The sequence below is a fragment of the Gallinula chloropus genome, assembly GCF_964237585.1.
Source record: "Gallinula chloropus genome assembly, chromosome: Z".
NCBI lineage: Eukaryota > Metazoa > Chordata > Aves > Gruiformes > Rallidae > Gallinula > Gallinula chloropus.
In genome coordinates this window covers 61080112-61202007 of record NC_140089.1, presented here as the reverse complement: position 1 = coordinate 61202007, position 121896 = coordinate 61080112, and the positions used below count along the sequence as shown (strand labels likewise).

The 121896-nt window shown below is 41.8% G+C and overlaps 1 protein-coding gene across 1 annotated transcript; it reads right to left on the bottom strand.

The window, feature by feature from the left end:
• Nucleotides 1–338: 338 nt before the first annotated feature.
• Nucleotides 339–69604, bottom strand: MAP1B (microtubule associated protein 1B; the record flags this gene model as incomplete). Its single annotated transcript, XM_084278115.1, has 7 exons — nucleotides 339–494; nucleotides 2425–2663; nucleotides 5431–11902; nucleotides 16594–16734; nucleotides 22096–22178; nucleotides 63870–63971; nucleotides 69427–69604. The coding sequence occupies 7 exons, from the start codon at nucleotides 69602–69604 to the stop codon at nucleotides 339–341; spliced, it is 7371 nt and encodes a 2456-aa protein (XP_084134241.1).
• Nucleotides 69605–121896: the final 52292 nt, after the last annotated feature.

Genomic DNA, 121896 nt, shown 5'->3' with positions numbered 1-121896 from the left:
CTCTCTTTCTCTTTGTGTTTCTTTAGAGGGCACATGCCTCTACCTGGCAGAAGTCAGTTGGGGCTGCTAGTGCATGGTTTCCAAACGTTCAGCGGAGATGAAACTGGATCTGTATTTTCGTAGTAATCTGAACCCTACTGTGGGAATACTGTTATTTCCCTTAGCAATCAGCAAAGACTGAAAAATATTAGTGACTTGCATCACCATGACACAGTATAGCATTTGGCAGGTATATAGTTCAGCAGTTGAAACAGATGGGTTGAATTTTTAGAAAAGGTGTTTTCAAACTGAAGAATTTCTGGAAACAAAGTTTAAGCTTGTGGTGCACGGTCTCGTTCTTACAGTTCAATCTTGCATGCGGGAAAAGATTCGTCTTGCATAACAACAGTGCTGCTGCTTGCCAAAACCATGATGTTGAGGTCCTGCTGTTTCTCATGGGTCTCCTGGTACCACTCCCTCATCACTTCTGAGTCATGGGTTGGGATTAAGGTCACCTGCAACAGGAAATAGAAGTCTTGAGGAATGGACAACAGAAACAGCTGATAACAAAAACATCTTTGGAAGAAGCCGCTACCAGCAAGCGTGGGTCCTTATGCAACAAATGCTTGAATAAATGAACAGACAAAAGAAAATAAATAAACACATAGGTAAGGTAGAATTACTGCAGAGAAGTAGTGTATCAAAAAGACAACACAGTTATTGGTCACAGCCAGAAGAGGAAGGTCCTGTCTATCCAATCCGATTTCCTTTTATGACAAGGCCACCCAGCTGATGACCAAGGGAAACCTGTCAATGGGTTTTTTTTTTAATTTCAGTAAGGCTTTTAATACTGTGTCTCACAGTACCTTGCTGGACAAAATGTCCAGCATACAACTAGACAAAGCTGTGATGTGTTGGGTAGGAAATTGGGTGGGTAATTGGCTGATGGGTTGGGCTCAGAGGGTGATAGTAAGTGGGGTTACACGTGGCTGGTGGACAGTCACTAGTGGGGTTCTCCAGGGCTCCATTTTAGGCCCAGTTCTTTTTAACATTTTCATAAATGACCTGGACGCAGAACTGGAGGGTATGTTAAGTAAATTTGCTGTTGACTCTGTTGAGGTTGGAAAAGCCTTACAGAGAGACCTGGACAGATTTAGAAAGCTGAGTGACATGAAGTTTAACAAGGGCAATTGCCAGATCCTGTATCTGTGAAGGGGCAGCCCTGGCTACACATCCAGACAGGGGGATAAGGTGCTGGAGGCCAGCCATACTGAGACCGAGTTGGGGGTCTTGGTTGACAGCAAGTTAAACATAAGCCAGCAGTGTGTCCAGGCAGCCAGGAGGGCCAACCACATCCTGGGGTGCTTCAAGCACAGCACTGACAGCCAGGCCAGAGAGGTGATTGTCCCACTCTACAGTGTGTTGTTGTGACCTCACCTGTGTGCAGTTTTGGGCGCCACAGTACAAGGGACATAAAACTATGGGACAGTGTCCAGAGCAGAGCAACAAGGATGGTGAAGGGTCTGGAGGGCGTGTTTTATGAGGAGTGGCTGAATTCCCCTGATTTGCTCAGCCTGGAGAAAAGGAGGCTGAGGGGAGACCTCATCACAGTCTATGGCTTCCTGATGACGGGGAGTGAAGGGGCAAGCACTGATCTCCGCTCTTTGGTGACCAGTGATAGAACCTGAGAGAACTGTATGAAGCTGCAACAGGGGAGGTTTAGGTCAGATATTAGGAAGAAGTTCTTTACTGAGAGGGTGGCTGGGCACTGGATCAGGCTTCCCAGGGAAGTGGTCATAGCACCCAGCTCGGCTGAGTTCAAGAAGCATCTGGATTATGCACTCAGTCCCATGCTCTGACTTGGCTGGCCCTGTGCGGAGCCAGAAGTTGGACTCAGTGATTCTTATAGGTCCTCCCAGCTCAGGATATTCTGTGATTCTAAAAAAAATCTCCTTGGTTTTGTAAGGTGCGGAGATGCAGCTTTCAGAAGAAGTAGTAGTCTGTAGTCTGCACTGGTAACTCTTATGGCCAAATATCTTGTTTACTTATTGATCACAATAGAAAGGTGCACGAAATTTCCAAGTGTATGTGATTACCATACGTCTTCCCTTTCAGCTTGGATAGAAATCATTTTCACAGGAAGCTGGGAGGGGACACAGCCAGGACCGCTTTTGGCCCCACTTCTCCTCCCCATCCCGCTGAGGAGAGAGACCAGATGGGAGCAGTGAGTGAGAGCTGTGTGGTGCTCAGCAGCCAGTTGGGTCTAAACTATGACACTATATAACCATGAAACATTTCCTTTCCTTGAGTGTCCTTTCAGATCAATAGTGAAACAAGATGGACATCCCATTTCCCAGCAGTCACCACCCACTGCAGAGGTGCTCCAGCTTCCCAGAAAAGGTTACACTTAGAGATACTAGGTAGAGATACTAGTAAAGAGCGTACCTGCATGTTACTCTCCCACTGGGCCTTGCCCTCCAGCAGGGAGTCCAGAACAGCCCTGCTTGGCTCCTCAGCTGCAGGATCATTCCCGCTCACCACATAGTAGGATGACCGCACCCTCTTGAAAAACTCAACATCGACATTCTTGCTATTGCTGTGGTTGGGAATGTACACCAGATCCAAATACACTGGAGGTCCTGGTGGCACTGCTGTAGATTTTGCCACCTTAGTAATTCCAGGTCCTTCAGAAATCAAATGAAAAAAAGAATGTATCACAAGCTGGTTAAAAACATGCATTTATTAATTACCGTTATAACCGCTGAGGTGAGCTGTGTCCCATTGTTGCATTGCTCTCCTACATCTAATGACATGTTCCAGCTTTGTTGTATCCCAATTATGACCATAATGGGAGGAAAAATCTGAATAACTGTAACTATACAATGCAATAAAAAACTCGCTACCACATAACCAATGATTAACTGAACCTTTCCCAGTAATAGACGGCCATTTGCCAACAATTACTATGCAGGGCTGTGATTAGGAATTACCATTCAATAAATGGTGGTATTATTTTCCAGGTTAAGTAGTACAGCTTGTCAAAAGTTTCAGGTGTGCATGGCTATAAAACCTAGGGTCACACTGGCAACCATGCAGTCCTGAGTTATGGGGTGTCAGCACTGAGCAAAGCATGGTAGCTGTTGATATGCTTAGACTGCCTTGAAGATGCATTGGGAAGATACTGCATGTGAGCAGAAAGCAGGATGAAGAGGAAATTATGATGACAGAGAAACTTGTAAAGCAATTGCTTCAGAGAACTAAGAATTAGTGTTTACTTGTCTGCTGGATCCTTATTTGCATTCTCATGTTAGTCACACAAAAAGTCAGGGGGAGCATGAGTTTGCTGCTCTACTAAGTGCATGTTCTAAGGAGAGGTTCAGTCAAAAGGAAGTTCAAAGTTTAAACACATTAGAATAGCGCACACACAAAAAAGGTGTCTTGCTACGTGCTGGATCACGGTATGAACTGAAAATCAGGATTGTGCTCTTGGAGCTTGGAAGGCCTGGGGTCCATCAGAAGAGGGGTGGCCAGCAAGGACAGGGAGGTGATTGTCCCTCTCTACTCCGCCCTCGTGAGGCCCCATCTGGAGTCCTGTGTTCAGGTCTGGAGGGCCCAATACAAGAAAGATGTAGAACTGTTGGAGAGGGTTCAGAAGAGGCCACAACGATGATTAGAGGACTGGAGCACCTCCCCTACGAGGAGAGGCTGAGGGAGCTGGGCTTGTTCAGCCTATAGAAAGAGAAGGCTGCGGGGGGACCTCATTGCAGCCTTCCAGTACCTGAAGGGAACATACAAACAGGAGGGGAATCAACTTTTTAAAAGGGTAGACAATGGCAGGAGAAGGGGGAATGGATTGAAGTTGAAGGAGGGAAGGTTTAAATTAGATATTAGGGGGAAGTTTTTTACAGATAGATTGTTGAGGTGCTGGAACGGGCTGCCCAGAAATGTGGTGGATGCCTTGTCCTTGGAGGTGTTCAAGGCCAGGTTGGATGGGGCTCTGGGCAACCTTGTTTACATCCAGGCCTGGAGAGTGGTGGCCCTGCCTGTGGCAGGGAGGCTGGAACTCTAGGATCCTTGGGGTCCTTTCCAACACATACCATTCTATGATTCTACCAGTATTTTTATTCAGATTATTATTGTTGATGTTCCTTTAGCCTCCTCATGTTTGCTAGAGGATGAAGTTTGGTAAACAATTATATGAGCAATACAGTCTATTTAGGGTCACCTATTGTAAGGCCAGCAAAGTCTATTACAGATGTCCAGCATGTCCTGCCATTCATCACAGGACAATAAGCCTAATAAGCCTCATGATATAATAAGATTTCCTGATTTAGAGAGTTTTTACAATTTGTTATGTTACAGAAGCTTTTATCTACTTTTGTGATAATAGAAATCTGTGATGTATCTTTCTGAACTGTGGGTACATTGGATAAAATATTAGATACTACGTTTTACACTTAAATGCCATTATCAAATGAAGCCTTGTCTTCTGCTCTAGCATACACCTCAGAACTATGATTTCAAGAAGAATAATCTCATATAGAGCTAAAGTGCTGGAGAAAGGAAGTATACTGCTGCTTTGAAATGCACCTGCTGAGAGGCATGCAAAAGGTGGTGTAAGAAAGGAACAATGGACCACTTACAGTGGAGAAGATAAAGACAGCTGAATGCTGGTTTATTTGTACTGAGTCCTAGACCTGCTCCTAGTGAGAAAAGCTTTCAACAGAACATCAGTCCTGACAAGAGGAAAATAAAAGTATCCCTCACATTCAGTAACAAGATTTGCTGGAAACAACAGAACAGCACAATGACTCCCTCAGTAATCTCATTCTTATGTTATTACCACTTAGAATACACAACAGTCATTCAAAATGACATTAACTTTCTGTATGTTTAGTCATCCCTGATGGCGTAAGACTTTAACTGGACTGGAGACTGCACCTGCTTAGTTCACTGAAAGTGTTCCTACTGTTGTTATAAATTGTTTTTAATATTTGCATTAAAATTAATCCAGCAAATTAATAAGGGTATCCAGTGGCCGACAGTAACTTTGCCCCCCCCCCATTAAATTGCAATGATTTATGTTAAGAGAATTGTGCCTACTGGTTTCTTACAATGAATAAAGTGGTTCGCTTTGCGACTGATTCCACTTCACCTATGGAAGTGGTGCTTTTAATTCTATTAATTGATTAACAGTTCAGAGAGTGTGTATTAAGTTACTTGTATTTTATGTACTCTCTGAGCAAACTGACACATCAAATTTCTCAGACTGTGCAAGTTAATTTAGTGAATTTTGTGCACTTAATTGTGACCTTTCCATGCTGGATTCATATTTAAAAAACCCGGAATTTTTTGCTACAAAACACGTTCTCAGCTAATACAAAGGCAAACCAGCTGCACTGCAACAACTATGAACATCTTATCTCTGGGGAGCTTGCTGTCTGTCATTACCTGTAGTTGCAGTCTTTGCCGACTTGGATGTTGTATTTGCTGCATTCTTGGTGTCCTTATCTTTCTCTTCCACTCGAGTCTTTACTTCTGGATTAGCGATATTTTTGGCTGCCTTCTCTACAGACTCCTTCTTTTTTGGAGAAGCTGTTTTGGAAATTTTATCTAAAGAATCTTTTATAGCTGGTTTTGGCGAAGCCACTTGTTTTGATTTTCCATCACTTTTTTTAACAGGAGAAGATGACTTGGTCTTAGTACCCTGCTTTTTTGTCTTTGACTTCTCTTTGAGGTCCTTCTTCAAAGGTTTACCCAAATTCTGATCAACAGGCAGAGCCTCTGGATCAACCATGGACACATCAGGGTGCCTAGGGGAAGGGCTGCGATCCTGCATCGGCACAGGTGGTGGGTCAATGTGTTTGTATGTAATGGTCTTGTCTGTTGGAATGGTTTCTGACTCATCTTCCGAGTCAATGTTTGCATCTGCTGTGATGGAAGGACATTCCTCAGTCTCTGGAGGAACATCTGAATCAGTCTGAGATGGGGCAGACTCGCTCACAGATGTGGGAGGGGTTTCATCACACTGCCGCCCTTGCTGCTTTCCCCCAGAAGGTGGCTGGGCTCCCCCAGATTGAGTTAATGGCTTCTCTGGGTCTTGAGGCTGTTCTTCACTTGCAAACCACTCAAGGGGGTTTGGGTTGATAAAAGAGGGTGAAAGTTCAGTTTTGGGATGTTTGTATTCGCAGGAGGACACAAGGCATAAATCAACATCTTGACGGGATTCTGCCAACGATTTTCCTGGGGTGAAATGTGCACTTACTTCATAAGAATAGCTATCAGCTTCAGGTGACCTGGTGGCTCTCCCAGTTGTCTCAAATGAGTAATCTGTGGCTTCAGGCGAACTGGAGTCTTTCCCAGTTGTCTCATAGGAGTACATCATGGCCTCTGGTGACCTGCTGGTTCTCCCAGTTGTCTCATAGCAGTAGCTAATGGCTTCTGGTGACTTAGTGGTTTGCCCTGTTGTCTCATAGGGGTAATCCACATTGCTGGGTGATCTGGTAGCTTTTCCAACTCGCTCATAGGAATAATCTGAGGCATCAGGTGATTTGGTGGTTTTCCCTGTTGTCTCGTAGGAGTAATCTGTAGCCTCGGGTGACCTTGTGATTTTCCCTGTTGTCTCATAGGAATAATCTGCAGCCCCTGGTGACCTGGTGGTTTTCCCCGTCATCTCATAAGAATAATCTGTGGCCTCAGGTGACCTAGTAGTTTTGCCAGTTGTCTCATAGGAATAATCCATGTCCTGAGGTGACCTGGTAGATTTTCCACCTGCCTCATAGGAGTAGCTAATGTCTTCTCGTGACCTAGTAGTTTTCTCTGTGACCTCGTAAGAATAACTAAGCTCTTCTGGTGACTTGCTGCTTTTCTCTGAATCATCTTTTTCTGGGCTGAGTAAAGGTTCTGGACTGTGCTTTGTTAGGGGCTCCTGGTAACCAAATGCTTTGGCAGTGGACACTTGCAGTGACAAGGAGGGCATGTGACTATCTGACACCGCTTCTGTGATTGCAGGAGGTGAATCTGGATAACTAGGAGAGTACAGGGGAGAAGATTCCCTTGGAGTTAATGGAGATAGGTCAGACTTTGGTGACAGCTTTTCTCCTAGGCTCTGCACCTTTTCTGAGGTAAAAGAAGAGTGTAGTGACATATCTCTGAGTGGAACAGCACCTGAAAACGTTTCCTCTGGCAGTGGTGAAGTTACCTGGGAAGGTGTATGAGCTGATGAAGTTGAGGATGAAGCTTCAATTTGAGACACTGAAATAATTTCTGAAATATCTTTCTCCTGAGAGTAAGATAACTGCTCCACAGGGGAAATCTTCTGGGCAAAAGTTGGCTCCTGTGTATCTGAAGGGCTATAATCTACTTCTGTTGGTCCATTTTCAGATATGTGGTGTGTAGCGCCTACAGCAGGATATTCTGGAGACTGCCTACTGAAATCCATTGCTAAAGACTGCTCAGGGGATTCCTGACCAAATTCTACAGACATAGCTGACTGCTCAGGAGATCTGTGATCATGCACCGGTGTTCTTGATTTCGAGGTTTTAGGTGAGAAATCTGGTGGAGAAATTGACATGGGCCTTGGGCACTCTTCCTTAGATGGAGACATTTCTGTTTCCTGGAAAGTTGTTGGTGTTTGTACAACTGACACTGAAAGGGAATCATCAACTTCGGTAGAGTGAGGAGATCCAACCTCAGCATGCAATGAAGGAGATACGTCATCAGTAGTTGGTTCTGGAAATGAGCTAGTAGCAACAGATGCTGTAGAGACAGAAGCTACTCCTTCTATATGGGAATAAGTGTCTTCTGCTACAACCTCATCAACAGGAGTTGCAGACTTGTCAGAAACAGTGCCTTCAGAAATTGACATTTTGGTATCTTCTTTTAAAGAACCAAACTGGCTGATATCTATTTGAGTAGGTGAAAGATCACCTGTTAACTTCCGCTCATCCAAGACCAGTGAAGACTGGGAGCTACTGGGTTCTGTATCCTCCATTTTCCTTTCCAGGCTGAAGCCTTCCTTAATTACCATAAACTCCATACTTTTTTCATCTTGTTTTTCTTGGAAAAGGCCCACAGAGCTAGCTTCAGAAGATGGGCTCAGCTGAACAGGTGATTTTTCTTTTTCAGGTTTCCCCTCAGAATGACAGGAAGACCTTAAATCAGCACTCAAAAATGTATCATAAGAGGTCTCTGAACCTATCAGTGGTGGACTCCGTAGAGGTGAGAGAACTTTTTCAATAGGAGATTCTGAATCTGGCACAGGTTCATCCATAGGACTGATTCTGGGTTTTGCAGACTCATCTTTGACTTCACTGAATTCAAAGCTAACAGGAGCTTCTGTGGACTTTTCACTGGTTTCAGAGGGAAGCTGACTGGACTTTTCATCAGTGGGAGACTGATAGTATGGTGTGTGGCCAGCACTACCAGCAGCAGACTGTGAAGGAGATGCTACTTCTAACGTTTTATCTTCAGGGCTTGCACAGTGCTCTTCAGCAACTTCTTGATGTACATCAGGCAGTGTAGTGGTGGGGACAGGCTCAGACAAGACCTTAATCTCATTGGGAGTGAGTGAAAAGTTCACACTACGTTCACTCAGTGGTGTTTTGGCAACAGGTGATGGAGGGGACAAACTGTCAGCTGGACTCTTGGCTGGACTACGTTTTCCGCCAAGATCTTCTTGATAAGGTTCTTTGATTTCTAATTTAGCAGTGCCTTGAATTCCACTTTCTTTTTGCCGGTATACATCTTGGAATGCAGATTTGCAGAATTTGTCTTCCTCTAATGAAGAAGGTGGTGAGATAGTAGAAGCTGAGGCATTATAGTCTTTACCTTCTGTGGCCTCTGTTTTGGATCCTTCAGATAATCCATTAAAAGCATCTGGTAGTGGAGAAAGTTTAGGTCTGCCAAACTCTTGAGAGTACAGTGATGACTCATACTTGGTAATGTTCACATACTCTTGAGAGGGTGACTCACTTTCCTCATTATTAGTTTCATCACTCATGACATCTCGGGGTGTTGACATTTCATCCATTGGAGTTGGTTCACTGGATATTTCGATTGTAGACTGTGTGTAACCTGAAGTAGCAGTGAATTCCTCAGGTTGATCTTCTCTATTTTCTTCATCAGAAACAGTGGCTTCACTTTCTGAACCACCAGGTAATGTCTCATCATGGATAGAAGAGGCTGGCTCAACCGCTGGAGACTGAGGCCCTGAGCGTTTTGTTGGTGTAATTATGAGTAGGCCATATTTATCTTCAACTTCGCCAGCTTCTGCAGCTTTGTCTACCACAGCCATCACATAATCTTCTTCAGCTTCTATTTTTTCAGTTTCTTCATCTCTGACGTCTTCTGCTTTGTCTTCCTCTTCTTCAGTCTCTTCAGTTTCTGCCTTTTCAATGGCTTCTTCCCTGTCTTCCTCTGCTCGTTCATCTGATGCCTCATAATCTGTCTTTTCAATATACTTTTTAATGTTAGTATCTGCTCCAGCCAATATTTCTTCTGATCTATCTTCAATTTTTCTCGTGTCTTCCATGTATGGTTTTGTGGTGTCCAGTGATATCTTTTCTTCTTCACCTCGTTCTTCAGCTTCTTCTGTCTCTGCCTTTTCTTCATAATCTCCTGCTTCGGATGATTCTTCCAAGCCAGTTCCCTCATCTTCAAACTTCTCATTTTCATCAACCCTGTGCTTTTCCACAGGTTCCAATTCCTCAGGTGTCTGTTCACACTCACCCTCAGCCTCTGTGGTAGTAATGCCTTCATCAGAGGACTCAGCAGGTCCTTCAATGTCTAATTTTTCTTTTTGTAATTCAAATGCCTCTTTTTGCATGGTGCTAGTGAGTTTCAGTTCATCCTCTATAAGTGCAACTTGAGGTTTTGTTTCTTTTATTGTTTCTACTTCTTCGGCTTTTAATTCTTCAAAATCCTTTGTTAAATCCTCTGGTGAAGACATAAGGGATCTCTCTGCTTCGATTTCCTTTCCACTGGCTGTAATTTCGGCAGCTGCTACAGCTGCTACAGTTGTGGCAGCAACTCCAACTGCAGCAAGGGCAGCTTGTGCTCCACTAACTTTGATATCCTTCTTCACAGTCTTAACTTTTCCTTTTTCCTTTGGCTTTCCAGCAGGTGTGGCTTCTTTTTTAGCAGGTTCCTCCTTCTTTTGTGGTTTAGGTTTTGCTGCTGGCTTTTTGCCTTCAGTTGAAGGAGTGGCTATCTTCTTTGTTTCTTTAGGAACCTTTTTGATGTCCTTTTTGGCTTCTTTTTCTTCCTTCTTAATTTCCTTCTTCTCTTCTTTTTTAACTTCTTTTTTAGCTTCCTTTGGTGGAGCATCTTTCTTTACTTCCTTCTTAACTTCTTTCTTCTCTTCCTTCTTCACCTCTTTTTTAACTTCTTTTTTGATGTCTTCTTTTTTGGGTTTTTCCTCTTTTTTGATGGGTGTTTTTTCCTCTTTTTTAGAAACTTCTTTCTTTGGTTTTTCTTTCTCGTCTTTCTTTTCTTCAGGTTTTGCTTTGACTTCCTTTTTCATTGGCTTATCCTTTGACAGTTTTGGTTTTACGTCTGTACCTTGTTTTTCAGGAGTTTCAGATTTTACTAATTGTTCTTCTTTACTTATGATGTCTTTTTCCACCAGTATAGCTTTGGTCTCCACTTTTGCTGTTTTCTCTTTTTTAACTGAAACCTTTTCTTTGCTTTCCAACTTTGGAGGCTTCTCTGGTGCTGGACTAGGTTTCACAGGTTCTGGTGTTTCTTCTTTAGATTCTTTTCTGACAGGCTTACTTGGTGGTGTCTTTGCAGCAGGCTTGAGACTCTCCTTGCTGTCTGCTCTTTGTTTCAGTTTTGCTTGTTTTACAGCCGGACTAGCAATGTTCCCAGTTAGGTCTTTTTGTGTAACCGTTGGTTGCTTAAGGAAGTCCAAGTGCTTGAGTTTTTCTAGTCCTTCTAGAATATTATATTGGGTGCTGTTTCCAGGAAACAGAACTCGGATTATTTTCTCTGCAGGATTAGCTGGATGCCAGACAATCAGGGACGAGACAGAAGTGAAGTAGGATAATGGAATGTCTAGTTCTTGGCCATTTGGTAGCAGGAACTCAGCTTTATCTTTGTTAGTACCACTCCATTGCTGCATAAAATATTGCATCTCTTTGCTATTTTTCACAGGATTAAGCACATACATCTCAAGCTTCCCAACTCCCATTTTCTGAAATAAAATGATGGGGTCAATGGTATTGCCCACATTTCTGAAAAGAGGTTCTGGTTTCATGGACAATTTATTTAAATACTGAAGAGTAAAGCAAGCTTCTTCTACGCTCCTTTTTACTCTAAAGCTGGGATCCAGGTTCCTCAGGTTCTCAGGTACATTAAGGAATACCACTCCTAAATCAGGTGAGATCAGATTTTTCATCCAGTCACTATTGGTAGTTGACCCTTGGGACTGTTCCTCTTCTAGTTCAGCGATCTTTCGCTGAAGCATGCTATTGATTCCTGGCAGGTTGTCATCTCCAATGTGAGTAAGCAGAATGGAATCTACCCTGTCCAAGTGCCGGATAAGTTTCCAAAAGCAAGATTTTCTTTCCGATCCTCCGTTGATAAGCATGTTGAATCCATTCACTGCAAACAATGCAGAGTCCCCTCTTCCCCCTGGAAAAATATAACAGCAGGGTTTGGAGAGTTTCAAGAAGCCTCCAGAGGTTGGAGGTTCCAAAATGTCAAAAGGTGATGGCACTTCTACTGATTCTGACAGATACTCTGTGAATTCAGAGAGTCCTTCCATTTCAGGCAATATAGAAGCTGAGTTGAGTTTAATGTTAATAAAGTCTTGAAGGTTGTGTCTGTCAAGGTTGGAATTCTTCCAGTCCCCTTCCTCAGGGCAGAAAAGAGTTAGGCTGGCTTTGTTGGCAGGGTGTGTAGTGCTCAATAATTCACCAATCTGGAGTTGTAAAACAAAAACACAAGAAGATGCATGTAAATTAATTTTTTTTAATGTCAGAAACTACTATTTCCTGCTCAGACAGAGAAGACCTTTTTCATTCATTTCTGTACTGCTGACTAGAAGCAACGAGAACCTATTGCCACAATTATTTTACTACTGTATTTTTTTAAAACACAAAGAAGAACCTTATTTCTCATTCCTGTTGCCCAAATGGCAACAGTACCCCAAGGTTCCTCCTTCCTTTGTCCACCCTTTATAGGATGGCACAACCTTTTATTATTGAGAGGGTATGAGAACTAGTTATGAGGCTAAGGCTGCCAGAGGTGCCACTCTCTCTACTATTGGCTCATGAGTCTCCCTGCTGCCCCAATCCATCCAGAAGAGCCAGCCAAACCCCCCAAAGAGATACAGCACATCTTCTTAACAGGCAGATGGTAAATGCAACCCAGAGGAGGCCAGCATCCTCCCAGGGGCAGCCACCATTCTCACCCTCCTCTCACAGGATATATTCCACCACACTATAGATATTGCAGTTCTTTACACACGCTGGCTCCTAAAAAGCCAGCACTGCTACCAGACTACTTCTAATGACTGCAGAAGAGTTTTCCAGGATGGTAAGAGATGAGTTACTGAGAAAAGCAAAGACCTAAAAGTTTTGTATATCTGAATATGAGGTAAAGGGCTAATGAAAGAGACAGAAAAAAACTCCTAGGGTTAAAAATGCTTTTGTGATTATTTTGATTATAAACTCATGGGCCACAAAAGTTGAAATCAGCAACAACTCTGTTCATTTTCACAGTATTTGATAACATGCTTTTACCAAACCCAGCCACAGAAAACAAGAGGTTCTATGCCATAGCATGAAGAGCTGTTGTTCTGCTCCAGTCTGGACCAAAACCCCAGTGTTTGATGGTCCCAGATTAGTAAACAAATATGGAAAAATATGACTGTTTTATACCTTCTTCCAGTTCCACAGATACTTTCCTTTGACTTTTTTTTTTTTTTACCTGACAATTAGGCTAAATGTAGCCCATATCTGGTCTGTTTGCTCTGAACAAGGAGACCACTAAATTATGCAAAGTCCTTATTTATAAAAGTAATTCAGACATAAAACGTCAGTGTAAAATATGCCAGCATAGCATCACGCAGAACATCACAACCTTTTTTGAACTGAATCAATTGTCAGTGCAAGCCATAAGAACGCTTTTCATAATGCTGATGTAGATTATGTTACAGCCAAATAATTTGAAAGTCCTGGACCACGTGCTGACAATATATTTAAAAAAAATAATATTTGATTGCAGTAGATTGCCTTGTGTCTGCATGTGTGTATGTCTCCCTTTCTTTGAGTTACATAATTTATTTTCAGCATTTACTAATGTCGTGGTTCTACCCCAGCTGAGAGCCGAGATCCACACAGCTGCCTACTCTTTAAAGGAAAAGAGCAGGGGGAGAAGAGGAGGGGGGTGAGGCAAGGGAGGGGAAAAGGAAGGGGCAAATAACAACCCCAAACCAAGAAACCAAAAGCCTGTGGGTTGGGATAAGGATAGTTTACTAAGATAACAGAAAGATAAAATACAATAATGCTAACAGGACTTTAGAGCAAAAAATGTATGAAACTGTTGATAGACAATGCAGTCTCCCACCAAACCACACAACTCAGGCCGTGCCACCCAGAGCCGTCCCGGAACCTGACCATCCCCCAAAAACTGTGTCCTGGAGCTGCCCCCCTGCTCCTCCTCCCATCAGCCCCCCTTTATACTGAGCATGACGTAATTGGCATGGAATACTCTCTTTGGCCAGTTTGGGTCACCTGTCCTGGCTTCATCCCCCTCCTTTCTCATTAATAGAGAAATATGAAGAGCTGAATAAGTCCTTGACTGCTTGACCACAACTAAAAACATCAGGGTGTTATCAGCACTACTCCCATTTTAACTCTGAAACACAGCATTCCATCCACTGCCACAAAAGAAGTTAACTCCATCCTGACTGAAACTAGGACAACTAAAAATAAAACTCAATAAAGATTCAGTGACTTATTCAAACAAAAATAATCCCAAAATTCCCTAAATGAAGCAGAAAATAAATATTTTCTATCTTCTTTTGCCAGCTTTACTTAGTATGCAAACCATCTGATGGGAGTATAAATAAATCTCACCTAAATGTCAGACATGGCTTTGTCTGAAAAGGAGCGAAGAAAAAAACAAAGGAAAACAAAATAAAAGGAGAAAAAGCTGAAAAGGAAGAAAGATAAGGAAAAAAAGCAAGCCATTCATGATATTTATTACAGAAATTAAAGGGGAAGCACAAACCACAGCTCTGAAATGGATTTAGAATGTCAAGTGTGTTTCTTATGCTGGTGTCTGGTCAGGGTTGAAAACCTATTATTAGGGAGAGATGAAAGTAGTAAAAGATCACTTCCTCTGGATAAATAAAACCAAGTCTGTGCTCACACAAGGAGATAACTTGAGTACAATCTTTTTCTCATGTAGGTCAAATTTTCTGACTAGATTAAAAAAAAAAATATAGTAATATGTCGGGCTAATAATACACTGGGCCAAGGTCTGGGGTTAGCCCTCTCCAGCTTATAATATACCATATTCGGATTTCTGCTTCAAACTCCCAATTTCTGATATTCTGTGCTCCTAAAATTTGACACATTTCATGCAGACAGTGTTAAGCCACTGGTAGTGCAAAGTTAAGAGAAAAAGTATTCTAGACTTAGATTGTATATATTAAGAATAGCAAATTCAGGAATACTGCCTCAATGGATTTGCATTTCAGGTGGTGACACTGAGGATATTGACAGTTCCACTGCTATTTGGTAACACAGAGATGCAACTGTTCCATCTCTGTTCTGGATTCTCTCTGGGAGCAAGGAAACATGTCTGTGAACCTGATCATCATTTCAAGCACTGAGAGGTATCTGTTGAGGAATCCTCCAATTTTAAAGGTGTCACACCTGGTGAAGGCAAAGAGCAAGTTGACTGCTCAGAGAAAACACCAGTCTTAGATGTTTCCTGCAAGGAGTTCTGCAGGCTAGGGATGGTTTCTGAATTAGGCTTCGTTAGGGCATCCCCCAAAGGGTATTTGCTTATTTGTAAGACCATTCCATGATCATAGTTCAGGTTCAGTCCAGTGAAACAAAACTCTACACAGTACTTGTGAAAGAATCATTTAGATTGAAATAGACCCTTAAGATCAGCGAGACCAACTGTAAACCTAATACTGCCAAGTTCACTGGCGTCAGGACAGCACAGGAGTTCTTTCTTCTGATGGCCACTGAGAAAACCACGAACCACTTTTTCCTAGTCTTTTTTCTAACCTTTTCTCCATTTGTAGACCACCTAAAATTTTCTCAGTAATAGATCCCTGTAAAATTATGTCATCCTCAGACCGGAGTATGGCAAATGCAATCTCTCTGCTTTTCTGAAATCTTGTAGAGGCAGTGAGACCTCAAGGCTTCAGAAACAGTAAGCAGGAAGCCAACACTTGCAAACTTGGCTGGTGGGATTGCTGCCAGCCTCAGGGACAAACCAAGTGAGCCTTACTCACAGCCCACAGGAGTACGCCTTACACACCCACGACTGTACAATCCCTCAACAGCTGGAACTCATGGCCAACCACCACCTCTCTGCTTTCCATGCCAATAATTTTGCTTCCTAGCAGTAGGATTTTTCCCTATTTTTGCATGCTGCCATAAAATAATTATGTGTCACTAGTTAGCCAGAGGTACAAGGAGTTTGGGTTTTTCAATTTCACAGAGAGGTAAGCTCCACAAACTGCTAATAAGTCTTAGGCATCACGCGCGTTTCACAGAACAGGAATCCGGTTCTTTCCCCAACCCTGTAACCATACGCTGAACAAAGAGGCTTTGAGAATCGGATCGAATATGGTCATGCTGGAGCTCATGCACACACTTTTGCTTTCCAGTGCTGAACTTTCGAATCTCACTCTACTGACATGCTGCTAATTAATTCTGGATACTGAATTCCTAGGGATGCAGCCATATAGTTTGTTTAAATAAATAGTCTATGCAGCAGCCAAATTGAGTGTGACAGCTTGTTTACTATGGGTTCCTGCCCTATGGGAACTTTCAGACACAGTACATTAAGCAAACAGCAAAATAACAAGTCATGAGACAAACAACGTTAAATACCAGTATGCTTCACATTCATCTTTCTGGTATGTAACAGTTACAAGATTTACAGATTCCACCAGCCAAATTTAAAACACTTCTATAAAGTAGCCAAGTAGGTAGGTGGTGCAAAAGACTACAGCTATTCCAACAGACAGCCTCTGTCTTATTTAATGTTGCCTGTTATTTAGCTGCCACCAGGCAAGTACCTGTTGTCAAGTTCAATTTGACTGCTCTGTATGTGTACCTTAGATAAACAACACATATCTTAAGCACAGCGACATCTCCTTCCATTGTTAAAATGTTCCTTGACTTGCTGTTTCTGGAAATTACACTTCAAGTTCCCAAATGGTGATTTAATTCTTCTGTTAAGCAATTTACAAAAGCTCTCAAGTAAATGAAATGAATGTTTTGAAAGAAAGCCTATAATGAAAAGTAAAGAGCATCAGCTACAAGCTGCCAATGCCAGTGACGTAGATGGCCAGTTTTAGTCTTCTGGAAACCCCTGCCGTCACATGACAATGTATGGAAGACATTTTTCTGAACATACCTCTTGATCCGTGAAGATCTCAATGAAGTTCTGGAAGGAGAACGACCCTGACTGAAGAATGAGTTCTCCTGTGTTTTCAAAGCACTGTCCAGTTAGTACAAGGAGCTTGTGTCTTGCAGCGTCTGTGATCATTAAGCGCACCTAGAGTGAAGGAGAGAAATACGTCAATAATGGGAGTTTATGTATTCTGCTGGGAACGTACAGTTCCTCTCTCCTAATGTAAAACTTATTTTGCACAAGAGTCTCCCAGGGCTGTCAAACAGTTATCAAGTTATAGGGCTGTTTACAAAAGACAAAGAAATGTGCAAAAGGGAAAAGAGACCAGAAACAGTTAGAAAGAAGGTCTGAAGAATAAACCAAACTAATGATGTGGCAAAAAGATCAAGAGGAGAACAGAATAAAATCTGATTGAAAAAAAAATTCAATTTAAAAAATATTAATTTTATAACTTTTGGTGAATTTTAATAACACAGTATCAGGACAGCCTTGTCAAACTGTGTCCCACTTGCTAATGAGGGACACATGCATGGTCAGACTCAGTTTTTGGAAGGCTGCTCTTCTTTACCCAGAATACAGCATTACTTGCCATTCAGTTGTGAAAATGTCACTTTAAAAGTAACAGCCACAAGTCACACATAAAAGTGCCCTATTTAGGCTGTAATTCTGTTGTAACCTGAACCATCCAGAAAGTTAGGGGACAATTCTGCTTCACCATAATCATAAACTTGATCTACAAACAGTTACAGTCACATGTACCATTTCACTGATTCACAGAATGATCTGGGTTGGAAGGGACCTCCAAGACCATCTAGTGCCAATCCCCTGCCATGGGAAGGGACACCCTCCAGTAGACCAGGCTGCCCAAAGCCCCATCCAACATTGCCTTGAACGCTTCTACAGCCACAGCTTCTCTGGGCAACCAACACCAGTGCCTCACCACCCTCAGAGTCAAGAATTTATTTCACATACCTAATCTAAATCTATCTTCCTCCAGCTTAAACCCATTACCCCTTGTTCTACCACTAAATGCCATTGTAAACAGCCCCTCTCCAGTACCCTGTAGGTACTGGAAGACTGCTACAAGGTGTCCCGGGAGCCTTCTCTTCTCTAAGCTGAACAACCCCAATTCTCTCAGCCTGTCTTCAAAGGAGAGGTCCTCCAACCCTCTCAGTCTTCACTGGCAACCTCTCTCCTCACTGCTCTCGAGTTGATGGCTCACAAGACGGGGACCAGGGAGACAGAGTCCCTCCCACTGTAAGTGAAAGAAGGTTTGTGACCATCTGAGGAACCTGAATGTACACAAGTCCATGGAACATCATAAGATGCATCCCAGCTTCTTGAAGAAATTGCCTGATATAGTTGCCAAGCCACTCTCCATGATATCTGAAAAGTCATAGTGGTCAGGTGTAGTCCTAGTGACTGGGAGAGAGGAAACATCACAGCCATTTTTAAAAAGGGTAGGAAGGACGACCCTGGGAATTACCAACCTGTCAGTCTCACCTCTGTGCCTAGGAAGATCATGGAACATATCTTCCTAGAAGCTATGCTGAGGCACATGGAGAACAGGGAGGTGATTTAAGATAGCCAGCATGGCTTTACTAGGGCAAGTCCTACCTGAGCAATCTTGTTGCTTCCTACAATGGAGTAGCCAGGGGAAGAGCTATGGATGTCATCTCTCTGGATAACTGCAAGGCCTTTGACATGGTCCCCCACAACATCCTTCTCTCTAAGTTGGAGAGATATGGATTTGATGGGTGAAGGATCAAAGGGCTGGAGCACCTCTCCTGTGAAGACAGGCTGAGAGCATTGGGCTTGTTCAGCTTGGAGAAGAGAAGGCTCCAAGGGGACCTTATAGTGGCCTTCCAATACCTGAAAGGTGCCTATAGGAAAGCTGGGGAAGAACTGCTCATGAGGGCATGTAGCAGTAGGATGAGGGGCAATGGTTTTAAACTAGAAGAGGAGAGATTTACATTGGATATTAGGAAAAAGTTCTTCAGTATGAGGGTGGTAGATCAATGGAACAGGTTGCCCAGAAAGGTAGTGGAAACCCCATCCCTGGAGATGTTCAAGGTCAGGCTTGATGGGGCTCTGAGTGACCTGATCTAGTGCAGGTGTCCCTGCTTACTGCAGGGGGGTTGGATTAGATAACCTTTGAAGGTCCCTTCCAACCTAACACATTCTATGATCATCTTTATCACCTCCTCTGGACTCGCTCCAACAGATCCATGTCCTTCTTGTGTTGGGGCCCTCAGAGCTAATGCAGTACTCTAGTTGGGATCTCACAAGAATGAAGTAGATGTCCCTCAGCCTGCTTGTCACACCATTTTTGATACAGCCCAATATATGGTTGGTTTTCTGGGCTACAAGCCTGCATTACCAGCTCATGTTAAGCTTTTCATTAGCCAACACTCCCAAGTCCCTCTCCTCAGGGCTGATCTCTATCCACTCACTGCCCAACCTGTAGTTTTGCTGAAGATTGCACTGATCCATTTGCATCCTGTGATGTCACCAACAATGGACACTAATTTTTTTAGGTGTGACAACCCAAGACCTTTTTCATTATAAACTAAGTGAATGCCTGATGGCACAAATGAGCTAACTACAGAATAATAACTTTCTTCTGCTCTTGAAAATAACTTTTAAATATTTTAAGGTAAATGTTCATTACTTGACTGTCACTACAGCTACCAATATTTCCTACTTTACCCACAGACAGAGATTTACTTGCTTGCTAAGAGAAGTTTACACAAACAGTATACTTCTGTTGGTTGAATTCAACTTAAATTTAAGAACAAAACTAAACAAAATCTGTGTAAGATTCTGTACTGTTCTGTAAATTACTTACAAATACTTCAAAAGTATTGTCCAACACTGAAGAATTAATTTAGGCAACACTAAGGTATGAATTTCAACTGCACAAATCCGTCTGTTTAAGGAGGAATTAAGGTAAACCAGAATAGCGATTCCAGAGCAAGGCTATCCACATATTAAACTAAATGAGCACAGCCCATCTGGAACAACTCCGCATGATATTGCATCCAAGCTCCATCTCCATGGAGATGACATAATCACCTCAGCTCTCCTAGCAAGCTATTCTTTCAAATTTTTATATTGATTGTTAAGCAATCAGTTGCTCTAAACAATTCCCTCTCACACCAGGGAGGCTGAGCCAAGAGGGCTCGACCTGAATCTCTGCTGAACAACTCGTGTTTTCAGTACGAGTACAAAAGAGGCACTGAAGAGTTTTTATCTAAAAGAAGATCCCATCTGTACCACATTTTCACTGTAATTTTATTAAATAAATTGAGCCCGATGCTGAGCAGCAGAAAGTTCCTTTAATTAAAGCATAGGACTAATGCTGGTCTGTCACTAAATGCACTAAATAATTACAAATTCGGCAATATCCTTGCTGGATTGAGTGCATCTATTTCTATTTCAGACAAAAATACAGATATGTGCAGCTGGCTGTCTGATGTGTGTTACTCAAATCTTGTCTGTTTTAGCTGTATTAAAACCACAAAAGAACTGGCTTTCTCTTCTCTGTTTTCTGTTGTTGCTGGCAGCAGTGCCTGGCAGCCTGCCAACTTATGTGTAAATTCACCAGCTATTCCAACAGCACATTTATTTCTTGACCTGTGAATCACTGATATGTGACTCTCACATAATCCCCCTTCAACCTATTTTTTTAATTGATGACAAAACAGGTTCTTCAGAGCTAGAAAGCAAGGGAAAAAAGTAAACAAATGCTTGCAGATTACAGAGCATTATTTATGATGCACATGGAAGGCCTTCAAGAATCACATAAATTCTGTGTATAACCAAAGCTTCCCGAAGGACTACCAGAAATGCATCTCCTGATTTCAAGACCAGTCCATTTCAGAAGAAATACTGGAAGGTGATTCAGCTCGCTTTACCCTTGGTTGAAGTCTTGCATTGTTTGAAAGAAGTGAATTTGCTACTCACTGATGTAACCTCAGTCAAAGCAGTGGTAAAATGGGTTTGAACAGACAGGAGCATCAGTAGGTCTCCTGTGGTTTCCCAGACTTATGGTACAGTCACAGAAGTGTGAGAGCAACTTCTTTGTTACTTCTTAAGAAGGAAGTAACTGTTCATAGGAGTTTCAGAAACTTCTATTCCTTGGGAGCCTACAGTATCTCTCCCTTTGGGCCTCTCTCTTCTGGCAGGTACTTTGGAATTTGACAGAACATGACAGGAACTTTGGGCAGGCCATGCTCAGACTACCACCAGTATGGCTATTACCAGCCAGATCAGAAGGAATGTCTTTTAACACACTTTTTCCTTTGTTTTTCCTGAATGGATATATTCAGCTTCCTCTTCTGGTGAAATCATAGTTCCATGGTATCTCACTGTCTGCACAGATGCAGCCTGAAAGTCTCTTGATATATGAAACTGAGTTTTCTATTTGCCATTATGGGCAAAGTGTGTCTATTCCAACCACAAACCCCCACACACTTACTTTATAGCTTTTTACTCTAAATGTTTGTATTAAGAGTGGCTACCCAGCTGATGCCTTTGCTCCTTCCCATATGCTTCTAATGCCTTTTAGGAGATTTTAGAGATCCATAGTTTTTCAGTGAATGAGCTGCCATTAACTAAGCTGACTTACTTATGTAAACTTCCACAAATTCAGAAATTTCATTCAGTTCAGAGTCTCTCCTTCCATTTCGTGTTTAGTATCACTCAAGGCTGGTAACAAAATAGATTTTTCACTATGTACTATATGCAGAGCCGCTTCACTTCCCAACAGAAATGATACTATGTTAGGGCTTCCCAGCACAGGCTAGAAATACAGTTATCTCTTATTTTCCCAAACTGCCATCTCACTAGATAAATTTGGCAATTTTGTCTTTAAACTACATGCTCAGTTCTCTGACTCTACTCTAGCAAGTTCGTGAGGAATTGGCAGCCCTCTTCTTAAGCAGTCTCCAGAGTCCACTGATCATGTCTCATGCTTTTTTGCAAGGCAGATAGATCAACCAAGAGTTCCACCACATAGGTGGTAATTCTTCTCAGAGACCCAAACTTGTCTCAGGGCATTTTCAGGCACTTTTTTTTTTTTCACATGTAAAAGAGGCATCCAGAGCTACAGAACAATAGAGGAGCAGAAGAAAAAGCAGATGTAGTTTCACCACAGCTGCCTCAACCATGAGAGGAAATTTGTATTATGAGAAAACAAGTGCTGGCATCAGAGGTGTTTATCTGTCCTGCTGCTTCAATGTTTTGTCAGGAGTCTGGGAAACCAGGGAGAAAATCAAGGGAAGGCTGATGTTCTCCATGATATGTGCTTCTCACATGTCCTTTCATCCATAGGTAGGACCTGCTTTTAGTCTGCTAAGACTCTGAAAGACAGCATTGGGGTTTGTCAGCCACTAATATGGAAAGCTGTAACTGATATTCAAGAATCATCTCAACTATATCTGCTTCAATGCTCTCATCCTGACCATTTCTATGACACAATCTAATGAAGTATTTTTCACTTACCTCAGTGCTAACTGCTTCATCTGAGGGATTGATCAGGACTACAGTTTCTAAGACATCACTTCTGTGGTGAAGAATCTTCTGACCTGCAAACACAAACAGAAAAAAAGAAAAAAAGAAAATTAATTTCAACCAACACGGTCCCAGAGCAGCACATATGGGCCACAGCAACTGCTGTGCTGCCCATCTCTTCAGAACCACTACCAGCATGTAGTCTTGTGGACCAGAAACACGTCCCTGGAAAATTCAAGGTAATGAAAACCAACTGCCAACAGCAACAGGTCCTGTCCCTTCACCCTGGCTGTCAGCATCTGAGCATCTGGCCCTGTATTTTCATGGACATACCTACACCACAGACACAGCTGACATTACACAGTCCTGTAGCATGCCCAGGTGGTTTTAAATGAGCTTGTCCAGGAACACAGCTGCCACAGTGGTAAAGTCAGCACAGGCTACAAACTTCCCCTGTAAGAAGCAAAGTGTGCCAGCGCTGCCCACCACAGTTAATGGGCATGATGTGTGAGGCAAGCAAAGGAATCCAGCAGTGTCCCTGCTGCCCACCACCACCAGCACCATCCTGCATGCAGCACTTGAGTGCTCCCTGTGGAAGTGGTTCTGAGCCAGGCAGGGCCTCACACAGATGTCAGGTCCCCATCCATGCCAGATGAAACAGGGGAAAGCTGGGACCCACTTTGCTAAAGCTCCTCTTTTTGCCTTTCGTCAATATTGATTAATACTGGGATGCTGTGAGAAATTCCCCAAGGGGATGGTCAGACCTTTGCCGTGCTGCCCTGCTTCTTCTTCCTCCTGCTTTCAAAAAAAACCCTACAGCAAGCAACTGCAGGCAACTGGAGTGAACAGGCATAAAAACAACGGCTAGCTCCTGCATGAATAATGTCTGGATGAGTTTGGCAGCTTCACAGCCACTTTCTTCCACACTTAGTGGTTAGTCTGTCTCTGATTTAATAGTGATATTCATCTGACTGGGAGCTGATGCCAGGAAAACACAACAGGATTCTTGACATTTTTTTTTCTTATGTTAATTGGCAAGTTCTTATCAGGGTCTCTTTCTGTGAAAACTGCAGTGAGATTAATTAGCAGGCGCATTGTCATTCAGAAACCCAGACTGCTAATTAGTCCAAAAAAAAATCCAGAAGAGCTGTCCCTTCCTAGCAAACAGCTCGGTGCAATATTAATCAATTAAAATAATTAATTGCGCTTAAAAGGAAGTACGAGGGGCACGGAACAAATCACCTATTTGCCAATTTAGAAAAAAAGCCCCAAACCCCTCTGTAAACTAACGAGGCTCAGAGCGGCGGGGCTGAAAGGAGCTTTGCATTCCTGAGAGCAGCCGGCGGCGTGGGGCAGCCTGAGAGGGCGGGCAGCCAGCCTTTCCCACAGCCCCCCCGCCTCGGGGCACGCCCGTCGCTGCCCCCGGCCCTTCCCCGGGCAGCCCCCGGCCCCACAGGCAGCAAGCCCAGACTGCACCAGGGATGCCGTCCTCCTCCCTGCGCTGCCTGCACCCCTCCTGCCTTAATCATAGAACAGTCTGGGTTGCAAGGGATCCCCAAGGTTCTTAGAGTTCGACCTCTTGGCACAGGCAGGGCCACCAGACTCCAGGCATCATCTACACAAGGTTTCTCAGGGCCCCATCCAACCTGGCCTTGAACACCACCTCTGGGCAGCCTGTTCCAGCACCTCATCACTCTCTCTGTAAAAGACTTCCTGCTAATATCTAATCTAAACTTTCCCTCCTTCAGCTTCAATCCATTCCCCTTTGTTCTGCCATTATCTACCCTTTTAAAAGTTGTTCCTTCTTCTCCTCCTCACCCACTGAGTTCATGGTGCATCTGTGGCTGATGCTCTTGGGGAGCTCTGCATTTACAGGTGTAAGAGCTTAGAAACAAATGGTAGAAGGTGAAAAAAAAAAAGATTCTCAAATAAAATGTGAGGCAGGGTTGTAGCTTTCTCTCTTGTGCATGACACTGCCTCAAGACTCATGGATAACAATCTAATTCCTCATAAGAAACCTAGTTTTCTTAACATATATTCTTCACATATAGTCTTTTTGCTATTCTTCCTTGAAAGGAGACAGACTGTATATTACATACGAAAGGAGAAGAGGGCAGGTCTCCCACTGCAGGATCCAGTTCTGGCATTACCCTTTCTAATTCAATTTATTTTTATAGCTCTGCTTCCTTGCCTAACAGAAATGCAGATATGAGGCTACAATCAGGAAAACATCCAGATGGCCCTCTTACCCGACTCCTTCAGAAGATGGTCTGTGATCTGCTATTTTACTTGTTCTGCAAATTTCCCTCAAATTAAGAGATAAGGCAGAGTTTGTTGAATCTAGCCTTTACTGTTGGTAAGGAAGCAAAAGTACTTGTCACCTCTCAGTTGCCACAAGAAACTCCTTGTTTAATAGTTGGTGACACAGAGCATACTGCTTCAGACCAGAGTAAACGTCATCTATGGTTAGACATTAGCACAATAAGCACAGGTAGAAAAGAAATGCAATGAGCCACGTGCAAAGTAAGACAAAGATGCACAGTGTCCACCCGACTCACACCACCCCCTTCATACTTCACTGAAGCCACTCCAAGCCGCATACCTGTGTAGCTGGGAGGGGTCTGACGTGGGGAGTCACAAATCCTGCTGACCAGCACCAAAGGTGGCTACTTAACAGCCTATGCTCCCATGGGCCTGACATCCAGCTCCAGTGGTTGCATGGTTTCATGCACGTTGAGGCTGATTTCCAGAGGCAGGCATAGAGGTCTGCACCATGCATGCAGTGCCTGCATGTGTGACTCCCTTCAACTCCTCAGCATCAGCATGTGTTACTGCTTATCGAACAGGGTGGGGTCCCCAGCACTGGCAGGGTGTCAGACATTGCAACGGCTCCTGCCCTGTGTAAAACTTGGGAAGTTTGTGGCTACTTGCTGGCAGCAGTAACATCGTCCCATGCCACTGCTTGAGAAATAAATAAATAAAAACCAAACTTTTTTTTAAAAACTATTTACAATTTGTAAGAGGAAAACAGTCTTACTGCCCAGGTTGATACCCTGCTCAGCTGGAATGAAGGAAAGTCCTGCACGGGAAATGAGCTATCACAGCGTGGTAGCAGAAAGCAGCAACAGCATTGCACAAACTTGCAAGAGGCTGCAACTTAGCAAACCGCAGATGGAGTGGGAGAATATGACTTCTGTACAAAATCTGGATTGCTTTAAATTAACTCTGCTGAAGTTTTGCCGTGCCTGTCAGAGCAAGAAAGCAAGAACTTCCAGGTTGCACAGAAATGGCTGGGTGGATAGATTTTACCTGCCTAAAGCTTCTAGAAAACAAGTCAAAGTCCTATCTAAAGAAATAAATATTAATCACATTTAGGAGAAATCTAAGTATCTGTTCATCCTTAATTTTATTACTTAAAGCTTCAAATTAAAACCAGATACAAATGAAGAGTCTTGGCAGCTGTTTGATGTAGAACCAGAACAGAGAGAAGTAACCAGCATGTGACAATTGCTTAATGGGTCATTTCCACAGGCATCATCCCAGTTTCTATGGCCATAGGAACCTACTGCTCCCCAGCTCAGCCAAGTACATGACATTTATGGTAGGATTATTGAGATGAGGATGGTATCAGTAACATTTCCTAGAGAAGTGATTTCTAACTTAGGCGGCTGATCTTTTCAGTATGCTGGAGAGCAGTAACTGATATTGAAGAATCATCAGAATGATCTTTCAGATTTACCATGTCTAAAGAAGATTATTGGAAGGTTACCATATCCCTTGCACAATGCAAATCTAAATCAATAAACTCTGGAAAAAAAAGTGCTTTTTGCCTAGCCAACAATAATGTATGAACCAATACATTTAACATAACTTCATACAGCCCATTGTTTCACTTTCTTTTTCTAGTCCTCCACAAAAGGCACGCTAACCTTGTTTGTTCTATGCTATCAACAGAACAAGTTCTGAATGACTGTCATCTGATAGTTACTATCTCTTACACTAACTGAATAAATCTACTTTTCACTGTTTTCAACACAACAATCAATCAGCATAAATTACCAAATAATGCTGGAATGGTGACCAGTCTCCAAACCTCCCCACTGTGAACCTGGAGGCACTACATTGTCACAAGGAATCCAGACCAAGGAGAAAGGATCAATATCCCCTTTTACAGCTCATGTTCAATTACTGGATAAACCTTGTGTAAATGATACGGGACATCCCCTTGTCTTTCTCCATTGACACAGGGCTACAGAACACTTTGAGTTTCCTACTGACCTAAACTGGATGCTGGAGAAGTAGGAAAGTGTACCACATTAAGCAAGCTAGTGGGCTTTACAGAGTCGCCTGAGGAAACATGAATTTGAAACAACCTGGAGTTCTGTAAGTGCAAGTTAAGAAAATGATTTGCAGACATGGTGGAGAAATGGCTGCACAATGTCCAGGCACTGGACTATGAGAGCAGAACCTCAGAAAGCCCCTTCCAGGCATGCTCTGGAAGCCCTGCCAGTGACACCAGGGGCTGCAGAGGCTGATCAGTCTTGCTGACATGATGGAGTGTGGGTGACAAAGGCATAACTCAATTTATGCCAGAGAAGATAGACTCACTGCCTCCAGGGTTCAACTCAGTTCAACAGCTTCTTAAATTGAAGTTGGATGCAAGGAATGTATAGAAATTTTTTTCCTGCAAGCAGGAAGTCTTACATATGTGTAACTACTGGAGTACTTACACATTTCCAGGTGAAAATTAAATGCATACCTGCTAGGATGCTGAGTTGGTATGACAGCTGTGAACAAAAAGTCAGCTCTACTGATACTGCTAAGCCCTCTGATGGTGACAAAGATTTGGAAGAGTGACACTAACTGCAAAGTGTGACTGTTTTCCTTGTAGTTATTTAAACATGGTTGCTCCGAACACAATGGTTAGTTCAGACTCGTATCTAATGTTACATGATTTTTATAGAGAATGATGTGTTGTCCCTGCAAAGTTGGATTAATCTTTCTTGCATTTGATCTGCTGGAATACTGAACTGTGTTGTGACTATGCAGGAAGCATAAATTGCATGTTTTATCTTCTCCCTGCACTATTGGAGTTCACATTTGAGTTTTGCATGGTTCAGCTGCAGCCTGGTAGTTAAATGTTTTTCCTCCTCCTCACATCTGACCTACAAGCCCTCAGAGGCAGTGTCCTGCAGCATATTGTATTTTAGGCTTTTTAAGTTTACATGTATTTAATGAAACAAGACTGGTTACATATAATTTCATTTTAGTTCTTGGATAAGTCCTTGTCCTTGTCCTTGTCAGATCTCAGTCAGGTTTATACTTCCAGGTAATAACAAAGTCCTGAAAGTGGAAGACTAGACAGAAGATGATAATGCAGCCTGAACAGTAACTGCAAGATTCAGCCTCCAGTTACTGTACACAAACCCAGCCCATCAAGCCTCACTCAGGACTCTTAAAGAGCAGTGAGGGAAAGAAAGCCGACCTGTTTCAAGTAATATTCACGTCTGCTTTCACATCCTCAGCCTCAAACTTTGATCCTTAATGCTTGCGGACTAATGAACTGAGCTGTGCTAGGAGCTGCTCTGCTGCTCCAAGAACTGCAAGTGATCACGGGGGATTTCATTACCCTGCAAGCCATTACCACTGAAATCTCCTGCGATAAATTCAAGGCATTAAGTCATATTTTCACGGACCCTGATCAACAGACTAATTGTATCAAATTTTCATACTAAATATTTATTTCTTGCAATATTTGCCAACTTTGTGTGACATCTAATTTGATGTCAAAATATAGTAACTTACTGGGTGAAAGCAAATGGCTGGCCTTTCACTCTCATCTGTTACTGTCAGGGGTGAATTATTCCCTTCAACTGTCATTCCGCCCCTTCATAAACACCATTTTTTCACATAATTGTTTATGTTTTATTATTCAGGGCTCTATGAAGGACTACTAAAGCATTAAAAATCTCTTCTGAACAAAGCAGTACTACAAAAAGTATTCTGGAAAAAAAATGAAGCAAATCAGCACAATAACAATAAAAACTTATATTTTCAGCGCCTATAGTTTTATCTCCCTATGCCACAAAAACTGAACTAAGTATCCTAGGGATTTCATTGTCAATTTCACTGATACTCTGGACAGGAGTGAAATTTTAAACCAAGATTGCTGAAGAACCTCAATAAAATCAGTCAAAGAGAGCAATAAAACACCTCCTCTGTGTGTGTGTGTGTGTATACAGTACATGTAACAGTAGTGTAATCCAATGCTGCAGATAAATGGGTTTACCCTTGACTTTGCTTAAGAAAAAAATATATCCAGTAGACAGTCAATAGCACCAATCTGGCCAATGAGTTCAGCTGCAAGGTGTAGCTATTGAGCATTAAAATTTGCTACTGACAGAAAGAAGTCAAGCCTTTTCTTGAAATGACTGTCTTTAATTATTATCTCTCTGATTAGGTGTTAGTTTTGTGAGGCTGTGCTGCTGAGATGGTTTCTTTAAGCAGCAGTTAAGAGTTTTCTGCCAGCCTAAACTATAAACAACGAGCAATTCAAAGCCAATGTCACGGCCCAAGAGATAGTCGAGCACCTCTGGGAATCACATATAGGAGAAAACAACCCAGAAGCAGCTGCATTTTGCCACTGGAGAAGGGAGCGAGAAGATGTAACGAGCTGTGCAGACACCAAGGCCGGGAAAGGGCGGGGGAGGAGGCGGCCCAGGTGCCGGGAGAGAAAGATGCCCCCACAGAGGACTGGGACTGAGAGACATTGTGATTTATGACTGCCCACCACAGCAGTGACCCACGCCAGGGCAGCTGGTGAATAGATAAAGCCCTGGGGAAAGGATTCAAGTTGGAGAAGTTTTTGGAGAACTATCGCCTGTGAGTGAGACCTTACGGTGCAGCAGGGGGAGGGTGTGGAATGAATGCTCCACCCACCCCCCTGGCCAAGAGGGAAACCAACTTGCAAGGGACAGACCAAAGCCCCCATTCCCCAGTCCCTGCCCCCCTGTACTGCGAGCAGGGGGAAGAAGGGAGTGAAATCATGACTAGAGTGAAGTCTGCTAAGAAGGGAGCGGGGAGGGAGGTTAGAGGTGTTTTAAGAAAGGAAAAAGGAAAACAGCTCATTAAGAAGTAACTGAGAACCCCTTTGTTTTTCCCAGTCCCTGCTGCCCTGTACTGCAAGCAGGGAGAAGAAGGGAGCAAGATCATGGCTAAAGGGAAGTCTGCTTAGAATGGAGGTGTGGGGGAAGGTGCTACAGAGAACCCCATTTTCCCCAGTCCCTTCCCCCCCATGCTGCGAACAGGAGGGAAGAAGGGAGCAAAATCCTGACTAAAGTCTGCTGAGAAGGGAGTGGTGGGGGGAAAGTGTTTTAAGATCTGGTTGTGTTTGTTTTAAGATCTGGTCATGCTTCCAAATCCGTTTTTTTCTTCCCTGTTCTTTGTAGTTGTAGTGCAGTGTAATAAAGTAGAGTAGTTTTTCTCTTCTTCACTTTGTGTTCGGTCTGTTTTGCCCACGTCGATGACAGAGTGATCTCTCCCTGTTCTTATTTTGACACCTGAGCCTCTTAATATATGTTTTCTCCCCTGTCCAACTAAGAAGGGGAGTAATAGACTGACTTTGGTGGACGTCTGGCCTCCAGCCAGGGCTAAACCACCACATTAGGAAACCAACAATTCCTTATCCATCCTACAATAAGCAATTATTCCCAATGCCTAAGATTTCATATTCTGGAGGAGCTCTTAACAAGTTGTTGTAGAGATGGTGTACTGCTGGTAGCAGTCTTTGTTTTCTTATTCCATGCCTAACTATTGCTGTACTTGGGCATGGCTGTCCCTGAACTCTGCCATTTCTCTTCTTTTGTTGACCTGTGTGATTTACTAACCACATGGTGGATAAAGCTCAAATCCCAGAAGCCTTGTCCACCACCACTACTTGGCAGCACTGTAATTTCTGTAAGAGGATGGCAAGCAAAGGTTATATATCTAAGCCAGGACAGCTGGCCTGTTTTGTAGACAGGTCAGTGCAGCTTTCTGACCCTACTCCAAGAAATTATCTCCTGTAATTATAGGAAGGAATGCTTAGAGAGCAGAGCAGTTTCCTGTCTGGGCAGAACAAGAGGGAAGAGTGGTGGCTGTTTACCAGAGGGCTGTGCAATGTCCCTGTCCTGGTTTCAGTCAGGATGGAGTTAACTTCTTTTGTAGCAGCGGATGGAATGCGCTTTCCCTGCTCTTTTCCTTTAAAGAGCAGGCAGTTGTGTGGATCTCGGCTCACAGCCAGGGTAAAAGCACAACTGTCCCTTGTCGTGAGAACTGCCTTGCTCAACATACCCCATCCCAAGTGTTGGATGTGGGCTTTCACTAACAATTCATTTACCTGAAGTTACCATCTCCCACAGGAATCACCCTTCCAACCTTGAAATGAGAAGTTTCAAAGGCAGCCAAAAGACTGCTGGCACTCACCAAGATGGAAGTCTTAGGCACCTTGCGTCTTATTCTTTATCTGTTTTGCCCTAAAACCTTTTTGAATGAATTGTATAGTCTTTTCCATTATTTTCACTTATTAATGCTCTCCATGTAAACCGCCGTTAGGATCTTCCTCCAAAACATTTGCAGTTCAGTGTCTTCCTGAAATGTTTATTGTATTCTCATGTAGGCATAATTCCACATACTGGTTTTGTAGATATGATGGTTTGATCCTGGCTGGAGGCCAGACCTCCACCAAACTCAATTGATTGTTTGCCTTTTTAGATTGACTGGGAGAAAATATATATTAGAGGCTTAGGAGTCGAGATAAGGATGGGAAGAGATACTCAGCAATTAGCATCATGGGCAAAACAGACTCAACATGGAATTAAAAAAAAGAAAGCCATCTATTTTATTACACTAAACACACACACACACACACACACACACACACACACACACACACACGAGTCAGATAATGAGAAGTAAAACCAGATCTTAAAGCACCTCTGCCTACCCCTCCCTTCTTTGTGGACTTAACTTTATTCATGATTTCTCCCCCTTCCTCCCCGCAAGGTGCCACGGGATGTGGAGGGAGACGGTGATGGGGATTTCAGCCAGTTCTTCAGGAACTGTATTCTTTCTTAGTGAGAGGGGTATTCCTCACACCCTTCCCCTGCTCCAGCATAGGGTCCCACCCACGGGAGACAGTCTTCCATGAACTTCTCCAATGTGAGTCCTTTCCCACGGGGCTTCTACTCTTCACCAGCTGCCCCAATGTGGGTCACTGCTATGGGGGGCAGTCATAAATCACAGAATGTCTCTCAGACCGTCATGCCCAGACTGCTCCAGACTGGTCCTCCATGGATTCACAAGTACCCCCAGCAAACCTGCTCCAGTGTGGGCCTCTTGCTCTTCAGGTTCTTGCTCCAATGTGGGTCACAGCATCTTCCATACGTCTCCACCGGCTCCAGTGGGGTCTCTGCTCCTCATCATCTTCCATGGGCTGCAGAGGGACAACCTGCTCCACCATGGTCATCTCCATGGACTGCAGGTGAATCTCTCCTCTAGTGCCTGCAGCACCTCCTCACCCCCCTTTCTTAACTGACCTTGGTGTCTGCAAAGTGTCTTAGATCTTCTCACTCCCTTCTCTGGTGGCTAAAAGCATCTGCTTGGGTTTTTTTCTCCTAAATGTGATTCACAGAGATGCTGCAACTGTGGCTGATTGGCTCAGCCTTGGTCAGCAGGAGGTCTGTCCTTGAGCCCAGCTGGCATTTACTTTGTGAGACCTAAAGGAAGCTTCTAGCTGCTTCTTGCAGAAGCCACCCCTGCAGCTCCCCCTCCTTCACCAGAACCCAGCCACGCAAAACTCCAACAGTAGATTAAAACTCTAGACATACTGTGATCTCTGAACAACTCCTTTCACAGTGAGTTTTATCTTTAGAACATGTCTGATGATAGACTTTAACCCCATAAAATCAGCTATTCAGCTATCTGTATTATTTAACAAATAACGTTGCCACTGCAGGCCCTGAAACTCCAGCTACATACAAATGGCAACAGAAAACAGAAACAAACACACACTGAGATACACAAGAAATTTCTCCAGGACTATCTAGGCAAAAGCAAAGTAATTTAGTCTCTTCTTCTCCTAGTTTTTGTGTTTTATAAACTTGAGACTGGCAGGTAGGCAAATGTGACATTCTCTGTAAACAATTGTCTTGAGTTATAAATCTCCATTACGAGTCATAATCTTAAACAACTGTTGATAACAAGTTAGTAAATTAATGGAAATTAAATTAATTAGTTAAATTAATATGCTGTGGTCAGCCCTACATTTTTAGGGTGTAACTCTTTCATTGTCTCACATTAATTTCTCTCCTACCCATAAATCTTAAATGCACAGAAGATGGCTAGGGCAGCTCTACTTTACACTGCAGATCTGCTTCGTAGATCTAGAGCTCTGTTTTTCAGCTGCACAGCACATTGCCCTGGTACTGCATAGACACTGGCAACCAACATGCACCACGATGGGAGACTGCAGAGATGCAGAGCTGACTCATCAGTCCTGAAGGTCAGTGAAAGTCCTCATCTGAGCCTGCATTTGGAAGTATTACTAACCAGGGAAGAGAAAGAGAGCTATGTAACATCAGACCTCTTCTAGAAACAACCTTTTCTAGTCTTGAGAAATAGAAATCTCTTCTTTACCACTGGAAAATAACTCAGACCAAGAAACTAAAATTATCCTGAGCAAAGCAAATGATTTCCTAGTAGAATTTATTCTTAATAGTCCCCACAACAGGCTCAGTTTTTCAAAAAAGGAAACTCTCTTTCACATCCCAATGCAGTGTTAACTGTCAAACATTCAAATAAAATCTTATCTGGAGAACATACTACTTCTTTCTTAATACTTCTGTCTCTCACGACCTCACACTGTGCTGTCAATAGAACAGCACATATCTAATAATTCACAGGACTGGTTAGAAGTTTAAGTATTCTTTTGTTATACCAAGTGCCTGGTATATTCACAGTACAAACAAAAACATTTTCTAGACTGTTACAGCTGCTAAAATTGCGCATCAAAGGAAAAGTGAGAGGGACTTTTTCCAAGGGTTCCTTTTTATGGAAAACAAACATAATTTTTATTTTAATGACTTCTTATAGCAAAATATAATTGTGCCAATCTGCTTTAAACAATGTAGTGTCTAACTCAAATCTAAATGCACTCCATAGGAAAATTGCCACTGAGGAATAGAAAAGGTTCTCTGATTATAAATACATGATTATAAATATCTGCTGTTGAAAACAAGATAGGGAATATCAGCATTATGTTTCTCCTTAATGTAATTCAAGCAAGTACCCAAGGTCCTTCCTCTATTTAAAAAAAACCACAACAACCTCAATGTACTTTATTTCCTTTTAAATTTTGCCATTGCAAAACCTCCATTTTACATCCTTCCTGTACTGCGGGGCCTGGCTGTACCATTCTGCCCTCATCATCCCAGTTGCCAGGGAAGGAAATTTTGCTCAGATTTTATTTTTTTCCCTTTTCTCTGCAGCACTTGCATTTCATGTGAACTCCCACTTTCATAGGAAAAATGGAGCACAGTAGCATCAGGGAAAAGCTGATGTAAATGCAAAATGTGCAGCAAAGGAATAAATACTTAAACAAATATTTCAGGAAAAAAATAATTTGAGGTCCGCCTTTCCTCTTCACAGACATTTCTACTTGAATACTTTTTTTAGTCTTTTACTTCTCCCTTCAGTGAGAAGTCTCTGAATTTTGATAATTTAAGACGGTTTCTGTTAATGTTTCTGAATTATCAAAGCCTGCTTACTAATGGGTTTTCACCACTATGGCAGCTGAAGCCAAACCCAAAGATCCAATTAAAATCCTCTGGGGGATATTTCTGGTCTTGGGGTAATTACTGCATATGCAACTTCGTTTTAAGTTCATCTGCCACTGCTGCTGAAAAATCAGACAATTCTACAACCTATATGGGTTTCACATGTGGGGAATCCATTTTTTGCCTCAAGCACATTTTCTTTCACATGTATTTATTACAGTTTCTCAGTTTATATATCATTTCTATCCTTCCTCCTAGTTTAAATCAGAACAGGATTTCAGTGCCTTGGAAGCCCATGAATAATGAATGACAGATCTGTTTGCGAGTACTAAGGACTGTTGCAAGGACCCATACATTCCAGATGAGACCCTTTGCAGTACATGAAATTATTTATGGTTGAATCTTCCTACAGTTTGGCAATCAATACATTTGCTTGGGAAAAGCTCCACAGTTTATAACCTACCCTCGACACTTGTCCTCTAACATTTGTTATGTACAATTAAAATCCAAGGTTGTTTGTCAAAACACCTCCTTAAATACAATTTACTTAGTGGTGCTCTTTGAAGAACTGTGAAGTTCTTCTTTCCCAAGTAACATCACAGCTTTATTGCTGTTTCCTGAAAAAAAAAAGTCACATAATCATACTATCTGTATTGCAGTGGAAAAAGTTCTATTTTGTAATACTTGGGTTTACTTTTGTGTACTTCAGAAATTTGTCATTCTGTTAAATGCATTATTACCATATTTACCAGCTGACAAATATCCCTGAGCCTCTGCAACCACTAAAAAACCTTATAACATGGTCTGTTTGTAAGCCTTTAATGGGAACTGGGCTTAAGCTTTTCCCCTGACAGCCATCTGGCTTCCCAGCTCCATAGGACAACTTGCCCAAAACATTTTTTTTCTTTTTTTTCTTTTTTCTTTTTTCTTTTTTCTTTTTTCTTCTTTCTTTACATGTAGTCAGTGAAAAAAGCCATGACAATAAGCAGTGTTGCTAATCAATTTCTGGATGTGAATTCACTGCCATATTCTCGGAGAAACCACTTTCCCGGTCTGAAAGGGCAGAAGGCAGAGAAAAAGAAAGACTTGCCTAAAAACTCCAAAACACCTTTATCCTCCAATTCTTTACTGGATATCTGTGATTTTCCACTGTGATGGTGTTATATGGATTGCAAATGTAATATGAAATCAATTGCCTCTGCATACAATACAGGCAAGTACTATTAATAAGCTCCAGGTTTTACAAAGAAGAAATGAGAAGGTGCACCTGCCAGCTAGATGTTTCAGCACAAAAGAACATTCTTTTACCTTTCATGCTTGGAATTAAAACAAGACATAAAGCAGTTTCTCCAGTCTTTGGCCCTAAGTTTTCTGATGATGCACTTAAGTACAGTCAATTGGGCTACATTATGAGACTAAAAAAAATCAACACTATCCTGTAATTAGGACATCAAAAACAGGGAGGGATGCAGGGAGGGAAAGAAAAACTATCTTCAGGAAATACAAACCCATATCCAAATATGATCTCAAAAAGTCAATGTCTTTTTCTACCTAAAATTTACAAAGCAATTACCCTAATCAGTGGTGGAAACTAGTTTCAAAAAGCAGTGCATGAGCAACAGTGGTTATAATGATAGCTCATATCCATTGATAAAGGAAAAATATAATCTGGTAACAGAAGTTAGGGGGCTTGGAAATCAGAAACCAATGAACCAGCAAGTGTGAAAGTAACAGCTGGCCCTATGGATGACAATGTGAGTAGACTCCAGAGGCCAGTCAAGAGTATAGCTTGGATTATTTTCTTTTTTTGGCCCTGTGCAGTCTCCCTGCACCAACTTCTGATTGGAGAAATATGTGAGGAATAGATCTAGTTGTGAAAAGACCTATTTTAGACTTCAAGTTTTTCAGTTATTGTGAAAATATTCTGCTTCCTAGGAAGAAGCAGATGCCCTTAGAAATAGTTCAGACTGCCTCTGAGCTGAGGAGTGAGTGGAGGTTTACTATTGGTGACCCATAATGGGATGTTCCTTTCCACTCACACAGCCACAGTAATCTTTTCCAGGAGGGTGTGGGATTCATAAAATAGTGAAATAGTTTCCTCCTGCATATAAAACAACTACTGAAAAGAACTGTGTTATCGCCAACTAGCCAAATGTCCACCAAACTTTTAGGAAGTCCACTGCAATGCCCAGTACACATCAAAGCTAGTTCCTTCAAAATGAAAGAAAGCAAAGGCTCACCCTGTCATGGAAAGGCAAAGTATTTAATTAAATATGAATTCTGCCTCTTGCAGCTAAGTCTTCTTATCTCTTCCTAAACATTCATTGTTATTTTGGAACCTCTAATCACCCTTTATGCCTCAAAAATTCAAATCTCTGTAAATACTTAATGTTGCCCAGTGGGAATAGTCATACAATTTTGACCTGGTCCTTTATGAAATGGTTGAAAACCTTTACCATACTGTGATTACTTAAACTTTAAGGTCTATTCTTCCCTTTGTGTGCATGCTTAACTCCTATTAATGCCAATGAGAGTTATATGCATACAACAATGAAAGATTAAACTCTTCATTGTTCAAGAGGTGGTGATCAGGGCTGCACTGCTTTAGGGAAAAACCTCAAGGATATTGCAAGTACTATGGGGAGTTAATCTCATTACACACTACAAATAGAATTTGTGGTAGTGTTTGCTTCTTAAATCAACCATAGGTGACCACCTGGTGCCCTGTAACTGCAAAGCTGCTTCCACAACACATGCACAAACCAGCCTCTGCTTAGCAGATTAATCTGTAAGTCGCTATGAATCTATTCTCCTGACACTTTCTCCCCCACTGAGAGGAACATATGTTTTTGTTTTCAGTTTGAACATTTGGAACTAAACAATAGAGCATTTTTAATTCATTTTGACTACACATTATTTATTTTTTTAGAATCATAAATTCAAATATAAAGGATTGGTTAGGAATTAATATATTGTGATGCTTTTCAGTGCAAACTTCACAGAGGGTCATATTCTTGAGTTGCTGTGCAATTGGCTTCACCTGGTGTTTTCCAAAAGTAAAATTGCTGCAGGGTTAATTTTAAGTCTTTTCAAGATAGCAATCAGAGGAAATAGAGAAATCTATAGAAGATAAACCTGTGCACTGAAAACCATATGAGATGTTGGTCAGCATTGCCTTTCCTATAGAAGCTATTCATACTATTCTTAAATATTTTTAACTAGGTTGACTTAGCAGATACCAATTAAATCAGCAGCGTCATACCTACTTAAAGCAGCTTGTGACCCAGCCCATATATCAATTTGACTGCAGATCTGAATAGAAAGGCCACCAATTACTAAGTAACCGTCTGCAGGTACCAACTGAATAATTAAAGCTGGTTTCATCATCCAGATTTCATCATGCTGTGAAAAAAAACCCCAACAAACAAAACCATTGGCAGCTCCTCCTTCTCTATCTGAAATCTAGAAATTTACAAAAGTCAAACTTAAGAGATTTGTTCACACCAGGCTTGGTATTATAATGAAGTCCTGTGGCTTGAGTCCAGTTGCCGTGCTTGAGGGTACAATCAGGAATAATGGTGATCATCAACTTCTTAAAAAAATTTCATCTTTCTAAATACTTTAGGCAATTGACATCAAGTAGCCTCCAGCAGTGGTTTGCCAAGAGGAAAGAAATTTACAGCATTTTTATTTTGTATGTTTTAAAAGATGTGTTGTATCCATATTCCAGCTGGGGATTTCATAACAATTGACACTGATAATTTATTACAGTTGTAGCTCTTGAGCACTAATGGGTGGATCCTAGAGATATAAAAGTTCATATTGAATCAGGAGATCTAGAACAGTTCAGGTTTTCAAGGACAGCCAGTCCACTTTCTCCTTTACAGAGATGGCCCCTCTCTTCTGCAGGGTCCAGGCTTTGCCTTTGTCTCTGTGCACTGACTGCCCCTGGAAACGGGCTCCAGGAAATCCTCAGGTCTAGAGGCTCCTCTGGCCCCAAGGGTCGTACTGTTTAAATTATCTTCATGCTGTGTTTCCTCAGATAAAACACCTGGGGAACATGAAAACCAGGAAAAAAAAAAACCAAACAATCCACGTCTTCAGAGTTATAAAGTGACACACAGAAAACTTAGATAACTGGGGAAAAAAAAATCTCATCTCTCACCCAGATGAAAACAAGGGAATGTGGTCAAATAAGTAGATAGGCTAGGGACCATTTCATTGAAATTTTTTATCTAGCTAGTCTCAAAAATTCCTGCAGCATTCCCTCCAAAAGAATTCTGTGGAATCTGAAGTGGCAGCAGCTGGAATTTTATAGCATTTGACAGGACTCCTTGAGGATATTCATGTTAATAGCGTGCCCTTGGACACACATGCACAAAAGGAGGCCCATTCCAAGGTATCTTGAAGAACACCTCTGATAAAATTGAGAGAAATACATTTTCTTGATTCAGATACAATGGTGTAACATTGTGTGTTGCCTAAGATCAAATGTTCACAGGGTAAATGAAGACTGTCAAGTATGAAAGTAACATTAGGACAGCCATGTGCTGTACAAATTCAGACTGAATGTGCCTTAAGCCTCATCTGTCTTACAGTTAAGAGTAAGCACAAGGTCTGCACACGTGTCAGGAAGCACGGTAGCACCACCTTTGCACAAAGGGTGACACTTTACTGTGTTCTTCTAAGAAAAAGAGCATTCTGTATTGCCTGTAACTTACAGGTGAATTCTGGAGACCTGCACTTCAAAGAACAGTCAGTGCACAGTTTTTTGTGATTTTTTATTTTATTTTTAGCTGATACATAAGTGATTCTCTTATTCAACTTGTAGCCTACACAATGCTGCAACCTGTGCTCCATATCCCACACTCCTCATCACTACGCAGTCCTACCTGCATGGATAAAAACCTCACCTATTCCTGGGAACCATGTACCTTCTTCATTTGAAACAGCACTGGCACTGCACAACACTGAAATAGTTTTTTTTAAGCGCCTGGAAAAAAGAATAGCTGGCAATTATAAAAAGAGCTGTTGCTTACTGTGGTTTTTCCTCACATAAGCCTAGAAGTGCAGGCTAAATCCCATCCACTGCTACTCAATTTTTAATAGGTCATTAGGCAAAATTTCATTCATTTTTTATGAATGCTTCAGGAAAAGACTGGGTATGACTGCTGGTAGGCATGGGGTAAGAGATTGTATCTTTACATGCAGATGTTATTTATTCTTTCCATATAGCTAAGAAAGTTAAAAAGAAAAGCATGTGTGTTTATCCTTACACCAGGACTGTACTGCTGGGAACATCTAGCATTTCACCTAAAGATGCTGGAATGCACCTGGTTGAAGGAGAGAACAAGAAGAGATCTGCAAAGCGTGGGGGTTTTAGAAACAAAACAAGGTCACCCTTGAGGACAGAAGGTATCAACCAGACGTGAGAGGGCCTTGCCACTACCTCAGGATAGTTCACACTAGGAATCCATGGGGTGACTGCACACCAGTTTTAGGACCCACCCTCTGTGGTGATGGGCACCAGACTTGGCTGAGATCAGAGGAGGGTAAATTTGCTTACCTATCACTTCCAGGAGAAGCCTGGTGGGTCAGAACCATGGTTTCCAGTGCTTTAAGTAAACACTAACAGGGTAGGAATAAATCAGATTTAGATTTTGAAACAATGCCCCCTGGCCCCCTCCCTGGCATCTCTTACTTCCCAGCCTGAAGGTCTAAGCAAGATTCCCATATTTCCAATTTCCAACAAGTCTTCCTTGCCCTGTTTTGCCCAAACATTGTGAGACAGTACATGCACTTTTCTGTTTAACTAAGAAGACGGTGAGGCATGGGCTACTGTCCAATCAGATGCTAATAACAGATATTATCTTGTATGAATATTTAGACCCTGACACTAGTATTTCACATGCTCATCAATAAAACCCTTATAATGATAGTTACAGTCGAGGGATGTATTTTCTCTTTCATATAACAAAGAAAAAAAATCAAAGGATCCCAAGAAAATCAGCACACTTATTTACAAACAGTCCTTGGCTTGGGTGCTATAAAACAAAAGTACAGGTTCTTTGGCACAGCTCTTGTATATAGATTTGATACATTTGCTGTTAGTGAATATTATTAGATCTTGATATACAACTGTAAACACAACTCTGCTGTTCCCTCAGGTTAAAGCATATGGGCTTAGATTTCATAGATGTATCATCAAGCCACCGCATCGATTGCTGTTATTTCAATATATCTTTTAAATATATTGAATGCTATAAATCGCAAACTCTCCTTTGAATGTTATAAATTGCTTTCATGATCTGCTTAGGGACGTGGAGAATTTAGCAGGCATTGCAATATTTTATTTAATGCATGAAACTCTCAGAAAAACTTTTTAACATTGCACTGTCAGACCTGTTCTGAAAAATATAAAGGGCTCATTTATATCTTAAAAATATAGAATCATAAATTGCTTTGGTTGGAGAAGACCTTTAAGATCATCAAGGCTGATCGTTAACCTAGCACTGCCAAGCCCAACCACTAAACCATGTCCCTAAGCACCACATCTTCAGAGTATGTATCAGTTTTCAAGCCACATGAGATGTGTGTGCAAACTACATTTGGGAGAAGGATATATTCATGAACATAAAATCAATTAGTAGGTCTGACTTGAAGTTTTAATTACAGTGATACAGTTTGGTCCATCCTATATCAGAATTTGTCTTTCCCTACTTGACCTCTTAATATATAAAGTCTCATTTCTCTGAAAATTGATCTACTTCAACATTAATATGTCCACATTTTGCCTACCCACTGCAAATATCCGAGCCTTTAACACCCCACAGTTCTCAGACTTACTACATGCCATTCTACATCCACAGGTATGCCATGGTCACAATTCCTATCGCATCTTCCTTGTCACTTTAATCTCCAGGAAAAACAATTGTTGCCCATCTTAGCATCAGATAATATATTAAACAATAGGTTTGTTTGAGTTACATCACCACAGTTTGTAAAGTAGTAACTTCTAGACTTCTCTGAATAACAAAGTATCATAATTCTGGTTCTGAACAACTTAATTCCAGCATTTGTCCCTTTCCTGTTCATAAAACCCAAGGTCTAAACAGCAGTCAGAGGAATTGCAGCCATACAGGAGCAGTCGGGTGGCTAGGAATTATCTGTCTTCACTGGCCAAAGCCAGTGCTGACTACCTACAGTTCATGGTGACTCAGAAGGAAATAGAAAAGCAGTAAGAACACAGATACCCTGGAAAGGTTTGGCTTTCTTACCTTACAAAAAGGCTGAGGTGGGCCCCACATTTTTCACCATGGAATTTTATTTCCTTTGCACCACCAGCATCACAAAACTTTGAATACATTTGTGCTAATTAGTTACAAAACCCTGATTGTCCCACTCTACACTGCACTGGTGTGGCCTCACCTTGAGTACTATGGTTTGGGTGCTACAGTACAAGAGAGACACAAATATATTGGAGTGTCCAGAGAAGGAAAAGGAAGATGGTGAAGGGTCTGGAGAGGAAGTCTTACAAGGAGAGGCTGAAGTCTCTTTGGTGACCAGTGATAGAACCCAACGGAACAGTATGAAGCTGAGACAGGGAAGGATTAGGTTGGAGGCTCTTTACTGAGAGAGTGGCTGGGCACTGGAACAGACTCCCCAGACTCCCCAGAGGTCAAGTTGGGTCACAGCACCCAACTTGACCGAGCATCTGGATGATGCACTGAGTAACATGCTCTGACTTGGCTGGCCCTGTGTGAAGCCAGGAGTTGGAGTCAGTGATCCTTATGAGTCCCCTCCAACTCACTATATTCTATGATTCTATGATAATTCTTCACTTGTCCCTTTCTCCACTTGCTCCTTGGCACCTTTCTGCCTTACAATTACAAATGTAATTTTTAGGGGCAAAAACTCATGTGAAAAGTATGTGAACTGATACAAACATGAGAAATAAGCAAGTAACACTAGAGCAGCATGTGCTGCCCAGGAGCCCAGTGTGTATTAATTATGTTGAGGCAATGTGAAAGTCTCGGATATTCTCTGGCTACAGGTTCCCTAGGGGAGTGCATGTGAGCAGAATCAGCACATCAGGACACAGCTGCTGCTTACAACCTGAGTAAGTGCCCATGCCTCAGCTTCCTCCATCACCCTACTCCCTGAGTAGACTTGGGGAAAGGAAGACTTTGTATGAATGCCACTGATAATACTAGTCTTACACTGTATGGAATGTAGTGCTTTTCTGGTAATATTTTTTAAATGGAACCTATTTTTTACACCATGTTCAACTTGGAAATTGTGGGGTCAGCAAAAGGAAGATAAGATTTGACACATTTCTCTCATATCTGAGAAACCTTTTATCTAATGAATAAAAAGACATTTTAGCAGAACTTGAGTTTTATAGAAAGGGTACATTCAATTAAAATATGCTTAGCTAAAATCTTTGAGCTGTTTCGCAATATTTATTTTTGTGGCAGAGGTCAAAATTCTACTTTTGATTTCTTCCAGCTCACTTCCCTAGGTCCTGAGAGCGCTTGCTTGCTTTATTCCTGACAAAACCCCTCCAGGTCACAGGGACAGGGGGGGTTAGTCCCTTCGTGTCACATTTACATTTGGAGTGAGTGCCATGTTTCATGGCTGCAGCTGTTGGGCATTATTTGCATTTCAAATAGAATCAATGGAAGCAATGAACTACAAAATAAATAAATTGAAGTTCTGCTAGAGAAGAAATGCCTTCTATTAATCTGATTCAGCTGCTGAAGTACGGAAACATGGAGAACTTGTTAAGTTTTCACAGTCCCTAACACTGAGTACCATTTCAGGAGAGATCAACAGAATTTATAAGTCAAAAACTTCAATTTAAAAAGGAAAGTTTTTCTACAGATGATGTTAACCTGGCTTTTAATAGGTAATCACATCTGCTGCCCAGTTTAAGCACTTTAAAATATGATTCCAAAGCCAATGCAATAAAAAATAAATTGATGTTCAATAATGCTTCCCGTTTCCTTCCCCAAAGTGTCTTATGCTGCTCTACCAAATATTTCAAGTGCTGCAGAATTCTGGATTTCCTAGCTGAAAGTTTGATTTGCAGTTCACAGATTGAAACCTATCTCGGCCCTATTCCCACATCCTTCAGGTCATTTCTGACTTTCCCTGATTCAGAATTTGAAAAGTGAGTGTCAGATACAAGGGAGTAACTGCAGGCAGCATTACACATCAAGATTCTAGAGGGAAATAAAGGCAGCAAAATTGGAAAGAAGCTGCAACATCCCTATGCAAACCCCACGGGTGTTGTCTGTAACAATGGTCAAACACAAACCCAGTTTATATGCTTCATTATGGTGCAGCAGCGCTTCTGCAAGGTATTCCTACTGCACTAGCATGTCTGCAAGTGAGCAGATCTTCTGTGGGGAGCAGAATGAAGAGCACTCTGCCACCTCTACCACAACTAACAGCACTGGCCACTCCTGCAGCAAAGACAGCGTTCAGTCTTGCTCCACCTAGCAGCCTTGAGTGTCATTTAATCCCATCTGTTGTCCCTTACTTCCAAACAGCACCATTATCCATGCCCTGCTGTACCTTCAAACGACATATGTCGTTGTCTCCAAATAGCAAAGAACATTTCTGGGCAAAACCCCCCAATTCCCTGGGCAGTTGGGGAGCAATGGGATTTGAAATGGTGACACTGAGCCTGTGGCTATGACATCAGACCTCTTAAGCTGATGTCTGGGACACTAATAGCAAGAGCACTTTGTTTCTTAAGGGTCCTCTGGGTTCCTCAGTGCAGCCTCAGGGTGAATAGTTGGCATTAATCCTCCCCTCAAACCATTTTCCTTTTTTTTTTTCCCCTCAGAGGTAAGGTAGGCCTACACAAATCTTCCTTACAAAACAGTGGTGGAGTCAAGGTTACTATTCTGCCTTCCAGTCCTTGATGGGAAGTGTTCAAAGGATAGCTAGATACTGCAGGGACTCATCTCTTCCTAAATGTCAGGATGCACTTGCACCTGAGGTGACTCAGCTAGGCACACAACCATGGTCCTGTCCAGAACAAAGTGTCTCTTGACCTGCCTAATATCTCCTCAGCTAATACACTCACTATTTTTTTGTGATAACTTTCTGGGTGCTATTCATAAAGTTGTCACACATTTTGATCCACAGCTGCACTTCAGATAAATAAGTCAGTGTCTGTTTGCTGCTTGCATTTCTGCCTGTAAAGTTATTTAATGAACATTGTAAAACTACTTGCATTTTATAAGTTGACAACTGTGCAAGCATCTTTGTTCCAGCTACAGCTATTGTGCATGACTTGTAATAAAAACAACAGAAGTCCTGCAGAATAAAATATATTGTTCATCTGTACAGAGATAATTCTCAGACACTGTCTGTCCCAGATGCTGAAAACAGAAGAAACCTCCTAAGTTACACAGACTAAGGACTGATCCAGCTGGCCTTCAGACAACAGAACTTTTTCCACTGACTTCAGTGGGAGTTGGACAAACTCACAGGGGAGATAGTGTAATTAATACCAACAGCCTAAGAAATATGTTTTACAAGACAAAAATACAGGATTTTTCACACTGCCAAAAATATTTTAACTTGCTAATTAACAATGCCAAGTAAACTTGATGTCAACAGTTTTTCAATGAATTAATACATTCATTGTGTACCACAATGTGAGTTTTCCCATGGCTTCAAGAATAAGTTAATAATGAGTTGGTTCTTGTTCTAATATTGTGAACTAAGACATAAATTATTCATCCTTTCTCATATAGTTCTATATCCCATCTGCAAGTTACATGGAAATTACCCCCTGGCTCAGATTCCACCTAATATAAATTGGCACAGCAACAGAGAATTCACAGTTATCCTGTGTTTAGCATGCACTTAGCAATAGGTCTATGAAATTCTGCTTGAGAATGTCTTCGGCAACTAAACAGCCTCTGTGAGCTGAGTTTTGCAACACACACTTGCAGCAGCAGTCCCAGCATAAACTCTCTGGTTCATCTGTCAGATGGATTAAGAACTGTAGTAAACAGTATAAAGAAAATTTCAGGACAATGCTTAAACCCAATTTAAATTAAAGACATTTGTCTAATTTGCCTAGTTAGGTAAAAGCATCTGCAGATGTGTGTCCTTTTTTTTAATCTTATTCAAGATTTTCTCAACAAAATCAGACTAAGGAGACAAATCAGAGGACAAAGGAAAAGTTTAAAAAAACTCCACACTTCAAAGTGCTGTTTTTTAAATCTCTATTAAATGATTACGCTAAAACATAGGCAAGTGCTTAAATGTTTGAAGGACAGGATCCAGCCAAATCTGTAAGTCAACTGAATGAGTCACCTAAGTAAGAAGTTCAGAAGGAGACCTGACCATGTAGTTGTGTAACTACTGTGACACTAAAGTTCTTTAAAAAATTTCCAAAGACAAGCTCTTGCTTCCATATCTATTGGTCCCATGTATTAGCTTTTTATTGTGCCACACAGCAGTATTTAAAATGTATTTTTAAGAAATGTATTTGGGAAGGTGCTAACTCTTAAATTATTACCTTTTAACTCGCACAGGTGCTTATGTGCAAATCACCACCCAGATTGCCACCCTATGGTCCACAAACAAACAGTACTTTCTAGTTATCTTCGTTTTTGCTGTTGAAGCCAAGTCCTGTCAGACACTTCTCCAGTGACAACTTGAGGACAAGTGAAAGATGAAAAGTTATTTCATTTCCCTTTATACCTCCTAGCATGTCTGATCTTATTCATGTCTGTCTTTTGTGATCTCCTGCTGCACAGTACACAGCTTATCAACTGACACAAAAATAAATGCATAATAAATATTTTACAAAAGCAGAGAAAGGGGGTTGCTAAATATAAACAAACTGCCTGGTCAGACTTCTGTCCTCCTCCCTAAGGGTAAAGACTGTTGTCTTCTGACATCTCTCAACTTCTTGCAGCGCGGGCTCAAGTGCTACTAGCAATCAGTAATTAGTCTATTTCTCAGATGCCTTGAGTCTCAACAGAGAAATAAAAAGCAACAATTCCTAGAGAGAGATATTTTAAAATCAACTGCTTCATTCTAATATTTAATAAATTGTAATGTAATTGTAAGCATACCAGAAACATAAGAATAGACAGTTGCTCTAGGCATGGAAAAGACCTGACTTGGCAGGAGCCTCAAGCATCTCATATGCAGTATCAGTGCAAGTAAGAGACATGAGGCCCAGTTGAAGAGTGATGTCTGAGAGAGGAGAAATCATCTGATTCAGTGAAATAAGAAAAATGCTATAAATCAATGTTAACAGTCTTTTTTTCCTTATTTGTCCTATCAAAGGGGCACTGATCATTGATTGTGGAATCAAGAGCTCCAAAATTCAAGTTTGAGGTGGCTTTTTCTTGTCCTAACAACTAGCAAAGGACACCTACCCTGGGGAGAATATGGCAAGGGAAAAGCTTCAGTTAAAGAAGGCAAGATATTTTTTCCATTTCAAATATTTGTGTGTTCTCTCATGTTTGTTTTTTTATTTCTTTTTGGGTTTGTGTTTTTGTTTGTTTTTTCCAGCTGACCTTAGCAAAGTGAGGAGAAGAGGCTCTTCTCTGTCTGGCTATTCCTAATAGGTGAAATCTGAAGAGACACAGGAACATTTAAAATATTTTGCAGAGGGTGGCGATAACAAAAAGAGATACAATATCTCCTTGATGGTTTAAGCTTTCCTTTCAGTTTGTGTACCTGCACCTTGCAAAGGAGCATGCATTGATCCAAGTCCTTGGATAGTGATAGCTGTAATATTTCTAGAATGGTAATAGCCTGATGATGGCATTTCCCAAATATTCGACTGAAATGGAAACATATTTCCACCCATGACCATATATTTGGCTTATGAGATTAAACATTAACAGAAATTTACTTTTTCTAAAGTTAAACAGGCTAGATTTAGTTTTCATAGAAATAGTATTTTGGATTAAGAATATATTAATAACTATTATTATCCATATATATTACTCTGAGGGAGAATAAAACAAGAGAGGTGGAATCACTGGGAATGTTAGTAACTTTTAAGGAAATAAAACCTCATTTTTCATTCCTCTAGTTTGCTGTATTATGTACCTTTGTTATTACCATTACTACAGAAACTTATCTGCACTGCAAAAAAGGCACTTAAGTAAAGACCGAAGATAGTTAAAATATTTCTAACTGTTTCTGTACTTTTCATGTCATTTTGGATAATGAAAACAGATAATTTGGTCTCATTATATTTATGGTCAATATCTGTTCTCATGTACTAATGGAGGGCTACAAAGTCCAAGGTACTAACACTGAAAGGGATTTCAGAAATATAAATATTTTTATTTTTCTGCAGCATAAATAAACCATTATTTACTATCAGCAACATTTATTCTAAAAGCCCTGGGCCTGATTGTCCCTGTGCAATTAACCAGAAGAAAAAACCCTCCAGGGCATTAAGAAAGTAGAGAAGACGGTCTCTCCACCTATAGAAGAGAGTACTGGTCAGCTATCTCCAGGATGCCACCTTCCACTAACTGAGTTCCAGTGCAATTGTGGATGGGTTCAGGGATGTGTGAGGACATGCTGTTCCTGGTCCCAACCAGATCCAGATGACAAATCTGTGAAGAAGTCAACAGACTTCCCAGCTAGAGCGTGAATTTTCCATTCAGTCAGACCACACACAGGCAGCTGTCAGCACAACATCCAGGAAGATCACTTTACTCCTGTCAGTGCTGCTAGGGAGTCTGAAGAGGAGTAGAAACAACCATATAATTAATAATACACAACAAGGCTTCCAAAGCCCTGAGCTTCTGATCACAGACCTTTCACTATCTCTAAAAAAGGAGTTTTAGAGTTACAAGGGAATAACACATCAGAGTGCAAGTGTACTTTGAAAGGAAACCTGATCATCTATCCTGTTTGAAGACATGCAAAAGCAAAGCCCTCCAAAATTACAGACTGTACAAATATCCTTGAATTGGAGGATCTAAAATATATTATGATGTGCAAGTTTCCCCTTCCTTTTAATATAAAAGACAGTTTTTTATCACCTATTCAAACTAGCAGTGGCATTTTGTTCTTAGGGACTCTGATCTCATGCTCCCTACTTGCAAAGCGTGAAATCCACATTGATCTCTTCAGCTGAAGATACAGAATTAAGTACTTTCTGTCTAATTTCACTACTTCATCCCAGTGATAACACAGTAGAAAATTAATACAGTTAAATGACAGTAGTATGGCTTACTAACTTCAGATTGGTCACATGGCAGAAATGGAGAAAATATTAAAATTCTATCTGTTAAAGCCTAGGGAATTGAAGTATGGAAAGCACTCCTTGCACATGTCTGTGGTTTTAAACATTACAGTTTAAGGCTTAAAACTAAGACCTATACTTTAAGGAAATATTTAAGAATTCATTAAGTGTCTTGAAATGAGGCTGGAGTTTCTTGCACTGTTATCTCATGGTCACTGTGCATCATATTACTCTACGATTCTTATAAAAAACCTGGCTAGCTTTTATAGTGATAGAACAAATGGTTTTAGTAAGGCTTGCGCATGGACCAATGATCAGTTGTTATCTACACTTGCTGTGTGGGGTGGAAACAAGTATAAGACAATGAATGGATACGTGGCAATATATGTGCATCGGTCTAGCAAAGACAGAACAAGATACAACCATATATAATTTCTTTTAAAAAAATTGTTTTCTAGGTATATTTCTACTCTGAATTCATCTGTGAGTAAAAGACCCTTTGTAGCATACCTGTCAAAGCTCATCTGTAACCTCATCAGAGAATGGCCCAGAATTATAAATACAAATTCAACATTTTCAAGAGTCTTTTTCCCATGAACTACTGGTTTTGAGTGGCTTATAATTTGACTATTGTAATTTGGTCCCTTTAGAAAAAAGCATGGGAAGATAAAAGTCTATTGTACTACTTTTAACTAAGTAATGAAAGTTCACAAAAACATTTCTCATGCCCAAATTGGTTTTGTTTCTTCTACAAATAAAGAAAAAACCAAACTCTCATTTAAAATTATATCCGTCAGCTTAAAATTTTCCTGTGAATCATCTAGTTCTGGCCTTTGTAATAATCTGGTGGTCTTTTCTTTTATGAAAATTATATGTTTCCTATGCTGACAGCCTCAGGGTTTTAACTAGATGGGAAACCCGCAAAGGAAGTGGAGTAAAGTAAGAAAGAGAGGAGAGAGTCCAAGGAAGTGTTCAGAAAGGGTAATGCAGGGTATCCGTAGCTATACAGCATGTTGCAGCACTGACTAGTCAAATTTGATAATACATAGACTATTCTGAGTTCCTCTGATATTAAGGCCAATTTTTTCGACCTTCTTTCTATAGAAATTCAGAATGGAAATTTGTTTAAACAAGGCACAAAGGGAAGGCTTGGCACCCCATGTCTTAGGTTTCATTAAAGAAGACAGCAAAGAAAAATTAATACTAAAATTATTTTTCAAAGCATTTTGTGTCAGCTGCAGCTTTACATCATTTATGCAAATTATACACACACATATAAAATGCTAACTATTTATGCCGAGTAAGCATTCCTGTGCAAGATTAGTAGTAGCATGTATGGTCTCCCCCTTGGGAACTTATTCCCTATTTCTGCGTTTTATTACTCTGTTAACAAATGAAGACTTCTTCGTCATTAAACCAACCATTTAGAGACCTGAAGTATGCAACCGTGTCAATATTAAATGCAATTTATCCCCAATTATGAGGTTAGTACAGCAGAAGGGAGCTGTTAGCAAAGGAATGGGATAACAAAACCACCTCAGCTATAAAGAAACACAGTAGTGAATTATCTCTGCCCTTGAATATTAGTACACTGAGGACTGGTTTAAACAGGTTGCCTGACTGGGGGAGAGCCACTCACCTAGTAAAATTTTAAAGGTTTAAGCATGATATGTTTGAAGAGCACATGCAACATGGAATATGTACTACTCTGATTATTTTTTTCCATGGGAACACAAAAGCAATTTCCAGGACTGAATTTCAGTATAGGCTATTAATAAGTATTCCCTCCAGGGAAAAAAATGATATTACTTTTGAAATAGCAAGTTTTCCCTTGGGCTGTTAAAAGGGAAATAACAGGCTTTTTAAAGGTCTAGATTCAACATATTGTTTTTTAATAGCTTTTGAAGTAACAGTAAAATTAAGACAATGCTAGTTATATTGCAGTTTGATATAATCAATAAAATGTTTTCTCTAATAAAGAGTAAAGCCTGGTCAGTGGGTCCCTGAGTAAAAACCAGGAAAAGAAAGTTACCTTTTGTCTCCCTCATCACCTGCTTCTCCTCTTCTCAATCAGCATTAGTACAATGCTCTTCTAGGGCCGGTTGCAGGGCGGACTGACAAACCACGTCTAGCACTTAGAGGTGGTCTTGTTTTAAAAGGCATCTCAAAGGAAAGCTGGTACAAGAAACAAATCCAAAAGTGTTTTCTACCCCATCCAGACTGATGCCAGAGCTCTTTTCTTACCTGGACAATGTTGAATCAGAAGCAGCAGAAAAGTGGTGGGCAAACTTGGCTCTCATTTTAATGCCTGCATCAGCTTTGGCTTCTGAGGTCTGTACTTATCACTGAGAGAGCAAGAAAGCAGCTGGTAGCTGTGAAAACCGAGGGTTCTCTGATCAACCCCATCTTAGGTGTTTGCCAGTCTCATTAAATGCTCAAGCATGTCACAAGATACGTGACAAGGTACCACAAAAGGTCTGAGCAGACTGCAGCCCCCACCCCACAGGAAAGTGACTGGGGGTGTTTTCCTGGAAAGAGCACACTTAGGGGCAGAAAAGGATGCAAAAGATCCTTCCCTCTCTCTCTCTCTCTCTCTCTCCATCTCTCTTCAGGGCTTCTGTTAGCAGCAGCCACCAAACCTAAAAATTCTTGATCGTGAAAATATTGGAAAACTGGACATAAGTAATTCTAAAGGTATTGGAAGATGTTCTTTCAGCCCACGAACCAGTGAATTCTATGACAGTAGATTTCTCCCATTTTATGCCTTTATACCCATGGAGAGCATCCTAGGATTTCATAGAAGGGGAGTAAAAGCTATCCAGTCTGTCTGCTTACCACTGATCTTCCCCTGATATATTCCTCAGCCCCCACCCCACCCCTGAGAGCTGCTGTCACTAACACATCACTCCTCCTCTTCCTTGGAGGACGGCATCTGCAGTCTCTAAGAGGCTGTGCTACTGCTGATCTATTCATCATCTGGCAGACAACGCTCTCACAGGCAATTCCATTAGCAATATCCATCTCAATGACAAGGTACGTCTTTTATGTGTCTGGTTTCCAACTACATAGATGTAAGTGTTGTGTGGGGCCCCTTTTTTGACAATGAAAATCATTGACTTAGTGCGAGTTGCCTTTATTACTCACTCACTTTCAATCAGCTTGTTTGACGGAAGTTTTGCCTTTAAAAAATGGCAAGTCCTTGAAACTTGAAGCTGCATTTTAAAAGATAGGTCTTTCAAAATTAGGGTAAGAATATTGGGAAAAGACTTCTGTAAGCTCTGCACTTAACTTTACATTATTATTGTTTAAAAGAGAAAAGTAATCCAGTGAAAATTAAATGAGCAATTTTCATCTGAATACCTCTGGGTAATATTAAGATTCACAGTACAAAATGTCATGCTGCTTCATAATAAACTGTCCTGAACAAGGTAGTAAATACCTACTGCCTTTATAATGGAGAAAATATTTTGCATTACCAGTATTTCTGAAACAGGCTGGTTGAACTGATGTTTTTCCTTAAATACATAGCCACAGGTTAAACGTTCCAGCATTTTCCAGAGGTAGCATCCATCCTTCTATTCCTTGGCAGCAAGCAAAATAACCCTGATTAAATTAATCAGTGTCTACAGCTACTGTGGTGCTCATTACTAACCCTCTAATATTGTATGTTCTGAAGATATACCCATAGATGCAGTAATTGTAGGCACTGGTTCATTAGCAAGTATGATCAACATGGGTTATCAAAAGCATTTTTCACGCATAACAAAAAGAGAAAATTACTAAAACAATAAACAAAAACCCCTAAGATCTACTGCAGGTCAATCTAGATGATGTAATATTTAATTAACATAATTAGAAGCAGATTTATAATAACTCAATTTTCCACCTTCTTTTGTCTATAGGAGACCAGAAATACTAAATTTCTTCCTGCAGAAAGCTTGTGCCCTGGCTGGTAAAATGTTAGGTGAAATTAGACTATACAATGAAGAAAATGTTATTTTAGATGTGATACACTCCCTTTAGAAATCTTTCTGATTGCACACAGACTGTAATTACAGACACTGATGAACTGTACTTCATTAGAATGACAAAGTATCAGCATTGACGAGACATTTAACCCACCCAGACTTAATGAACATAATGCAAGTACATTTGTAGGATCATCATAATTTGAAAAAAAAACCAACAAAAGGGGATGCTGAAGGAACATGATACCAATATAGTTGCATATTTCCCCGAAAAAGATGAATATAACTCAGTGTTTAATATATTTTCTTTTTTCATAAGAGAAATTATGTGAGATTAAATATTTTCTCTTCACAAAAAAAATTAAAGATTGCCATTAGATTGCCATTGAAAGCTTCCACTGTCTTGCATGATAGGCAGAACTGCATTATTTTTCTTTTTTTTATATGAACCATGATACATTTCAAGTTTGGCACACTTAATTTTCTAAGGGAGTTACACTAAAAGCGAATTCTTACTTAACCAATTGACCTATGCCTGATGAGGATTCTAAGTTCTGCACAAACAAAGTACTCTTTCTTAACTACAGAAAAAAATACTTAGCTATGAAGAATGGGAATAATAAACAATGTGGGGATTGATCCCACCTTCACTTGTATCAAGTGCAAAATTCCAACTGATTTCACAAAGGAGTAATTTCAGATACAAGGCTTTTCTTGCTGCAAATGCAGTTTATATATGAAGACTTCAACCTCCTAAACCAGGGAGGTTTACTTATGCTGAACTAGTCAAATGAACTGCATTTGCCAGTTTGACATTAAAGTTAACCATTTTTTTCCTCTTAAAGTTGGTGATTGTGGCCCTTTACTGCGTTTTTTGGAGACGGTTATGCTTCTATGAAGTTTCATTACTGTGTAGTTCATAAGACATTAAGATCACTAAGTCTTTCACCTTGAAAGTTGACGTTTTGAATCATGGCTTCTCTTTCAGGTCCTATGTGAATCCTCACAAACAAACACACTCTGTATATTGTTCCAACATAAAAGGGAAACTGATTCCCTTGCACAGAACACGAAAATTAATTTGGGAAAAAAAGAAAAAGGAAAAAACAAAACAAAAAAAAAATCAACAATGACCTGATCGTGCAAGATGTCCTCATGTAGCATTTACTAGGTAGCCACTGTAAACCTGTCTGCTCATACTCACCTGTCCAGTTCATACTCACCTTTCGCATCAAATTTGGAAAAAGAAGATAAATTTTTTGGAGTTAAGCTACTGAATGTTCCTCCCAGCACATCAGTTGTATACTCCTCTACAGCTACATATTTGGGCTTGACAATTTTTAGCCAATGCCTTGATCCATTTTGTGTTCTCCCTCATGCTCTACACTTCTGCAAGAGACAGGCAATGGTCCCCAAACACAACTCCTTCTATCAAACTTACATATCAGATGAGAATATCAAGACATAGGAATGCAGCTGAAACTACAGAGAATACATGGTCTGTCACTGTTAATCCTTTTTAATATTCTGCTTCACACCAGAGAGGATTTAATTGTGTCTTAAATGGCTCTAGGGCCTCTGAATGAGCAAACCTGTCTAACATAGAGCAGGCATTTATTTGAAAGAAACTTCATAATAAATATTGATCTATCGTATCCGTAGATCATTCTGGAGACACAGCAATCTCTCCTTGCCTAATTAAACCGTGCTAATATGAAAATGCAGGCCAAGCCCATAAGGCACAACAGATCTGCTGGAGTGTCGAAATGCCTGGAAGCCGCAAGCTCTGGGAAGAGAAGCAGAGAGGAGCACAAACTCTGCCTGCATGCTAATGAACTCCACCAGATTATAATCCATACAGATGCAATTTAAATTCCCTTCCACAACTTCAGCCTCAAAGTCTTCTAATTAACCCTCAGCCATGAGATAAGCAGCCCGGCAGAGGCAGAGATGGCATAGCAGAGGTGACAAAAGGCAAAAGACTACTCCTTGCCACTTCTCTTCCCCCTAGGATTTGAAGGTTGTGTCAGTCACTGAGCCAAACTCAGAGAGGTAATCAAAATGTCATTTACTTCATCTCCCCATGGCATTTTAACTGTTACCCTGTAAGCATTCCTGGATCTAGGACTGGCAAGAGCACTCTAGCTCTTGTGTGTTGTGTACACCACACATTTCCACAGACACGTGGCAGCGCTTAAAAGCTTTTCACTCCCACTTGACATGGAGCTTTGTTAGAGATGGCAGACAATATTTCACCATCTTGGCTTACACTTTGCGCAGACACTCAGCTCCCTACAGAGGTCTAAGTCTAATGGAAGTTAGCCGATTTATTGCCAACTCCAGCACCGCCCAGACTTGCAAGGAAACCATGGGAGAAAATTGCTGGGCTTTATTTCTAGTGCTGCCACAGCAACCCAGCAGTGCTGCACTTCATTTTATGTGGAACCCTGTTACAAACTGTAGACCCCACACCCATTTCCCTTCAACTGTCTATAGACGGGATCTTCAATGGCACTCCAATGCTGCCCTAACATATACCAGGGTAAATGTGGAGGGACCCTTCTGTTTTCTGTAAAATTATTCATAATTTACACTTGTTAAAAGCAGAATCTGTCAAAGTGATAAAGTAACCGTAATTTAAAAGAAACTGCTGACTATGTTTTTTGGGGGGCTTTGGGGTTTTGCTTTTTGTTCCATGTTTTGTTTCTTTTTTTAATAAACGGTAACAAACAGCTAATCCCATCAAGTCCCAGAGCTCTGCTACTTTGCATACAATTAAATCAACTGAAAAGTATTTGAATGTCCATTTACCAGTATTTGCATATATCCAAAGGTTTTTCCCATGCAGATGTATGCAGGTGTTCAGCTTTGTAAAATAGTCCTTGCTTTTTTTTTTAAATAGAACTCAGAAATCTGAAGGAGTTACACCACGAATTGGCAAATGACTAATCTCTGCTTTTCATCGTTAGTGCTATTTTCAAATCAAGTTGAGTGATCCCTGTAGTCATTACTTTCTAACACCTGGCTGGTAGCTTATTTGAAGAAAATTGGTGGCCTCATTTTGAATTCTAATAAAGACCATGCTGCATAAATCACTGATGTTAGATTCCCTACTGGCACGCTTGGCAGAGCAGTCCTCAATGGGAAGCTGAAGCAAGACAAAAAGAATTAAATGTCATTACATCCCTACAACTGAATAATCCAGATCAAGGATTGTGCACAGTCAGTCTTTATGGGGTAGAGGGGTAAAACTAAGGACTAAACTTCAGGTCTCTTGATTTAGGATGTATTAGGTCTTCTACAGTCACTCAGAAAGCCATTAATTTTTTTTTTCCATCCATAAGAATTGCAAAAGGCTAGACTGGGATTTAACTTCTACAAACAAGTATTCTAAGACAGACAATATTGAAATGCTTTATAAAACTACACGCTACTGTATTCCTGTATTCCTAACAGACAGTCATGGTATGGGCTGAGACAGCAGACCAGGGGAAACCTGAGAAATACTAAACTTGACAAGTAAGTCGGAGTCTACTTGCTTAGGTCCCAGCCTTCTATTCCACGCTGCGCTCTAAATTCAGCATGAGAGAGAAAGCACTACTATATGCCTTGGTGTGGTTATGCTGCAGCTTCAAAACAGGGCAAGTTCAGATCTGTTAGAGACATCCTGAAACTATAGAGAATACACGATCTGTAGGGAAGATTTCCTCAGCTACATCTACAACATGTGCTATCTCATGCACAAATATACCTGTACGTACAGTGGTCTTCCTTTCATCTCTACTAGCTCTGCAGGGATAAGGAAACATTAAGCATTTTCATAAATTATCATTAGCTGTGGTCTTCAAACCGAGAGAGGTCTCGCCCTGCGCAAGCCATACTCTGCTTTTCCTCCACTGACTATGAGATGTGAAATTTGACAAGCTCAATTCACATTGAGGGATTCGTCCTTCACAAGCAGCAGAGCTGAACTGTCTGAAATTTGAACTCCAAGCAAGATCTCAGAATGAAATAGAAAAACATATGTCTCACATTAAGTACTATGAGCAAAAAACAGGACAGAATTATTCATACTGACTTCAGTAGATGCTCATTTACTGCATGGCAGTGAGTATAGACTTTGAGAATGCCATCTACTGGCAAAAAAAGCATGAAAGGATGTAATCCCATGGCAGGCGATTTCCAAAAAAGGGAAAGAATTGTTACATGGGTTGTCAGTTTGGTTGATTCTTTTGTGGGGTTTTTTTGTTTGATTGTTTGTTTTTTCCTTAAATGCCTGCTTCAAGTTTTTTAAACCCAATAGTTGTAATTGCATAACATGATGCTGAATTTTATGTAGAAACTTTGGTGGGTATGAGTTTTGAACCTTAATTTTGAACTGGAAAAGCATATTGTTTGAAAATAGTAACAATTTAAAAGACATCACAGATAATGTGAAAATATGAATAGAGCTGCAAGAGATTCCTCATACTGTGCTGCTTTGTATTATACATGATCTCAAAAATTACTCTCAAAAGTTCTTCAAATAATTGGTGAGAATATTCAGAGCACAAATCTTTGCCACTAAAATCTGAAAAAGCATCAAACTCCATCAATGAACCTGTTTGCTATTGCACCATAGGTACACCATTATTCCAAGCTTTACAACACCCAATTTGTGATCTGATTGTTAAGTAGTCATCTCAGTGGAGAGTATCTATACTGTTAACTCCACATCAGCATTAAAGCATCAGAATAAAACCTTTGATCTATGCCTTATCCATGCAAAAACTGCTCTTGCAGAGCCAACAAAGCTGTCTCTGAAACATGGTAGTAAAGCCCTGCCAACTCAGAGCCACATCATAGCTAAATGTTGATGTGATGAGGCCCTTTTCTGAAAGGCCCACCACTGATAAGATCATTCTGCTCCCAGGGACTTCAGTGTGAGGCCAGTCCTGTATGGTGCTGCATTGTCCTGGGTAGAGGTACCAGCTCATCTGGAGCTGGGAGGGTAGCTATGCATAGGGCTGCTTTGCACCACCACTCTCACTTCCAATAGCCAAATTTATGAAGTTGCTAGGAAATGATAATTGTACAAAAACCTAATTAGTATTGAAAAATATTTAAATCTTCCAAGTCTAATGAACTTCTAGAATCTGAGCTTTGCACCTAGTAATGATAAGCTTGAAAAATTCAGCAATGCTAGACAAATGATTACGAGTAATGCCATTAAATTATTAGCTTGCAAAAAGCATTAAATCCTGACGAGAGACACTGTTGAAGGTATTGCCTTCTATATCCATTTAAGGTACTGGTCACATAGCAAATAATCTTTTATTAATTTTTTTCATTTTGTCTAAACTCTGTGCAGGTTCTGGAAGATCAAGAAAATTTAAGGACACAGCCAGAGGTTAAGAAAGCAAGCTGGATGGCCACTATACCCATGCCAGGATATGCACTGGAAATTTCAAGCCTCCAAGAGCAGAAGCAAGACCCCTCTAGTCAGGGTTTCTTCTTTGGGGCCTGTCAGAATTCATCCCATATTTATTTCCCAAAAGTTCAGCAGCAATGTCAGCAAAAACCCCCCAAAAATGTGAACACAAAAAGATGAAAGCAAGGTTTCCCTCTTTGCTGTTTTGATATTTTTCCAGTCTGTCTTGACTGTCCCATGACAGTTTTCATGGTGCCAATTTCCTCACACTTACAGCAATACAAGAAACTTCAGTTCTCTCCTGATGGTCTCTTGAAAGGACTCGTCCAAGACTGGAGTTGTAGAATCACATGAATCCTAGAATCCCATGACCTGAACCCCGATGTTGTTCATGGATACACATATGAATACTAAGGAATAACCTTCTCTAGAAGCATTTACTGGCTCTGACTGGGGTGGAGCCAGTGAGATGGTGCATGTTTGATTTGTGTCTAGAACAGTGTTGATAACAGGCAGATGTTGTGGCCATTGCTGAGCAATACTTGCAAAGCATCAAAGATATTTTTTGCCCCACTTTGCCCATCAGTGAGTGGGCTTGGTGTGGGCAAGAATTTGGGAAAAGACAAAGCTAGTCTGCCTGTGTGAGATGGTGAAAGATTTCCTTTGCTTTGCTTTTTTTTCCCCCTCTCTCTATCCTTCCCCTATTATATCATCTTTATCTTTACCCATGAGTTTTCTTGCTTTTGCTCTTTCTAGTCTCTGAGGTGCCAGCGGGCAGGGAGCTCAATCTACCAAAAAGAGTTTACAAGACCCAAAAAAGCTTATTTGTGACTCAGGCCATAGGAGCTGAAGTTGGACTCAGTCATTTCTCCAGAAAAGCTACAGGACTTCAATAAAACAGGGACAACTTCCAAAGATTGTCTTTGGCAGAGTGGGAGAGAAGTTATGTTCCAGATAAAAGTCTCCATCATTGATGAAATTCACTCAGAGACTCCAGTACATGAAGGGGGCCTACAAAAAAAGGCTGGAGACTCTTACAAAGGTGGTAGGACAAGGGGCAATGACCTTATGCTAAAGGAGGGTATATTTACATTAGATATGATAAAGAAATTATTGACTGTGAGGGTGGTGAGTAACTGGAGTAGGTGCACGGAGAAGCTGTAGATGCCCCATCCGTGAAGTGTTCAAGGCCAGATTGGATGGGGCTTTGGGCAACCTGGTCTAGTGTAGGGTGTCCCTGCCCATGGTGGTGGGGGAGCAATTAGATGGTCTTTGAGGTGCCTTCCAACCCAAACCATTCTATGATTCTGCATGACTAAGAATATGGCTCACCTTTTTGAAAAAATGTTTTGGTATTTGCTGTTTGTTTTAAATAAACAGACCTTCTCAGAGTTCTCGTGGGCAGAATCCCCCACATGTTATGCAGGAGATGGGGACATAAGGACATAAGACAGTGAGCCATCTCACCACTATATACAAGCTCTCCAGTATCAAAATACATAAAGTTTCCCCATCAAAATAATACTGAAAAATACACGTAATACAGAGTTTCACAGATTTTTTTTCTGAATTAATTATCTTAATACATTTTTTTAAAAAATTGAATTTACCTTGTATCAACAACTAGCTTTGAATCTTAAACAGGCCAATTCCAACCAGAAGAACCAAGAACCTGAAGACCCAGACCCGCAGCCTTACATTTATGAGCCTATGCTGCACATACAGATGGTATGCACACTCATACCATCAGGAACACTGGCCTTTCTTTGCAAATCTAGAACAGATCGCTACCAATGACTACAGGCCAAAAGTAACCATCATACATCCCTTAGGTAGGCCCACCTGGAGGTCTGATGCAAAAGCCCATATGGCCCTCTGTTACAAAACTACCCAGCTTTCCACTTGTGACTGGCTAAGGTGTGTTATCTTCCCTGCCTACTCATAGGGGCTGTGAGGTACCATGAGGCACTCCCAGCAGTCTACATCCTAGATCTGCAGCCAGCACTAATGCATCTCTTGCATTTGTCTCTACAAAGTAGACGACAGCTGGAGCTCCTCATGCAGGGGCAAGGCTGGAGAGCCTCAATGGCAACTCCATCTACAGTTGATAACAGGGACGAACACATCTTCACCATTCCATTCAGCTTAAAGACAAGGATTGTCTCAACTCTTCTTCCCTGGGTCTGGTCCTATTACAGTGGTAGGCAACTCCAAATAAAGCATCATTTTTATCTGGTAAGAAGGAAGTTTAGGTGTTTAGTTATTCCCTCATTATCTGAAAATTTGGTCCTTGTTCTACTTTACAAATACTAGATAGTTTTTGCTCTAATCCAAAATCCAATCCAATTATTTCAGTGACTTTTGGATCGTCTTTTCTCATGATAAGGTCCAATGACAAACATGTAATATTTCTCTGAAGTGCTTGATTAACTGGCCCAGAAAGTAACACAAAACCCAGGCAATTTAAAAAAAGGGGAAAAAAAAAAGAGAGACTTAAAATTAGGAAAAACAGACATCTGAGAAAAATGTGTCCCATAACAACCAGAAACTAGATGAATAAATGTGGCAATGATGATCTCATTAAACATTTACTATAAAACTGTGATGGAAGTGATGAGCGGTAGGTCATCTGTAATGGTACCGGGCAATGGTCAAAAATAAAATATCAAGTCCGCCATTTCAGATGTCCCACATAGTCAAGTTTTAGGAAAGAAAGATTGAGGAGCCTCCTCAGGGACAAATTAAGAATTATGGTTTTGTAAATTTTTGTTAAATAACCCTTAACAAAGTAATCTTTGTGAACATACAATTAGGTATGTTGAATTATCATTCTAGTACAAGGAAATGGGGATTCAAATTTTACAATGGAGCCAAAATGCTGTGATTATTCACAACTACATTAATCCCATCCCTCTGGTAGCTGCCTTATACAGGTCAAAATCCACTTCCCATAAAATATAGGCTATTCTAAGACCACTGAACCAATTGTATGCACTTGTGATGCAAGGCATTTAAAAATAACCTCCCAGTCATTTTGCTGATTCACACTAATAGCTTAGCATCAGCAGGTACTGGTGTTTTGGCAGCAATGTAAATTTATGCTAAATTTCTTTGTGATAATTCGCAAAAAAAAGCAGAAATGGAAGTAAGTGCCAGAATGATTGACACATAAGTGAAACAATTTATGCACCAGGAAAAAAAATAAATTCACTTATTAGCACTGGAATTTTAATTAGTACTAAGAAAGAAAGGCTTTGACAATTCATGTATTTGAACATACAGGCTGTTACAGTGTAATTGTCTCCACAGCCACAAGAATCCTTGCATCCCCCCCACACAAAGAAAAAAGGTCATGAGCTGATGAGAGGGCTACATGTTCCCCAGCCAATGATCCCAGTGACAACCAGGGCTCCTTGCCAGTCCCACCACTGCAGCCCTGGACCCCTGGCAGCAATACCCTGCATGGATTTATAACCACAGCTGCCTGAGGCAGCCCATTCCCCACTGAAGTCCTATTCTGCCTCCATTTCTATTATTCCAAGGCACAAATCCTTTGAGACACAGAGCAAAGCTGGTAGCGAACTAAAATCAACCTCTCCAAGCACACAATGAGCTAAAATTACTCCATTTGACAGGTAATTTCTGCTTCTTCTAGCTGAAGAACCATAGTTATAAGATGCCCCTAAATGTGCTTACATTACTTGAGATCTTAAGAGAAATTCCTAGGCACTGAGATATGGTGGCCTGACACCAGCTGCCAACCCTGTTCTTGATTTCTTGCCTTACTTCTTTCTTCCACTTTAAGTGATAGGCTTTACTCAAGTATCTATGACCTCTTGACAAATTTTGATAAGTCACCATGTTCAGTAAGGCAACAATAAAACCTTTAGTGTTTTATTAGTGACTCTAAGCTCATGTTGCAAGCTACTAGGTGTGAAATTGACTGGGTTTAGATCTGCTTTGACAAAGGCAATGGAGCTATACCCCATTTTGGCAAAGTATGGTATGAAGACCAAAAATCTCAGATCCATAAATACTTCCCTTGGACAAAAGGTAACCTAGTTACCCAAATTCAACAGAATTTCTCAGTTTGGGACCACAAGGGAATAATACGTCCTTATAATCATCTCTTTAGCATGGACATTGACCACTTCACTGGTTAAACAATCAAAATTCAACATTTGGATGCTGCAACAAGTCTAACATTCTAAACTTTTATTAACAAATGGCAATAAAACCCCTTTCCCTTAATAAAGGGTAGAGAAGATACAAACAAGCCTCCTGAAGATTTAACATCAGAGAAACACAGGAAGAAAATAAACCAAATGATCCTCTCATCTGTGCAATGGGATTCTGGAGGTCCCATTAGGCTTCCTCACAAAATTTTACACAAGAAAAGGTCGAGAGCTAGCTTTATTTGTGGATGTTCCCTTTATCCAAGTTTCAGTATCCTCTTTCAATACAGATTGTGACAGTTCATTGTTTTAAAGATTGAGCGGTTGTGAAAAACACATTCATTTCAGCTTGTCATGGAGATGTTGATGAATCCCAGTCACCTGCAATTAAACTGCAATTCAACGCAATGACAGACTAAACAGACAAGTCTAGACAAACAAGGGAAAAACTCAACCAAAAATACAATTTCCAGAGAAAAATTCCCAGATGATCCTATCATCTTTCAGATGAAAAAAGCAGTGTATAATCTTATTTTATTTATTATAAGGAAGTAGAGTATTTGCTTTAATTCATGCAATGGTATCAGGATGTATCATCTAAACAAGACAGAAAAGAGCATTAGACATGTTAGAATATTTTTACTAAAGGAGAAGTACAGGATCTTTTCCTCCCTGAAGTTTGAAAATAAAACATACATGATAAAAATGGGATGCTTTTCATCTTGCATTCCTTTAAGACAAATTCTACTAATTTTACTTATCAGAACACCTGTTCTGTAACAAAAAGCAACTAGTATCTCTGACAGGTTGAAATGGCTGGCTTCATGACATTTAAACTGAAATTAATTACTTGTATTCCAGGCCTGAGTCTACTTTCATGTAACTCAGTCATGTCTTGACTCTTGCATTGGTTCTTTTGGTTTTCAAGACAGAAGAATCTTAGCGGAGTTTCTGTTCAGTTTTTCCCCCTTAATTCTAGAAATGTTTTACACTACAGATATGGGGACTTACAGCATAAGTTGTGGCAGATTTTGCTGTAAGAAGAATTAGTTACACCAGACATTTTGGTCTATTATTCAGGTCAGTGTTGTCATACTAGCAAGACATCAGGGTCTCTAGCAACTAAGCCTAGGAACGTGATGTAGTAGCAAGATACATTTTCATAGCTCTTTCACCACACTTGAGAGGTTTCTGGAGCTAGAATTTATAAACACCAGTACTAGGTTGTACTAGTCAATGTGTACATGGCCACAGTAACTTCACCAATGTAGGCAACCTCTAGTCCTTTGAGACTGTTATATATATATATATATATTTTTTTTTTTTTACAGGAACAGGATGATTAATTTCACCCATGCTCATTCAACAATTGTGTTAAAGTAATGAGATGTTAGAAAACTTACCAAACACTTGATTCCCATGCAACCAGAACAAAACCAAATTTTACACTTCACAAAACTGGACTCTTTTGTTTTGTTTTGCTTTATTTGTATTGAATCCTTTAAAGGAAGGACAAGCTTGAAGAAAAGGCAGCAAAAGAGATTTAGTGTTACGGGCCCTGTAAACGTATAGTGGTGTTTCATACAAGCCAAAGAGTTTTTGTGAATCAAGGTAGACCCTCCACCCCTCAGCTTTTCATACCAAGAAAGAGAAGAGCACAAGACATTTGGGAAGAAACATGGAGCTTGAGCCACAGTTGCAAAACATCCATGACACCACTTCTGGCTCTATCAAACTGTAGAGTGAACGTTTCAAGCTTCTTGTTTCGAAAATGCTTTACCCACCATAATAAGATTCAGTCTCTGGAACTACCAGATTGTTGCTGTGTAAACAAACTGTTCTGTCAAACCGTGAGTTTTACTTAACTTTAATGTGGCCCCAAAACTAGTATCTACTACCAAAGTAATCATGGTAACATACGTGAAACTAAGCTCAAAGGTCGATTTAATTTTGGTTTAATTTTTTGTTTTAGTTTTTTTCACAACTTGTAATTTTAAAAGAAAAAAATTATTTATTGTAAAGAATCATAAATTAAAGGGACTATATAACTCCAGAGTATTTATTAATTCTGCTCAAAGAGGAGAAACAAACCAACCACCACAAAAAAAAAAAAACCACCAGGTTTGGTAAACACTTCTAAAAACTCACCTCGAACTTCAGGAGAGAATCGAGCTGAATGGCGAGACACAAAAAGTTTCAGTTCTTGATCCAGATTGCATTCAATCAAGTTTGTGTCCCATGATCGGATTCCTAAAATTCAAAACACAAAACACATCTAGTTTGATATATGTGCACAAAACTTAGTATTTATCAATTATTCATTAATGCTATTTGCATGTTTCTAAATTCCAAACCCAGTGGCTCTTCCTTTCAAGGCATGCGTATTTTTTTTTGAAAGTGCTTACTCCTCAGAAGGAACACCCAGGACAGAAATCAGCAAGAGGAAATCTGACTTTCCAAAGGGTCACTGTCCTTTAAGGTTTTAGGACTGCTGGTGTCACATCCTAGTAGAATCATAGAATGATCTAGTTTGGAACTCTATGATCCTTAGGATGCCTTCCAACCCCCCTACCACAGGCAAGGCCACCGACCTCCAGGCCTGGATCTACACAAGGTCACCCAGGGCCCCATCCAACCTGGCTTTGAACAACTCCAGGGATGGGGCATCCACCACCTCTCTGGGCAGCCTGTTCCAGCACCCTCTGTAAAAAACTCCATCACTCTCTCTGTAAAGAGCTTCCCCATAATATCTGATCTAAACCTTCCCTCCTTTAGTTTTAATCCATTCCCCCTTCTCCTGCCATTATCTACCCTTTAAAAAAGTTGATTCCCCTCCTGTTTGTATGTTCCCTTCAGGTACTGGAAGGCTGCAATGAGGTCCCCCTGCAGCCTTCTCTTCTCCAGGCTGAACAAGCCCAGCTCACCCAGGCTCTCTTCGTAGGGGAGGTGCTCCAGTCCTCTAATCTTCATGGCCCTCCTCTGAACCTTCTCCAACAGTTCTACATCTTCCTTGTATTGGGAGCCCCAAATCTGGACACAGTACTCCAGATGGGGCCTCACGAGGGCAGAGTAGAGAGGGACAATCACCTCCCTGTCCCTGCTAGCCACTCCTCTCCTGATGGAGCCCAGGACAGGATTGGCACATTAGAAGTTACTGCCATCTTGGGATTGACTTTAAAACAGCCGTACACTGATTTACAAAACCGAAATAGTAAGTCACTCAGAGGACACTTCAGTCACATTGCAGGACTACTGTACTTGTGCTTCTAAGGAAAAAGAAACCAAAAAGACAGCACCATCTAACATGTTGCAAACTAAGATTTAAATACAAAGTATTAAATTGCTGACTTCTTCATTCAAATTCTTTGAAGCATTCAATATTTTAAATTAAAATTTAAGTGATCTTTTATTTATGAAGTATCAAAACTAGAATTTTGATATTTAGAAATGCTATGCCTAATCTCTTCTCTTTTTAAAAAACCCATCACATTCCGCCCCCCCAGCTATTTTTGAAGTGAGAAACTTGACATAGATGGTAAAAAAACCCCTATTATTCCACAATGTATTCTTAAGGATTGAAAATTAAGCAGAAAAAACCCCAAACATTGAAGCCAAAAGAAAATTTTTCCCCATAATATTTTGATGACCAAATGAAAAAAGCAAACAAAACTGCAGGATAAAATAGCTAACATTTTTCTATAATTTTCTTGTTTCAAAGTGGTTCTGAAAAATCTTCTATTTTTGAAAAATAATGAGCATGCAGTTGCTATACAGGTAAGTCCAGGCACTGCTATGATTTTGAACACCAACATTACAGTGATTCCCCACCCTCGCAAAGGAACATCATTAGATTTATACAAATTAGATGGCAAATGCAGAAGAAAGACACTGCAGGTGTCTGGTGTCCCCTCCTCTCATGCCTGACCATGCCTTTGCATGAAATTGTTGAGTTAAATTTCATTGTGCTTTGGCAATGAGATGCTTGAAAAGGTGTGTGGCCAACCCCTCACTGTAAGACTAGCACTAACAATCCAGTTGTTAACTCTTCTAGTGTTTCAGGCTGTTAAAGTTACTGTCAACACTACCTCCTATGCTATATTCTCTTCCAAGGCAGCAGAAACATCAAGACTTGCAGATGAAGGGGAGCAATGGAGCTGGGGAGAGGGCATAGAAACTAGATCTGCAGCGTTGTTCCCCTATTAAAGCTCTGCATAGGTTCTCCATGCAAATATGAATATCTGCATTTCAAGAGCCTGAAGCCTCTTCAGAGAGAAATCATCCATGGCTTTTTTTTGTTGGCAGTCCAGTCCAGTTGGGACCATGTTTACTACTGGGATATGCTACCAGCTATTAAGTAGCTGCCATTTGAAACTCATTAAATAAGAGGAAATGCAGTATTGCCTGTGCATTTCATAACCACTTGAGAAAAGTAACTGAGCCATAGCCAGCCACCTCCACTTCCTGACTGATGCATCATTGTTCAGACACATAATCAGTGAGTCTTTCCTACAAGTCTCCTTATTTTCAATTTTCAAAAATCTCTTGGCCATATGGCACACTTTTGGGGCATAGTTTTGGCAGATAAATACATCTCACCAGGCTTTATGTTTTCCAGGTGTTGGAATATTTCAGGGCAAGAAAGCAAAGATGATATAATACCACACATGTACAAGCACATATGAAAACTATGACTAGTAAACCAACAATGATCCCAAAGCTGATGCACAATGAATGAATGATCACTGGACTTCAAGAAGCTAGAAGATAAACAGCTTGCTGGCCTCTGACTGCAAGCTTGTGTGGGGAGACTACAAAGCTTTCCAGAGGTCAGTTAGGCGATGCGGACCATGATTCAGCAATCCTGTTAATGATGGGGGCTGTCCTCCATTTCTAGCTTCTTTTATTGTGCATCCAAGTTTGTTGTACAGAGAAGATTCTGATTAGTCATAGTCAAGACCACCAAGGCAGGCAACATCCGAAAAACACTACTCAATGCAAAATAAATATTGGGGGTGGGGGGGGAGTTTATAATCCCATGATCCTATGCACACAATAGTCCTAAAAGCTGAAGCTGGGAGTTGTACAGAATATCCCAAATCTGCAGCTGCATGATTCAGCAACCTGGATGCAAAAATTATGCATATACATTATAAAGTAGCATAATGTATTATACAAATTATGTAACCAAATCAGGTTTGGATAGACTGGAGGTAGATCTGGAAATACAGTCCAAGGTCAATCCAATGATGTAGATCATTAACAGCATGGATGTAACTACTGGAAGGATAGCTGAACTATAGCTATCTCTTTCTGCAGTCCTAGGAGTGCAGTGCCACTAAACACAGGACTAATCAAGACAGCAGGCAGGGCACACCCAGTAGCGTCTGCCAAGTCAGTGGAAAAATCTTGAAGCTTTCTCTTTACTCCCCTCTTCTTTTTTGGTGGATGATAGGTTGGAGGATTGCCCCCTTAGAAAAGTCACATCCCAAATGCAATTACTGAGAATGCATCACACCATGCCATTCCCTCTTCATGATATATTAAGAAATGACTCTGCATTCCACCAGGTTGCGTAGTATCACGCCACTGATGTGTTATCAGCAGATGTTTTCTTTGACACGTTGCTCTGCAGTTTGGCGCATGAATCCACAGTTTTCAGTGATGGTACCCAGGAGATGTACCAGAGAAGACAGTGAAGCAGAGTTATCAAGAACCCAAAATGAATTTAAGGTTCTGTTGAGAATAAAGGTTGAAAGAGGGTTTTTTTCCAGACTACAGCACACTTTCCAAAGAGAACGAGATTAGTCAAGCCCATATTTGCCTCATGCAGATAAAGCCGCAGACTCCCAGTGTACACATCCAGAACAATGCACCTCAAAATTTGACCAGGGTTTTTTCCTAGCAGGCAAAATCTCAATCAGATCATCTGACACCAGGAGCAGTGAGGTGACTTCTAATCCAAAATGATGAATAAAAAGGCCAAAGCGCTCCCTCTGAACATCTAAAACTGTAAGTGGGTGTTATGCTTGGTGGCAGGAGGTAGCAGCAACAGAGCTATGCAGCAGCAACTGTACAATAGAAGCTTCAAGAAGACACTGAAGAGCATTTCTTCAGGGGAAGGTCTTAAGAGCAGAAGTTTTATCCATTTGCCCTACCATTTTTAATAATTTAATTAAAATGCAGCCAATTCACTTTTGGTACGACAGAAAATTAGATAGACTTATCAAAGTGCAACGCTGAAGAGGCTCTGAATGACAAAGCATCTACCTCAGTAGTTCTCCCTAGGAGACAATGGTAGCAATAAAGACGAACAGGTCATGATGGAGCTGGTTAGCTCTGATGAGGCACCCCTTTACCACAAACAGTTGCGAGAACAATCAAGAGAAATAGCCAACTGCAACAACAATGCTTGAGAAAGCAACAATAGAGACAAATGAAGTCCTAGCCGGACTGCTGAACCACACCTACACGACAAGGCTGCTACCAGTTCCCCGTTCTAGGGTCTCGAACAATGGCAGGTTTCTGAAACTTCTCATTCCACCAGCCCAGAACAACAACGTATGTTACAAGAATCAGGCATCGGTTGAGTTTTAACAAACTACTGGGTCTGGTAAAAATTTTCTTTGTGCTTCATACCACTACTGCTGCAACGGGGCTTTCCCCGCCCTTTCTCCCCCACCCCCCCCACCCCCCCCCCCGCCTTCCCCCGCATGTACGCTGCGATCTATTGTATCAAAAATGACATTGAGAACTTATAAAAACTGTCATTTCACTTGTGATACTTTCCTGTATCACCGTCTTAAGAACAGGACAAACAAGCAGCGAACTAAAGCAGCCCGTAGCCAGACAATGAGGCTAAGCACTCGGGTATTACCTTGTTACTCATACATATATATATACACAGAATTTTTTTCTTTATTGAAATATATATACGCGCCTATAAAGCTCGCGTCCTGAAAGATTCCCCCGTCCGAGAGAGGAGCCTCACCGCCCAAAGTTAGACACAAAGGCACGGCTGCGCTCCCGCTCGGGCAGTCCTTGCCGCCGAGGCGATTAACGCCCCGAACCACGCCGGTTTGGCTTGACGGCGGGGAACGGGGCTTTGCTGGGAGCGGCCCCACCGCTGCCCTATCCTACATCCCCATCCCCAACCGCGTTTGCCGCCGGCGCCGCGGCCGCCCTTTGTCCGCTCCAGGCCGCCATAGGGACCGCAGTGCGGACTGCGCCACGCCCACCCGCCGGTGTCTCCGGGTAGACGGGCTCGGCGGCGCCGGCAGCAGCGGTGCCGCGGGATCTAGGCTCCCGCCCCAGCCCCTCCGCCCCAACAATGGCGAGCAGGGGGCTCGCTGCCAGGCTGGCTCGGCAGGAGAGCGGCCGGCTGCGGCTCTCCATGAGGGGGGCAGCGGAGCCCAGCCCGCAGGCGTTGCTCCGCAGCGCCCGCACCCCATCGGTGGAGGGGGGTGGAGGGGAGTGGAGGGAAGGGAGGGGCGGCTGCGGCGGGACCCTCGCGTAATAAAGAGCCGGGGACCGCGACTGGGCAGCTCGTGCGCCCGTGTCCTGCGTGGGCGTTCGGGGCGCTGGACGGGGGGGCGAGGGGGGAGGGGGGGAAGCGAGTGAGCCCCAGCCGCGTCCGAGGAGAGGGAAGGCGCCGGCGGGGGGGTTGCCGCGGCGCTGCCTGCAGCGTCCCCGCTCCCCGCCGCCTCACCTTGTTCGATGTTGGCGATAGCCCGCCGCAGGTGCTCCTCGGTCACCAGCTCGCCGATGACCACCAGCAGGTAAAACTTGCTGTCCAGGAAGCGGTGGGAGAGGCTGGGCGATGGGGAGGTAGGGTTGGGGATGCTGCAGGAGGGCTCCGAGTCCACTTCCACCACTACGGTGGCCATCGCCGCCGCCCCGCCCCGCGGCTCCGGGGCGCTGAGGGGAGAAGGGCCGCTCGGCGGCGGCTCCGCAGGCGGCAGGGAGGGAGTGAGGGTGGGTGGGGAGGCGGCGGCGCTTTTATACGGAGACGGTGCAGGGCAGGGACCTGGCGAGGAGGAGGAGAAGGAGGAGGTGGAGGAAGGGGGGGGAGCCGGCGCATCCCCGCGCCGCCGCCGCGTTTCCAGCATCCACAGCTGATGTCATCTGCGGCAAATCCTCCCCGCGGCGGCTCCCGGAAGCAGGAAGGACGCGGGGGGCGAACAACGCCCCGAGGGGGTGCCAAGGGGTGCTCACCGGGCCCTGCTGCTGGCACAGGCGGTGGGACCCCCTCGGCCGACACGGGTCCTGAGCCCCTTGGTCACCGCGTGTCCCTTGCTGCCCGTGCCCTTCCGGGGCGTCACCCTGTCCGGCTGGTTAGCCACGGAGTCTGGCTCTGCTGCCCGTTTCCCCCAGGCCCTCTCGGGGTCCCAGCCTTGGAGCACGGCGGTGAGGAGCCGCAGGTGATTCCCCGGCAGGCCTGGGGAGCTCCTCAGGGAAAGCTGGAATCCGGGCTCCAGCCGCACCCCTGGTACCCACGGATCAAAAACCAGTTCCCTTGTCTGAGCCCCGAGGATCCTGTCCTCTGCATCTCCCTGTAGCACTGCAGCAAAATTCAAGTCATGCTTCATCCGTGTGTCCCCCCATGTTCACACACACATACATCCCACATACACCCACCCCAGCAATCTCAATATCCTTCCTAGCTTCTTTTCATCTGAAAGCAGTTCATCTTAATAACTTCAAACGTATCTTCCACAGATATCCAAGGCCTGTGGATACACGGCTTGCACTGGAAAAGCACTGGTTTTGGGCTTAAGGCTCTAGAAGGTCAAAGGGCTTTGGGTAGCTAAATTTGATCAGGCTCATGGAGCAATGATATGAGAAACATCTACAAACTGAAAAAAAAAATGGGCGTGTATGTGCTTCTTTTCCACATGAAAGTCAGACACCCACTGCCCAGCACTCACTCAGAGCCCCTCATGAGATAGTTAATCACTTCCTAAAAGTGTTCTATCCTATCTTAAAATGGGATAGAGCAATCAGATGGAGCAACCTCTTTGAGATGTCCCTCTCACTTTACTGGCAGAAGCAAGGCCCTGCTTCACAGTGAGCATCTTGTTCATATGGCTGAAGTGGTGTGGGAGAAATCTCACCATGACCTAGGAAAAGGCATAAACTTTAATAGCTTGTTTTTTAAGATAACCTTTGGTTCCTGACAGAGGAGGCACTTCCTCTGCAGCTCCTTCCAGTACTGACGTCTAGAATTCACTGTATGCTGCTCAGAATCAGAATGGTTGCCTGGATGAACCAACACATCAGCCCTGTTTTCTTAGAAGGTGTACTTTGTTCCAGGGCATACTGGACTTAATCTAATTAACAAACATTTCAGGTTGTCATTACTAAGTTATTTGTCTGTCTTGCCCAGAGGCAAGGATTAAAACACCATTGCTGTGGGTGCTGGTACATAACTATTCCTGCTTATGGCACCTAATGTTTTTAATAAGAATAGTTACTCTGCATAAATACAGCATTGAGAGTCTTGGCTAATATAGTGTGATGCACTTGGATATTGCATCCAAATAGACTCTTTTTCTGAGGTACCACTACTCTGAAAGTTGTAGAGTGCAGGCAAGCATATTTACAGCCATGTCAGGTGGCTGAGATGACATGGTGATAAAGAGCACCGGTACTCATTCTTCACCACAGCTGACACTGCTGATAGAACAAGCATAACAGTGTAGATGCAGAAGAACAAGCAGCAGTTCTGAAGTTCATGGGGTACTCACAGGTACAAAGTGTTGCTCTTTGGGTACCGCCACTCATCAGAGCCCAGATCTGATCTTGGTGTTTCCTCACTGATCCTGTCAGTTTCAATGGGCTAGTATAGATGACTGCCTTGAAATAACGTCTACTCCCCATTATAAATAACCTCAAGACGTGGCATGTGGTGCCTACTGGAGACAGCCAGCTCCTGGTTTCTCCCACCACAATACATAGCTTTAGGGTATGCCTTTATTTCAGTCACCAACAAGAGCAGCAGCTCTCTGGGGCATGGAATGGGCTTGCCAAGGAGACTTACTGACTGGCTGCAGAATAGAATGGTAGTGGTTCCCAGGCATAAGGGTAAAACAAGTGCTTACAAGCACAGCAGGTTAAACGCATTACTCTGAGAAACGCACTCCGGTACACAGAATGCATTATATGTACTTTTTAGCACTTTCTTATTTTAAGACAAAATGAAGACATCTGCAACTGGAAAAATGTCTGTGAATTTGAAAAGAGGTGAAAAACATGCATTGCATCAAAGAAGAAAATGCTTACATATAGGCAGGTAATGCAGGTACGTTTGAAATAGCCTGCTGAGGTGGTCCGCTATTCTATACTGCACTGTAAAATAGCCAGAATGTGGTATGATAAAAGGTGAACTACTACAGTTGAAGGGTCTTGTGATGGGAGATGTGTCACACATTAAAACCCTAAGGACAAGAGGCTGCCTTTGGAAGAAAATGGTCTTTAACTGAACTCTTTAAGGTATGCAGACCTCTGCCCTCATCTATTTGCAAGAATATGCTGCTTTTTCTGAGATGGAAGTTAGACAAGAAAAGATGCTTTAACCTCCTGAATGTGTCTCTGAGGAAGCTGCAAGATCCCAGCTCCACGGCCAGTGTTCACACCATGACTTGCCCCATCGGCATCTCACTCAGGCAGTTCTGTTTGTCATCATCTACCTGGAAATCCACTTATATTCTGCAGTGTGGAGCATATCAACACATCCGCTGCTGGGTGAAATGTGGAGATGTGCTGCACAAAGCTGACTCAGTGTCATGTGACTCTCACTGTTTGAAAGCGATAGGAGCTTCCTAGCCGCAGCTAAATCACACAGATACCCCACTTCAGTAGGAGGAGCAGCAAAACCCCTGCAGGCTATGGAATATGCCTTGCTGTTTTAAAGAGACAATGATTGATACCCTTTGCTGTATTTATTTTGTTTGCTCTGCTTTGGTTTGGTTTTGTTCCTTTAGTGTGTTCAATATGAAATTGGTGTCCCCTGATGGAACATAGTCAAACATTACATGTAGAGCTGTATTTCTCTTGCAAGTCTGGTATTTTTTAAAGTAAACAGGCAATTTAAAATAAAGACCTTGAAGTTTAAAACCAGAACACACTTCTTGATGGTGTGTTCCATTTGTTACCAACTAGCATTCAGGTTTCATTTTAGTTTTAAATGAGGTTTCAGTGATGCATGAACCCTTAGGCTGGCCCTTTGTCCAAGACCAAACATCACCCCTAGCATGAAAGAAACACTTATCCATATCCATTACTTCAGACAAATTTAAGAACTTTATTGAAAGTGAAGTGGTTCAGAAGTCTGTCTTCATTGAGAGAAATGCTAGTCTAAGGACTGCACAATGTGCCATGAAATGCACTCCTAAAGCAGGTAGATTCTCTTAAGGGGATGCAGTAAGACAACAGATTTTAGAAGTGAATCTTTGCTGGCCTGCACCAGAGTGACAGATTCACAGAATGGTTGAGGTTGGAAGGGACCTCTGGAGATCATCTTGTAAAATCTCCCTGCTCAAGCAAGGCAACTTGTAGGAGGTTGCTCAGCTCTGTGTTCAATCAGGTTTGAGCATCTCCATGGGTGGAGGCACCACCGCCTCTCTGGGCAACCTGTGCCAGTGCTCCATCACCCTCAAAGTGAAAAAGTGTTTCCTGATGCATGATGATATAAAGAATACACCATTGGTATTATAGGACATAATACCCACGACATTTTGCACCTTACCTGTTGCCTTCCCAGTGTGACCTACCATCACTTTTAATACTCCCACTCCTCCATGTGTGACCCCACACTCCCTATTTCCTGCAGTGTGCAACCCCAGCATCACCACGTGATCCAACCTTTACTACCAAGAGTCTCCTCCACGCATCAGGCCAACTCAGTAGAGCACACAGCAGCAGCACAGGCACAGAGGGACAGTCAGCACATAACCCCAGCTTACCAGAAGTGTCATCCCAATATGATTAGTCAGGAGCCCTGGATGTCACTGCTAGAACCTGGTAAAGTGATTCATGAAGACAGTTCATCTTGCCTTCTCCCATTTTTTTAAGCAGGGAGGCACCCCTTGCCTCATATTTTTAGGCAGGGAGGCATCCTTTTCCCTAATATCCTCAAGCCTGGCACTGCTGGAGAACCTTCTCTTGCAGCAGTGATACGGCAAAGGCCAGGGTCATCAGAGCGAGTTCTACCTGAGCCAGGGAGTTGGACCTCAGGAGGCATGCTTTAAGAAGGGAAATGCTTTACTTTTTAAGATGGCAAGCTTTAGGTTTAACTACTTGCAAAATAAGAAAATACCTGTCTGACATTAATTTCAAGTATTTTAAATTATGTTGCTTAATTTTAATGTTTAGCTTTTAAACAGCAAAAGAAATAAAGTTGTTGTTTGCTTGTGGTGAAACATCCCCTTTGCCTGGTTATTTTGGCTGTTTCCTACTTCTCCTACTTTGCCCATAGAAAAGGAGGAGTTAAATATTAAAATAAAAAAAGTGAGGAAAGCAACACTATTGCTTTTAAAAATAACATTTTCTCTCACTTTCAACTTTCTCTGTTGAAGTGAGAGAAAAATAACACCAAGTAACATTTTGCTTTAGTTCCCAAAGGAAAAAGTATTTTTTTTCCCCAGAGTAATTTCCCTCTTTCTTCAGTGGAAAAAGAAGTTAGAAGTAAAAACCAGAAAATTATGTTATTTAACTTTAGTGAGAATTAACTGGGAAAAGGAATTTCCCCATGACTATTCAAAAAAGACAAATTAGAAATTAATGAATTTTGCATAAAATTATCCTGAAATCTGCTATGCAAAAAACACATAGTTTTGCATGAAAATAAAAAGATCGCTTCTCCACTGTTGTAGAGAAAATAGAGCAGTTTTAAGTAATTAGATCCTGTTTACTAATTAGGATGACACTTAAAATTCAACAATAAATGATAATAAAGACATTGAAAGCAATTATATCCATTGTACCACAAAGCTGGATGTATCATTAACACGCCATCAGCAGCAGCAAAAACAACAGTAAGACCATGTGGATCTGGATCAGGAAGCTTTGAGCTTCCCTTGATCAGTTATGAATCCTTCTGAACAAGAGGGAGGAGAATGTTCTGTTGATAGTGGATCTATTAACAGAACAGATCCAGGGTTTCAGGAAGTGCTTCTGGGGTTTTTTTGTTTGTTTGTTTGTTTGTTTGTTTGTTTTTTTTTTATTTATAGTTCTTGTTGAAAGTCTGCAAGTTACAGAATTACATTTGGCTCCTAAGGACAAGATACAATTTGTCTGCTGAACCCTGCAATCCAGAGGTTCGACATAGATTTACTTTCAAGCCAGTTTTGGAGCTTGAGGTAGGAGGGGGGTGAGCCAAGCCATGCGTTCTGAATGGCTATATGTACAATATCAACTGCTTAATCTGGGGGGGAAGCTGGAACCTGAGAGCTCCTGAGAGGTGCTGTTGGCTGTCACAACACCAATGCTGGGGTTGTTCAACCTGGAGAAGAGAAGGCTCAGGGGAGATCTTATAGTAGCCTTCCAGTACCTAAGGGGGCCTACAAGAAAGCTGAGGAGGGACTTCTTAGATGTGCGTGTAGTGATAGGACAAGGGGGAATGGTTTTAAATTGGAAGGGGGTAGATTTAGATTAGGAAAAAAACCTTCACTACAAGGGTGGTGAGGCACTGGAACAGGATGCCCAGGGAAGTGGTGGATGCCAGGTTGGATGGGGACTTGAGCAGCCTGGTCTACTGAGAGGAGTCCCAGGCCATGGTGGGAGGGGTTGGAATTTTATGATCTTTGAGGTGTCTTCCAGCCCAAACCATTCTATGATTCTACGTTCAGTCTGGCCACAGCCTATGTGCCCTGGCAGCACACCCTGTCCGCAGCCCTGCTGGAAGACCATCACCTCTCTTGTATGCCAGCTGTTAGTCTTGTCACTCACTGCAAGCAGAGAAGAATAATATCAATGGGATCTTGGTCACACACTGATCCATCCTAGCTGCTAAGGTGGCAATAGCACATGCAGGTGCTCTAGAGGAAAGGGCTGGGTTCTGATTTAGGGTTTGTTTTTTTGTTTGCTTGTTTGTTTTCCTTCCAGTCTGAATCACCTAAGGCTGCTTCTGGGAATTCAACAGAAAGTAGATATTTTACATTATATTCTCATCTACCTTTAAGATATGTCTTAAAATACTTGGAGAGGTTGCCTAGCTCTGCTAGTTCTGCAGGATTTAAAACTGATTCTTATTATTTTACAAGGGTCTATTCTCATGTTCTCTTGTACTACAATAGAAATGGCATATTGCTACTGCACAGAAAATAGGAAGCAAAAAGCCGAGTCAGGCATTATTTCATATAGCGCACTGACAGGCTTTTGGACATGGAAACTGGGGAACTGTTGGATTTGCCTACTCGAGAGGTCCATCAGACCATGCCCCTGTTGGAACAATTGGACTTGATGATCTTAAAGGTCTTTTCCAACCTTGTAATTCTGTAATTTGTAATTCTGTAATTCTGTACTGGGAGCATCCCAGCTTTTCAATGCCACAGCCATTTTGCATTGTTTCATAGCTGCAGCCAGGGTAGTTCAGTATTTTGTACCCTTGCCCAGGATTTTTTGTGTATGCAAACTACCTTCCTGCAAGGCTCTTGATGTGACCTTTCATTCTAGTTCTTTTTCAGAGACCATGGATTTAACTTAAATTTATGTAGTAAGTTACAATTAAATGTGGCCTATTCCTATGAGAATAATTTGTGACTCTCATGTTGCCTAAACAGCTTTTGGTCATTCTGCACAATTATCTACCTCTTTACCCATTAAAACTACAACAAAACCTTATTTTTTTTTTTTTTTTTGCACAGAGCTTGATACTCTTACAGAATAAACAGTAGGAATGGTTAACTTCATTTTACTTGTCTCTCAAAACAAATTCCAGAGTTGTTCATTCAGACCACCTACAAGACTGACCATCTGCTACCTTTCCATGTTCTTGCAATTTCTATTGTGGCTCAATAGCAACATTACTATTGGTACAATTTTGCAGCATCATTTTTGCTTCCCTCTCCTCTGCCCTTGGTTTTTATCTACTATTTATCTCTCTGCTCAAAGCATTCCAATAGGCTGATGCAAAGTAAAGATGATTTAAGGATGTTTTTTCTTCTGATCTTTTCCTTCTTTCTACTTTATCTGCTCTTTAATAAGTCATTCCTAGTCGTCAATATTTTGCAGTAGGGTGGGATTTGCTGACTAAGGGTCACACTACAGAATCTAGTGAAAGGCCTGAGTGGAGATGGTGCAGCAGGGTTGCCCAGATAGGGCAGTAAGCTGAGCATTTTGCTAAAGAGCCCCTATGTTGAGAGTGGACAGGGACCACTGAGCCTTCTGATAATCAGGTGGTCACCATCAGTGTTTGTCTTGCACCTATGGAGGTGGGTTCCACCACAAGAGTGCCCCAGGAGTCTTTGTGGAGCTCAATCCACACCATGGCAGAGACTAAGTCTGTCACGATTTCTGTCTAAGAATTGTTCTCATTTTTGTCAGGTATCCGGTTTGTCAGGTGTTACATGATGACTCCTTTGGTTAATGCTAGGGTGCTCTTACCATATTTCTTGAAATACAAAAAAGTTTTATTCTCTATTACATGCAAAGTCAGTAGAACAACAACATTAGTGTTTTGCTGAAAAGTCTGATTTCCTATGCAAAAGTATAGATCCATGACCAAGAAATTTCAAAATGCAGAAAAGGAACATTATTTTAAGTGTTCTTTTCCAAATATTCCATTCAGTTTTACCCAAGATAGTTTGAACTTTTTTGGCTGTGCTTTTTTTCACAACTTCTCCTTATGCTAGTTCCAACAGCGTTCTGAATTCTAAATTTAAAAGGTCATCGTGTAGTCTTCAAAACTACAAGAAGGCAAGAATTTTATTAGCCAGGTCTGATGTATGTTACTGCAGTCACCCTGCATATACAGTTTTGAGATAGCAGCTATTATATTTTCATTGCTTTGCGCAATAATATGTATTTGTATGCATCATGTACATAATATATGTAAAGCCTTTTCTTTCAGTAATTCTGCATCTACAACTTCTTACATACAGGATTAACTTTTCCCACACTGAAATGCTGCTATTTCTGAAATATCACACTGTATGCAGTTGCACACAATTTTGTGGACAAATGTATGCTTTCCAAGCAAAGTCATGGAATTATACTGCACAGACAGAATGTAATCTCCATTTTTGGATAATGCAAAGGCTCTGGATTTCAGCAACACATGGACAGAGCTGTTTTTTCATGTGTCACTGGGAACATCCTTGTTCCTCAAACCATAAAATGTCAATTCTCCAGGAGGATGTAGGTCTACTAAGAAATCGAGGGAACCGCATTATTTATCTGGACATCCTTAACACAAGCACCACATGTTTTCTGTGAAGGATTTTCACTGGGTAAGTTCAATCATGGCAGCTTTTCTCATCATTGAGAAAAAGTACCCAAACCATTCCTTGTGACCCATGGGCCATGAAATGGTACATCGTTACATTCCTGCAATCACACATTCTATTTGTAACAGAATTAAAATCATTGTCAATTATTAATGAAAAGTTTTGCTTATCTCCAGAAGAGGCTCTGACTACCTTTTCATTTACAAGCATCTTGAAGCTTTAGGCTCGGTCTTCCAGTTTGACAACAGCATTTTCCTTGGGTTCAATTAGTGTCTCAATCTCATTTGTAATTAACAAACTCAGTGAAAAATATGAAGCATCTGTCTATGGCCACGTTTATAGAAAACTAAACACTGTGGTAGAAGGACCAGTAAACCTGTATCTAGAGGCAAAATGCTAAAACCACCTTAAAGTGTAAAGTATTGAGATGAATAGATGAATAGAAGAGAAGATTGGGACAAAGTCCAAATGGTACAAAGACCATTGATAAAGTTATAGCAAAATGGACAAAGAGCTATTTTCTCCTCTAGAAATATTCTCTGATGTCTAGGTTTTGGTTTTATACTCCAAGCATGACCAGGGTTGATGATAAGGTTTTTATGCCACTTTAGAAAAGTCAAGTGAAGTGTCTGGCATGCCAGTCTGGCTCTGAAAGGCATTGCTGACTGGCAAAGCCCATACTCTGCTAGTATCCAGAAAAGGGGTTAACATCAAGGACTGTTAAATATTTTCAGGAGAAAATGTTTCTGATTAGGAGCAACATGAAATCAAGAAAAAGACACGTTTATTTTGGCTGGGAATGATGCCCCAGATACTGTGCAACTTTCTGTGAGAATAGTACCTACTTTCAGGCTGTAGGCACCAGGGTGGGGTGGGGGAGTAGACCAAAAGAACAAAGAGGTGCCATGGCATTCTCAATTGAATTTGGAAAGTTGTTACATAAATAAAGGATGAACTGCTATAGGAAGAGAGGATGACAGATGTAGTAGGAATCTAAACAAATGTTGAACCTCATAACTTCTCTTCCCATGCAGTCTTCTCAGCAAAATCAGTGTCCCAGATATGGGATGAAAATTCACCATTTGGGGAAAAACAAGGAGAGGGTTGATTCTGATTCTTTCAGCCTTGACCTTGCAAAATCTAAAGCATTGTGCAAAAGGTCAGTCAAGGTGGGCACTGGCCACAAGTCACTTCCCCCTCTCAGAAAACAGAATGATTTCTTGCAGCAATGGTTGTCTGTTTTCCCTGTGGGGCAGAGCACCAACCATGTGGTCCATTCCTCTAGCATCTCCTGACACTCAGGATCCCTGCAACAGTTCTCATTGTCTTTTCTGGGTGCTAACGCAAGGTGACTGATACTGATTGCATCATCAATGGCCCTTAGGACTTTCAATCTGTGCAAACATCTCCATATGATTTTAATTTTATCAAATGTATGGGTCGTCCCATGGAGGTGCAGATCACCACACTGAGAATTTAAACCAATTGATGACAGATGAAATTTTCTGACCTGCCTTCTACAGCTCCTGAGAGGGCACCTGAAGATTCCCATGCACTTAGAGAGCGCATGAAAACCCCTTCTGTAATCAATAGGACAGTTTGTCCAAAGCAGGGGCACAGCATCACGTTGCAGGATTGTTATACAGTGTGCTGCTCTTCAGATTCTTTTCAGGCAATGCCAACACGCTCTGGCTTGAGGTCCTAAAGCTAATGGGATGTTCTCATGAGTAAGCATTTTCCAGTCTGTCATCTCTCTGAACTCCATATTTTTGGCCAGAAATGTCTCAAGATTGCTTGCAGATACCTGCCTCCTCACTCCATCTCCTCATTTCACTACTGGTGGCTTGGACTGTCCATCCGCTGTTGCACCAGCAGCAAGTGCACAAGGACCAATGAGGGGCAGCTAATCTATCTCCAACTTGGTGTTGCCTTGATGTCTGACCGGGGGTAGCCACTAAAAATTTCTTTCCATGAGATCTATTTTCCAGTGGCTTCTAGACAAATTCCCATTTAGGAGCTTTTTTTTTAGGGTTTTGTTTTGCTATTAATTTTTTTTTTCCCTGAGCATGAGCAGGAAAACATACACCAGAATCTAATAAACACTGAAAGCCAAGCTGGGTTATTTTGGGTTGATGCATCTACAGTGATATTTTGTACTGAGAATTTAATTAACAGTTCTTTTGATGATAAATAAACCAGAATAAAACCCAGCTTGTCTCCTAAGAGCTGAATTTGTTCTCTACTGCTAATAGCAGTAAAAATTAATAAAATCTTACTATGAGGATAGTAAGATTAGGTAATTCTAAAAGAATGAGGAGCCCACCTGCCAAGGGAAACAATGTATTTTACATTTGTCACGTAGAGGTATTTATATTAAATCACGTGTTTGACCTTCATGATTCTCCTGTTTTTCTGATTTATAAACTGCATATTTGTTTGGTTCTAGAAAGCTATTTGAAAAGCACAGGAGAAAAGGTAGATATAAGTTCTTTGAGAACAGTAAAATCAGAGGCATATCTTCTCTACATTTTTGTTGACATAAATTTCTTCTGCTCAATTTCCTACATGTATGTTTTGCTTTCAAGGAATTTTATGCTAATGTTACTCAATTGTTTGGATTTCTATATCTCAAACATTTATGCTTTTGATGTTATTGATTTAAAAAGCAGGGAGATGTTCTCAACAAGCAAATGAGTGAAGATGAGATTTCATAGCAGGAGAGGATCATCATTCTGGTTTTGCTTTCTTTTTTGCTGTCTCCTAGCCCAGGGGGTCTCCTCATCTAGTCTCTAGATATATTTTAAGCATGGTGTGATAATATTAATAAAGGTAGTTCATCATATCAGAACATTTATCATTCTCTGAGAAGTTAGGATCCAGGTATGCTGAAGAAAAGTCTACTGCAAACTGTTGTTTAGTTTGCTGTTTTTTTTTTTTTTTTTTTTTTTCCCAGGCAAAATATAAGAGACTGGAAAATTTACTGAGCTGAGATAATAGTATATCCAGTCCAAAACACTAGTGTAGCTCCCTTTGTACTTGTGATACAATGCTTCTGGCTTAGTACAACCTCATTATGCAGTATGTCCAGTTTACTGAAATTCTGGAAGTGATAACAATAATTAAGCAATAAGACATGACAAGTAGTATTTTATTATGCAATCCCAGAATGCCTAGATGAGCTGTTAGGCACACAGCCAACTACTTTGAACCACCTGGAAGAATTATTTTTACACATATCATGGATAGCGGTAGGGAATGATCTGATTTGCTTGCAGCTATGCTGTTATCACATCTTAATCACCCTGGTAAGACCTCATCTGGTTAGTAACTAGACTGATATTGCCTTAAGTGATAATGATCGGGGTGAATATTGCTACTGGTTTAATAGATGATGGGCGTAAACACATGCCCGAAGTCACAACAGCAGACCACAAGCAGAGACCCAAAAACCAGGTGTGGGTGCTTGTAAGCTGAGGCTGACTGCAGGTGTTTGGAGGAAGAGCCAGAAAAACACAGTGTCTTTGGGTAAGCCTACAGTATGCCTAAGGAACAAGGTGTGCGTGAGCCACATGGTTTAAATGTGTCCTCAACATTTCATCAGTGCTGTAACAATGTGTAAATTGACCTAAATAGCTTCTAACCTTCTTTTTCTAAACACTTAAGATTTTTGCATTCGGTTGACTTAACCTGTCCAAAAAGGTTACACTTCCAGAAAATGGGATATCCTCAATATGGACATTTCATCCTCTGATGTCCAGTTTAATCAATTATTGCTTTGATTTTTCAAATTTATTTGTGCACATTTCTGAGAACCTAGCTCACACAGGACCTAATCTGGGGCGAAATGATGTCACTCATTTGTTTTAATGGGATGAAAATTGAGGTCCAGTTGTTTAACAGCTTCAGTATACTACTAGCAATCTAAAATTTGTGTAATTTCTCTAGTCCAGACCACAATAACTACTGTTCTTGTCTACACTGCAGCTTTAATAACATAGCAGTATGTCCTTGTGCATTACTACTTAAGCTGTATACATGCACGCTGGGTGGTGATCACATCAGGACTTCCCAACAAAGGTCATAACAAGTTTGAAAACCACAGCATGAATATTTGGAACAGGTGTGCTCTTTAAGACAGATACCAAACTAGGGTTTTTATGTGAGAGAGGAAATCTGTTTGCTCCTTGTATTGTCAGGAGAGCATGAGATGTTGTTCTGAGCAGGAACCTAACTGGGGTGCTGTGAGCAGCCCACATTTCCTTCCGTTCATTGCAGTGGGCAATGGGGATGCTCAACTTTTCTGTTCAGGAAACTAGCATAGATGCCTGAAAAAGTAACTGTGGTTACTTAAGCTTATAATGTTAACATTTTCTATGATAAATGGAAAATGACTGGTTTACTAGTTTTGAATAAAGGCTGAAGTAGTTTTGGGTGCTTAGCTGATGACAGCTCATTGGCTCTTAGAACATATTGAATATCCACCATTGGCGTGTGGAGGAAGCCCAGATGAAGTGAATGAACACTTTGTCACTTGCTCTGTGGTCTCACTGATGACTTTCATTCTAACTGTCCAAACAAAAAGATACAAAATGGCTGGAGATCACAGAATCATAAGAGTTGGACGGGACCTCAAGAGATCATTGGGTCCAATGATGAACCTCTTGATTTTGCTTCTTGAAATGTTCATTGGCTAACAGGATGTCCCAAGGGAAGAAATGTTGATCTATACTTTAGATAAAAGAAAACGAATTTACTTTACCCTTTCTCCCCTGTATCTATGTCATACAGGTAGACACTGACCCACAACCTCATCCTCACGTCCCAGCCATGTATTGCAGGTCATTCTATAAAATATTTGTTTTCTATCAAATAATTTTCATGGATATCGAAACTGAAATTTAATGAAATAACAGAAGGTACCTCAAATGTGCAAATTATGACGGAATAATCCATTACTGTATTCATATGTCTTCAATAAAACCTCTTTTCCTTAGATGTATCAGCTTTGCAGTTTAGGTCTTCCTGTTTTTGAGATGGGATTCGCACCACAACTCTGTCATCGTTATGCTGCATAGGACAACCACAGTAACAAGAAAATTAACATAATTCTTATTTGCAGCTGGGTAGATCAGGGAGTCAGATTGAACTCTGCAATAGCTTCCCTGGCCCTCCATGACATGGACTGTACTGGGAGGTGAGATAAACAAGCCTTCTGATGATGGTATCTGATATAAATGCCTACAGTGAATATGTACTGAGCAGTATGCAAATTATGCTGGATTTCTAAAAATCCTTGTCTTGGAGCATGAAAGGCGAAGTTATCCCAGTTCAAGAAGAGAAGCCGGCTGTGCCGTGCCTTTCTACTTTCTCAACGGAAAAAGCTTGATGGGACTCTACTAAGCTTTTAGCTCTCACCAAATCTGTACAATGAAACAGTGACTTGCAGTATAAAATCATTAATAATGCCATTATTAAGATGCTTATAAGTACTGTCCAATAAAGTGTTTGAAGAAAAATAGATATTCTGTTCCCTGTAAGTCAAGGGCCTATAAGCAATTTTGCCTTGAGTGTTGCATCTGAAACATCATTTTGTACTACTTTTTCAATGTTTCAGAATGCAAATTCAGTAAATGCATTAACACAAAATTCTGTCCACAACAAGGTTTGCTTTCTCTAAACATATCTCTAACTGAAACCGATATGGAGATGTTTTATAAATTAACAGTGTTCATGGTTAGGGAAATAGCTGCAACTCAGCTTTTTCTCCTCTCTACAATGTTATCCCTTCAGAAAACCCATCATGTTCTTTTCCCATTTTTATGCTAAGTGCTAAATGAGAGCAGTGATCATCCTTACCCAGGAGGCCTGGCTGGGTCCAGTATTGACGTTATTCCCTTTGTGAGTCTGTGGCTGATGGTGAATATGGTAGATTTCTTAAAACAATGTATTGATCAACCTGATGATAGGAACTGAGCAGGGCATAAAAGAAGAGGAAAGTCTCTAGACAAGCTGTCTAATTCTTGAAAGAGCTTCCAAACAACTCTTGCAAATTAGTGACTCTCTACATAGCAAAGTTTTGTCCTGGCAGTTTTATGCTCCTTACCCTGCAGTTCACCATCTATTTCCTGAATTTCACAGGAGGTCAAATCAAGCCTTTTGGATCAGCTGTTCACTCAGTCATGTTTGAACAAATTCCCAAGAGCTTGTGGGAAGGTCTTTCATCCTCATTGCATCATTTTTCTTCATTATTCTACACTGAGAGTCCTGTTACATATTCCAAGGTCATAATGCAACATTTACAAATCTCAGACTACAGCTACAAAGTTTAATTTGTATCCAGTCTCAGACTAATAGGACTGTATTCATGCATAATCTCAAACACTCAAGCAGCGTAGTTCTGTTTCCTGGGAATATTTAACCTGATTTATGTAAGGTTTTGGTTTCCAAGCACAGTGTCCCCAGCCCTCTCCAGCCCTGGGACACCAGCACCAGATGGGGCTGATCAACCTTTAATCCCATGGTTCCGCACACGCACTCCTCAATGAGGCAGGAGTCAGCAGTTTTGTAAAGAGGTGGCACTTGGCTGCAACCTCAGCTTGACACCTGCTCCCATGCTCTGAGTCTTGTGCACAGGATGAGGAAAATGGGGAGCATGTGCAAGCACAAGTTCGTATGTGGACAGCCACAGATGTGTGTGTGGCAAGAGACTTCCCTATGTTTTCCTGACAGTATAAAAAGGACCATATTTCCTGACAATATTGCTGTAAACTGATGCAAGTCAGGCCTATGTCAAACTCTGTGAGCACAAGAGATTTTGAAAGATGTGCTTCTGAAGCTAGAGACCCATGTATGTATTTAAAGCATAATCTAATTTTAAGTGGTGATTCCCTACTGGATTCCTATTGGTAAAAGAATCTTACTAGACACACCTATAAAACAAAAAAACCCCAAAAAACCCCAAAACATCCTGGCTGTGCATGTGCCAACATGTATTTTGGGTATAGACACTGCAAGCAGAAAACACCATGCATCTAACATATTGCACTGCCAACACGCTTGTCTCCCTGCATTATATTCTCCAATCTTTTTTTGTCCTTAGAGTCCTGTAAATCTGTTATGCAGGTTTAAATGACCACAGACTAACTGATCAATAATAGGTATGCCATAGATCAACAGAGAGATGTATAGTAAATCAAGAGATTTTTATTGAATGTGTTTCCCACGGTATTTTCTTGGAGAAACTGGCAGCTCACAGTGTGGGAAGGCATATGCATCGCTAGATAAAAAACTGCCTAGATGGCTGGGCCCAAAGGGTTGTGGTGAAGGGAGTCAAATCCAGTTGGTGGCTGGTCACATTTGAAACTGATCTGGATGAGGGCACCGAGTGCACCCTCAGCAAGTTTGCAGACAACACCAAGTTGTGCAACAATGTTGATCTGCTGGAGGGTAGGAAGGATCTACAAAGGGGTCTGAACAGGCTGGCTGGATGGGCTGAGGCCAGTTGTGTGAGGAGTAAGAAGGCTGAGGGCTGGGTCCTGTGCTTGGGTCACAACAACCCCATGCAACACACGGGAAGAGTGACTGGAAAGCTGCTCAGTGGAAAATGACCCAGGACTGTTGCTTGACCACCATCTGAAGGGAGGTTGTAGAGAGGTGGGCAATGGTCTCTTCAGCCAGGTGACAGGAGATAGGACAAGGGGAAATGGCATGAAGCTGCACCAGGGCAGGTTTAGATTAGACATTAGAAAAAAAAAATTACTGAAAGAGTTGTTGGGGCCTGGAACTGGCTGCCCAGGAAGGTGGTTGAGTCACCTTCCCTGGATGTGTTTAAAAACTGGGTAGATGAGGTACTTAGGGATATGGTTTAGCTTGGACTTGATGATCTTCAAAGGTCTCTTCCAACCTTGTGATTCTGTGATTCTGTGAACATGAGCCAGTGGTGTGCCCAGCTGGCCAAGAAGACCAACAGCATCCTGACTTGTATGAGAAATGGTTTGGCCAGCAGGACTAGGGAAGTGATCGACCTCCTGTACTCAGCACTGGTGAGACTGGGCCTTGAGTACTGTATGAGTGTCTCTTCACTACAGTAAAGGCATCGAGGTGCTGTAGTGTGTCCAGAGAAGGGTGATGAGGCTGGTGAAGTGTCTTGGATGTCAACTGTTCTACTTACAGAGCAACATGCAGGATAGCTTCAGCAAGTAAATGGGCACTTCGATTGCAGATGTGTTACTGTACTCAGCACAGCATTAAAGTTCTTGTCTTATGAAGTATTTTTACTGCATGTGGAATATGTTCTGTCCTTTCACCCCAGATCAAAAGATTTTTAAAATGAGGTGAAAAAAGAGAAACTTTTAAAGTTTATTTTTGTCCTTTTGAAACCCACAGGACTTGTTTCTAAGCTTTTCTTAAAAACATGTAAACTAGAAACTGTTGTTAAATGAAAGCAAAGTCTCATGTCCACAGAATTGCAGGAACATGCTCTTTCCTTTACAAGGTGCTAAATATTCTAAGAAGGCCGATTTCAGTCCCTGTTGGCATTTTTTGTGCCTTTATTTCAATCCTGTTACAATGAGCCCAGCTTTCCCTCACTGTGTTTTTTGTGGTGCTGCCACCTGAGTACCCCTACTGGGTCTAGCCAAGCCTACACAGACAGTCAAGCAGGATATAGCCGAGCAGTCACAGACTAGCCACAGACTGCTGCCAAACAGTGTACAACAATCACATTTTACTGCCTTTCTCTGAAACAGGGGTGCTAATTTGTCTCTCTGTACCCTGTTGTTTACTGTTCATAAAATGTGCAAGAACTCTAGTTTTATTTGCACCACCAGTCCCTCTCTCAAGCCCAGTTGAAATCTGTCAGTAAGTCCAGAAGTCACAAGGAGGAGGAAAGAAGGAAGCTGACAGACAGGCAGACAGACTGTGATCACGCCAGTCCCACGCCCTTCAAAACCCAGCTGGAAACAGCTCAAACTCCACAAGTCTGCAGTTCACTGTAAAACAGAAGGGAATTTGTAAATTGCAATGGTACCTTCAGTTTCCAGGCTGAGTGGCAGACCAGTTTGGTGGCTATCTAATGATGCCTTGCTTTTGCATATGCCTTGTCTGATTGTCTTACAGGAGAGGGTCCAGCTGGGCACAAGAGATGCTATTTGATTTCTTACCTATGACTACATGGTCTGTTGGTTTGCTTGTGTTGTACTAGATGTAGCAGTTAGTAAAATAATTACCTCACCAAAAAAAAAAAAAAAAAAAATCAACATAACTGTGATCAATAATTGGGCTGCAGTAAAAATATCTAAGTGCTGCAGGCAGAGAGTTGTGAGCCCCTACACAGATTGGGGCAGTACAGTATTAACCTGTCATTTAAAGCAATCTTATGAAAGAAAAAATTCAAACAGAGCTGACAATTTGCTCTAGGAAATTAGGAACCTGTGAAATTTATGTCCAACAATTAACAAGGAGAGCATCTGAATGTATATTTACATGTCATCTAAACCCTCCTTTGTGAAGAAGACACTTAGGACAAATCTTTTGGCAGACTGTATTTGTGCAAGTTGCTGACTGCAGTGAGCAGACGAGTGGCACAGGGCATCATCTCTATAGTAACACTGTCACCAGAGGCTTGTGAACTGTGCTTCCAAGAGCTGAGCTGTACAGGATAAGTGGAGCTATCACAGCCCTCCTTTTCCCATCCCTGGCCCTGCCCTGAATAGCTATGGTGCCTCTTGCTTCCCTGGCAGCTCATAAGAAATGTAGCCTGTGACTATACTGCTGCCAGCCCAACCTGGCTTCTCCTTCTTCTTATCAAAACACGCAGCACAGTGTGTAACACTGGAGAGCACAGACAAACACAACACTCCCTCACCCCCACCCCCCTTTAAGTTTTAATGTGCTTTTGTAAGCCCAAAGAATAGTGACATCCATTAAGTTTTCTGTAAAGCATAAATGGGGGATAGAGTGGAAAAGGAAAAGGGCAAGTGAAGATTTTCCCACTGTGCTGCTCTCCTAGGTGGTATGATGAGCTCAAAAGCTGTTTTAAAACCAGAGCTTTGCAGGTGGCTGCAGAAGACAAGCTCAGTCTGTACCTCCAGACACAGAAGAAATTTCCAGTATGATTGCTCAGAAGAAAGTTGCCCTGGAAGGTGCTGTTCCATCAGCAACTGCTGCCAAATGTGCTCCTCCTCTGGAAGTTTCAGGCTTTTAGCTCTAGGACCCCATCCAACTGGAGGCTCAACAGTGATGATAAAGCAAAGCTTACCATCAGCTAAGCTAGATGAAGAGGTGTCTTATTGATGCAGGCAAGGAAAGTTGCTCGTCTCAAAAAACAGCTCTTAATATTTCCTTTGTATTGTTTGCTTTACTCACATTGTATTTGGACCAGTGCAATGAGGCACCTTAAGGCTTCTCACTCGTACCTTGCTATGTTAGTATTGCATTCCAGCATCAGTCTCATACAAAATAAGGTGTTATGCATTACAATGTTTTCATCCTTCACCTCCTTTTCACCTCTTTCTTGCTGTAGCAATTTCAGTCCTCAGTCTTCACTTAGACCTAACTCCTATCTGAAGGCAATGCAGGAGGATGGCTGAACTCCCTCGCACAGCACAGGGAATTGTGCCAGAACAGATTGCAAGGAGAGTGATGCAGTACACTCAGCTCCCTCCTTTTCTTCTCAAGATAGAAACTGTGCTTTGGGAAAGAAGAAAAAAAAAGAAAAAGCCTCCCCACTAGGCATGCTCAGAAAGCACCCATTGTCTGCTGATTACAGTCAGCATCCATTTATGGACTGAAAGGTGAAACAAGAAGTGAAGCTTCAGCCTTTTTCTGAGGTAGAGTGAATCACTGTTTTTGTAGTCTTTAAAAATATAAATAGTTGATGACCCACGGACTACCATTATCTCTCAGCCCCCTTTCCTGCACTATACTTAACATGTAGGAACCAACCTAAAATCCATCTCCATACAAAGATCATGTACTCACCCCTGTGAAAAGAGCTGTTAAGGTCAATGCATTTAGGTGAATCTCAGATGATAATTAAATTAATGATATCCTATATTTTGAATGAAAAAAGACTGTGCCTTGACTTACAGATATTTCTTTTTTCTGCAACGGCCCTTTTCTCTTCAGCCTTTTCCCTTGGATTTGACAAATGTCATCATTTTCAGTGTTGTTAGTTTGTTTCATTGTTGGTAAAAAACTCTGAAAATTGCTACAATAGTGGCAGGTTTTATCACCTCCACTGGAGTGTTGAAGAGATCTAAGATTGGACAAGTGGCCCCCAGGTTACTACTGAACACATCAGTGTGTCAAGCTGAGAAAATAGAGGTGAGGGTAACTTTAAAAGTAAGGTCACCAGTTAACTGTGAGAACAGAAATACTATATTCAGAGCAATGCAGAAATCTCAAAAGTTAACTAATTAGCTTAAATTTTGAGTCAAGACTAAAGATTACGAAATTAAAATAAATATCAGAATTCCTTTTTTTCTCTTCCAATTTTTCAATTCAGTGTAGGTTTTCTAAACCAGAACTTGGCCAAAAGGTTTCTTGAGAAGGCTTATTCAAGGAGCTTTTAGATTGCTTGTAGTCACTAGCAGACAGGAATATTGTCTATTTCAACACGTGAGAAGAAGAGAAGAATTAAGACAATACAGAGAATAGGGCAACATAAAAAGAGACTTATCCGAATTCAAACTATGTGGGTTTAGGCAAAGAACATTCACAGAGCATGATAATAACTATTTTTCCTTATTTTGTTCTATAGCTATAGCAGTTCTCATGGTTTCTTGTGCTACTTTACTGATGTTCTGGTGTGAGTTGACATAGAGTTATGGTATAGTCCTGCATTTTGGATTTAGTATGAGAATAGTATTGATAACACACTGATGATTTTCATTGTTGTGCCTACATTAAGTCAAGGACACTTGAGCTTCTCATGGCCTGCCAGATGCTGAAGAAGCTGGGAGAGCACAGCCAGGACAGCTGATCCAGGCTGGCCACAGGGATAGTCCCTGGCATATAACCTCACGCGCTATGTATAACTGGGGAAGCTAGCTGGTAGGTGGGATCGCTGCTCAGAAACAGACTGGGCATCAGATTGTGTTCTTTTTTCTTTTTGTATGTCATGAGCAACTGTGTTCAGGCAACATTTGTATTATTGTTGTTGTTGTTATTACTCTCACTACTACTACTTTCCTCTTCCTTTGTTATCTTTTTAATCTGTCTTTATCTCAAAGTTTTCTTCCATTTTCCTCCCCATCCCCTTGCAGTGGACAGGAAGGGTGAGTGAGCAGCTGTGTGGTACTTACTTACCAGCTGGAGTTAAATCATAACAACTGAAAACATTCTACTCTCCAACTTTCAACAGTCCTCAGCTGCATTAAAAATTCCAGTGCAACACTGTTATGTTATCCCATGAAACCCAGTATTATGCATCCTCCCGGCTCACACATGCTTTTAGTCAGAATCACTCTATTTAGGTTATTGCTGCCAGCACTGAAAGAATCATTGTAATTTCTCCATGATGAAGCTCGCAGCCTGTACAGTGCACACAACATGGGCTACCTCCAACGGAACAGCTCCAAGATGGAACATGAACCTCACCCTATACTAAGGAGGGACTGCACAGCTTTGGCATTGCATACCAGCAGGATTGTGACAGGCTTAAGAGGTGCAAATTTTATGAAGTTCAATAAGGCCAAGTGAAAGTGCATTGGCACAATCCCAAGCAAAACTACAAGCTGGGTGGAGAAAGGACTGCGAGCAGCTCTGATGAGAAGGACTTGGGGGTGTTGCTGGATGATCTGGCAATGTGAACTTGCAGCCCAGAAAGCCAACCATATCTTGGCCTGTATCAAAACCAGTGTGACCAGAAGGTCAGGGAGGGTGAATCTCCCCCTCTACTCTACTCAGTGACACCCTGTCTAGGGTACTGCATCCAGGTCTGTGGTCCCAGTCACAAGACATGAACCTGTTGGAGTGAGTCCAGAGCAGGAGCACAAAGATGATGAAGGCAGCCTGAGATAGTTGGGCTTGTTCAGCCTGGAGAAGAGAAGGGCCCGGGGAGGCCTTATAACAGTTTTTCAGTACCTAAAGAGGGCCTACAGAAAAGCTGTAAAGGGACTGTTTCTAAGGGCAAAGGAGTGATAGGACAAGGGTTAATGGGTTTAAACTAAAAGAAACTTCATTTAGATTAGATACGTGGAAGAAATTCTTGACTATGAGAGTGGTGAGACACTGGAACAGGTTGCCAAGAGAAGCTGTAGCTGCCCCCTCTCCAGAGGTGTTCAAGACCAGGTTGGATGGAGCTTTGAGCAACCTGGTCTAGTGACGGTGTCCCTACCCATGGCAGGGGAGTTGGGACTAGATGGTGTTTAAGGTCCCTTCCAGTTCAGGCCATTCTGTGATTCTATGTTATGCTACTGAGCAGCAATAAATAGTATTCCAGACAAAGTGGTGGATTACATGTGATCCTCCAACTCAACTCTATGCACCCCCAAAATAAACAAGTACATAAAACTCCAAATTACTTCACTTTGGAACCACATGTCTCTCTTTGGCAATGCTCCTGTGGCCTCTTAATTTAATGGATAACTAAGGGTCAAATTCTGCCAATATGAACAGGAGAATAAGAACAAACATGAATTAAGAGCCATACGACCTATTTTTTGGTATTGTTATAAAGACTTTTATCCCCATAAAAGAATGAATAGTATCTTTAATCTGGTCTCTCATCCTGGGTTATTTCAGTTACTGGGCCTTATTTTTTTTCCTAATCAAAGCATAGCAACACCTTTGATGAAGAAACCTTTGTCCAAGAATCAAGTTTAGTCAAATAACAGTTCTGAGTTTCTGAAAGACTTCTTGCAGGTTTGGGTAAATACAGCTATAGATGAGGGCCAGAGCTATCTCCAGGTCCATTAGTGAAAATAAAAGTAATGCTATGGTGATCAATAGAATTATTTCGCCTCAAATGAAAATGACTTGGTAGGGACATTGCAAAGGGACACTAACTGAATTTTTTTAATGAGATAAATGACCAGAGTGGTATCTATATTGTTTCAAATGGATGTTTGTCCACTTCTATTTTCCAGACTGATATCAAATGTATACCTTTATAATCACTTGTGTTTGGTAATCAGGACATATGATATCCAGAATAGTGATTCAGTAGTCTCACTGCTGGAACCTGAAACTGGAAAATACATAGAATTATACAATTGTTTATATAGGAAAAGACATTTAAGATAGAGTCCAACCATGAACCTCATACTGTCAAGTCCACCACTAAGCCATGTCCCTGAGTGCCACATCTGCACGACCTTTAAATACCTCCAGGGATGGCAACTCAACCACTTCCCCTGACAACCCTGCCAGTGAGGAAATTTTTTTCCTAATACCCAATATAAACCTCCCCTGGCACAACTGGAGACCATTTTCTCTTGTCTTTTTGCTTGTTACTTGGGAGAAGAGAGAAACACCCACCTGGCTACAACCTCCTTTCAGACAGTTGTAAAGAACAGTAAAGTCTCCCCTCAACCTCCTTTTCTCCAGGATAAACAACCCCAGTTGCCTCAGCTGCTCCTCATAAGACTTGTGCTTTAGACCCTTCTCCAGCTTCACTGCTCCATTGAGGTGCTTCAGCACCTCAATGCCTTTCCTGTAGTGAAAGGCCCAAAGCTGAACACAGTACTCAAAGCCTAGTCTCCCCAGTGCTGAGTACAGGAGGTCGATCACTTCCCCAGTCCTGCTGACCACACCATTTCTCATACAAGCCAGGATGCTGTTGGCCTTCTTGGCCACCTGGGCACACCACTGGCTCATGTTCAGATGGTGGTCAAGCAACAGCCCTGGGTCATTTTCCACTGAGCAGCTTTCCAGTCACTCTTCCCGTGTGTTGCATGGGGTTGTTGTGACCCAAGCACAGGACCCAGCCCTCAGCCTTCTTACTCCTCATACAACTGGCCTCAGCCCATCCAGCCAGCCTGTTCAGACCCCTTTGCAGATCCTTCCTACCCTCCAGCAGATCAATATTGTTGCACAACTTGGTGTTGTCTGCAAACTTGCTGAGGGTGCACTCGATACCCTCATCCAGATCAGTGTCAAAGATATTAAAGAGATCTCGTGCTAATACTGAGCCCTGGAGAACACCACTTGTGATCAGCCATCAATTGGATTTGACTCCATTCCAGTTTTTTACCCAGTGAAGCATATGCCTTCCCACATTGTGAGCAGTCAGTTTCTCTAAGAGAAAGCTGTGGGAAATTGTGTCAAAGCCTTTACTTAAGTCTAGGTACACAATGTTCACTAACCAGGTCACTTTGTCATAGAAGGAAATCATGTTGATCAAGCAGAACCTGCCTTTTATCAACCCATAGTAACTGGGCCAGGTTGGTTGTGTGTCCTGTACATGCTGCATGATGGAACTCAAGATGATCTGCTCCATAACCTTCCCAGCACTGAGGTCAGACTGATAGGCCAGTAGGTCCCTGAATTGTCCTTCCAGCCATTCTCATAGATGGGGCATCACATTTGCTAACCTCCCCAGTTAGCCAGAACTGCTGAGAAAAGGGAGAAGGTGTCATGGTGAGCACACATCACCTTTGGATGGATCCCATCTGGCCCTACAGATGGGGCAGACATACATTACTTATATGCCCAAGTGATGCAGCATGTCATTAACCATTTCCCCTTAGACCTTGGGAGCTTCATTCTGCTTTCTGTCTCTGTCATCCATTTCAGGGGGCTGGGTACCGCAAGAACAGCTGGTACTACTGCTGAAGACTAAGGCAAAGAACGCATTAGGCACCTCAGCTTTTTCCTCATCCTTTGCAACTGTGTTGCCCCCCAGCATCCAATGAAGGATGAAGATTGTCTTTAGTCCTCATTTGTTGCTAATATATTTATATAACACAGATTTTGTATTGTAGTAGCAACTTAAATATAGAAGAAATATTCCATTCCTTCATTTCCCAAGACTGCTTTTACCAAACAAGAGACATGTGCCATTGGTATAATTTTGCCTTCTCTTAAACCAATGATATTCATTATTCCCTCTCTCCCACTGAAACAAAAATGTAATGGGTTCCGTCAGTGATAGATGAGCTAAAATATGGTTTACGGCTGTCTGCATGCATGATGTGTGTGTACAACACCTTTCAATATTTGAAAAAAGTGGCATAAAGTTGACTTTGTGTAAGTATAGGCTTTTAACACACAACAATGGTCTAAGATTCCATGAGATGTTGTTTGACAGCTTCCCTTTAATTTGCAACCTGGGTGATGCTGGAGCTCTTGGATAGATGTCAACAGCATAACTCTGAAAATTACTATCCAGTCCATTTTGATCTTATTCTAAATCAGTTTAATGATATCCCAGGAGGCTGATGATGGGATTTCTTATGGTTGTGGCATGTCACTCCTTGCACTTTTGATTTTTATAACCTGCAGTCAAGAGCTCATGATCTAAGGTTCAGGAAAGGCACACTTCCATACTCCTGCTTTTATAGGTCCCTTTTTTTCTTCCCTTTTAAGATAGAATCACAGCCTTCGCATTGTCATTTTACTTGCATGTTTGCATGTCATTCAGCTCTTTCTTGCATGCATGTACGAGAACTGGTACGTGTGTCAATTCATACAATAAATATCTCAGAGATGTGGTAAACGCTCATTACTTGTTCATTTTTAATTACAACCTTGAATCACAATGAGACTTTATTATTCATGCTTTTTTTCTTATTTCTTTAATTGTAACCTTATGGACTTTGCTTTCTGTCATTCAAAAGTAGACCATTCACACAGAATCTTTAACAGTATGATTCATTATTCAGTTCCAATGTAGTAAAGACTTTCACTTGATTTGCCGAAACACAAGACGTCTTAATTTCACTGGGGTTCTCATTCCTGCCTTAGCTGGCAATGCTGGGAATTAAATAGCAAAGAAAGCTAGATGCATACAGAGTTCTTCCTACAAATAAGAGATATCCCTTAGCTGTCAAAATGGAAATTCATATTGGGTTTTATCAATAAATAGTATTTACCTTTTGTATTTAATGCATGGGTGATAAAAAATAAGGGTTTTTTTAATGCTACAACTAGCAAAAGAAAAAAACCTACAAAGGAGTGTCGCCTTCCTTCAAAGCATAACACATCACAGTAGTGACACACTGATTCAGCAGCTACAGCTTCTGTGCCCTGCTTCTGGATTAAAGTAATAAAAAATAAATTAAACATTTGGGTTCCAAACTACTGGCCTGATTTTTTTATTTATTCACTTACGTGCCAAGAACTTGACTTTCAGTGGATGCAAGAGGAGGCTGGCAGGCATTTGGATGCACCAGAAACACCAGGAGCAGAACTACAAAGCAGTCTTTCTTCTGTCAGAAAAAACATTCCCACTGTCTTATTGTCCAGAGCCAATCACATCAGTGTGAGACCAGGCACTACTTTCAAAAGACGTTGCAGTAATCTATACTAATTTATTACTCCATTCCTTGAACAGACATTAGTTAATTGTGCACACAGACGAAGTTTACTAGCAGTCAGGTCAGAAAATTCATGGAGGAATCATGATGGGCTATATTTGATCCTAACATTTACGCTGCTTGTCAAAACCTTATTCATGAAATAAGAAATAGTGCAGTTTCCACTCTGTGATGTTATTCTGAGATTATATTTTGACGCCAGAAGTGGTTCAGCAGGGTTTAGGATACAGGGCAGAGAAAACCCATCTGCCAGGATTGTTAAAAAGGGGGTCTTGAGGGCTCTGAAAGTGATGTAGAGATTTCTAAAGAGCAAACTGATCCTTGTTCTTCCAGATTTAAGGCCTTTTGAAACATCAGGTAAGATAACAGGTGTTTAGTTGTCTGCTGTGTTAAAATCTCTTCTTATTCTGCAAGTTGGAGCACAGGAAGTTCCGCACCAACATGCGGAAGAACTTGTTCACAGTGAGGGTGACAGAGCCCTGGAATAGGCTGCCCAGGGAGGTGGTGGAGTCTCCATCTCTGGAGATATTCAAGAGTCTGGACGCCTATCTGTGCAATATGAGCTAGGGAGCCTGCTTTGGCAGGGGGGTTGGACCCGATGATCTCTTGAGGTCCCTTCCAACCCCTATGATTCTATGATTCTATGATTCTATAATTCTATGATTCTTTGGTAAAGAGCTTTTTCTGCACAGTATCTTCTCATCTCCATGTATATCCCCCTGAAAAGAAAAAAAAAAGAAGACAAAGAAAATAAAAAAGCAACATTAGAGTTGAAAGGTTGCCCTAGAGCAAACACCTAGCTTTTGCTCTGGTGGTACTTGCATAGCCCACAGTAGGTAGGGCCGATGATCAGCCTGATGTTCTACCCAGGAACAGCTCTCCTCAAGAAGCTCACAGGGTGGCTATGAATAGGCACAGAGGTCCCATGAGAGGTACCGCAGCACATACGTGACATTGCACATGTGCAAAACCTGGGCCCAAGGCAACAGGGTTTACTAGAGTGGCCCTGCTGCACTTAAGGTTAAGCAGTATTTTAGGAGCATGTGACCAGCAATTAATAGGTGACAGCTGGTAAATAAATGATCACACTGCACTGTCAGGTTCTCATTGCTGTGTGTTGACATCAAAGCCAGGGAAGATATTCTGGATTTGTACTGGTAGAAATGAGATCAGCATCATGCCTGCTGTATGTGAAGCTACTATAAATATAGAATAGGATAACATAACAAAATGAAATGTGTGCCAGCCTTTTAATACAGTTTGATCAACTCCCAGAAACCACCTCATTTAAAAAAAAAAATCAGAGCTCATTTGCCTTGATCTTATATGTAGTATGCCAACCACCGATAGTTGCAGTCTGGTTCTATAGATAAGAAAAATAGCAGTCATACATGTACTTTTTTCCCACTGCACACTGATCTTCTGTATTAGACACGTTTTATTCCACAGCCATCCAAGGATACCCCTGTTTCCCCACCCTCTGACTGGCTATGTGCCTGAAGTCAGACGTGTCCTTTGTTCTACAGGATGAAGAGAAAGAAGTATGGAAACATGCTCAGTGTTACCACACACTCATGCACACTAGCCTCACGCATGTTCATGAGCACATGAGACCCCAGTGGTTGCGGCCCCCTGCCCATCCCTCTTGTATTCATCCAGCAGCTGCAGCCAGACTGGACAATAGCCTTTCTTCCCTGACATGTTCCCTACTGAGGCTCCACCAGTGGTAACAATAGACTATCAGACATGAGTATCAAGTGATGCCTAATGCATGGTATATTGTGAGTACCCTGGATGCACAAACAGATAGGGCAGATGAAAGTTTGGAAGCTTCAGCACTTGGCAATGCTTTCCTGCATTTTTTTAGGGCATAATGCTGGACCCTGCCCAGCTCTCACTCTAGTGTGTATGTGTGTGAGGATGCTGCCCACCCAACATCCTGGCAAAGCTCAGACACAGCAGAGAATCCATCCCCAAAAGCACTACAAAGGGGCTGGGAATAAAAATTCCCAGTGAAGTTCAGCCTATTTTCATAGACATACTGAAGTCATGAACCTTGTAATTCCCTAGTTTTCAAGAAAGTCTGCCAGCATAAAGAAGACACAGTTTCCTAACGTAAAAAACCAAGCACATTATGCCATATAGAGAAAAGACATACTAACACTGACGTCACAAGACCTTACTCCACTATATTCCAGTATATGTTTTCCTTGGAAAATCTTGGGTTTTTTCTGATTTTTTGTTTCATCTACAATGGCTTTGTTTCATCCACACCCAGGAATACTTTATCATTATTATCATTATTCATTTGTGTTACATCATTGCCTTCTAGCCCAAAACCAAAGCAGTTTGGTGCCAGGTGCTGCAGAAATCTGAAAGGAGACGACAACAATTACTTCAGACAAATTAAAATGTCCTTCCTGGCTCAATCCTGGCTCTTCCTATAAAAGCATGAACTATGCAGTATTCAAGGTCAATGTATTTCCACCAACAATAGAATTAAACAAATTGGCCCAAACAAACAGATGTGTGAGGAGGAGGATAAAACAGGGATAACCTGAGCGTGTGTTCTAGTAGATTAGCTGTACACAGTTTAGCTCACCACCTGCCTTCTCATTACCTGCATGTTCCAGATAGCGCTGGGTTTCACAAAGGAGTGAGAATTTGCCTGATGCATTTGGCTGAAATGGCAGTTTCCCTCTGCAGCAGTTTGTGCATTGTCCTGCTTCTGCCCCATCACAATGGCTGCATTTCAGCCATGCCAAAAATAGACACTTGCCCTGTTGTTCTTTAAATATGTATAAAATGTTGCATGCTATGTATAGAGACTAATACATGTATCTACATGCATGTGGTATCTCTGCACACATGCACAAACACACACACACACACAAACGTATTTCCCTCTATACCCGCATCTACACACTCGAGCTCCATAGAAAGATACATTAGAAGTGTGTACCTGGACATTCATGAGAGAAAGGCAGCAACAGAAATCCAAATTCAGGTTTCAGCACATTAGCTACTATAATAAACACCTTGTTTCCCCATAAAGGAAAATCTTCCCTTATGCAGAATTAACGGGAAATTAACAAGTCTTGCTATATATTCCTGCATAAGTTGCTTGTTCAGCTATGTGTCAGAAGGAAACAAACATGTCACCTAACTCCTCTCAAAACTGTATTTGCAAGTAGCTGCTTAAAATAAAGCAGTGACTAAAATTGCAGCCAGATGACTTAATTTCTACTCTTACAGTTACCACTCCTGTTTCCAGCCTTCAGACCTGGACTCAAAGTGCTCTCCGTAGAGGAGCTGAACCCACGTCTCCTTGGACTTGCAGGCTTACAGAGGAAAGGGCTTTTCCTATCCTGAAGAACCAGCTCCCCCTCTCCCACCCACATGTCTTAATCATCCCTATAGAGCTTTTAAAAAGACTGTTCTCTTCCGAGCATCCTCTAAGCTCTGAAATATGAATGAGCAGGAAGGATCATAGGCATACTAGGGTGTCACAGCCCTGCAGATACCAGGTTTCCTTCCAATTGCATGGGATGATTGCCACTGCAAGTTAATTGACTTCAAGAGTGCATCGTATCCCAGATCTCCATCAGCACTCTCATAGCTTTTGGGTTTTTGTGAGAAAACATGTTTTGCTATGAGTTTTGAAGGCAAAACATAGAGCTCAACAGTCCGGGCCCCATATATTTATTATTACATTTCAGAAATGGTCCTGTCTATGTTTCTGACTGCTAATTTATACTCCACAGGACCCTTTTGATTCACAAGGCTCCTACAAAACCTAAGGCCACAAACATACCAGTTTTTCTCAGCTATAAGCAATCAAGGATGCCCTGCCCCTGACACTATGCTTTCCCCAAGGTATTCCTGCACACTCCCAAAAAATCTCCTTTAAAAGCTAGAGTAAGAAAAAAAAAAACCAAGATCTGAAGATTCAAGACTACAGGAGACATAATATTTGCACAGGCCCATGTGGATTTTGGGCAAGTGTTAGGTGCTGATCTACTTGCTCATCACTTAACAACAGGAGAGATGCTCAGTCCGTCACTTGCCTATAAATACATAAGTGACCTCTGTAATAGATCGAGGGGCATACTTCTCTACATGTCCTAGATGGCCTCTGGCTGCAGAAAAGTCTTCGGCTTGGTTTTGTAAATGCTGCCTTCTCCATTTCTGGTGCTTTCTTCTGTCTTGTAGTACTTGATGTTTACTTTGTTCAATCCATCTTTGTTCAATCTTTTTTCCAACTCCATGCCACTTTCTTCCTCTTTTAAATTCACCTTCCTAACTGAACATTCCAGATTTATATTTTTTTAATTTGCCTTAGATACTTTCTACACTGTCATTTCAAACCACTCTCTGTTACTTTTCATGCTTACTGCAGGGAGAATGTGAGCACAAAAATATCTGTGACAGATCGGGGACTTTCCAAATTGATCAAACCTCTTCTCCTCGTTTTTTTAATGATTATTTCAATCTGCCTATTTTGCTAAATGAGCTTTTCAACTTACTTTTTTGCTGTCTGTGCTTTCTAATGACTTTCTAATTGCCAAAATTTGTAGAGGAAATTATGTTTAATAAAGCTGATGTCTGCTTGCTCAACACAAGAGGACATTTCCTAATAAGAGGGCATTTAAATAATCAGCAACACAGCCCCCAGGAGCAATGCAAGAAAACAGGAAACTGCAAGTCATAGTGGATCTGTAATGAAACAATACTCTCCACCCTAGCACACTGCATGAGAGAAGCACCTGAGCTCTACAAAATCAGCTAATCAGAGCAATAGAGGCCCTGCTTGCATGATATAAAATCAACAGATAAATAGCATCTCAGGACAAACTGCAAAACCAAATCAATGAAGAGGGAGGATCTTAAGCCTGTTGCTGTGCCTTTTCTAAGGGAAGGGCATTCATACTGTAGGGCTTCAGAGCAGACACTGTCCAGGTAGCTCTCCTACACTGCCTAGAAGTGGTGACAAGAAGATGAGTCCTCTTGCCTGCCCCAACCTCTAAAGTTTTGTCAGATAGTTCCTCCTCTCATTTCAAAAACGCCATCCTTAACTTTTGATGTTCTGGGGTCTGTGTCCATCAAGATATTTAGTATCATGCATCAGAATGTTTGGAGACTCACAGGTTTGTTTGCTTTCCATTGTGGTGGAGTCTTAAAACTGAGGTGCTCCCTAGAGTATACCACACAAAGACCCATTCAAAGATAGTAGCAGGATTTGACTTCTAACATGCCTAAAGTTGGTTGATAACAAACTTTTATTTTTCCATTTGTAATATTTTTGGGATATTGCCATTTGCCTCATAGCCCTTGGCCATTTGCCATCACCCTGAAGGGGGAACTGCAACAGAAGTCAATGGGAGATTAGCATAACACTCAGTGACAGATCTGGCACATTGCATCTCTAATACTGAATTTGCTTAAAAGGTTATAAGGTTTAATCACTGTTCATATCAACACCCTTTGGCCATGTATAGTATATTCCACAACTGACACAGCATTAAAAACTTGAAATTCATTACCGACCAAACCACCATTTTTGCTACAACTTACAAGTTGCAAGCCAACTTTGGCACCATAGATGATGCTTTATAACAGCTTTGAAGTCCGTTGTCGTCACATCAATTTGTCTCCAGCCTCTTGCCACTTCTGTCTATTTTAAGATTCTAGTTTCAGTACTAGTTTTAAATTCCTGCCTCTAAAGCTGCATGCAAAACACACAGGCATATATTTTTGCATGTCAAGTGGGTATTCATTCATTCAAATTCATACATTTATTGTTAGATACTTCTTAGCTGGCCTTTGCACATATACAGAAACAGTAATCCCAAAAGCACAAGTAAAGGAAGGTTCAGCACATGTGCACAGGAACACAAATAGCAGTTTGAAACTTGCTGGGCAATCATTTCAGCACCAAGAGAGTGAAGCTATTTCAGATTAATTTGTATGAAAGCACAAAGTGTTGCTAATCCCAAGTGAAATGCAGCAGACACAATTTCCATTCTTTTGGACAGATAAAATTGAAAATTCACTAACATTGTTTTACAAGGAATGGCAATTAATAATTCTACACTAAACTCTTGCAACTGAGTCCAGATACTCACATCCTAGTGTATAACTTATACTGAGAAGCAAATATCCTCCAGATCAAACATGAGGACCACTAACCAGGATCTCCACCAGGTACTTTCTGCTGTCATCAGTGGGCTGCTCCTGGGAAGGTCTCACACACACACACACTGACAGAATCACAGGTTGGAAAAGACATTTGAGATCACTGAGTCCAACCATATCCATCCTCTACAAAACCATATCCCTGAGCACCTCGTTTACCTGTCTTTTGTATACATCCAGGGGTGGTGACTCATCCACCTCCCTGGGCAGCCTGTTACAGTGCCTGACAACCCTTTTGGTGAAGAATTGTTTCCTAATGTCTAATCTGAGCCTGCCCTGGTAAATCTTGAGTCCATTCCCCCTTGTCCTATCACCTGTCGCTTGGGCAAAGAGACCAACACCCACCTCTCTACAGCTTCCTTTCAGGTAACTGGAGACAGTGAAAAGGTCTCCCCTCAGCCTCCTCTTCTCCAGGCTAAACAACTCCAATTCCCTCAGACGCTTCTCATAAGGCTTATCCTTCAGCCCCTTCACCAGCCTGGGTACCCTTCTCTGGACACACTCCAGGGCCTCGACGTCTTTCTTGTAGTGAGGGGCCCAAAACTGAATGCGGTACTTGAGGTGCAGCCTCACCAATGCCCCAGGAAAATGCCTCTCTAGCACAAAGCAGCAACAAATAAAAGCAGGTCTGGCTCCACAGAGAGTGGCCTGCAAGACCATTTCCAGCTCACTGCCCATTATCCCACATCATTTCACCCTTACTATCACAAAGGTCCTTGCTACATCTTCCTTTCCGATTTGCCTCACTGTTCAAAGGGGCCATAGGAAAAAAATAACTGTGTGATGCCTTTCACTATCCCTGGCAGCACAGAGATGAAAGATGTCCTTCCTAAACAAGAACCCCTGCTGATGCAATTTTAAACCATCAGGGCAAAACAGAGATTGACGAGCTTAAAACTCTTTCCTGTAGTTCCAGTTCATCTTTCAGGGTTTTGCTAGCTGAAATGATGCTTTTCTAGCTCTGTAACTGGGCTTGCATTCAATGTTTACATTGCATTACCAGTATCTGGTCTATATTGTTTCTGTCACAGTGTTTTAGACAGCATACGCTTTCATTTTATAGCTCTCCTGCTTCCCTTTAACTTATGACCTTTATTGAAAATGAGTGCATTTGTCTGCAGACTGTCAGGAGAAAGGCCTGAGTCGCAGGGGCTTGGCATCTGTGAAATGCTCTGCAATCCACTGCAGCTGTATGGGGAAAGCAATGATGGAAAACAATAAATTGCCTGAGATTAGAAGGTTATTCTGGAGGACCGTATCTTTCCTTTGGAAGGCCAAGCACATTTCAAACACTCACTGAAACAAAAACAAAGGCCTGTTGGGAACGGACATCTTGATGCTTCCCTAACACACTTCTTTGTTGACTTTACAGTCTTTTAAAAGCATTTCTGTCCTTTTCTTCAGATCTTTAGTGCTCATGAAACAAACAGTACTCTCCATTAGACCCTAGATGCTTGCATGAAGCATTTCAGAAGAACTACGGGGACTGTGTGAGTTCCAGAACTTGGCAGTGTTTGGCAGCAAGGAGCAGACCACAGTGCTGGGACATCACACTTTACAAAATAGGCAAAAAGCCAACCACTGGGGATCTTACATTTGTATTATTTCCCAGCAACCTACAGGTTGCTCTCTGTTCAAGAAATGTGTGTGTCTTGTGTTCAGAATGGATCTGCACCAGAGCCCCTGACAAGGGGAAGGGTTTGTCACACTTACCAGGAGGAGGGTGGGATGGTTATGAGACTGCTTGTGTACATATGCTGCTGCAGATATTTCCCAGATAAAACGCTCTTAGACGTCCTTAGGAGCTAAGGAAATTCTACCTCAGAGTGCCATTTAGAAGACTGCACAGTTCTCCAGAGTTTTAGGTGGAAGCTAACACTGGATTAAGTAATTTGTGTAGGGCAACGACAGGCTGAGCCACTCTCCTGCCTGCCACCCCCTGCCACCTCTGGTAATGCTGTGGAAGTCTGCAGTGGCAGGGCCATGTGCTACTGTCCCCAGAACAGGCCACAGATGGATATCTTCGTTCCTCTGGGTGCAAACAGAATACCTCATGGTGAGAGGGTGACTTCCCCTATATGTGCACAGCATTCAGAGTGGCAAGGGGTATAAACAGGAAAAATGTGCAAGGATGTCAGTGGCACATACCTTCCCTTATTTACCCGGCTACTTAAGTAATGCGTAGGCTTTTCTGCTAGTTGTATGCCAAGTATTGACAACTCATAAAGTTCCACCACACCTTGGCACTGCTCAGAACAACAATAACATCTTTACCAAGCTTGAAGTTTTGGAGTGGGAAGGCTCTGAGGTGCTGTAATTGGTATGTTTGGAACATATTTCTGGAGAAAAAAAAATTAATAAATTAGAACCACACTGTAGAGGTTCACAGTGGTATTTATGTGTCCATGCAACTGAGATTGTACCCTAGTAAAACATGCCATTCATGTTTGCCAGAGTTTATTGGAGGCCCAGAGCAATCAAGGTTAAGCTGTGGTGTGGAGAGGGAGGAGTGCAGAGGAGGTGTCCCTTCATTCTACACCCTTGACAAGAGAGAGTCAAATTTGGGTGGCTGTAAAAGAAAGAGGTAAAAAAAAATGAAAAGTAAGAGAGAGCACTGCTCAACCATTTGTTGATCAGACACCATTGTTCAGACAACTCCATCTGGTATAAGATATCATGGGGGGTTACCATATGTGATCACTATTCCTATACTGCGGTATTTCCTGTTACAGGGCATTTATTTTTATAGCTGTAATATGGCACCCTGTTGAAATAAAAGAATTGAACTAAAAACGTATGGAGGACTCTTGTAGCTGTTCATGTGAGTTCTCATCTGTCTCAGCAGGCTATCTCAGGCCAGGCAATGGTCTGACCTAAACACACCCTCCTCCCCCAAAAAAACCCAACACCCCAAAACTTAAGGGACAATTATGATATAACTTGCCTTAAAGGGACCTGTAATCTTACCTTTCAGATACTGAGTTACAGCCTCAAGGATGAAGGCAAGCCTGGTGGAAACCTAGACTATTCTATTGGCCAAGAAGGAGTGAGACCTCAGTAGCACACAGGACTTCTGAAATGTGTATACTGCATGTTTGTGTAGAAAGCTCATCCTCAGAACTCAGCTGTGCTATTAGGGCCAATGTTTGTCTTCTCTTAGAAAACTTTTTCTGGCACTAAATGAAAGATTAGATGCCTCGTTTGTTTGTTTGTTTGTTTTATTAAAAGGTTGTTATTTCAATGGTGTCTTTGCTTTAAAATTTTATTTGCAGTTAAACAAGATTACACGTAGGCTGGGGCATATTTTGTGATCTCTTTTTTGGAGTCTCAAACAGCTGGATCACCTCTTAGTAAAAACAGGCTGCTTCTCGAAAGCATATTTATTGTTCCTTGCTCTGCAGCTGAAATACCTAACCTTGTCTGCTCTTCCTTTTTTGGTCACTGCATAAACGATGTGCTTCTGGGCAGGCTTGTATTGATCTAAAAAGGCATCATAAATTTTCTAGGTTCAGATTCAAGTTGCATTAACTGGAAAAGGCAGATCACAGTAAAATGCAATATTCACAAGAATCAATAACTCTTGCTATCCCAACAGAAAAGGATTTTTACTGCCTCCCCACCCCCCCTTCACTTCCTACCCCCCTCCTCAGAGGGAAGCAGGACATCCTACCACACCAAAGAAACAGTCACAAACCAAGTCCTCGGAGCACCTGCCAGCATTGCTTCTTCCCATGGCATCAGTATCCACACTCTGGCTACTGGAATGAGCACAGCTGCAGAGGCAAGAAGAGGGCTAGGGTTCACAAGTTAATTCAAATAGTGTTCACAGAGCACTTTAGAATTACCAGGCATCTTGCTGCCTTAATAAAATCAAGGTGTGCTAAACAGGAATGCATCAATTGCTTGCCCAATCTTCTTTAGAATTGCCCTTTTAATTAGGATTGAGTGTTAAAATTTAATGATGCATGTCAGTGTTTTCTAATTTAATTCCCATGAAGGATTTTTTTCTTGCAAACATCCTTCAGACATTAAGAACAACAAAATGCCATTTTGATTTTTGTTCTCTTCCTGCACATTTTTCATTAAAAAATCACTACCATGGACATCCAATCACAACAAAACATTGCAAGACACATTGCTGCTTGAGACCTGTTGCTGGCTGTTTTAACATGGACAGCTGATCATGGAAATTTCATCCCGTGCAGCATTTATTACAGGGCATGGATCTATTTCCAACATGTGGAGATGAAGTTTCACCACAGTTACCTCAGCTATCAGAGTTCTGCAGCTTTTCACCATACAGAGGATTCATGCAAAGTTATTTCTCCCATGGCCCCCGCAGCCAGAGCATCCCAGGTAACTGAGAACTATAAGAGAACCAGTGACCTTGCAGACAGATTCATCAGGGTGAAATCACCAATTTGGGTGTCTAAACTTTTTTCTTTTTCCTTGGTAGGATTTTAATCAAGACTGTCAAAGGCATTTGTCTTCTGTTCAATGAAAGGAAAAAGACAGATCTCATGCTCTATCAGTGCCATCAGCAAGAAGAGTGAAATATGTAACTCCTATTCCTTTGGTCCCTGTGATTTCAAAATTGGCTTCATGAGAATTTGCCTCCTAATGATCAGAATAATTGCTTGGAAATCTTACTCTATTTATTCCTTTGCAAGTCCTATAATCAGTACCTACCCATGAAGAATGATACATTTCTTTCAACAACTGAAAATGCTGAATGAAAAGCAGTATCTGATTTCACTCTTGGTTGCCTTTATCACCTGAGCTAAAGTCTGGCATAGGGCAGTCCCAACAAGTGCTAACTGAGCCTTAGCAGCAGCAGAGCAGCAGCATTCACTTTCCCTTCATGCAGCCAGTCGGCCAATGACCTTACTGGAGGATGGACTTGTTGGATGCAAGTGCATCCAACAGCAGTTTTGCCACTTCAGAGGCCAATAGATCAACCTGCCCTGGAACTCCAGATGTGACCTAGTGTCAGGGTTTTTCAGCATGCATGGAAGTGGCCAGTCTGACAAGGTTCATTTATCCATCTTTAAATTTTCTATTTCATTTATAATTCCTCACTAAAACCAGATGCCAGATGCACCTATACAATCTATTTCTCTCTGTATGCAGGAGGAAATCGAGAGTAGTTTTTGCATTAGGAAAAACAGAATCGCAAAATTGTGGGGACTGGCTGGCCTCTCTGGAGATTCTCCAGCTCCTGCCCCTCTGTCCCAGCTAGGTTATGGGCAGCAGGCTGGTCCAGAGCATGTCCAGTTGGGTTTTTAGTATCTCCAACTACACAGAACAACATTGTTTCATTGTTAAAAGAGTAGAAGTATCCACAAAGAGATGGATTTAGTTATAAAACTTCCTTGTTAATCCAGTTTGCAAGCCATGTTTGGAAGAATTACCTGAGATAAATGACGTCTCATTAACAATTAGGAAAATCCCTCTTTTGACACCAAGATATCTCTAGCTACTGTGTTTTTCCATCTAATCCAAGACAAATACTTCAGTTTTCTTGTTTGGAAAAGAGAAGTTTTCCAATACTAACGATTAACTGGTTTTGTGGACAAGGCATTTTAATCACTCATAGGATGCAAATGTCACTGCAAGGAGAGTTTCTCACAATACTGGGCATTTCTTTAGTATCAGATGTATCAGAGTTTCTTATAATACTTCAGAAAAGAGAGCCCTGGGACATGACATCTTTGGGTACTTGTACCTGTCGGCTGGTCCCATATGCTACATCCTAAACCCCCACTGATGGGCCAGCTGCAACCTTAGGTTCCACATTTCCTCTGCACTCAGAACCATTTGCATCTCAGACTTTTGTTCAGGCTATTGTCTGCAACAAGTAAGATTTTTATGAGGTGGGAGCTTTGATAACAGAGAGTGTACCTCCTGTCTCTTATCAGCTTATTATTTGATGAACCTCAGGTTCTGGGCTCCTTCTCATGCCATACAACATGGCCCAGGAATTACCTGAGCAGTAATTACCCCTCAGTGGTCACCTACAGCTTGGGAAAGTGCTATTTTAATGAATTCTGCTCTCCCTCCTCCTCCCCCAGCCAGATAAACATCAGACAAGACCATGCATGCAACCTTCTCCTGCCCTTGTCTGAAGCAAGCACTGTCTGTTTTGCATCCCATCAGACCTGCCTGTGAGGTTGCTGCAACCTTATTACACCCTGCAAAGGGACACATTTGTACAGGGCAGCCTGAAAAGGTGCATTTAGTAAGTTGAAACATCCTGTTTTAACTCTTCTGATTTGAGCTGATTAAAAAGTTCTTGCTAAATATACAAAACGCATCCCTGCAACACAGAGACAAGTGAGCTGTCATTGAAAGGGAGTGTTTGTACTTGCAAAATGAAGCATGAAACGTGAAAATGCAACGGGTGAGGCATTACCTGAGGTGGAAGAAAGCAAACCCGGGATCTGGGGAGACGAGAGTTAAAACTGGCTAATGCTCCCCCACTGTGTGTTAGGAACATATAGATGCATTAGTCATCTGCATGGCCAGGCTCAAATAGCAAAAGAAAAACTAGCCCAGTTCACTACTTGTCACCAGTGGCTGATGGAGAACTACGCTGTGCAAAAGGGACTTGGGCTCAGACCAGGGAGGAAGCAAGCTGTGAAGCCAAATGCCTTACAGGCGCAGAAAATGCTGAAGCAGCAGCTTGCTCCCATGTAGTGGAGATCAAGGGGTTACAGAGCAGTCAAGTGAGTCACAGCAGCAAGGTCTGCTTCTGGTCTTGTCTCCTGAGAAGGCTGGATGCATATCAGAAAGGTAATTTCTGGAATGAACATGCTGTTTTACAAAAAAGCCTGCCTGTGCATCTTGAAAAAATTGCAAGGTCTCTCCAGGCTCCTCTCCAGACTGCGTGTAAATCTCACAAACGCATCTGTGCTCAAGCAAAATCAGCTGAGGTGGTAAATGTTTCAATAAATCACATGGCTGACTTCCTTAGTGTATCCATTTACAATCTGTAAACAAACGCTGGCAGGTAGTACACCAAGAAAATTTCGTATGAAATTTCTTATTTATATTTTTTCAAACACCTTTACAATGACATTATAGAAGTCACAGAAATGAGGTAGATGGCATTTTCTGTTGCTAGCAAAACAGTTAATGCTAGTGGTAAAGTTGAAATTACATTGTAGGGCTAGATTTTCAAATCAGCTTGCATTACCTTGATTCTGATCCCATGGAAGAAAATGAGGTCAAGTCTGAGAAATACTGAGAATCCCAGCCATGAACAGTTTTGTTCATTCCATAAAGCATATTCCCCTCTGAGAAGGCAATAAGCCATTCCAGTACAAAGTGCTTTGCACCAGTCTAACTTTGGACCCCGCTACATCAGTATTGCAGCTGAGACTAAGCACCACAGATTGCTTCATGTTGCCCAGGCTTTGAGGGTCTGTTCAAGGTCTCAGAGGAAGTCTGTGGCAGAGCCACATGTTAAAATTAGCTAATTTATGAAGCACCACTGTAACCACCATTTTCGTCAGTTTGTCACCCTTTCTTCAGCATTTATGTGTGGACACCATGTTAATTTATGGTGCTTCTTTGTGAAGTGAGTCCAGAACAGCTGGGTGTGTCACAGATGCAGAAGCAAAACCCTGTATGAGACTGAAGATGAATTACTGAGATCATAATCTTATCCACAACTCAATATCCTCATTTTAAAGGTGGTTAAGATCCACTTTTCTTTAATTAAAACATTAGCTTTTATTTTATTGTTAGGACCTTCAACAATTTTCACGATGCTTCTCTTGCTAAAACCCCACCCTGCAGCATCCCATTTTCCTTTTCAAAGCTTTTGTCTTGCTCTATATTAGAATATTAATACACCAAAACCAGGATTGTCCTTCCAAAGTTACAGCATAATTGTACTTGGTTTTAGCACCAGAACCTTGTTCAGTAACAATAAAACTAATTACTACAAGAACAGTTCACGGCCATTGTGCCAACTTATCTTTTAAAGTGCTGCTAGAGAAGGTATGAACATGTTTTTCTCTGCCTGTTCCTTGAAGCGCACTCTTTCCTTTTGTGCTTATTTCCCATGATTACTGATGCAATTTCATTTTACTCCCATACTACCTGCAGAGAGCAAATTTTAAATTCACAATTTTGATACTCAGAACATGCCTCTCTGATCAGAAGTATCTCCCAAGCTTTTGATCACAAGCTATTATCCATCCAGAAAAGATATGAAACCCAAAACACAACAGAGGGATGCTGTGTGATAGATGCCCTAGTCAATGTGCCTCCAGTCTTAGGTTCTGAATTCTCACAGCAAAATGTTTGCCCTCAATCCAGAGTTTAGGAAGAAGGGGAAATTTTACTGAGAAACTCATGGGTAGGACATCAGGTCTGTCTCACCACCATTCTGTAAGCAGAAGGAGAGCTGAAACAAATCAAATAAATCATGCGCCACTGAATTATTTACTCAGAAGTGGCCAGGACACATTTGGAGCAGTATTGTTTTAGAGGTGAGGTTAAACTCAATGTTACTGCAGCCCTCACTGACAGGTGAGTCATATTTCTTTGGACACTGAGGAATTTGGGTGTTTTTTTTTTTCCTCATGACTAAAGTGCTTATACCCACTTCTTCTCAGTCAGCCACGGGGGATTGTCTGGCAGCTCTTGAAGTGCTGAGTGACAACATCAATGGGGACATTACTAATATAGTAGGAGCAGCCGCAAGGGGAAAAAAAATTAACTTCTTAGCCCATCTGTGACTCTCCGTTCTCTAGGAATTAGTGTTCAACAAGGCATTCACAAAAATCAGCTGAAAACTTCAGCAAGAACCAAGCACGTGATTTCACTCAGCGCTCTGCCATAAAATGCTTATATCACAAAGCAAAAAAGTGTTGCTGCTAAATGCCTATCAAATAAAAGTAGGGCAAAGATGCTGGGAGAGAACAAAGAGCTTCAAGCAGAAAAAAAAGGAAAAACAAGCAGCTTTTCTTTCCCTTCAGACTACCAGCACGTATCTCTGTCCTGAGGTCTGTATCTGCACCCTGTGTCACCCCACAGGACAGCCCAGAGGTTTTCAGGAAGCCCAAGCATAACACTGCCCGTCCCTTACTGCTCTCCATGGAGTTATGCCTTGTGATTTGCCTCCAAGGACAGGGATGCTAAGAGGTGGCGATGCTCGGGGGGCAGGGATGGCATGCCTGCTGGGCAGCAGGCCAGTGGAGGGTCCCGCTGGAGACAGCCAAATGCCAGACCACGAGCCAGAAGCCAGTTCAGCTAGTTGAATAATTTTCCACTCTTCCCATCACTGCTGAGCTGATTCTGAAGCCTCCCTCTCCTTTCTATTGTGCAACAAAGGCTCTTTCACAGGGAGGGGCATTTCCAATTCAAGGGTAGAAAATCTGTGTATTCAGCATTTTTTTTAGGGGGGTGAGGGGAAATAACTACACAACACCTCAGCCAGTCACTCTGGTTTTGTCTGACTGCTAAGTGAGCTTTGAAAGGAAAGCGAGTAGTCACTATAGAAACTGCCACATCGTATGGTTGTTTATGCTTCCTCTGAGATACAGAATATCTTTTTAATGAGGCATTTGTATGTTTTTGCCTCCTTTAAGAAACACTCCACAGTAAATAGCTAGGCTTTGTTGTGTAGCTGTGTGTGTTGGGTTTGGGTGGGGTTTTTTTTAAATATTACTGCTTGGGCTTTGCTTTTTCACCATTGAATGGAGGACAATATACAAAGCTTTATTTGGAAATTCATTTCCACAAGTGACAAATAAACAATCATATCAGACTGCTTGAGCTTCATTTTAGCAACATGGGTTCTTATCACTGTGGAAGAACTCAGACTGCAGGATAGGTACAAACAAAAAAGATGACAAAAATAGCTGTATTTAAGCAATCAATCCACAGGTCATGTAGAAGAACGAGGTGAAGAGATCACATGCACAGAAACTCCAGCAAGTCCCAGTTTGATGACCAGTAATTTGAAACTAAATGTCTACAGATAAAAAAGCCCCAGTTGTTTGCATTGACTTTCTGGATAATTGAGCTGTCACATAAAAGATAAGAGTTACAAAAAAAAAACCCACTAGTACATGCAAAATAGCTAGTTAGTGAAGTTCTCAGTAAATACATTAAGAGAAACACAGTGTATGTAACATCCCAGCGATCACTCACCTTTAAACCATCGTGACCTATTTCTGTTTTATTGTCTTCACCACAACAAAGCTGAGAAGATATAAATCATTTGATGTCAAAACCCCATTGAACTTCCCCTTTGTTCCAATGCTCACCTCGAGTACCTAGGTCAAGTTTTTCTTTTATTTCTCCCCATGTAAAGGATGGATGACTTTTGGCTGAAGTATGTACTACCCGGGTTCCCTCTTTTCCCACAGCAAGTGTGGGTTGGTTTTTTTTTTCTGTCAATTGTTTTTTGGAACATTTGCATGAATAAAAGCTTTACATATTCAGTGGTGTGGGATTATTTCATGAGATGGTCTGAATGTTTTACACTGCTTCAGCCCAGCCTCCTGCTAAAAACAACCTCTTCCACCAGCCCTAGCTTGCTTCCTCAGCCCCATGTCCTCCTGCTGCACCACACAGGCTCAAACACTCTTGCTCATCCTCAGATGGTGCTCTCCCCATCCATATGGGGAACAGGAAAGACCTGTTTGTCTTTCCTGTTCCTCTCTATCTTGCAACTCTCCAGTGTGCCAGCTGTCCTTGCTTCAAAGCAGGCTTTTGCCTACTTAGCTCTCCAACACCTACCGAGCCTTTACTTAGAGCAAAAGTTGCAGACTGCGCTGTGCACCCTCCTTCTCTGGTACACAAAGGAAGCATGACGGGGGTCAGGTGCTTCACGCCCACATTTTGAGGACACAACTAACCGCCCCTCCTGGCCCCAGCTACCTCGGTGGCAAGACTTCCAAGAGTTGGGCAAGAAGCCCAGATCAATAGGTATAAAACCAAATAAATCAACCAACATACCCCACACAGGTGGAAACAGCTGCCCTGCAGAGAGATGCAAGCCTAGTTAGATGATGATCTCTTCCTTGGAGCCACCACAGCTCTCACTACTCTGCTAATAAATTCAGGAATGGCTCTTTTGAGGGGTTTTGTTTCTCTGTGTTTGGCTTGGGATTTTTAATTATGTTTTTTTAAGCATGCCTTCATAACATACTTCATAGTTGAACTCCTGGAAAATTACTGTTAATCAGCCACAGGGGACTGGCCACGGTCTGAAGACTGGGATGAAGTATGAAGAACACGATCCTGGATCTCTACCAAGCATTACTTCAGCAGAGTTTTCTGTCCATTTTGGAGTCAAACACTGGATAAACCCTGCCCACCAGTATAAACTTGGCCAGAAGACACCTTTGTGTACCAGATTGACAGATACATATTTATCTATCTGCCTGTGGCTAGATCCCAAAGTTACAATGATAGATAAAAAAAGGAGGCATATCTGATAGGCCAAAGGAGTCTGTTCACAGTCCAGTGCTATTTAATTTGTTTTCCTCTAGGTGATGACAAACATAACAGCTGGAAAAGCTGGAAGATGAGGCAGCTGGTGAACTGGTGAATAGATTGGGCCATGACTACTGTCAGACCTGTACCCTAACGGTAAGACAACTTCATATTAATATGTTGCAGTACATCTACAGATAAGCATGTAGAAGTGAAGGCTATAGGGCACAAAAATACATAGTTTGGAAAGACAGGATTCAAAAAGGTTCAGATTCAAACAGGTTAAGCCACTCACCCTGCCAGCATACCTCACAAAATAAATAATAAGAAGAGGACTATGATCAGAAGAAGTAAGGAGAGCTATACGTGGCATTTGTACAGCCACTATGGAATTCCATGCTCCGGCCAGAAGCCTCCCTGATGGACACATTGCAGCATTTGAAGGAGCTCAGAGAATAATGTGAGGTCCAGGAAAAGCTCTTTTACCAAAGAAGCACAGTCAAGTGAATTTAGCCAAGGAAATGTTATGAGGTGGCTTGCTCCCTGTCCAGGAGTAGCTGCATGTGGAGGTGATTACTGCTGTTCAGTAGGCAGAGACTTTACAAGATCAAATGGCTCTAGCCATTCTAGCAGAAGCCTGCTGAAATCACTGTAAAAAAAGGTTCCTCTAAAAATCAGTAAATTTAATTAACCAATAGGGCAATTTTCTAGGCCAGTGATCTCACTTCAACATTTTAAATCAAAACTCTTTGTCTTTCAATAAAAATGTGTCAGTAGTTAAGCTCTTCGTGTAGGAATAACTCAGCTAACTGCTATGGCCTAGTTACAAAGCCATGACAGCAGCCATTGCAGGTCTGACTTAAAGGTCAGTGCAGGCACAAGGCGAGGGCTACGAGAGGGACCAGGCACAGTGCTGTGCTTCCACAGGACGGGCTCCCCAGTCCCTGTGGTTGGCAGTGCCGACAACCCGCCCAAGGAGAGCTGAACAATCCTGGAGCAAGCTGCTAGTCTCTGATGCACCCCAGGAAGAGGTGAAGAGGTGTGGTGACCAACCCACTGGAAACCACTGCAGACAGTGAACACAAGTGCCACCAGGAGAAAGACCAAACCAGCAAGCCTAGAAAGGGCATCCAAAGGCAGTGACAAGCGTGGGAAAAAGCACCTTCCCCATTGGGGCCTCTGACCAAGGACATTGCACAGCTCAGCCACTTTCCTATTTCCCTCAGGCCACCTTCAGGTTTTAGAAAGCTGAGAAAAGGTCTCCCTAGAACCTTCTCTTCTCCAGGCTGAACAAGCCCAAATCTCTCAGCCAGTCTTTATAGGAGAGGTGGTCCATCCCTCTGGTCATCTTCATGGCCCTCCTCTGCACGCCCTTCAACAGGTCTATATCTTTCCTGTGGTGAGGTCCGCAGAGCTGACACAGTACTCCAGGTAGGGTCTCAGGGGAGCAGACTAGAAGGGCTGAATCGTCTCCCTTGGCCTGCTGGCTTTCTGGGCCGGAAGTGCACATTGTCAGATCATGTTGAGCTTTTTATCAGTCAACACTCCCAAGTTCATCTCAGGTCTGCTCTCAATCCATTCTCTGACTAGCCTGTAGTTGTGTTTTGGATTGCCTTGACCCATGTGTAAGACTTTGCACTTTGTCTTGTTGAACTTCATGAGGTTCGCATGGACACATATCTCAAGCTTGTCAAGGTTCCTGTAGATGGCATCCCTTCTGTTGACCACACCATAAAATTTGGTGTCACTGGCAAATTTGCTGAGGATACACTTGATCCCACTGCCCACAAACAGTGCTAGTCCCAACACTCAAACCTGAGGAACACCACTCGTCACCAACCTCCACTTTGTCACAGAGCTGTTGACCATAACGTTTTGAGTGTGACCACCCGGCCAGTTTTTCTTATCCACTGACTGGTCCATCTGTCAAATTTATGCCTCTCCAATTTAGAAGCAGGGATGGCATGCAGGATGATGTCAAATAGTTTGCACAAGTCCAGGTAGATGGCATTAATGGACTGTGTCTGTCTATTCCTCACAATATTGCTGCCTGCATCTGGAAGAAGGGAGAAAAAAATCAGCTATGCCCCAGATTCCCTCTGTAACCATCCCAGGACTCTGAAATCAGTCCTTTGAATGTTTTTGTACTACCGCAGCTTCATCACCACCCACATGGAGCAGCAGTGGGCAACAGTGTGAGGGCTGTACCAGGCTGGGGAGTTTCCTTGTAACAATCTCAACGGGGCCCCAAGGAAACAGCAGACTTCCCTAAGAAGAGAGTCTGCCCGGAATGTTGGGACCCAGGAGGGAGTCACCTACAACTATAACCTGCCTTTTCTTCTTTGTGGAGGTGTTCAGGATACAGGGGATAGGCCTTTCTGGCCTTGGTGATACCTCTGGTGCTGCTCAGCTGTCATCCATGTCCTCCTCTGACTTGCCTTCCACAGCCTCATAAGAAGAAAAATGGGTGTTGCAGATAACCAGATGACTGCAGCAGTTACCAGAGCTATGGACCTGGTTCCACAGCATACCTGGGAAGCAATAAAGATGAGTGTCTTATTTCACTAGGGAAGCTGAATGTTTGCACTGTCCATATATAAACCCATCAGCTCATCAGAGCAAACACTGCATGTGTGTAAACATGCTAGTCTATTGGGACTCAGTAGTTAACTAGAGTCCCAAAATGTTTTGCACAGCTCTGAAAGAGCAGGTAACTGCATCTGGGAGTCATCTGGAGTCTTTTCATGCAGCCTTATTTATTGCAAAATGTTATCAGAAGAAAATTCCACCTCCATTTAGGAAGGAGGGTATTTTGCATTCCTTTTGCAAGGGCAGCTATCTGTCTTCAGTCCAGAAATATATCATCTAAGTCCATAAACCTCAGCAACCAGAAGCACCAGTCTGGTGGTTCTCTGGACAGCTGGCCACCAGCCCTCGCAGTAGCAGTGAAACTTGCCATACATTACCAAGATTTTCGTCACTGATCTGCAAATTCAGACCTTGTTGGCATTTGCAGAAGACTCTTCCACAACCTGTAAATCCCATGGGTTTGTTAGCTGGGCTCCTAGGTTGTCTCCATGCCTTCTCAAGTGACCTCTGCTACAGTCAGCACAGACGGACTCTGACCAGAGCCTACTCTGTGTTGGCGAGAAGCAATAGTTTCGACTGTTTGCATCCCTGATGTTAAAAGCCATATGCAGTATCCTTTAGCAATTAAAAGATGGGTGGCCCTGTTTCTTGGAATCTGTGAAAGCAGGATGCTCTCTATAAATGGATGACAGGAGGCAGTTTGTAATGTAATTTCTCTTCCCCTTCCCCAGTCACAGAGGTTTTTAATTGCAGGCTGTACTCCACAGGGATTGCCTTGCCCATCCCCTTGGTGAGGCAGCTGCTGTTTACCCTGATAACCCTCCCTCGGGACTTTTCCTAAAGGAAAAAGACTCTGTAGCAGCCTTCTTGAACAAGAACAGTAGGCAGTGTTGATGAGCATATGAGTATGTGATCCTGTCTTTGTCTCCTCTCTTTGCAGTCTGAAAGGTGCTTCAGCTGAATCTAGCAAGTTAAAGTTTACAGGTGCGGTCAGCAGGCTTTCCTAACTGCACTTTATGTGAGATCTTGAGCTGCGCCTAGTGCCATGAAGATAGCTTGATGTAGGTTCATGAGGCTTGATAGCTTCATTAAAGCTCTTTATAGTAAACTCTCTTCACCTCAGGGTAATGGCAATTAGAGCATCCTGGGTGTGAGAAAAAAATTCTCAATTTTACGGGGGATACAGGATGTGGTGGTTTAGCCCTGGCTGGAGGCCAGACACCCACCAAAGTCGGTCTATCACTCCCCTTCGTAGTTGCACAGGGGAGAAAATATATATTGAGAGGCTTAGGAATCAATGTAAGGACAGGGAGAGATCATCCTGTCACCAATGACATGGACAAAACAGACTCAACACAGAGTGAAGGTAAGAAAACTACCTAATTTATGACACTACACACACAGTGAAACCAGGGTTGGAAAATAAGAAGCGCAACCAGTTCTTAAAACAACGTGACCAGATCTTAAAACACCTTCCCCCCACTGCTCCCTTCTTAGCAGACTTTAGTCAAGATTTTGCTCCCTTCTTCCCTCCCATTGTGGCACAGGGAGGGGCAGGGACTGGGAAAATGGGATTCTCGGTCACTTCTTCATGAGTTGTTTTCCTTTTACCAGATCTTAAAACACCCCTTCCTCCATCCACCCCGCAGCTCCCTTCTTAGCAGACTTCACTCTAGTCATGATTTCACTCCCTTCTCCAGTGGCAAAATGCATCTGCCTGCAGGTTTTTTTTCTCCTATATGTGATTCACAGAGGTGCTGTGACCATCGCTGATTGGCTCGACCCTGGTCAGCAGCAACTTTGGCCTTGAATTGGCTGATGTTTACAGTCTGGGGCCTGCAGAGCATCCCAGCAGCTCCTTACAGCAGCCATTTTCTGCAGCCCCCATTCTCTTCCAGCACCCAGATACGCAAAACTGTGACAAGGATTACCCACTTTGGCAGTTTTGAATCTTTTCCCTTCTACAATCAATCAGTGCAAAATCCACAGAATCACAGAATCAGTAAGGTTGGAAAAGACCTCCAAGTCTAGTCCAACCATCTCCCTACCACCTATATTACTAGGTAAACCACGTCCCTAAGTACCTCATCTAATCTCCCCTTGAAGACCCTGAGGGACAGTGACCCCACCACCTCCTTAGGCAACCCTTTCCAATGCCCAACCACTCTATCTGAGAAGAAATTTCTCCTAATTTCCCTATTGTCATGTCACTATTTATATGCAAGAAGAGGCTGACCCCCAGCTCACCACAAGCTCCTTTTGGGTAGTTGTAGAGAACGATAAGGTCTACCCTGAGCATCTTCTCTAGGATAAACAGCCCCAGTTCTCTCTGCCACTCCTTGTAAGACTTGTGTTCCAAAACATGTTTAGATGCCATGAAGTAGCTGGCAGTGCCTGAACCATATGTGTCTTGCACAGGCCACATGGACCTCTTCCATCCTTATCAAATGGAACACTAACCTTCTCTCCTTTCATACACTTTGTGATTGGGTATCCTGTTTTGGGAAGAATATAAACCTTGTGTTCTCCAGTTTGAACAGTTGATGGTTTAATGCTTGGTACATTTTGTATTTGTGTGTCTGATGGGCAGTTCAGCTTGTCACAGTTCCTGGTACTGTGCATGCACGTGCACTGAAGAACCAGACCTCTTTAAAGGGAGAATTATTTGCTTCAATTTCCCATCAAAGCAAACTACAGTCCTTTGTGCAGAAACCTTTCTCACTAAGAAGTGTTCCAAGAGTTTTTAATAGACTTTTAAAACCTAAGTGTGTAGGAATTGAGAAACCTCCAGCATGCCTGACTGAGCATCTCATGCAGCCCTGCTCATCTGGGTTACAAAGCACCTCCCCGATACCAAGAAAAAACATGCAAAGAATATTTTCTAAACATTTCACTCAGCTATCAGTTATTATTTACTCCTACCCTTTGAAACTGCCTTGTTCTTTGAAACAAAAACTTTATCTCTGGAAAGCTTACACTTTCTGCTGAGGAAGCATCAAAATAAAGCAGATAAGGAATTTCACAAAGTCATCATACAGGAAATGCAGCACCAGCTTAGGCCAAAACTTCATCTCACCTCGTGGCCCATCACTGGAAGCTGCCAAAAGCCAGTCCTCAGGGCAGGGCAGAGCAAGTGTGTCATGAATGCTGCCCTGACCCAGCCATCAGCAAGGACCCTCCGCAGCCAGGGTTTGTAATTAGCAGCTCCCTGTGCCTTTTGCTTTGAGAAGCTCAGTGCCATTCACATCACTGTGGGATTTCAGCACCTACCATGTCCTGTGCAAAGATATGTGTCCCTGCAGCACAGCACGTGATGGAAAAGCTGTTGTTCCTCTGCTCATGTGCCCGCAGCTCTCAGGTGTCTACTGGGCCCTCCCACCTCCACCCTGTCAGCACCTCTCCAAGGTAAAACCTTCTCACTCCTTTGCAGAGGTTGTTTCTTTCCTCTGATCATCTTTAGTTCAGTTTTTCTGACTTCTGCCATATCCCCTTGGACACACAGAAACAGAGTAGCATAGACCATCCACCACATGGGCACACCAGAGATTTACATGGCATCACAAGTATATTCTTTTTATTCTTTTTCCTAGTAATTCAGTATTTTTTTTCTGGACCACTCCTGGGTTTTTTACATTTTCACAGATCTAGCACATCAATATCTCATTTCAAAGTGGACATAGCAGTAGCACCTTCAATCCAGAACCTAAGGGAAACTGCCTGTTCCCCATGAAAACCTTCAGTTTTGACAACCCATCAGAAGTGCATAAAAAAGAGGAGGCTTTACTAAAAAAAAAATAATTCCCAGACCGTTTGTTGAAGAAACTGCTATCTTCCACAGCTGTCAGGCTAAACTATGAGGCTTGCTGCTTGTTATCTGATCTTTCTACCCTGAGCAAAGCTGTGTGAAAAGGCTGTGCACCTCACAGCATTGCCAAACGATGGGTTCCCTATGGAAGGGCACAGCTCCCACCTCTCCCATCATGCCTCCACTAGCACTGTGCCCACCACGGTGCTAATTAGCACAGCATGATTAGCCAGGTCAGACAGAGCAGCGTATTGCAAATTGAGTTCTAGAGGCTTTTAAACCCTGATATTTGAGTTAACCTTTAATTAAAATCTTTATAAACACAAAACATACTGTCTCAACAAACTGCACCAGGAAAGACATGGAAAACTAATTGGCCTAGTAGAAGTTAAGGATTAGGAAACAGTGATACACAAAAGCAAGGACAGCAGGTGCTGGTTTTATGGTAGCCTGCCCTTAGTTTACAGTCAGGAGTGAATGCTGCAGTATCTCCAGGCATCAGTCACTTTTGCTGTAAAAGGTGGAAACAGTAACTACAGTTGAGCCAATAGGTCAAGAGAAAACAAATATATTTGAATGGGTAAGTGAAAATGGTATCATGGAACACTTCTAAAAATACTACTAACATTAATAGAAGGACATGAGCTAGCAGTTTAGCAACAGACAGGGGAGTCAGCGACTCCTGATTTCCAGCCCCAGCATTCTTTGTGGGCTTTGGCAAGCCAAGCTCAATATCGGTCTGCAGCATTTATAAGACTGTGCTTTACACATAAATCCACAAGTTTTAGCAAAGTCTCTCATGCACATTCAGGAGTTTCTGGCACATCTTCATTTCGTGAAAAAATAGCGAACTGCTTTTATGGACATTTTTTGAATTTTGGGTATTTCAATTTTGGTAGTGAGGAACATTATTAATTCCTTGGCAGTTTTGTTGCTGTTAGAGAAATAAAAAACAAATTAATGAATATTAAGCTGTCATTATCCAGGGACTGTGTCATGCTCAAGAGATAACACTGCACGTTACCTTGCAAGATGCATACTCATGAAAATTTATGCATGTTTCTAAACTGTGGTGAAGATGACAAATCCAGCTTAGGTTGTGACTGGCTGATGTACCTGACCTCTGCTGTAACGAGATGTCATAAGGCAGGGGACAAGCACTGCCCTTGTCCATCCTCCCTGCTCAGACTTTCCTGTGGTTTTTGTAAGGGTGAATGGACCACAAGGCTAAATGCTCTTGGTCCAGTGGAGTTAACCCTCACCAGCTAAGCAGCAAGGCTGACATGGTGAATCTTAGTTTGACCCTGCCTTCATGTCATCTTTGCATGGAAGCTTGTAGCTCTATTTTATTCAAAGAGTCAGGTCAGATACTCAGAAGAACAATATTCAGCAAAGGACTGAATTTGAGATCCATGAGTAGTTATCCATCATCCAGCTGCACATTCTTACCTCTTGCTTTAAGTGCAAGGTGGCTTACATCTACTACAGGGCAAGCTATTACATGTGTCTGTAACAGCTAAATTCTCTCTGAGGTTTGTATTCATTTCTCAAAGCATCTATTTATAGCTGAAAAATAATCTCCATATTTTTAGAGACACATTTGCCGGACCCTTTTAGTGACAGCAGTTGGAGCTAAAATAGCTGTCCACTTAAAAAGACAGGGAGTTTTTCCATACCCCTCAACTGACAGTATTTTTTGCACATATTGAAATTCCATCTTAAGAACACAGACTATGCAGAAACTGCAAGTGTCTCATTTCAATTACATTCCTGCAAAAAGAGTGTGCCAACTCCTGCTCTGAAGGTAGCTGTAGGCAAGAAGTATAGTCAAAAACTGGAGAGAAAAATTGTCTGATGGGTAAAGGATAACTGAGGGTAAAAACAAGGTCAAAGCCGAGGTGTTCTTATGGTCACTGCTGGGATACCTCTTATTTTGTAATGGGATATTGCAGTAAATTTTGCTGTAAAAGCCTGGTGCCATGAATCCACTTGTGTTAGCTTGAGAAAGGTGATGATATTTTTTTCTGAGAAAGGTGTGCGTTCTAAGCAGCAGTATAGAATTTTCTAAAACTTTGTGACAGAAGCAATACAAAGGATGAGAACAGCAACAGAAATGTCAATATTAGCAGAGACAAAATAGAGGGAAAGGATTTTTCATGTTTTTTCTGGAGTTTTGTGTATAATCAGCTAAAAATAGTGATGATAGGTGC